This window comes from Ptychodera flava, chromosome 19, assembly GCF_041260155.1.
Source record: "Ptychodera flava strain L36383 chromosome 19, AS_Pfla_20210202, whole genome shotgun sequence".
In the NCBI taxonomy this organism is placed as follows: domain Eukaryota; kingdom Metazoa; phylum Hemichordata; class Enteropneusta; family Ptychoderidae; genus Ptychodera; species Ptychodera flava.
The window spans coordinates 24,149,991-24,294,169 of NC_091946.1; the positions used below are offsets into that span (position 1 = coordinate 24,149,991).

Genomic DNA, 144,179 nt, shown 5'->3' on the forward strand with positions numbered 1-144,179 from the left:
AAAATGTGTGAAGTGCAATAGATAAGATCCACTAGGGCATACAATTTCCTCGGGCATTGTTTTAATTAATGTACATATCCGGAGATATCAAATCGCTTCAACGTGCACAGAATATACCGCTGCACGATTCATCAATCACACCAAGAAATGTGAAAATGTGACACATGTTCTAAAAAGAGCTTCATTGGTTGCCAGGGCAGTCATCAGCACGATTCAGAGTTCTTTACCCCGCCTACAACGCACTCAATGGACTGGCACTAACTTACTTACCTGACCTGACCTCATCGAGGAAAAGCAAACTCAGGACACTGCTTTCATCTGCTAAACGTCTACAAAAGGAACAAAGCTGCAATCCAGAGTCATATGGTGGGCCCACTCAAGTTTTCTCACGAGCTGTGCATTGAATATAGAATAAACTTCATTTTAACTCAGAAAAAACAAAACAAAACAAAAACACACACACACGAAAAAACCTTCAGCCCTCACTTCATAAAGAACCTAAAAGCTTATTTGTTTACCTGAGGCTTTATCTCATAACTTCCACCGCCTCTTTGGAACTTATAATATTAGGATATATATGATACTGGCCCTTATTTATTTAACTGATTGATTAATTGGTAATGATAATTATCAAATTACGATATTCATGTATCTCGGATTGTGTATTCTGGACTGGAGAAGTGAGGGGGACGACATATGAAAATGCGCCTTGGGGGACACATATTCGGACTCTAAATTTTTTTACAATTGTTTTCTGATCTACTACTTGCGGAGTTAATTTTAAAGCTCTTTGGAGTGAGAAAAAAAATCGCCGTCTACGGTATGCTTCCTTCGTTCAATGAACAACATGACATAAATAAACACAGAATAAGGCCAAGAAAAATAAAAAGTTTGTTTCTCATCCTAGACATATTGCAAAAATGATGCGGTGACGCAGGTTTTGTTTTTTCTTCTCAATTTTGTTTTATTCTTCAACCAACAAGAACGCGCAATATACATGAAAACAATATAGAAGTGAACGCAGAGATAAATGCACAGCAGTGTTGCTGTAGTATTTTTGTAAACACGATTAGAACTAATTTGGGATAATTGGATTTTCATATTTTGCGAATTTCTCAAAAGTGTTAGGTGCCATATAGCTAAATGTTGCAATATCGCAAACTACTCATAAAAATAACTGTGTAATATAAAAAGAAAAGCAGATGTGATAACATTTGTAGATTAAATCGACATTACTTCACCCGGGACTTCACCATCCAATTATCCCAAATTATTGGGCCAATCGTGTTTATAGCAACAGTTGTATGGTTTGACTTTTAGTGCAGCAATGCACAGTTTTGACAGCTCAATATAACAGTGACATATGTGTACAGTTCTGAATGGAATGTTAGTGTCAGTTATTTTGTTTACAGTTCTGTTTTATACAGCACTGTATTATGCACTATCGTCGCGTATTTTTGCGTTCATTTTATTTCCTCATGAGCAGAAAAAAGGTTGACGCGGTGGGTCTGAATTGACGCGCGCGAGGATGAGAAACAAACTATTTATTTTTATGGCCTAATGGTGGTTATTGGCCCCGATTCTTCTACGAAACAAGCTCGAGCTCATAAACGCACCTGGTTCAGGATTCCGTTTTAATAATCATGGTTCTCCGGGATACGTATGTATCATATGCCCCGTCCTCTCGGCACCAGGGGTGCTTGTAATGGTGTACGGACGGAATCGTTTTACATATGCAGTATGTATTAGCCATAAGGTGGTTTCCAGAATCATTGGTCGAACAACTATGGAAAGAATTGGAAGCTGAATAGCAAAAATGGTTAGAAAACAGACAATGTAGAACCCCATTTTCTCCACCTAACAGACCAAATGGTGGAGGGCTGTGGTAGAACGCGAGAACACTGACACATCGCGAATGGGAGTGGGAAGTAAATTCATGTCACTCTTCGCTACGAAAAGATTACCAAACAAACAATGTTTTTGCATGCTTTGCGTTTGCGTATGTGAATGTGGTACTCTTTGTGGTAACGTATATTGTGTATCAATCCACCAATAGATTACGGCAACATAAAGCCAACATGTTACGAGAAACCTGTTGTAAGTCCGACATGTAACGTAAGCTGTTTCGATGTGATTGGAGTCGTTCAGGGCGCCGATTTCTCATCTAGCTAAGGAGGTCCAATGACTGGAAAATGACGCCTTGGGTTACTAGTATCACCCATCAATAAAAACCAATAAATATTCAATTGCAATAACAGAACACATTACAAACCTAGAGGAGTGATATAGATATGGCAATAGCAAAACACATTATAATAGCCTATAGAAGATTTAAGATGGGTGATACTGCTATACCATTTAAAGAGGGGGGGGGGGGGGGGTGTCGGAACTTTCTCCTTTACAAACAGTGTATTTCATGCACTATATCTAGAAGCACCACGTCATCATAGCGGCAACATTTCAGTTATACTATGTACATCATGATAAACATGTTTTATCTTTCATCGATCCCAAACTTACCTTGGATACAGTATTTACATTGGTCATATGGGTCCGACGACCCCTCCCTTTAATAAGTGCTTCATGGATCGAATGGTATACACAACAACCACTGTGTTGTTTGATTCGCTCGTACTTATACAATACAAGATGCGAGATACATTCAACATATTAATGAAAACAAATGACGAGTCTTTGATTAAGAATTTAGCGTTATTTATGTTTCACGCCTTCAAAACTAGAGACAAAGTGTGATAACGAGAAAATATGTTGTACTTCAATAATCTTTTCAAACTTGTTTTGTATGACTGATTGACACTGTATTTGGTAAACATATAAGGGCCGGAGGCCCATATTATGCAAAAATAAACATATATATTCATGCGAGATACATGAATATGTTGTTATTAGCATAAAAGTTTGATACTGAAATAAAGTAATAAATTTACTCTGCATAAATGAATACCAACCCAACTCACACCCTGTGCTAAGAGTTTGCTCTTCACTTGGTAATATTGTCTGTGCAAAAATACCCAGAAACATGTTCATCCAAGAAGGTCACCGCACATTACCTTACCTGGCCTAATGATGAAACCGTGCATAACCTAGAGAAGGTTCAGAAACTCAACCGATTGGGTTCAACCATTACATTAAGGTAGAACGCACCTCGGGGACAGACATTCGGACTCTAAAAGTTTTACAATTCTCTTTTGATATACCACATGTGGGGTTCATTTTAAAGCTCTTGGTGAAAGAAAACTTTCCACCGGCTTAGTTTTTCGAAATTCGAAAATTTTTATTTTTCTCCATAGAGTTAACACAGGGATGGCGGCCATTTTGAATTTCTAATATCGGTAAATCTTGGGTGATTTGTTTCTCTAGTATCAAAATTTGCACGGTGACCTCCTATTTTTATTCTTGATTTTGAAAGAGAATGATTGAAAGATTCTTTGAGGAAAGTTAGAGCAAAAGTTTAACTCTTTCACTTTCGAGGCGCATACTACCTTAATGCCCGGCGCACGAATATTAGGGTTTCGATTACGAAAGGGGAAAAAAGTGCAGAGCGAAAACTGTATAAAGTATTTGCAGTCTTGGTGCTTAGGCAAGAAATATTCATGATTGGAAACTGAAAAAAGTTATGAATCTCTTAGAATTAGGGTTTGATGAAATAAACTTTGCCTACTTTGTTGAGAAATGAACAAAATATACGAACATGTGAACAAAATTCATGTTCAGATTTGACCACCCTAGTCCACAGGTCTATGAGTCGTCCATCAATTATTGAGTCTCGACGTGGCATATTTGGACAGTAGAAATCGAGCGAGTCTTTTTCGAGTGCCCATTCTCGAAAGTATATGTGCAATTTTTTTTCAAATTTGAACAAACATCATATACACTGTCCCTACCAACATACAAAACTATTATCAAAATGATAACTTAGTTATGGATGTGAATTTTTGAAATTTATCAAAAATCATAATTTAAGACTTCCAAGCCACATCTATAGGTTCCACTCAGTTCTGGACAATCATCCAAACATTCCTCATGCGAAAGCTGGTACGGTCACATTTGGTACAATAGTTTTTGAGTTAGGGAGCGTTCAGTTATTACCGCGGGGGTTGGGGCCGGCAAAGTCCAGGGGGGAGTCACCTTAAATTTGAAAACTGCAAAGGGGGGGGGGTCATGTAATTTTCAAACAGCTCAGGGGGGGTCTTTTCATTTTCATAAGTAACCGTCCCGTCAAAAAGCAGTTTCAGAGTGCAGAAATATTCCGGGAGATAAAAATGATTCGCTGCATGGTTTCATTCTCTGAAGCCATTTACTGCAATAACTGTAAATCTTAACAATCGTATAATTATCTGTCACATAAACTCTGAGGCTTGTCTTATTGTAAATCGAGCTCACTGAGGGCAATGAACAATTCCTATTACTTACATATTAGAGATATAGCAAGTTTTGTCAGGGAAATTATTTAACAGTTACCTGTAGACTACTAGTACCACGAAAAGTGAAATTATACTTTTAGGTGAAATTCCAATATCATAATTGTTGTCAACATCTGAACTTTCAAATACCCTATTTGAATCAAGTACACTTGTATCAATTATCAAACACCTATAAAAGCACAAATTAATTTAGTTTAGCATCGTAAAAAAATTATTCATAATTTTCTCATAGACTCCAGTGTATAGTGAATCAACATTTCGGTGAAATTCCAAAATCCAATATCTTGCACACATATCAACCTTAACCATCCTAGTCTAACTAAGTACTTTAAAATGAACTATGAAACGTCTATAAATACACAGATTTAGATAGTTTTGTATTGGAAAAAATTCTTAATAGTTTCCTTATAGACTACCATGTATAGTGAATCAACATTTCGGTGATATTCTAAAATCAAATTTCTTGCACACATATCCATTTGTAACTACCCGAGTCTAATCCATTTGTAACTACCCAAGTCTAATCAAGTACATTGATCTTAATAATCGAGAGTACATAAATACACAAGTTTACCAATTTTTGTATTGGAAAAAATTATTCACCTTTTCTTCATAGACTTCCATGTATAGTGGATGAACATTTTCAGTGAAATTCCAAAATCAGACTTCTTGTACACATAGTATGCACCTTTAACCATCATATTCTAATAAAGTACAATTATGTTAATTATTCAACATCTGTGTACGCACAAGTATAGCAAGTTTTTCATTCGAAAATAAATTATTCACAATTTTATCATAGACACCCATGTATAATGGATGAACATTTTTGGTGAAATTCTAAAGTCAAATTTTTTGTCCACATACCAGTTGTAACAACCCTATTAAAATTAAGTACATTTATGTCAATTATCAATTATCTATAAATGCATAGATATAGTTTTGTATTGAAAAAGTATTACATAGTTTTCTCATAGACTACCATGTATAGTGAATCAACATTATCAACAGCTGATTATCAATTAAATCTAAATATCAAAATTTTGTACAAACAGCTTGCGCAAAAATATTGCAATCCACCTGTAATTTCTGTCCAATCCCTTTGAGGGGTAATTTCAAAATTATAGCAAGTCAGAAGGGGAAATTTGAACATTAACACCTTGTGAGTTTGTAAAGAGGGTCATTTGAAAGAATCTGAGAAACTTGTTTTCTTTGGATGCTATGGCCCCCCCCACCTCCAGAAGTGTTTGTGTGTGCAGCTTTACTCAAGCAAGGGGGGGGGGGGGGTCATGAAATTTTTGTTATCTTAAAAGGGGGGAGGTCATCAATTTTTTTGTGCGACGGGTAGGGGGGTTCACTTATTTTGACTGATGCGCAGGAAGAATTTGCTGGCCTACCCCCGGCCATAATAACTGAATGCTCCCTTATGAGATCTACAAATTTGGTCAACAGACTGTCACATGGTCAGATAGACAGACACATACTCACATACTGACTGACACACTGATGACAAAAACACCGGTACTAATTCAATAATGGCCAAGAAACGAAATATTGACATTGAATGAACTTTTATTAATAAAAGTATCATCTCATAAATAACATAAATTCACAACCCTTACATAATATTTGCATTAATTGCACATAAACGCCACATGACTATAACCACTGGGAGCTGTACAAGAATACATACTTATTTGAGTAGCTTTACATCCATTTAATTTTACAATACTACTAGAAAAAAACATGATTTTTTCCATGATTAAACATTGCAGTTTTCATTTTCTGTTGGAATTGACTGATTGATATCTTTCAGATGAGCAAAAACAGCATGAGCTGTTGATTTCATTAATCATTTATTTCTTTGTTTATTATTGAGTTTCTCAAATTAATAAATTTCAGTAAATGGTTTGTTTTCCGCTTAAAGATACCAGCATACAGAAAATGGTACGACAGTTACCGGTAGTATCTGGAGTTTTATTATTTTGGCAAGCTGCACATCTGCAAAAACGCATCGAAATCTTGACAAAATTGACTGCAACTCAACTGAAAAGAGAGATACACAACAAAAACAACGAAATGGACAAAGAACATACAAAAACTGATGTAAATATCAATACAAGAAGTGCTCCATGTTAATTAAAGTTCAGATGAAGCTGACGAGCCGGCAAACGGTTTTATTTGGTCACTAAGTCAACATAACAAGCTGTAAGGTTGACTTCTGTCTCAAATACCGTTGCACATTAGACATACAAATAAATAGATAAATATTACAAAACTTACATCAAGATCGCTTAACTTATAACTTATAAGCCACATCATTGCCTACTAAACCTTTCGGGACGGACCATTAGATCTTGGGAGGGGGGGGTGGTCAAAAACAGAAAAAAAAAATTTTCAGAGCAGAAAGTTAGGAAAAAAAAAATCTTCAAACTAGTTTGCAAAATAAAAAAAAAATAAATAAGAAGACAAAGGCGTAAAAAAAAAATCTGCAAAAGTCTTTAAATTTTGAATTTTTTTTAGATTTTACCGACAGAAAGCAACTTTCTGTATTTTTTAGTACATCCTCCTGGCACATTTTTAATTTTAATTTATACATTTAGAGTGACTGTATCCCTTATACTGGAAGTTGTGATTATCTTATCTTTTCAGGACTTTTGTATTCTGATCACTTGAAAATTACGAAATTATAGAACCTGTTTTCTACTTGTTTCCTGCGTACAAACCAAGCAGGTACACTAGGTAAAACATTGAAACTATGCTATGGTTGTCAAGACAGAAAGTTGTATTTGCCTTTTAAGATCAAGGTAAACAGATGCAGGCCACATCAGTTTCATTTTTTTCACAGCATTTTATTGCAATGATGAATGCAAGAATGGGTGAACAAGTAGAAACACGTCATATTGATAAAACAACATATCAAGTCATAATGTATTATTTTGCTTTTAAAAAGGCATTTTCAATTCTTTTTTCTCAAAAAACAGCCTCAAAAAACAACAGCAACACATGTTTTAACATTCAACAATACACTACGTAGAATGCCATCTATCCAACAAATCCCAACACAAAAACACACAAAAGGGGTTGAACTTTGAAAGTTTCTCGATAGCAAATACTGAATAAATCTGCATGAATAATCGTTTTTGTGTAGCAAATTTCAAAAAAATTGGACAAGCCCTTTCAGAGAATACAGATTTTTTGACCATGAATGGCATAAATTGCCCTAAAAAGACAAATATTGAAATTTCAACACATCTATACACATCCAATCAATTTGGACATGCTGCTACAGAGAAATAGATGTTTTGATCAAAAAAGGGCAACAATTGCTCTAAAAACACAAATATGCAAATTTAACTATATTTTTAGCTTATTTTAGCTTTTCAGCTTGTCAAAATCAATTGTAAATCATGAGATATGCATGATGTTTGGTGTCAATGTAGCCATTTCACCACGTGCACGCAGTAGAAAGGGAAGCCAGGAAACCAAAATAGTCAATTTTCAAAACTATAGGAAGCTACTGAGGAGCAAGAAGACCATGTTTCAGAGGAAGATGTGTAATCCGAAAAAAATGCTCCCATAGTGCCACCAAATAACACCATTTTTATCTCTATTTTTCAAAAGCTCCAACAGCAGGAGGGGGGACACCCCCCTCCTGACCTCCCCCCCCCCGCAAAAATACTCCCCAAGTGCCACCAAATAACACCATTTTAATCTCTATTTTTCAAAAGCTCCACATCAGGAGGGGGACACCCCCTCCTGACCTCCCCCCACACAAATACACCCCAAGTGCCACCAAATAACACCATTTTAATCTCTATTTTTCAAAAGCTCCAACAGCAGGAGGGGGGACACCCCCCTCCTGACCTCCCCCCCCCCCCGCAAATATACTCCCCAAGTGCCACCAAATAACACCATTTTAATCTCTATTTTTCAAAAGCTCCAACGGCAGGAGGGGACACCCCCTCCTGACCTCCCCCGCACAAATACACCCCAAGTGCCACCAAATAACACCATTTTAATCTCTATTTTTCAAAAGCTCCAACAGCAGCAGGGGGGAACACCCCTCCTGACCCCCCCCCCCCCCCGTGACCGCTTGCGTGGCCGCTTGTGGTGCTTGGCACCACATCTTTGCCCTCTTTATCTTCAGACAGCGACGAACTAAAAAAAAATTATAAATCTGAAAATTTACTCTGAAAAAAAAAATTTGCACAGCTAATCTCAATTGGAAAAAAAAAATTCAGAAATTTACAATAGTAAAAAAAAAATTTTCACAATTTCATTGTGACCACCCCCCCCTCCCAAGGTCTAATGGTCCATCCCTAAACCTTTCGAAACTGACAGCACATATCAAATTAAATACCAGGCAAGCTATGCTCATTTCAAGAAAAAATTTTTACAGCCATGGGATCTTGTACTACTATATGGTACAATAAAGTGCTTCACACAAGCTGGCTTGACCAAATATATAGTTATATACATACTTGTATATGTACATCTATTGCTAAAACACCATCTGTGATCTACTACACCAAATTTTCCCAGATAATAATTAAACTTAAGGTAGTATGCGCCTCAAAAGTGAGAGACTCAAACTTTTGCCTCAAACTTTCCTCAATGAAACTTTGAACCATTCTCTTACCAAATCAAGAATAAAAATCCAGCGTCATCGTGCAATGTTTGGTACTAGTGAAACAAATTACTGTACCTAACATTTACCGATATTTAAAATCAAAATGGCCGTCATCCCTATGGTAACTTGATTGGTGAGACAAAACATTTTGCAGATTTTTGAAACACTAAGATGGTGAAAACTGTTCTCATTCCAAGAGCTTTATAAAATTAGCCCTACGAAGTGGTAGATTAGAGAATAATTGTAAAAGTTTGAGAGTCTGACAATCTGTCCTCGAGGTGCATTCTACCTTAAAGCATGAGAGTTTTAGTTAGAAAAATAAATGTACAAGGTTTAAAGCTGACAAAATGTTATTTGGCACAGATAACACAGAATAGTCATATATGCATTTCTGGACATGACTTTGACATTTGCGGCTCAACTAGCAGCAATCTCTGTCGCTGTTCCTTTATACATATGGCAATTCTATAATTTGTGATTTCATTGCTCAAGCACAAACCCCCCAAGAACTAGCGATTGACATACAAAATGAAAATAGTGAAAAAAAACATCAAAAGTTACAGCTATTGGCTGTATGTGTTGAACATTCACAAGGAAAAATCTTTCTTTATTCCTCCTGCTAGAGCTCTGCATTTCCTTTCAAAAATATCCTATTGAAGTGTTAAATTTTAAATTCCTAAATCTAGCTTACAGTGGTTTGCTTTGAAGCATTGGCATTAGACGAACTAGACATATTGTCTAAATCGAGGTGTTGCCAACATTGAATCATTGATTTGGTAGCCACACTACATCTGGTAATTTCCCACCAAAATTTGGGAAGAATACTCAAACATTTCCTGCAGTCATCATTACAAACTTTACACTTCATTACAAAATAAATCTGCATAACAATTGAGATCAATGTCAAATAAAGATTTACAACTAAAATGATGGATAATATTACACAATTTATTCATGTGTTAGTGACTGTTGGAGTCAATGACGAACTCTTCCACCCTGTCTATTACTGTAGAACATACCTGTTCTTATGGTTTCTCTATGGTAAGCTGGACCATACCATTGGAAAACGTGGGTGATGGAATGTAGCACAGGGGAGGTAATGATTATGGTAACTGTTCAGAGCACTGACTCATAAGACTTAAATTGATTATATGATTATAACTTTGCTGCATTAATTTTTGTTTCTTCAAAAACAACTACTCCACGAAACTTTGTTCATATTTATACTCTGCAATATCAAATGAGACTCACTTTTCACATTCAAAGTAGAAAATAACAGACCTTCCAGTATACAAAAGGCACCAAACTTGAAAAACTTCATTCAAAAGAAACATAATATCCGCCTATGAAGGACATAGAGCTGTCTTGTCTTTGCTATTGTCCTTGTTCATAAAGTTCTCATGGTCAAACGCTGGTAGCTCGCGATGACTTGCAAATGTCAGCCATTATACACATGCCTTTAAGGCATCAGTATCTGTGAATTTTGATGATTTTTGTAGTAGTTTTGTTTTTAATGTCGACTACAGTTTCTTGTCTTACCAAGTATGTTGAGAGACAGTATTCGGCTTGTCAACTCAGCCTGTACGTGTGTAGACTGCATTGTTATTGTTGACATGTGAATTCTGGTCCGGACTAGAATTCAGATGTAAACATTTTCGTGTATAGATGCAGTATTGACAACTAAATACGTGGTGTTGTAACATGCTTTATGGAGTAGAACAAGATTTTGCAAGTGACATACAAAACAAAACTTGTGAAAAAAATCATCAAAAAATGTAGCTACTGTCTCTTTAACGCTTTGAGCGCCAAAGTCAATTTCTGCCACCTATATAAAATATACCCCAGAAATTCTTTTTAGAGTTTTGCCAAAATTTTGATAAAAATCTCTAGCCGATGTAATGTGATATCCATTTGGTCAAAAATTATCAGAAAAATCACAGAAAAATTCATAAAAATTGGTAAAATGTTGTACTGAAATTTTGGCAGAAAAAAATTACGGCACTCAAAGGGTCAACGTGGAGCTGTCTGCAGTAACGTAATACTTAGACTCGAGGGCTATCAATTGGGAAGTTGGAAGAGCATGGACTTACCACTGGAGAGAAGAGGAAGCCAGAAGGGGGTAAGACTAACTCTCAAAGGGAATAAGGTGGTGGTTTTTCTCCTGCATAGGGCAGCGGTGGCGCTGTCGGCTGTTGGGGCACGGCACCGTGCATCCCGTGCGGCTGGGCATGCATATACGGGTTGGGCTGGTACTCGGGCGGAGGGGTCATCACCGTGGGCACGCCGGAGAAGGCGATGTTCTGTGGATGCCCAGTGTTGTATATGACGATAGGAGTCGTGGCTGCTACCGGTATTTGCGGGTTTTGAGTTGTGATGACAGTGGTGGTTGTGGTGGCGGGCCTTAGATTGCTTCCGACAATCTGTAAGATCAATGATTAAATAAAAACAAAGCTAGATTAGCAAAAAAATACAAGGTCATAATACTGTATTCCTCGAAAAAGTTGACAAAGGAAACACAAAACGATGATCAGTGTGCTAAACAATGGAGAAAAAACTGATTTCTGTAATCTTTCTGTCATTTTTGCCAATTTCTTGAAATTTCCTTCATTCACATCAATAACTTTCAGGGGCTCATAGCTATAATCTTTGGTAACTTTTTTCACTATTTTTTGTTTATGATGTCAACCACAGTTTCTTGTTCTACTCCCCAAAGTGTGTCATGAAACACGTACTGTTTTGCTTGTCAATACAGTGTCTACACGTGCAACATGCACCGTTATTGTTTACAGTTGAATTCTAGTCCTGACCAGAGTTCACTTGTCAACAATAACAATGCAATGTACACATGTACAGGCTGAGTTGACAAGCTGAGTGCTGTGTATCTCAACATGCTTTGCGGAATAGAACACGAAACTGTAGTGGACACTCAAAACAAAACTAGTGAACATCTTCTAAAGTTACAGCTATTGGCCCTCTAAGGCTGTGACATGATAAAATTGGCTTCAAGTGCATGCTGATAAGGGCGACATTTTTATTTTTGTGTTTCTCATCTCCCGACCGACCGTAAATTTTAGCTCCGACATGAAAATAAAAAAAACTTTTTATTTGCACCGCCTCTGAGGCGATAATCCTAGCAACAGCACCACCATCATCAAATTGTGAGATTGCAGCGACTCAGACTGAAAGGACAGAGAGCACAGAACACTGAAAGATAAGAAACTGAAGTGACTGAATGGACAGAACATTGAACTGAAACAAATACAGGTTGTTTTTTTTGGAACTTGTTTTTTTTTATTGCGCCCGCCCGCCCTGCCCGAGTATTCCTCTGGAGATGAGAAACAAAATAAATAAAAGGGTCACCTTAATGAAACAAGAACAACAATACATTAGTACAGGACGATTCATATTGTATTAGTACTGCATTTAGAAGAGAGATTGTGCCTTTTACAACTGCAAAGTGACTGTGTGCATTTTGAGAGGTTTTGTTTCAGGTCAAGGTTAGTACTATCTTGAAGGATAGGAGTGGGGGTGGGAGGCTTGTGTTCATGTAGTTCAGCAACTCTGATGAAAATCACTTTGGGAGTTACAGGTCAAACCTGTGTCTTTGTTCCCAAGGTTGCCACAGGCTGTATCAATAACTTGAACAGGTTTGGGGAGTTGAACATAAAGCTGTATTTTACAAACAGTACAAACTATTGGAAAATACATGCAGATTTGCGGCTAACAACTTCAAAAGAATGATGTTAGTATTGTTACTATAAGCAAGGTGGATGTTATTCTTGTGAAAAATTTCAACATTTTAGTGTATGCTGAGATGAGCCAGCCATACTTCTTTTAGCTATGGCACTACTAAGAGCCTAAAAGATAGCAATAAAATGAGAATTAGGGATTATTGAGGTGCCATGCTGCTAGAAAATATGTTCACAGTGCTGGAGAGAGTCGATTTGAAAGATCTGTTCAACCTAGGGCTAAATACAATGTGTAGAACTGGTTAAGGTAGAATGTGCCACAGGACAGATATTCAGACTCAAAATTTTACAATTCTCTTCTAATTTACCACTTGTGGGGGCCCCATTTTACAGCTTGTGAAGTAAGAAAACTTTCCAAAATCGTATCTTTTCAAAAATCAAGAGTTTTATGTTTTCCCATAGAGTTAACACAGGGATGGCGGCCATTTTAAATTTCAAATATTGGTGAATGTCAGATAATTTGCCTTGACGTATCAAACTTTGCACGGTAACCCCTGATTTTTCTTCTTGATTTGGTAAGAGTATGGTTGAATGTTCCATCCAGGAAAGTTTGAGCAAAAGTTTATGTCCCACACTTTTGAGGCGCATGCTACCTTAAATGCATTCATATTTCATTCAGTGAGTCTATCAAACATACTGTGTACATTTATGAGGTCAATAACTGTCGGTATCAATATCTACCAGCAGTAGTTAATACATATACATGCTCAACGCTTTTGAAACAATCACTTCTTTGCACTTTTTTGATGATGAAAAAGATGAAAAATTGTTTCTGGCAAGTATGAATCATGTGAAAGCTGTGAACTTCAACCACATACACCCTACTCCCGACAGGCAGTATCACTTCTTGGTCTGCTCTGTCAGGAAAACGCGGTGTTGACCCAAATTTATAGCAGGTTTCCTCAGTAAATATCATATTTACAGTACCTCTAGGTGTTCAGGTCCTTCAAATGTTCAACTTTTTGTTAAAATGCAACAAATGGAACATATTATGCCTCACTGGTTTTAATCAACTTGACCTGACCGTGACGCATGAACTAGGCAGGATGCGGGTCAACTACCACAGCATGACGGAATCGTGATTGTCTAGATCTGACAATGTAAAAGTGGTCCCATATGATGTCACAACCCTATACAGTTTCCATAGTGATACAATTTACTTTGAAATATAGCATTTCCCTTAATGAATTTGACACTGCCATGATTCGATGTACAGGATGGGCAAAGTTGCAACTTATCATTTTTTGCCGGATATATCATAGCTTGCCCACAGTTGGTTCTGATGAAGAGGAGGAGGGGAGACAGATGCTGACCACAATAATGTACAAAGTGAGTAGACTATGTGAATGTCAAGTTCAAAGACACACTTGTCAAGCAGCAATTCACAAACGATTGATTCTGTGGTGTGACTTGTATGAACTTACTCGTTGTGTATTAGCATAGGCAGACAGATGTGTCTGCAATAGAAACAAATCACTGATAAAGCAACGAACTTTGAAACAGATGAGCAGATCAAATGCTTGTGTCTTATAAGCCGGAGCAGTTTTGCATGCCTGAAAACAAAGCTGTAAGTTTGCAGACACCAAAATTTGATGACATAAATAATGTGAAGAGTCCAATGTTCAGTATTCATGAGCAACAAGATAACATATTAGGCCATTTACAGAAAATTCTTAGTTTGCTGTCCTTGGATTTTTGAAAACCTACCAGCCAGCCAGGCAAAAAAACAAACACAGACAAAAAACACAAGTGTATTAAAATAAACTGATCTTTTTATTTGGTTTCTTTTGGAAAAATATTTCTATTTGTAATAGTGTTAAAATTGTGTTTGTTTTCTTAATTTTCTCTGAAAACCTACCAGCACACGGACAGCAAACAAAGAATTTCATTTAAATCATCTTATGTATCTAACAGTGGATTTTTATGCATTAACCCAGCCAGAATTCCAAATCGAAAAACATAACTTGCTACAAAATTTTTGTGACACCCCCCTTCTTTTGGGCAAGTCTGAAAACTAAGTGCGATATAGGTGCATGTTACATTTTCTGGACGGTAATCTGATTTCAATTGGAAGAATTTTAAATTTAGAAGAGTATATAGATTATCTCTGATATGCTAATAGGCTAATTTTTATTCACCAACATGTAGCATATAGTCAGTGCAGTATAACACCAGTTCAGTTAGACACATAAGAAAAGTCCCAGTACAAAAGCTTTTCCTAACTCTGAAAAATCCACAAATTTTTTGCACGTCTTAAAACTGGCTGAGGGGGCGGATGGATGCATAAACAACCCATCAACTGGCCTCTCTTGCCTGAAATTATTATTTATGGTGGTGGACAAAATCATCCCAGATTGGAGCAGTAAAACTCTCTTAAACACCTGCCACTTGAAAAAGTTTATTCAAAGGATGTGCATATGCTAAAATGTCATTCCACCATTAAAATGTTCGCAAAATGATATTGCATAAAATTCAGTAAAAAAATCCCAGCACACTGTCTCTTTTTTCAATGCACTCGGAGTTAAAAATCTTCCTGTGAGCACTGATCTCTGATTTGTTTTTTTTTACGACATCCACATTTCAATAATCTGCACAGGAAACTCTTCACTCACCATCGACTTGAATGCACTGACTAGCGCCGCACAGACCACGCCCACAAAGAAGGCGATCACGTTGAACGCTACTGACGCCCAGAGTAGATTTTTATAGGTGAATTCTACCTGTCCACACGAATCTACGCCCTGGTATCTGTACGGCTGGGCAGAGAAACTATGGAAATACAGAAAAAATATTTGACTATCAATAATATCATACAGACTTACAAATTTTGGATTATGATAGAGCTATGAATATAAGCAGCTTTACCAGGCCCTAAGGTCAATGCCTGTTAAGATGAATTTTATAGATTTACCCCCTCCCCCATTTGAATTCTTTCATTCCATTTCCTTTGCAATGACTTATTGAAAATAAAGGGGAGGGTTCTGAAGTCAGGTGCTGAAAGGGTCGAGGGTCCACACTGACCTCCTTTCATCACTATGGTATGGCCCACAGCCAGTATTATACAGTGGTAGGTGTGGACCTGTTTACTGGCAAATGGGGATGAAAAGGTTAAACACGAATTGATACAAGCAACATGGATTTAGATAATCAAAATGTCACCATCAATTTTTCATGTGCCTACCAATAGATCAGTTAGATTCCGTATTTTCATGTTTGCTCAAGGCATCAAAAATATGTTGATTTGAGAGCAAGAGCATTAAATAAACATAGGGCCAAAGTCCCTGAAGCTACTATAGACATGGATACAAAATTAAGTATTTCCTAACTGTATGAAATCATCTCACTAAGGTCATCCTAGGGACCTGTAAACCAATATTAAAGTTGTCTGACCAGCGGTTTTGAAAAAACAAGCGACTCAAAAGTTGACAGAGCTCTGGTGTGTTATGTAGAGAATAACCTTTTGTGACACATGTATTGATGAAGAAGGTGGATATCTTTGATAGCTCATTTCATTTTCATCCTATTAACCAAGCACATTTTAACTTTCAAATTAACATTGTAAGTAAGTTCTGTTGAATAAGTTGAGACTGTATGTACTCAGAGAAAGCACACTGAAGAGACAAATGTTTGAAACTTAAGAAGTTCAAGGTCATCAAAAGCATCATGTAACACTTTTATTGCACTGTTTACACAGATTGCATAATCGCTATAAATAGCACATGAGGAATCTTACAGCCCAGCTTTACCATAAAAACCCTATCACTTTGACCACTCTTTTAATTGACCACTCTAGTTTTTTCCTCAAAAAGTAATTTTATTTTATCTTTACCAAGTCAACCATAAATGGAAATTAGAACTTTCTCTATCTCTATTTATTTGACCACCCTATCATGACAAACTATTTTGAGCAATTTCTTTTAGATAACATACAGGGCACAATAAATGACGGTTCAGAATATGTCAAAGTTGGGATTCAGGAAAGTTGCCTTTACATGTTTTAATCCTCCAAGATGGTAAGCATTTCACCATGAACTGTCAAAAAAGTTGAACTTTCTGATAATTCTACACTAAAATTATTTTGGCTTTGATGATTTCCTAATTAATTCAATTATTTAAAATCATATTATTTATTTTTTCTGGGTGAATTGATAGGGTTTATACAGTACAAGAATTACATACAATGTAAGTCAAATTTTGATCAAAAATGACCAAAAAAAATTCCTGAAAATACAGATTTGCATATTTCATTACAATTTGAACAAATTTAAGTTGGGTTGTCCCTGGGGACCTGTATACCAAATAACAAGCTGTCTGACCAGCGGTTATGAAGAAGAAGATTTTTTACCAAAAACGCCTTTTTTGGCATCAATTTGCCTATTTTCAACAATATCAAAAAATTAAAAAAAATAGTTTCTCAAAATCATATTTTTCATCTACACAACAAATATCAAATCAGTAAGTGCTGCGGTTCTCAAGATATTTGAGTGGACGGACGCCTCACAAACGGACATACATACATACATACATACATACATACATACATACAGACTGACGACGGACGCCGGACGGATACCCATCCCAATAGCTTCTATAGACTATAGTCTATAGTAGCTAAAAATCTTTGTTTGCCGTCCATATGCTGATAGGTTTTCAATGAAAATGAGGAAAACAAACACAATGTTAACACTATTGCAAATAAAATTATTATTTTTCTAAAAGAAATCAAATTAAAACTGAGCTTATAACAATACACTTGTGTTTTTGTCTGTGTATGTTTTTTCCCAGGCTGGCTGGTAGGTTTTTCAAAAATCCAACGACGGCAAACAAAGAATTTTCTTTAAGTGGCCCAACATGAAAGTGGGAACACATACATACTTGGTGCATACATATACACATACATACATATATACAAACATACATACATGTACATACATGTAATATATATATATATCTACATACATACAGATACATATAGATACATACAAATACGTACAGATAAATACATACACACATACATACATACATACATACACACACATACATACATGCATACATACATATGCTGACTTACACACAGATCATAGACACTATCTATGCTATAGCCAGTACCTATACACAATAGAGCAAATGGGAGTTAAAAAATTATGACTGTATGACACTGCTCATACAATTTGGTTTGGCACTTACCTAAAGTAAAGCGGTTCACATTGTCTTTCTGAATATAAATAGCAACAATAACAGGTCTTTTCTGACAGGGACAGCGAACACGCATTTTTGTCAAAAAGATCAAAGAACCCATTTCCACCTCCAGATGAACAAACCGTGATAAGGCTTTGACTGGTATATCGGCATTGAGCGAAGTCTGTCTTCTGAAATTGTGGAAAGACAACGGCATATGTGTATACCATTCTATAATGGAACATTTTGGTCCTACTCATCATATGTTTGCAGCTTCCATTACGACAATCTATCTGGGCTTGTTCAGTGGTCTGTGAAATAGCTTTTCAATAATTGTAAAGGAAACAAATTTTTGTTCTACGATAAATGCTGACCAAGACTTCTCAACAAGGGGATTTTGATGAGGGGGCCGCACTTGTTATTCAAGCAGTTTATTCAAATGTTAATACATGTAACAACACATAAGAATTAATTTTCATAACAAAAAAGTATGCAAAGTATGCATTGTTATGTAAATTGACATTCCCCATTGGTTTTTAAGCTGTGACAAATACTGCTGAACACTAGTATTTAAATGAGATGTTTTAATTCACTGTTGCCAAAACAAATACAACGGACTGACTTCGAGTTTTTCAATCAACTGGTCATCATAATTCCTTGTAGTCATACTCACGCTGACCAATCCAGCGCCAACGCCGTCGACAACTGCACCAATGAATGCCATGGCAATTCCGAGGGATGTAAATACAATTCCGGCAACCATCCAGGATTTACCGGCATGTTTTAAATATAACCCAGCTAACGATATGGCAGCTCCGGTCACCAACTGTAATTAATAGAGAATTGACACAATACATAAATCTAGTGCCAAAATCCTGTTACAAAAATTTGAAATGAGAAATTCAATATAAGAGTAAATGTGATGGGCAAAATGCATGTAAAAAGGTCACTATTTGCATATTTATTGCCATGGTGATGGAAATTATAGCTCATAGAAAGGACTGAGGGTGTCTATGTCATGGTGGTGTCGTAGCTATCATTGGATATGTTGATTTTTTTTTAATGAAACACAAAACTTGTGACAAAGTCATCTACAGCTACAGTACAGCTACTGGCCCTTTAAGGACATTCTTGAGAGTGGCAAACACAAGAAGGTAAAATTCAACTTGTTACTCTTGGCTAGAATCTATTCATATTGGAGAGGTGTCCCGAAGGATTTCACAATAAAATAATTTTCACTGTTCATTCCGAATACATGAATCAGCTCCTATAGAAATAGAAATTTCAAAGAGTAAATCGCCTTAAGCGCATGCAAAATCTACATTTTTTATTTATTTTTCAGTTGTATGGCATCCACAAGGTTTTTCAGTCATGTCATATATGTTTAACGCACACAAGTCTCAGTTTTTATGCTGAATTGTACTTTTCATTTACTGATGTCATCAACATAGCATGACAGATTTTGTGACCTTCCATGTACACTTACAGCAATGCACGCAGGTGGCCGTATTCTCCTCACAGGGTTTCAGCATATCAGCATCCATATCCTATGATTTTTGCGGCAGCGCCGATATTTTATCACTGCACCCGATACGTTATCCGATAGCCTATCAATTTACATGTTCCTTCAGTTTTAATAAACCTGCCTTTGATTACCTTGACTGTGATCTTCATTCGCAATTTAAATGAAGTTCAAAAACCAATGCTTTCTGAGGGCACTGCTCTTTAGTGTATGCTTGTCTAAATGTGAATGCATTTTATCTGTACCCTGCAGTATTTTGACTGGACTTGTATTAAATGATTTCTCATGAAAAGGTAAGTGTATAATGTTTTTCTGAAAGTTTAGACTGTTTTCATTATTTTTCCCTAGAATGAAACTGACCTGATTACAATGTCATTTTTTATTTGCATTTATTGATATGATAATTTATGCAAATCAGCCGATATGCAATGAGGATTTTCTGGGCAGAACGCTGAATAGTGATTCTGGTATCAGTAGGAACAACACAGCTGTATTTTGACAGACTGATGAAAGTCATCAAATCAAATTCTGGACTAATATCCATTCGTGCAGGGGCAAAATGAGTAGGAACTGATAAGACCAATGTCATAATGCTGTGGATATTTTATCTTGATGACTCGATGATCAAGTTATTGGGAAACCTATTATTTTTATGTACCTAATTCTAGCTCTAAATGTCACATTTGTCCATAAAGAGAATGTTTTCTCCAGGTTTGTCAACACTCAAGTTGATACACAAAACAACATTTCCTGACTTATCCATCATTGGTTGTACCCAGTGTGCGCGCATCACCTACCGCAATGGCCGGCCAAAACGCTCCGATGTGAATATTATCTACGATCAGATAAGCTGCGATCCCAATGGAGAACAATATCAACGCTATGATGATTTGGCACACACATGATGCCATTGCACTGTGCTGTTTTTGTTCATAGTCTGTAAATAAAAGAATAGAACAAAATAAAGAGTTTTCAAGTACAAAATTTTGACAATGAAAAGCACACTTTCCACTGAGAACCTCGGAAAACTGTCAGTGTCAGAAGCATAGAAGACCATAGTAAGAAATGTAAAAGTTTCAATATGCAATGCTTGAATCCCAGTCTCAAGAGGGCAAAGGGTTAACCTTTGAGAGCAAAAGTCAATTTTTGTCGCCTTTATTAAATACACCCCAGTCAATTTTTTTTTCAGATTTTTGCCAAAATTTTGATAAAAAACTGTAACCAATGAAATGTGATGTCCATTTGGTCCAAAATTATCAAAGCAATATGGGAAAAATCCATAACAATTGGTAAAGATGTTGCATCAAAATTTTGGCGGGAAAAAATTACAGTACTTGAAGGGTTAAGCCTGGATATCGGTCAGACAATCCCATATGCACAAATGTTGATAGAAATGTGTTTTATTGCCAGGTGTGTGTTTATCCACATGTGCTTGTTAGTACCTAAACCAATGTAGAGCCAGTTTTCCAATGGACATGTTGACTGCATTTCTAACTGTATGTGGACAGTGTACATCTTTGTCATTTAATGCTGCCTCAATAATAAAACAGATGTTATTCAACACTGCATCAATAATGAAACAGACTTACCTCTGCATTGCCCCTGTGCAACATTGGTTTGCACTGCCGTCTGTCGCGGCATCGTGAAATATATGTGCGTGCCCTTCAAAAAAGGTTACAACTGGAAAAGAATCATGCAAAAAAAATATTTTCAGATTCTGTCTGAATTATATATTTAAATCATCACCTTTGCCATTTCCTTATTGCTGAACTCTCTCACATAGATCGAGGCCAACTCACTAAAAGTGCAGATTCATTATGTAATACACCGTTCCTCAACGATCACATTCAATTTGATTTTTAACTAAATAGTGCTGATCGTGTTTTCAGTTTGTTACTATATATAGCTGCATGCGCGCGACTTCGGACTCTACTGCTTGAAATCTAGACAAATTTTACTGTCGCATGTGGCAGGCTGTTGTTGTAGCTTGTAGTCTACGCTGTGAATCATTGTGACCTTTAGTATCCTTTGTAACACTAGCAAGCTTTATTTTCATCATTATTGTGGAAAATGGGGACAAATATTTATTTATGCATATTAATAAAAGAATAATGATGTCATTTGCGATCAGCGCTATTAAAAACCTGCTGACTGCAATGAAAATCTGAAAATGCAACAATCGTCTATTGTTTGGTCTACTACTAAATGTATCTTGTAACATGTCTGTATACTATAATACCGCTACATATGATAGCTAATATTACAGGCAGTCACACCCTACAATTCCCATATTGACACTGCTTTGTTTACACATGAAATTCAATATTGGCTATGGTTTGCTTCATTTTAACCTGTATTATACTTGCAACACGGGGAAATGACAGCTTCTGTAGGAACAAGTTCACAGCTCCATGTCTGCTGGTGTGTGGAAAGCTACGTGCAGCAACTGTTGCGAGATTATGATTCATAACACGGCGTAGGGGTTATTGACCCTTTGAGCATCATAGGTCAATTTTTGTCTCCTTTAGAAAATATACTCCAGCCAATTTTTTCAGATTTTTGTCAAACTTTTTGATAACAAACTGTAGCCAATGAAATGTGATGTCCATTTGGTCCAAAATTATCAAAAAATTACAGAAAGATTCATAAAAATTGGTAAAAATGTTGCACTAAAATTTTCATATTTTTTAACATCAAACCTATAGTACAAGAACAGCAAATGACAGGAAGAGCAATTTCCATATTTTTTAACGTCAAACATAGTACACATTAAAATGTGTATGAAAATTGTTATAAAGGGAGATCTTTTCTTAAGAAGATATACCATTATCATGACAGTAGTGATATATGTAAGCGTTGATGAGATTTGAGAAAGATGCAGTCTTAAGGGAATGCTACAAAAAAGGTATGTGATAAAACTTCTGAGTAATACATGTAATCAACGTTTGTACTGCTTAAATGTGACCTGTATTATTTTTCAAAGGTTACTTCAAATACTACATGTAATAAGCTATTGATTGAAAACCTGCCTGCGAAAACACTGGAGGTGAATTTGTACTGTTTGATTTATGCGTACTGTTATACACCTCGGCTGTTATGCGCTTCAAATGGTGAATTTGTACCCTAGCCACACTTGTACAACATACAGGTTGACATCCGAGGGATTTTTAGACTCGCTGAAAAATGTTGGTTGAGGCAAATACAGACAAATTTCATCTGCTATTGCCTAGGTGACTAGCCCTGGAGTAAATACCCCACACTGAGTAAATTATGTCGACTATCATAGTCTCTGTGTACCTGTACAAGCACAATGGAAAATCCACTGGAAATACATGTATAGACCACGACAGTATTTGACATGGTTGGCCAGAAATCCATACTGACACTCACCCACTAGCTCACTCCAAAACATTTTTTCAAACAAGGTTTAGAAGATCTGGTGCTGAAATGTTGCTGAAGTTTTTGATAATTCAAGAAAAACACATTCTGCAGTTCAAATTTTAACTAAACATAGAAACAAAGTTATTTAATTTCAGTTATTATACAGAAAGCTTTGCTGTGGTTTTCAATTAAAAATTTACACTCAAAATTGTTGTTGCTATGCAAACAATTTCATGGCAATATCTATTTTCATTTTTCAAAATTTCAATTCTGACAATTAGCAATCCTGTATCAATTTCACCAGTAATATAATTTTCCTCTCTAGACTAGAGTGTCCTAATAATTGATAAATTGGTGGCACCAGCGTACCATTAGAAATATTACCAAATTGATTGAAGTGGATGGGCAGCCCAGTATGCAATTTCATATGATCAATAAAAAACTGACAGGGAGCCAAAATGCATATATTTACTTTATACACGTGACTGAAACAGGCTTGCCAGAGATGCGGCAAATTGCCTTCATAGTTGAGTGAGTATGATTCCCAGGGGGGAAAGAGTGTTTTGTAATTTGCCTGTATCTTATTCTCAATATCCTGATAGCTTTTGAATTTTATTCTGATCCTTTTCAATCAAACTCAGCCAATTAAAGTAAGACTGAAAACCACTTTCACTGCGTAATTAATTTTTATACGTGCATTCCTGTGCGTAGTTTTCTATGGATATATGGCCTTATAAATATTGATTTACATGCATTAGCTGTATCTTTGCAATTATTAGAGTATTCGGGACAATTTTTTCAGTGAGTATTGCAACATGACAGAGCATCATAAAAATGAACAAAAAGTCACGTGACTCATCTGGAAGGTCACGTGATAATGGCGGCCATATTGGATTTTACAAAAAAAATTCAAAAAATGTTGTATTTTTTGTTATTTCAATATATAAATGTATTTTTTGTCAGCGTAACACTTAAAAAATTACTACTTACATTATATTAACTCAAATTAAGCAGGGGGAACACATACTCTAAAACATATTCAACATAAATGAGGTAAATATGCATATTTATTACAAGTTCATCTTCGAACAACAGGTATCATCTGACATTCAAAAGAGAGATATATTATATATATGCTTATATACTTGTAACTAGTCCGATGTGTAATTGTCACTGATAGATTGATGTCGTACAACATCCACAGGATACCCCATCAATATTTGTGACGTCGGTCACCGACCCTTTGTAGCACTTTTCTCTCAGCATGCTCAGCTGGCCTACCTTTCTGTCTTGCTTGCAATCTCTGTCTTTGCTCAACTGGTTCGGGAACATATTCAAGTTCGGTATTAGAGTTGTCATTTGAAATTTGACTTCCGCTATCTCCGTCGAGTTCAGTTTCACGATCAGTGACAATTCCACTATCAATGTCTAGAAAAAACATGCTCAAGGGCTTAGTCAGTGTTAAACCTCTACCATGTGTTTCTCAATAGTTTTAAGCGGAGCCATAGTTGGTTTTCACCTTCTGTCCAAGAGCAATTTGATTCTGTCATAACAAGCTGAGAATGACACAGGGAGGGGTAAAAACATCGACTTAAACAACCGGTTGCTGTTATGCATCGATTCAATTTGTCATCGTTTACTGCAGCAGATTTCACCTCACCTTGCTGATATGGCATCTGGTGAACACATACTGTGCGCATGGAACCCTCAATGCATTACAGGAAGTCTCTTTGAGGAGATGCTATCTCAGTAGACTACTTAGAGCTTGTACATTTGAAATAGGCTCCCCAAACAGAATGGATGCATTTTTTTCTCATATTGAAAGCCAAGTTTGACTGTTTTTGAAGGCTGTGTAAAATCCGTTGTTTTATTCACATTTGTTCATTATTCCTAATTCATTTTTTGTTCAACGTGATGTTACTTTCAGTAAAATTAAGCTGTAATGTGCATATGGCAGACACATACTTTCTCACAAGGGGTGTCTAGTTTGAATCGCTTGTGCACTGCTGTACACCCAGTCACTTTATAAACACCGCATAATTTTTATGTGATTTTTTTCTGCTGGTTACATTTGATAAACCACATCATGAGTTACATGTATAAAGTATGTCTATACGAGACACCGTACTATCGTCAATGTCAAATGAAATTTGCTGTAAGGATCATTCTCCCATTTGCACAGACACAATCCAAATATGTTTAGCTATGAATGTATTCCACCGGTAACCCTGACAACCTCTTCCACTGAATAAGTAGCCGACCTTCAGAAAACACAAGGACTATTTTTCTTGAGGTAGTCATCAATACTTGTCTAAAAGTGTCTTTTTGAACTGAAAATGACTCTTTAATTATGGATGTAGCAATTTAAAGACAATTTATTTTTACTGCAAATTCTCCAATGAATCGAAAATTGCATTTAAATTACATGCAGAGAGTTCACCTTGTAAATTATTTAGTTTTAGTGAAAATACACCACTCAATTGAAAGTCACTCTTTAACTGGGGGATTTCACCTTAGAAACCATTTTATCATCTGTGAAATACCATAATGAAGTGAAAGTTGCTCTTAAACAAGGGATGTAAACAATTTAGTTTCAGTGAAAATACACCATGAAATGGAAAATTAACCTTTCAAGATGTCCAGGTTTTGTTATTGGTGACCAGCGTTCCAGCTATGGCTTATTTGCAGGCAAGTTGCGCAGTGCCTCTGACTGCTCTCACAGTGAAATTTCATGCTTTGCACAATGACAGTTTCATTCATTTCGATGTGTAGTAGTTTTGTTAATGATAAACATCAAAACTCTGCGCAAAAGGTGAGATATCAGCGCTGATTTTACTTCCGCGTTTTGAGTTTTAGCGCTCGTTGACGGAACAGTTGCTACAAACACACACATACAGGCTCAGGGTACGTTGTGACTACATGATCAAATTTACGTAACTCGATAAATTAGCATACATAGGCCCCAAAATGGCTGTCCCTGTTGAGGCCATGCCCTTCAGGCCCCTAAGATGCTCACCCACTCAAAGTCTTAGAGGGAACATTGTTGGTGACAATAGTCCAGTGATTTGAAAATTGTGCCTAAACAAGGCATGTCACCTTGTAAAACATTTTGTTTTCATTGAAAGACATCACTGCACTGCACTACAAATCACTCTTTCACTAGGGATGTCATCTTGTAAAACACTTTTGATATGGTGACAATACTCTGCTGAACTGAAAGCTGCTCTCACACTGGCGATGTCATTTTGTTCAAAAAAAGTGACATTGCCCTCAAAACTGGGAGTGTTACATTGTAAATAAGTTTTTGTTTTAAAGGGCCAGTGGCTGTAACTTTTGATAATTTTTTCCCCTCTATTTTTTTCAATTGCAAGTTCTTGTTATAGTCCCCAGGGGGGAAGCATGTTGAAACACAGCATGTAAACAATGCACTATTTAGATTTGAATTCCAGTCAGACCAGCATTCAGTTGTCAACAATAACAAAGCAGTTTGCACTTGTACGGCTGAGTCGACAAGATGAATACTGTGTATCTGAACATAAACAGGGAGAAGAAAAAGAAACTGTGGTTGACCAGTCCGGGTTATGTCCATAGAGAGGATAGTACGATTGACCAATCAGCGAACCTGCCGCCGCCAACGTCATGAATACGTAACCATGCAAACCTTGGCTCGTACATTGCAACGAGTTTGGAACTTTTCGGCTTGATTTCGCCCTTTATTTTTAGCACTGGGTAGTTTTTAGTTGTAGACGTTACGCACAATGTTCAGTGCGGCCGAGATGGTGACCGACACAAGTGGTTAGTACATTGAAAATTACTTATTTGGATGAATTTCCTGGCCGGGTACGGCTCCTAGAAATCAGCATTTGACCCTTGTAAATCTACAGTAAGTTATTGTCGCCAAATATCGCCTATTTTTGGTCAAATTTCAATTTAACCTTGCCATCTGCAGTATGCAGAATTTTTCAAGCTTTACAAAGATGGGTCAACTGTTTTAGTCGGTCATCGGAGCACGATGGAGCACGATTTTTTCGATCACCATGCGTTTCCCGGTACGATTGACCCTTCGCTCAGAAAAACGCGCGCCGGATCAATCGCCGAGAAGTTAACCAAAAGCTGGAAAAGAGAACGAAAAAGTCCAATAACTCTTTGTCGAATATGGTCAAGGGTAAAGAAACTCAGAAAACTATTCCTGAAGAAATCTTACAATTTTTAACACGGTAGAACGTCGCCAATCGACTGGAGCTAAGATACTTCCGGGTAGCCAACAGTCTCACTCGATCGGTGGATCTGTCAGGTCATATCGCGATCTGAACAAAGTGAACCAACGTAACCTTTGACCCTTGTTACATATACAGTACGTGATTGGTTCTTGCCTTAATTTCATTACATATACGGTACGCCATTGGCTCTTCCCTACTATCCTCTATATGGACATAACCCGGACTGTTGACATGAAAACAAAGATAGTGAAAAAAATCATCAATTTTTCAGCTATATAGTATTGGCCCTTTCAGGAGAAACTACCTAATAATTTTTCTCAGTGCCAAAAACGGTTGTAAGTATGTATGCACAGCATACATTGAATATGAGCTGTGTATTAACTGTTCAGGAGCTATGGTATGGTCACATTGCAGGGCTCGAAATTAACTTTTTCCCTGGTAGTCCCATTGGGCTACCATTTTCTGAAGTTGGTAGCCCAGTGAGAAGGTCTGGTAGCCCATGCAAGAATGAAGAGTTTTCTTTAAAGGATATTTTTATTTATATCTTACAATGAAAGATTTATTTTTCATGATTCTATTGAATTTTCTAGTCATTTGACATCAATATCTGCAGATCATAGCCTTTATAGCATGTGAAGTGGACAACGGTGACGCCTCAAAGTTTGACGACCTACTCACACATACGCAGAGCTTATATACAAATTTTGATGTTTGCCATGACAACAACTTTTCACTCAGCACGTGTAAACGTAAAAATAGATTGGCTATGAATTTCAGGACGACAACTTGGTACAGTTATGTTAATCTTACTTTCATGGCAGTTTGGCTATATTTCTCCACCATAGTACACTATCATGGGATGATCTCGTACACTTCGGAAAGTATAATTTGTTGATGGTCCGACAGTTTTCTTTTTCCTTTGCAGTATTATGATTAAATAACTATGAAAATGAATTTTCATTAGCTATCATTTCCCGAGTCTGTCATCCAAGTACATCAGTTCAGATAATGATATTTTATTGAAAGTTTATCGCAACAAATTCGACTGCACTATCGCCTTTCAATTTGCATAACAAAGTCATAGTCTGGTCTTTCTGTGTACAGCTGGGTTGACTGTATGATCGTCAGTCATCTCACATCGATCAATATCATGCCGCCCACTAAGTAATTTCATGTTCTAGGCTTTGGTAGTCCGTGCGGGCTACCATTTCATGGACTTTGGTAGCCCCAGGCAAAAGTTGGTAGTCTGTGGACGCGGGACTACCGCTAATTTCGAGCCCTGCATTGTATATATTTACATGGGGCTATCAGTTACAGATCTGTATTTTTCAAGTGGAATCGTCCTGACATTTCAATAAGCTGTGCTATATTTATACACAAATATATGTACATCAATAACTCTATTACAGACCTGACAGTGACTTATCACTGGTATTACATCAGCACATACCATCCAGCTCCAGCACTGCTCACAGTACACAGAGCTATGAAACATGAATTCAACCTTTGTAGAACCCTTGTGTGGCTGTGGGACTTTTCAATCACAGTACCTAAATTAAATTTACAACCTTTCACTTTCCCTTCTGATATAAATCTCGCAATTTTTTACCATAATTTATTCTACAAATGATGACGTTTCTGAAAGGCCGAATGAGAAGCATTGAAATTTAATTCACCGACTTTGAAAATCAAGCAAACTGGTGGCAGGCATACTGGGTTGTACATGTAGATATTTGAATTTTTTACGATCGTGCAATACAGATGGCAAATTGCACCTGACAATAATACCAGCACCTTGACTTTTAGTCTTTGCTATCATTCTCCACTATTGATTTAACCCAGTGCCTCTTTCCACGTCTACTGAACGTTCATTTTATCCAGAAAGGTGCGTTGTAATCGTGCAACAAAATTTATCACCCTTTTACTGTAATTGGAATTTCAAAAATCATTACGGTATCCACTATACAAGCAGCGCTGGAACACAATATTGAGAGTGAAATGCTTCAAAATAGAAACTATATCAATTACACGTAGTTCGGAACTGTTGTATGTCTGAGGTATGCATTTGTGGATCAGTTACAAATATAACTAGAAGTACAATATTTTTCAAATTGTACTCCATCCAACAGGAAAACATGTGAGGTTTCCATATATTTATCAGTCAGTATCTCCACTTTCTTGGTGGGATTCATTATCCTAACAATAGAAATATGACATCAGCTTTTTCTCAGCAAGGGGCAATTTTTATAATGAGCAAAATGAAGTACGTGAAACCTATTGCTTTCTTTCTGGATATTCTTGAAATAATTGTACTTTGTTTGCATTGTGAATCGCTCAGCAAAATAATGAGATTTGTGGGGCTGTGGCATATCGAAGAATGGTGACTAAATTGCTAAAATACAGATTTCAATATTCTAGCCTATTATGAGAATTTATGATCAATGACCAGAATGAAACATGGATCCTAACAGAATCCAAAGACCTTTCATTTTTCTTGGTGGAGCGCATAAAGCGTTCAGTTTTAAAATTTGTGATCAATTATCAACAGATTGAAACTCAACCAAATCAGAATCCTATGACGTTTGTTTTGGTGAGAATTCTCCCTAAAGTGCTATGGTGAGGTCGCTGTGTTCTGTTGACCTGGCAAACGAGGTCAACTAGTCTCAAAGATACAGTTACAAACAACGCCGATTGCCTTTCGTCTCTGGTTACAACTGTTGGCACTCTGTAGATTACTTGTATATAAAGGTTGTACGTGCCTCAAAATTGACAGATTACACTTTTGCCCAAGCCTCTGCTATGGAAACTTCAAATCATCCCCTTTTGAAATCAAGAATGAAAATTTGGGTCTACATGCAAATTTTTGGTACTAAGTAAACAAATCCCCTTAAATTTGCCAATACTTGAAATTCCAAATAGTTGATATCATTATGTTAAATTCCATGGGAAAATGAAAATTTTTGATTTACATAAAAATAAGACAGCGAAAACTTTATACTCCAAGAGCTTCACAATGAGCTAATGCAAGCGATAGATTAGGAAAGCACTGTGAAATATTTGAGTCCAGATATCTGCCCCAAGGAGCATTGTCCGGTGATGGTGTCTGACTCGATGTCTGTGGTCTGTTTCATATTAGTTGGCTATGGTACTGTATCAACAAACGGGAACAGGAACTTGAGACAAAATGATGATATCACTTTTCTGTTACGTGCATTTCAGCATTAATAACAAGACAAGGGAATATGATATGGAATAAATTCTGTAAAAATGTTATGGGGACTTGCTGGTGAAATGAAGCAGATATTTGTTATCATTTATTATTATTATTATTATTATTATTTATTATTATTATTATAATACCCTTATTTATCATCATTATAATTGCTTGTTTTCACCAGACTTTTGTTTGGCTGCTTCTATCACCAAACAAAGCAACAAAAAAGGGCCAGTAATTCTAACTTTTAATGACTTTTTTCATCATTTTTTTTGTGTATCAATCACAAGTTCAATGTTCAACTCCCCAAATCATGTTGGAGCATCTACTATTCAGCTTGTCAACCACGGTCACTCCAGAAAATTTTTGTGGCGTGACCATGGTTCAACACAGGACCAGAATTCACTTCTCAACAATAATGAATGATGTAAATTACACATTCATTGGCCTTAGTTGACGATCTGAATTCTGTGTATCTCATTACGTTTCGGGGAGCACAGCAAGAAACCCTACTTGATTTAGTCCCCTTCAGAAACAAACAATTGGTTCTCTTTCACAGTCCTCTGAACAGAATGAGCAATCATACGTAGATATGTAGATTGTGGAGGGGAAACATTTTTCCTCATTTACTGTCTATGCCACAATTGCTGGTTTCAGTGGAGGTTTCAAAGGAGAAGCAGGCATTTAAAACGATGGATAATAGCTAAATAAAGGTATAGTTTCATTATTGCACCTGCGATGCATCACAAATTGATGAGGCAGAGAGATCCATGCGTAACTTGATTTGTTGTAGTCGGTTTTTATGACTTACATTAACGCGGGCACCAGGATGGCTGCCTGGCGCCATTTTCTGAATGGGTTTCCTGATTTGATGGTGAATATAACTGCAACAGTCGTATGATACACAACCACAGCCCCTCCTCCACCCTCCACCAGTGGAGAGACTGTGGCACAACAAACACATTCATGATGTGAGTCATGAATGGGAAAAACAAACAACGTGTTTACCCAGGCGCCTTGCAGCTGCTGTGCGCACAGCTATGGTATGGTCAGAGCTCTCAACAGCACTCAGCAGTATAGATTATGTTGTTTTTTCCCTTTCGTCACATAAGAAGCTCACAACGCTCTACGGCTGTGCTTACAAGAATGTGGGCAGATAAATGAATCGCGTCACAAAAGCTTCATTCATCAATTTCATGGCAATTTGTAGCAAAACGTACGCTGGCACTGTGGCAATTTAACCTGCAACTACCACAAAATTACAGTTGAATAGAAGAAAGAACACCTTTTGCCTATATTGAGCTTTGCGAAGATGTACTTTGAACTGGTGTGATATTGAGATAGTCCTATGTCACTACATACCACTCCAGGGTTTCTCATATGTACACACAATATATGGGTGAATGAATGACGTGACGACTTCACTACAGCCCAGTTGAGCCGATTTCGATGAGCACTTTGTGGATAAGTTTTGTGTGATTCCATTAAAACCACCCTAATCGATTACTTAATTACTCACCTTCTAAAAACTACATTAAAATCGCCAGCGGTCTTTCAAACCGCGTCAGAGTTCGAACTGGTCCATGTTCTGTCATAGATCTGTGCTGTTAGGTCATATGCGAATATGGCCGACTTCCGCATTACCAGCTAAACCAATGAAAAGCCGTGTTCTATCCGTATTCAGATCCACTGCGAAGTCACGTAACAAACTCCGATCTGATTGGGTATGCAATTGAGTGTTGTTGCCACCAGTAAACAGAGCAGAGAGGCATAGTACCGTGGTATATGAGGTGTGAAATGTGATATTATTCTTATAGGGAAATGTCGACAGTTGAGAACTGCAGGTGATATTTTGTTTCAGTGTCGTCTCAGGAGCGGATTGAATTTCCCGTGGTAAGTCTCATGTGTCAGTCTTTGAGTCAAACAAAAGTTAGCTACGAAAGTTATGGTGGAGGGCAATTTGTATGGCATATCCCGTTGGCAACGAGAACGACACTAAATTCGAACCATCACCAGCTGCGACCAAGGCAGCCCAGTATATGATCACCTGAAGAGCAGAGTCTTTCACTGTTACAAACAACTTGTACGCCAAATAGTGAGATATAGAAATGGTAAAGAGAAAGTATAGGATCACTGGTAAGTCGAGCTGGTCATGGTTCCGGCTGTTCTACCGCCATAACGCAAGGAGTTTGACTGACAACAGACCGCCAAGCTTGAATACTAGCAGTTCCACATTGGGCCTCGTTCAACTTCCATCAACGATTACCGAATTTCTGGAGTGTTGTGAAAGCAAGGGAATATGACCACAGGCAAGATGCCTCTAAAATCACCGACAGACAAACTGCCCATTCTATCTTTAGTGAAAGTGCACGTGAACGTCATTAACACTAATAACAGCCTCAAAAACAAACAAAACAAAATACTTATATTCATTGTGAATTTGTGTGAACGAAAATGTAGAACCAAATGATTTTGGACCGAACGTCGAAAGAGGTTTCTGTTTGTTTACTGGTAAACCCAATAGGAAAATTCTGTTGCCTTCCACAGTCTTGTCTTGTATTAACCATCTTCTGAAGTGTCTTAGAAAAACCAATACCTGTACCAATTCATTGCTACTAGCCAGAAAGATGAAGGCAAAAATACTCTGTACTGTTTGTTGTACATATCTCTTTTTTTTGCAATTTTCTATAACAATTGAACTTTGAACCATAATCAGCTGACTGTGGCCTTGCCTAAACCAGGCTTATTAAATTGGTTCACATCATTATTATTTGTAATATAATTTCTTTCTATTGCAAAATTGATCAATGACAAAATGAGTATTTCCATTCATCATCAGCCGGCAGAGACTCCGGCAGGAAAGTGAGAAAAATGCCGAGAAAGAAGAAGGGCAAAGGGAAGAAAGGCAAGAAGAAGAAGAAGCTGAAAGGACTGTTGGAAGAGCCGGGCGTTCTTGTCAAGAGGCTGCAGAAACTCTACACCAATATCTGCACAGAGAAACAGACCGCATTGTGTCCCGTCATCAAACGAAATCTTAAGGAGTGCATTGAGAATAATAAACTGTTGGTCAAGGTAGGTTCTGTGTCTGCAGAAAATGATGTACAAACATATCTGGAATTTTAGCCTTGCAAACTGTCTGCATTTTGTGTAATTTGTGATGATTTGTGTACAAATGAAGTGTTAGACTGAATTATTTGAATGTCATTTTCGACAATAACCTTCTGTATTACACAATTAATCATCTTTCTCCCAAGTTGAATTTATTTCCATGGTTTGTCTATGGAGCCAGGTAGAAAGAGGATTAATTTATACTGTCTGTCTTGACAATGCGAACACTTAGGCCACAGGCAACTGTGGCTCCTTGTTTGTTTGTTTGTTTGTCTGTTTATGCATGTTTATTTATTTGTTATTTATGATTATTTCCATATATAATAAAGAACCAATAGAGAGTTGTATATATGCTCATGTTTGTTTGTTTGTTTGTTTGATTACTTGTTTCTTTGTTTGTTTACAAATGCAGTCAATAAATGATACTTTAAAAGTCTGTTATACAATCCCACATATAAAATAAAGCATACCCTGCCTTTACCATGAAGAGTAAGCACTCATGTCTGTCCACCACTCTCTCTAAATTAATTGACTAGTAAACAAAAAATAAACAAACAAACACTGTTCTTTGTCGAAAAACATGAACATAAATACAACTCGCTATTGGTTCTTTAATGTCTTTGCAAATAATCTTGCGTCACAAATACACATAAACAAACAATAAGCCAGAGTTCGCAATGTATAGGCTTTCAAACACAATTTTATGAGTAGAACAAGAAACTCAGGGATACAAAAACTGCATCAAAAAGTACAGAATACAGAGCTTCATATCATGTACAAACATGATCACATCATAGAGTATAGGCTATGAATTCATGAACTGTTAGTGTGGAACAGTGATGTATTACATTGTCTAAACTGCCTCATTACAAGAAATATTACCTTAACGGAACCAATTTGCAAGCTTTCATGGCTAATCCAGTTTAATTTTAACAAAATGTCATATATCCTCATGTCAAATTTTGATATCTGTAACATAAAATGTCTGGTAATTGTGTGTTGATGATTTATAAATAGCACTCACCATTACACTGGCAGATACATGTTGTTTAATATGAATAAGTGTATCGTTTATTTCTCTGACATTTCAAGTAGGCTTTTGAAATCAATTTAGAGTATTTCACATAAGCCATACAAAATCAATTACAGACAATTACCAGTGTTTGTTCTGGGTAAGGCACACACTTAAGAGCTCAACCTGGATAATGTATCTTTCACGGAAGGATTTTTTCTCCCATCATGATCAATTGCCAGGGGCCATCAACAAAGCTATTTGTGCAAAAAAGCTATTTGCGAGCAGTTTCTTTGAAAGCAAGCCGTTTTATTCCCATATTAGCTGGTGGAAAAAAGGGTTGGTACACAACATTTCTCATCAGTGAGTGAGAATATTTACGTTTTCTTGCTCAGCATATGTGAAAAGTTGAAAAGGACTTGGTTACGGTTTGAATTTCAAATGGCAACCATCCGTGTGTTATCTCTTTATAAGGAAAATAAAATTCCTGATTTTCACAAAAGTTGACTTCCTGTACTCCATAAGCTTCAAACGAGCCGCCTCAGGTGGTAGGCCAAAGGAATATTGTAAAAGTTTGAGAGTCTAAATATCTGACCCTGAGGTGCACTCTACCTTAACCCTTTCACCGCTATGGTTTGGCCCAAACCCATTGTTATCAATGGTGAGTGTGGACCTGTTTACTGGGAATCGGGGTGAACAGGTTAAAAGAAACAGAAAAGGCAATTTCCAAGTGATTGGCATGTAGACTGTGTCATGCATATGTATAACTGGATGGCAAATGAGTTGAACTGTTTTCATACCTTGTTAAAGTAAACCTTAGTGATAAAATATTGTTGTACATAATCGAGAATAAAACCGTCAAAGGTCAACAAACAAATTGTTTCATCATGTACCCCCTAAAAGCTTTCTCATTGTAACCTTTACCTTTACACTTTTCCAATACTTCCAATTACGGCTTTCAAACTCTCTTTTTAATAATTATCTCTGTTGGGAAATTAAATTTTATGTACATGAAATCCACACACAAAAATATAATGAAATTATATTTTTGCTATAGACTTAGTTATTTTAGAACAAACTCCAAAGAAGGTTAACTGTTGTAGGCAAGTGACTTCTAGTCAAGACTAGAATCCATTGATGAACAATAACATCCCAAATTATAACTGCATGTACATGTATGTCTGTTGTGTCAGAAAGGATAAAACATTGTTGTCTTTTTAAATGATTATGATATTTCAACTTTCAAATATAGATACTACTTTTGAATTAAAATAATCATATTGTGATCTATAGTTTTTTGTCAAGAATTAATTACAGTATGTGGTTGAACAATTTACAATGTCCTTACATATTTTGTTTTCACACGTGTATTTATGTACATACATGTAGTGCTTTCATAGTCATGTTGTAGGATACAAGCACAATCCTTTCCATGATCATTGCTTTTGCCAGGGTTGGGAAAAATTGGTAAATTATTTCCGGAACCCTAGAAACATTTATGCTGTGCCCTGATCTGATTGCATTGATATACCAATGGGGACCCTGGTAACATTTACCAGGGTATTGCCCCCAACAAAACAGGACCTGTGTCTTGTTTTGACCTCAAGGTCAAAGGGAACTCTGGTAAACATTTACCTGCTTATTGCCTTTCACAAAACTACTAATGACAATCCTGAAAATAAGTCAGTATTGTAACAGTACCTGTGCCTTGTTTTGGCCTCTAGAAAAAAATCCTCTCCTTATCGGCATTATAACATGAAAATAATATTCTGACTCCACTCGTGAATCATTGAAAATGGCAAACTCTGATTATTTCTGAAAACAAGGATACGTTCTTTTCTGTCTTCTTACTCATTACATTAGCTTCATATATCTGCTTATACACGGTACCATTCAAACAAGCTTTCAAAGACATGGAAAAGAATGATATTGGCTGATAAATTAGATTTCCTGAAAAGCTTTGCTGGAGGCAAAATCTGTGCTTCCTATTTGCTTATCAATAATTCAACATATACATGCAATATGTATGGGACTTAAGTTTTCCAATACCAGAGACAGTGGGCAAGATTTAAGGTAGTAATTGCGCCTTGAAGGTGGAAGACTTAAACTTTTGCCCAAACTTTCCTCAATGAATCTTTCAACCATCCTCTTTCAAAATCAAAAATACAAATCAGGGGTAACGGTGCAAATTTTGATACTAGAGAAACAGATAGCCAAGATTTGCTGATATTTGAAATTCAAAATGGCCGCCATCCCTGTGTGAACTCTATGGAGAAAAATAAAATTTTCGATTTTCAAAAAACTAAGACGGTGAAAGGTTTTCTCTCCTCTATAAAATGAGCCCCAAAAAGTGGTAGATCAGAAAAGAACTTTAGAAATTTGAGAGTCTGACAATCTGTCCCCGAGGTACGTTCTACCTTAATCTGTATCATTGGGTTTGATAGTGCCAGATTTGAAAATTTTATGCTTACCGTAGCATTTTTGCGTGTATCATTTGGTGTTTCAGTTCATCCTTGAACCAATTCCTATGTTTGAAGATCCAGAGCTGAGCAACGTCCAACTTGAGCCGCTGATTAAAGCTATCAGAAATGAACGTTACAAGTACGTCAAAGAGATCTACGTCTGGGATATCCCTCTGCAGCATGCACATGTCGCAAATCTGGTAAGATTTTTCTGCCAAATTCGCTTCATCTTCATATTGTCAAAGATAAGACCTAAATGCCAGTAACTAATGCATGATGTAGAAACATTGACTATTTAATTCCGGTTTCCCTACAGGCTCTCATGCTGGAAAGGGGCTTTTATCCGGTCAAAGTTCTGGAATTCATGGACTGTCAAATGGAAGCCTACGCAGCTGAAAGACTTCTTAGGTATGTGTTCAGTATTCCTGAACTATTTATGTTGTCATGAACAGTAAATGATAATTAATGAAGTAATCAATAAATAATTCATTTCTCAGATTTTTTCAAGAAATCTCGAACCACGGTGTAGTGCCATATTCTGTATCCCAATTCATGTCTCACAATGAAAAATGGCTTTTGTTTTGTAACAGATTCTATTTTCTCTTCATCCACAGGAACTGTTCCCAGTTTCCAACCCTGACTATCTTGTCGTTTGACTACAACGAGTAAGTAGCTTTACAGTTCCGCCCAATATGTATTGAGAAATGCATGCAAAAAAGCCGAGACAGTCCCTCATGTTACTTGAAAGTTTCGTGAAAATTTACAGAATCTTGTAAAAGACTGATAGAAGTTAAAGTGTATGTCCCGCATAAATTCAAAGTTTATTTTGCTTAAAATGAGCCATGCTATATGATTTTGCCACCCCTACTTTATCAAATAAATGCATCACCCCAATGAAACGACGCGGTTAAATATTATTAAAATGCAATATGTTGTGCGACTTTGAAGTTAGCTGCCATTCGGGTCGTTTCGGAATTCGCGGGCATTGCCACCGGAAATGACGTAACTAATAGAATGTACGAGTGAGTGTGTTCACCTCGGCCATAGTGAATGCTTACCGCTGTGGCTTCAACATAGTGAGAAGTTACCAAAGTTACGCCTTTGGTGGCTGAAGTAACTGCAGCCATTGTCAGTTTATTGCATTTTAGGGTGATGTATTAGCCGCATTTGACAAAATTACAAGAAAGGGTCGGAAAAGAGGCATTCAGACAAGCGTTTTCTGCGGTGCACATTTTCGAGTGCCGTGACTTAGAATAAACACGGTTCGGAAGCCAGATGTACGGTAAGAGACTTTAATTCCTGGAGTTACTACATCGATTATGTAATCGCAATGCCGTACCAGTACGGCCATTGTCACCAGAAAGCTTCGCGTGTATCATCATCAACTGTGGACAAGTGCGAGAACAGCAGCAAGACTGCGACAGGTTGCCCAAAACATGTCAAGGATGCGGGGGCCGCGGAGAAGTATGGCCGTGTTTACATCCCCAAGACTGATCGCCGATTCAGATGCTTTACGAAAGTGACTGTAAATAAATAAATGAATACAAGTACTAGATCCCATGCATGTGTGACTCTATAATTAGTAACGTTAGGAGATATCTAATTTTATATTCCTAAAAAGTTTACGTAGTGATTGACTGACTCTTTGTGAGACTGAACTATAGGTTGTGTATAATACAGCACGGCGCTGCCAGTAACAGTGACACAACGTGTAGCAAAGAAGTTTATACTGTTGACGAAGCAGTCGCGTTGTCGTCATCTGTTCCCTTCTGCTCGACTAATTCTCCCCTAAAATATTTTAGCTTCTTTGAGAATTTCGCAGTCATGAAACAATGAACACTGTGCTTTATATCGCTGACACTTAATCAAGAAAAAAAACTGTGGAAGCGTAGCTGATCACTCCGTCCATAGACCCTAAAAACGGATGCTCCGTCATAGAAATGGCCGGCTGAGCCGCCCGGCCTCAGGTGCCAGTGTGCCCGATATTTACATCATGTCAATTTTAATGTATCTCTTCCCGAGAATTTGGCTAGACATGTCTTTACGGTCACATATTTTTAAAAGTGCCAATGTTAATGTGAGGTTTTATAACGCCAAACTGAAGATTTTGCGGCGAGAATACTACCTTTGGTGTTTATGCTAACATGACCCTCAGCCTGTTCCACTTCCAGCTGTTGAATGATAAGCTTAGGAAAGATGTGCGTTATGAACGGTGGACAATTTTCAACTTGATCTCTACTACATTTATCTACAAGCGTCATGGTGTAATTCAAATTTTTATATACAGATTTTGAACGAGGCAATTTGTGTTGAGAAGTAATAATAAGGTGGGATGGCAACTCCAGACTTATATCTATATTTTGTTAGCTTGCGGTTGTGTGTACGGTAGTGCACTGGTGTGTTTGACTGGCTGTGGTCACGGTGGGCTTGTCACTGATGACGCGACGGTCAACAAGAGTTCCGCTCTTGTTCTCGTTTAAGTTAAGGTTCCGACTGTTAAAATTTGCAGGCCTGTAAATTCTGAACAGCTTTGTCATATCTTCTGTGACGATGATATTCTCAGTTGCACTGCTTTCACTCATGAAATTATCACTATCTCCATAGTCAATGCACGAAGTCACCATCAGCATCACCCATTCTATTAGTGACGTCACAGCTACTTACGCCAAAACGGGGCGAGCTCGGCAATTTCCGGAAAATGTCGCCATGATGGAAATCGAAAAGTGCAACTTTTCCCGTGTTTTCGTCGAAATAACATAATACAACCGTCTAAAAACCGCTCAAATAAGCTTCAGTTTGTGTGTAAATGTTTGTTTTATTAATACCAATTTCTTTGACAACCAGAACTATAGTATATGCCCAAAGTCAAACGAAAAAGTCTCAAAATGTGGCAGGACTCACCCTTTAAGGTAGTTCATGCCTTGAAAATCAAAGACATAAACTTTTGCTCAAATTTTTCCCCAAGCAAACTAGCAACCATTCTTTTTCAGAATCAAGAATAAAAATAAGTGGTCATTGTCCAAATTTTGGTGCTAGAGAAACAAATTTCCCGATATTTCCCAATATTTGAAATTCAAAATGGCTGCTGTCTCAGTGTTATCTCTACGGTAGAAAATAAAATTTCTGATTTTCTCAAAACTAAGCTTGTGAAAACTTTACTTACTCCAGCTTCAAAATAAACGCCCACAAATGCTAGGAAAAAACGTAATTGTAAAAGTTTCAGAGTCAGAATATCTTGTATCCCCAAGGCCCATTCCACCTTAATGCGATGGTATGAAGCGTAAAATTACCCAGCATGCATTGCCAATCTGGTTCAGACTTGTCTCTGCATAGTTCATCTCAGGAGCTGTTGAATATTGCATGATGGAGTCATATGACAGTAAGCCGTACATTTCATAACACGTGACCCCCGAGGAAGTCATCCGTTTCATACCATGTGATGCAGGTTTCCTTTCTTGACCTTTGATGGAAGGATGGCAGAAGACTTCACTGAGATGTAGATTAGTTGTAAATTCTATATGTACAGTCTTTACATGTAATTTAATAAAATGAGGATTTAATCATAAGGCAAGAAAGTAGAATTTGTTTGTCTTTTAACAAGTCAAGCTTGCTTCCGCTTACCTCATGACTGAGAGATTTACTTCCATTCCATGCATGATTTCAAAACATTTTGAAATATTGCAATCTTCATGTGATTCTCATTGATGAGACTTCTGCCAAATACCAATTGATGATTTTCACCTGAATTTTGAAATATTTTTCAACCTCTTTTTTTGCAGATTTGGTGATGAGGGAGTGGCTGGTTTATGCAAAGGTTTAAAAAACAACAGAACTCTGCTGAGTTTGAGTCTTTGTTACTGTGATTTGGGTGTTGAGAGTGGCAAACTTCTAGGGAACATCGTGGCAACAACTGCCCTCAGGTGGGTGGAGAGAGAGAGAGAGAGAGAGAGAGAGAGAGAGATTCTGAGACTTATAATTGAAATCTGAAAAGTTTCTATCCGTGTCCACAAAAATTCATCAAGGGAATGACCAAAGCCAATCGTCTCAGCTCTTGATCCACATATTTTCAATTTGCTACCAAGACCATTGTAAAAAGGAATGCTATTGGAATGATATTATAAATAATGTATATCAAAAATATATGCAGGGCAAAAATTTGCTGCAGGGCCACTCATATCATTCGATTGTAGGCACCAAGTATTTCAGCTCTTGTTCTGACATGTCATGACCACACGCAAGAGTGTAGTTATTTAGTTTATTCTTACACATTGAAGGAAATAAAAAGCAATTTACAAATTTTTTTCAAGGAACTGCAAATAAGTTGACACACAGACATGCATAATGTTGGATAAAGTTAGGCCATTCAGATTTCATCTTCAAACTCATCAAAATTTTGTATATTTTTCGGAACAGGGAACTATACCTGAATGGAAACAATCTAGAGGCGGAAGGCGCCATTGAGTTGATCAAACTTGTCTCGGACAATGCCAAAGTCGAACATTATGAAAGAGAAGAGGCGGCGAGAAGAAAAGCGGAAGAAGAGGAAGAAGCGGCAGGTGTGAATTCTTCAGATGTACTTACAGAGACTGTAGCTGCGACTTTTTATGAGTTTTTGCAGTATTTCCAATTATAATGTCAACTCCAGTTACTTGACCTTCTCCCTAAAGTATGTTTGAACACCGACTATTTAGCTTGTCAACCTGGCATCTAAACATGTAAAATGCACTGTTATTGTTTACATTCGAATTCTAGTCCAGACCAGAATCACTTGTCAACAATGACAATTCAGTTTGTACATGTACAGGCTGAGTTGACAAGCTGAATACTGTGTATCCCAACATGCTTTGGGGAGTAGAACAAAGACCTTAGTTGAAATCAAAAGACAAAATCAGTAAAAAATATCATTAAAGTTACAGCTACTGGCCCTCATCTTGGACTTTGACAATCAAACGTTGTCGTGAACTTTAATATTAATCCAGATTTGAACTATTTCCAGAAATGGGAAAAGAAAGCCTTTTTTAGTGCAAAAAATGTTATGTCGTCTCAACTTACCGTGACATCAATTATTCACCCAAAGGCCATGCAGGTGTCCAATTCTTATTGTCTTCTCTGCTGCTTTGCCTGCGATTCGACCCCGATAAAACTGTTTAATCCTTTCCAATTTCCACTCTATTTCCTCAGGGGGGGTTTAGGACTCTGACATTTCCGATGCAAAGACTACTAGTTTCTGTGAAGTTTTGTGTTTTTATGAAGCTGTCAGGCTCACAGTGCAGTCTATTGGACCTGTTCAACCAAATTTATGATAAAAATATTAGACAAATAGAAATGTATAATTCGTTTTGTACTTTTGTAAATACCTTTGTGTCAAGGTGAATTTTCTGACCTCTCCCAAAATGTCAAAATGTCAACTTCAAATAACCACCAAGATCATCTGTTAAACTATTGGTGAGCTTTGCAAAGATGACTCACCTAATCGATTGGAACTTGTGGAAAATAGTTTGATTTGAAATTGAATAAATGAAGCACAGTTTTGTCAATTTTCAGCAAACATTTTTTAATATTTACAGAATCTGTATCTCCCATATTTTTTTAATTATTGTGTATGATACTTGAGTTCCTTAACAATTTACCTTTATTTTCAAACCAAAGAACACTGTCATGATTTTTCTCTGAACACTTACATTTTTTTGAACCAAAAATATTTTCTTGGTCTTATTGATGCTCACTAAACTTCATCACAGTCTGAAAAATCATGTGTGATCAATGTTATAAATGTGCTTGAAATCTCATTTACCGATTTGCAGAGAAAAATAAGACCATGACACTGTTGAATTCTGGGACACCAGGAATAAGTAACGGCGACAAGGACAAAGAAGAGGATTCTAAGAGTGAAAAGTCAGGTTCAGCGAAGAGCAGGAAAGGTGCAATCACGGGGAAGAAGAAAAAGAAAAAAGGTTAGAGAGAGAATTGTTTTTCCAGTCACAGATTAGCTTATGGTGCGACTATTTTATGATGATAATCCATTATTACTTATATTGTCTGTAGATATAGATTTGTTGTTTCTTGCGTCTGTATCTGTTGCTTCTACACAACAGTATTGTGGACACCTGTAGATACTACATATGTTCGTATTGTCATATCTACTGTAGATAACTGTATTTTAGTCCGAATTGATTTAGTCAACAAGGCTCGCCTTATACTTGGTATTTCAGTGTACTTGACAGAGAAAAGAAAGCAAATTTTCATTGTTGCAAAAATAGAATTAATGAAGATATGTCTGAAAAGTTACTGCTGTTGCCGCATATAAGAATGAAGACTTTGAAATAATTTTTTCTAAAAGAACAAAATTAATGCCCTATTCATATGTATATTTATTCACTGCTTGTTTTTGGCAAATATGCTGTGGTTGGGAGGGTTAGAGCGTCTCGAAAGCTGTTTTACAGTTGGATGGCTGAATCTTACCGTTATAATTGAATAATACAAAAAAACCTCCCTAAGTTGCTGTGAATAGTGACAATCGACCAATCATATATGACCGTCCGAGCATATTGCACATCAGCAGCTGACGACTGGTAGATTGTAATTATTTACAGGGCTCCTGGGTAGCCGATTAGCAGTGATATTCAGCGAACCAATAAGTTGAAAGCTTCCGAGACGCTGCACATTGCTTGATTGTTTATAGTATGTCTGTTGGGTGTTAGCGATCAATCACTCTTTGCATTTCAGCCTCAGCGCTGTACCTCACTTTCAAAGTATTTTTATCACCGAAGTGTGCTTCAAGGCTCAACAATTTCATAATTACTGATTGGGAACATTAACAGATGTCTTTTGAATAATTTTTGTGTGATATTTTTTTTCTTTTAAAGGTAAGAAGAAGAAGAAAAAGAAGGAGCCACCGCCTCCACCAGCAGTGGGACCCTGGTTGCATAAACTGCACATCGCAGATAATGGTATAGATGCGTACAGCAAAGGGGGAAGTTTTGCTCCAGTCATTTGCATGAATTTATTTAAAGAGTAAGTGTGTATAACATTTTATTCTGTTCTGGTGTGAAAAGTAACAAAATGTCATGTCTCTTGTCCAATCAGAAGCAGGTGTATGATCAGGGTATCATACCACCACCAAAGATATGTCCTTGTGTTTATATTTGAAATTGAAAGCCGAGGTCTCTCCATATTTCAGGCACTTCACGTCTTCAAAGCGAAAGACTTAAACTTTTGCTCAAACTTCTCTCAAGCAAACTCTCAACAATGCTCTTTCAAAATCAAGAATAAAATCGGGGATAACTGTGAAAATTTCAGTTCTAGAGAAATAAATTAACCAACATTTAGCGATATTTGAAATTCAAAATGGCAGCTATCTCTGTGTTATTTCTATTTGGGAAAATGAAAATTCCTGATTTTCACAAAACTAGGCCAGTTAAAACTTTATTTACTCCACAAGCTTCAAAATGAGTGGTAGACCAAAAGAATATTGTAAAAGTTGAGTTTGAATATCTGTCCCAGAGGTGTAGTCTACCTTAAACCAATGATCACAGTGTATTCTCAGCCTACTAATGCAATATGCCATGCCTTAAAGGCCAGTAGCTGTATAATTTTATGATTTTTTGTTCACTATTGTTGTTTTGTGTGTCATTTATAAGTTCTTGTTTACGCCCCAAAGAATTTTTAAACACCTAGTATCTCAACACAGGGCATGTTACGTGTAACTTTACTGTTTACCGTTGAATTCTAGTCCAGACCTGAATTCACTTGTCAACAATAACAGTACAGCTCCACATGTATATGTTAAGCCATAGACAGTAGAGAAGTGAAGACGTATGCGTCTTCCCCCCCCCCCCCCCCCCCTGTCTATGTACAAACCAATAACTTGATCCAGCGACAACCCAAAAATGAAACTTGGTGCAGACAAACACAAGGGACCTAGAAAAAGTGACCTCTATGTGGAGGTGGGTGGCCTTTCAGTAGATGGTGGGTGTGGTCCACCTTCAGGGTAATTGGTGTGCTTAGTTGTAAATTTAGGAACATATAAGAGACATGATAAAATTCAAGATCATAAATCTCTTGAAATGACGACACATGCACTTTTGAAATTTCTGAAATGCAAATATATAAAATCAGTTAGAAGAGACACATTCCTTGCTTTTGGTCTGTGCATTTATTTTTTGGCAGCTTCAGTCGAAATTCAAAGCCAGATATGCTGACCGTTAATATACATGAATTTTGTATCAAAATTGAAGCAAATTACATGTGAAGCAATATCACATAAGACTAGTGGCTGTTCTTCTTGGGGTCTTTCACACGTAAAATACTAGGAAACTGATGCAGGATGATCACTATAAAGAGGTGACCGCTCTGTAATGGTGACCACTAAGACAGGTTTGGCTGTACTTGATACAGCTCACCTTGAACTTGGTCCAGAACCTCAGCAGGTGCAGTGTACCTAGGCACCTTAAATCTGAATTCGGCTCCAAAACCAGGTCATGTGACCAACATATTACATGTATACAACCAAGTACTAGCCCAGAACCCCAAACTCATTACTGCAGTAATTTGATACCCAGAACATGGTCCAGAATCCCATGTGTGCCCATACCCAGGTACTGGTACTTCACGTGTTCACATCACGCCAACTTTCTGGAAAGTGTGACTCTGAAACACGTGGCAAGCAAGGCAGAGTAACACGAGATGTGCTGTAACGGAAACCTGAAATTGTCGCTGCATTGAAACCCAGACTTGGGGTACGAAAAAATACCCATAAGAACTACAGGCATGTACCATTACCTCGCTGAAAAACTGCGGGAAATGGTATCAACAGTAAGTAAAAAACAATTGAAATTTTCAGGTGCAAAGAAGAAATTTTACTAAGTTGCAAATCGAATATTATAAGAAGTAACCTCATTTGATGGGATGACATGAACCGTTGACATTGGATGACAAAATGGATTTTCAAGAATACAATACGTAGTTTATTTGTTAATATCTAATGCGGTGTTCGTTCAAGTACAATGGTAACACAAAGCTTGAGAGTGTTATATCTTCAATGCTCTGAGAGTTTCAAATAGATGCCATAGGTATACAACTCAATTTTTGGAAAGCACATTTTGTTTCTTCATGAGCCCATGGCAGTCTAAAAGGAAACCGCGATAATGTCAGCAGCTGTAATCTGGAAACCGCTGGTAGATTCAGACAAATGGTCTCTTCTCTGTCGCGCCGCCTGGGAATGGTTGCCATAGGAACAAGGTTTTTGAAGACGTGATCATTAAAAAGAAAGCTTTTGAACAACGGAATTTCTCCTTGAATGGTTCCGTTATAATTAAGAAATCGGCAATATCCACATGTTGTACTACTTTGCTGGGAGCAGTCGTATATATGTCAGATGTTGTTCGGCCGGCACGTGTATTCCACATCCGAATTATAACAGTAATTGGCACCCTGCGATTAAAACACTTGAACTGTTGTCTGAAACATTACATGAAATTTACCGGTATTTGAAATTCAAAATGGCTGCCTTCCCTGTGTAAAAACTGAGGAAAAAATTTCCATTTCACAAAAATAAGGTGGAAGATGGCAAAAACTCTTTTTACTCCAAGAACTTTAACACGCGCCCACACAAGCTGTAGATCAGAAAAATATTGTTAAAAAAGCTGAGAGTCCAAATATCTGTCTCTGAGGTGAATTCTACCTTAAAAAGAACTCCATGGCTATAGATAAAATAAGATGGCACACACGTGCAACAATCCATGAAAACAAGCCTCATTGACCTGAAATGTCCCCTGAGCCACGTTCTTACGGCTCACCCATATCACATTGCACTGTACTGAACATCCTAGGATTTGAGTCAAATCAGAAGAGACAGTCTCATTCTCTGTCTCGTGTCTCTTCCCATACTTTTATTTGAGGGTGCAGATGAGAACTATATATTTGTAAAGATGAAAATTTTGTGTGCCTTTTGATGAGATTTGTTTCCACTGAAAACAAAAGTAGCTTTTCCCAGCTGTTCTGACCAAGAAAATGTAGAAATATTAAACCAACAAGATGCAAAAGTGTACTTTTTTTGTCAGTGGATAAAAAAAGACAGAAATATTGAACGTCAAGACGCAAATGGTGTACTGTATTATGGCAGTAGGTTAAGTACACCAGTGTGTCTCTCTGCCCAAATTTAGCATGCACTTTGCTGTATACCAGAGTTACCCCTTTCTGTTATCTGCTTTGCTTCCACTATCATGGCCGAATATTCATGCAACATATCCCTATTGTTTACAACGTGCAGTCCCAGGGCTCTGAATTTTCACCCAATGATGCGAACTCGATTGTGAAATCAGTTTTGTCCATTTAATGGTACAACAGCTACAGAACAAACATCTTTAAAACACCAGGAACACATTTTTAATAATTATCCTCTTCCGCATACAGGTATCTGCTCAATTTGGAAACAGTTCAATTCAGCTAGTGACTGGTTTTATATGTTTACACGAGATGTTGCACATTTTACCCAATCTCCTGTGAGAGATAATCATCCTTTTAGCATATATTACTGCTTTATTTGGTGTTCGCGGAAAGAATTTTAACTTCTGTCAGACAGTAAAACACTTTTAAATTTCCATCTGAGAATAATTTGGTATTTTTTCTAACTGACAACGTAGACACCAAAGTACACAGTAGCACTAAAATCATGCCGAGTTCTCTTTGTCACCATTGGGCACCACATTGCCTGATACACCCACATAGTGCACAGCAAGTGAATCAAGAACTCCCGAACCAGTCAGAGATTATCATCTCTCGCCTAATCCTCAAGTGTCTGGGACTTGCAGACAGTACTGACAGATTCATGTCTCCTTGTACATGTAATACTGCCGTCAGTTCATTGAAGAGTTGCCTATAGCGTGAGGGACAATGGAGTCCAAGGCCATTGTTTATAATGATCGGTGATGGAGATGGTAATTCATTAAATTTTGGTCAGCAATTTCTATTTCTGTTATGTATTGTAGATGCAGTATATTTGCAAACATCACGATTTAGGAGCAATCACTGCTGCCTGCAATGAAATCTGCTCCACCAATTGAACCTTGCGGTGAAATTACTCTTAGAACGCTGCATTTGCGTCACTTTTATGGTCAGAAAACTGTGGCTAGGCCCCAAACAACATAGGCTTTTCTTGCTCATCCTCTAGATGGCTGTGCCAGCCATTTTTTTCACAATCAAATGGAAAAAATTATAGCCAAAACATGAAAGTGACCTTCATGTCCTGAAGATAAAGTCTGTAGGATAAGGTGGATAATGCACTGTATGCTTCTTAGCAATGACCTTGTAGTTGTCTCTTTGCCGCAAATCAGAATTACTGGCTGCATATGTGAACGTTCCTGTTTGTTGTTTATATCAGTAGATAGATTTTGTAATGTACACAGAGCTGAAAGATTCAGTTTATATTCTTTTCGAATTCCTTATCCTCCTGTTTCTCATAGATTGGTTACGTACTCAGATTGCTTGAAAGAACTTGACCTAGATGACAATTTGATCGGCGATCTCGGAGGCCGTGAAATCATGGAGGGTTTGCAGCAGAGGAAAGAGAGCGGTTTGAATTCCATGAAGGTGTCTGTCACACACCGGATGATGATGCCGGACACATTCAGTACTATCCTGAAATTAGGCGCCGGTTTGAAGAAGAAGAAAAAGAAGAAGGGGAAAGGCAAAAAGGTGGGTTGTCTTTTCAAGAAATACAGCCATGTCAGTAAAATATGGAATATGAAGTTTTCAGTTTTCCCCATACCTACTTGAATTTTCAGGGTTTTGATCTTGATTTTTCTAAAGAGCGCCCTCTACTGGCCAAATGAGAATATTCTCAATCTCACTCAAAACTTTTTGGTTCTCGGAAGTTCATATTTATTAATCCATGTATGATAAAGAGAATATTATTCAGAAGTTGTGGAAAGTGAAGAAGCTTATTTTCTTTCAAGCAATATAAGTTTTTGCCATTACCATGCTTCAATCTAGAAAATGACAAAGGAAAAGGATCTTTTGCCAAGTTCAAAGTGCTAAAAGTAAATATTGCTACTTTTTGTGGATTAAGAGCTCTTCGTTTTTACAGTTTGGTGAACATAAACTGTTTATTTCAGTGCAGGGAAGTATGCAAGAATGCAAAAGTTCATATCAAAATTACTTCTCCATATTTGTGTACTGTCTGATCTCATTCATAGTAGCAAAGTAGAGGTCAGAGGTCCCAAGTTTGTTTGTTGAACTTGCATTCCGTTTCTCCACTGTCATCCTCCTTCTAAAATATATAGTGTGAACATTAGCATATATAAATAGCTACAATGGTAGTCAGTACACATTTATTCAAGGTAAAGTATTTATTTACCAAGCTTGAAAAAAACCATCATCCGAGCCAAACTAACATTTGAAAGAACATCTTGTAAAATTATAAAATAAAAATATAAAATCTCATCTCTGCTGACTGGAGCATTTGATATATCATTTCAACACTTGGAATTTTGTGATTTAAAATTTGATTTCCTTTTTTCTGTTACAGAAAAAGAAGTGATATGTAAATGTTGTCAACAGTGTACTTTTCTGTCGGAAGAATTAAGTAACGAGGCGGTGAAAATAAAAAAAACCTTGAAGACTGAATAAACAGGAACAAAATAGAGATGGTCAATTTCGATGAACTATCACCCTGATTTGAATATAATCTACATGCATATACATAAACAGTGCAAGAAGACTTGAGTAAACATGGACATGGAGCTGGTCATGCCAGATGACCTTTCACCCTAATTTGAATAAAATATACACGCATATATTTAAACAATGCCAAAAAACTGATTGCACCATTTACAAACAATTTATTTATTTGATGCAATTTCAGTATGTAGATAAGAGTAGTTTCAATTATTCTCCAAATGTTATTTTCAACACAACCTGAATAACTTCAAGACTTTAAGTAAAGGGATATAGTTTCCTCTCTCCCCCCTCCATTAAGACTTTTTATGCAAGTTTGCCACCACAGTCTATGCTCTAAATAGTGTTGTGGACATGGGGAAGTTTCTGTTGTTTTATCGCCTGTTCTACCCTATTTTCCTGTAAACGGATCCATAATTACCACTCATAACAATGGAATGGACCAAACTATTAAAAGGTGAAAGGGTAAGGCCATCCATAAATAAGCAGAAATTTGGAGAAACAAACAATATATCCACCCTTTGACATCATACAGGGCTCTAGGGTGAAGTTAGATGCAATTGACAAGCCTTATGTAAATATTTATGATGTAAAAGTTTATCAGAATACCAAATTTGGAGTTATGAATAGCAACAGGTCTATTTTTTTAAAAACAGCCGCTCTTAATATGAAGTTATATTTTTTGATTAGATGTAAGAGTACCATCATAATTTGTCAATTTCAACGAGTTCATTTCATTTATTATTCAAGAATTTACAGCAGTCTGTAAATAATGTATAGTGAGCTGTTCTATAGTGTTGTTTTGTAGAACTATGAGCTGTGCAGAAGGACAGGGAAAAAATTATAGTACTTAGTTGAAATGTAATAAATTGTACTTAGTTGAAATGTAATAAATTGTCAAGGCTGTTATCAACATAGCTATCAAATGGCCCTTACATGACTGTCACATGATATATGAGGGCTAACTTTCATGTAAATTGTCAAGTTTGTTATTGACATAGCTATCACATGACAGTTTCTTGACTGTCACATGATATACGAGGGCTCCCTTTATGTAAATTGTTAAGTTTGTTATTGACATAGCTATCACATGACAGTTACTTGACTGTCACATGATATACGAGGGCTCCCTTCATGTAAATTGTCAAGTTTGTTATTGACATAGCTATCACATGACAGTTTCTTGACTGTCACATGATATACGAGGGCTCCCTTTATGTAAATTGTCAAGTTTGTTATTGACATAAGATCTCGCATGACAGTTGCATGACTGTCTCATGATCTACGAGGGTTCACTTTCATGTAAATTTTCAGGGGTTTGTGGTTAAGCCACCCCAAAACATATATCTTAAAAAATTACAGAAATTTTGTATCATATTTCTCTCCAGCCATTTACATTAAAAAAAAATAAACCAATCCTCTACAGTGAAACTCAACAATGTTCAGTGATGATTGCTTGCCGCTAGCCAAATTTTGACCATCACTGCGTCAAATTATATATGTATCATGCTGTCAGGCTCACAGATTGTATTTATTTGCACATCAAACACTTCATGACGGAACAATAACTCCTTGAATTTTAATGAACTAGTATAGACTAGAAAAAATACATTTTTCCATTTTGTATGTTCTTCATTGGTGAAAATTTATTCTGGGCATGGTGTTGACAATCACCCAAGCATATCTCAAAGGTCTACAATGGTTTTGTCTTTTTTTTTTTTGTGAAGCATGTATAGTTTTGAAAGAGCCTGTCACTGCTGTCTCGTTAGTTATGCATGCACTTGTATGACAATAAGGGTGAAATGTATCTGAACCACATTTCTCACATGGCAGTGTAGTTGCAACTTGTCACAAAAATGTCACCCCTGTCCCCTTCCCGATCAGCCTCCGTGACAGTCCTCTGACTGAAACGCAAAGAACAGATCATCTAAAGAAACAGATTTATCTGGGAAAATAAAAAAAAGCCACCAGAACAGTGTGAATTGGTACAATAAAAGTCTTGAAACCTGGCATTTATCTTCAAGAAGATAGACCACACAGGCATCTGAAGGTGTACCACTATTAAATTATATATATATATATATATATATATATATATATATATATATATATATATATATATATATATATATATATATATAGACCAGTTTATACACAAAAGTAGCCTCTAAAAATGTCCACCTCCTCACCAGTAGGGGGGAGATTAAATCTTGTAGATAGGGAAACGTAATCTCCTGAAATATATTGCACATTTGATTGAAAGTGCAAAAATTTAATAAAGTTTTGATGCACACGTGTGATTTTATCAATTTGTGCTACTTGCCATGGAGACAATATAACGCTGCAGTATTCAAGATGGCTTCTCACGTGGCTCACATACAGAAACCTTAGTGTGGAGATGTTTGAAAAATAAGTGCATGTACACTAAATGAAACCCATCACTTTAAAAGCTTCCTGACAATACTATCAATATGAGTATTAAAACACATCTGTGTGTGTGTGTGTTTATGTGTATACACACACATATGTCCTTGAAGGAAATCACAGATATTATCACTTTGTACTTAAATAATTTGTTATTATATACACATATATTATATCTATATATCTATATATATATATATATATATATATATATATACACACACACACACACACGCACACACACCAGTATGTGTGTATGAGAGTGTGTGTGTGTATCTTCATTCTCAGTTCTTTAATTGATAATTTGATAATTCAGGACATAACATGATCTTGGTCGATAACATTTAACCTTTTCTCATCTTGAATATTCCGATATTCGGTGTTTTTCATTAGCTCGGTCCGTTCTTTCCGATACTTGTACTCGACATGGAAATACAGCAGGAGTCCCACTAGCAGGCAGGCAATCATGATATAGAGCTTCACCGAGACGCACAGAAACATACTGTATGCAAATGCCACTGCGTAGCCTAGAGACTCCCACAGGATGTGGTTGGAGTAGGCCGCTTCCTGCCTGCTGCTGAACAGCACGCCGTACAGAGCTGCGAGGGGAAAATAGAAATACTTTAACATCAAGGTAGCACGTGCCTCGGGGACAGATATTCGGACTCCTAAACTTTTCCAAATCTTTTCCGATCTACCACTTGTTGGGGGATCATTTTGAAGCCCTTGGAGTCAGAAAAACTTTCACCTTCTTAGTTTTTTGAAAATTGAAAGTTTTATTTTTCTTCATAGAGTAAACTAAGGATGGCAGCCATATTTAATTTCCAATATCAGTAAATCGTGGGTAATTTGTTTCTCCAGTACCAAAATTTGCACCATGACCCCTTATTTTGATTTTTGATTTTGAAAGAGCATGGCTGAAAGAGTCCTTGAGGAAAGTTTATGCAAAAATTTAAGTCTTTCACTTTCAAGGCACGTACAACCTTAAAAGTACAAGCTTTGATACGTGTGGATGTTATTTTATCCTGTCATTCTGTGTTAGATGAGTGAAATGTCACTATGGCTAAAGGGGTGGCATGATACAAGCTGTTACTCAGATATTGTAACTGAGATCAGTCTCCGATGATGTCTCCTGTTTGTTGTTTTTCCTTTGTTAACAAATTACATACATGGAGTGAATACCAACCCAGACAGCAGCCTAGCTTGTGTATTGAGAAAGTTATACTTGAATATTTTTTTCCGGGCAGAGTGTTTGATCAGGCAGAGTGTGTGTGCTCTTCTGGCCTTCATTTAAAATTTTATTTATTGCTTTATTTCAAACAAACAAACAAACAACAAACATACGAACAAACATCTTCATTTTTCATTCATGTTGTTATTTACTCGTTGTTATTTGTTAACAAACAAACAAAAAACAAACCAAACATACAACCAGAAACATTGGAGACTGAGTTCCCTGTACTGAGATGTGTTTTGGCCTGCTTTAAACCAAATTCCTGTTTTCGTTGAACTTAACTGGCCCCATTCCATCAGAAAAGAAGAACGGTCGCAGTGAAGTTGGGATAGAAGTTTCAACCTTTGCTGTGTTAAATATTTGGCTATTAAAAACCAAAAGTCGGTGTGAACTTGTTGAACTAATAAATGCCTCAAAAACTGAAATGCTTTAACTTATTGCTGAAACTTTCTTTAAGAAAACTTTCAATCATTCTCTTACCAAATTAAGAGTAAAAATCAGGAGTCGCCGTGCAAAGTTTGATTCTAGAGACAAAAAAACTACCTTTGATTTTTCAGTTTGATGTTTGAAATTCAAAATGGCTGCCATCCCTGCGTTAACTCCATTGGGAAAATAAAATTCCTGATTTTCACAAAAATAAGACAGACAGTACTTGCTCCGAGAGATTAAAAATGAACCCCGACGATTATACAAGAGCTAGATCAGAAAAAATGTTAATATTTGAGACTGAATATCTGTCCCGAAGGCGCATTCTACCTCAACAGACGATCTTTACCTTGCTATTAAAGGGCCAAATAAAACATTGTGTGTTTCTGTTAACATGCCTCCCAAAATAAGGATAGGTAGGTCAGAGGGTTTTTTGTTTGTCTTTCTGTTCGCTGAGAACCATCACATACAGTAAAATCTAAAGAATTTCCTTGATTTCATGTTTTTGAAAATTCGGAAAAAGTCTAGGGTCGGCGGGTTTTTCTATAATGGTAGATTGGTTACTGGAAACACACATTGTTTTTTGATATTTGGCCTGAACCGTGCCAGACACGATATTGATATGCTTCTCCGAAACTTGTAAAGCCATCGTGTTTTTTATTTCATCATTTGTGTGAAAATCATTCATGTGTTGAAAAGATTTTGCATATTTCAACAGTGTTTTTGCTAAGGTTGGGGAATATTGGTAAATGATTTGGGAACCCTGGTAACATTGCTGCTGTCACTCTATTGATTGCATTGATATACCAAGGGGAACCCCGGTAAAATGACTGGGGAACCCTGGTAACATTTACCTGCTTTACCACCCTTAACAAAAACACTGTTAAAGATTCAATTATGGGAAATTTGATCTCACAATGTTCAAAACACTATTTAGCGAAGCATCCTTTTACTTAATGAAAAAAAAAACCAATCAGAGGTTGAAGGTGTTACTGGGTGAGCATGGATCCCTGAATATCAGAGATAATAAAATATATCAATTTCTAAATAACAGTGCTTAACTATCGCTAGTTATACACATAATACAGAACTTAAGTTTCGATGTTAAACATTACTAACTGCTTACTGCTCAGTTGCGTCCGCCATATTGCATCAGCCAGGCCCCACACGGCCGCAAGCCAGAAAAACACCACCAGATTACCGCGTGTTGTTGGGTCCCATAGCAACAAGGTGATGAAGAGGATTAGGTTGATCAAGGCAGCTGTGGTTACCAAGGCGACTCTACCCGTGTACTTAGCAACACGGCCGACCAGCAGCGAGAAGATTGTATCGCCCACACCATAACAAATTAGAATATATCCAACCATGTCAACGCCTAATGCACAGGAAATATATGACTGAAAAAAAATATTGAATTATTACGAAGAAATCTTACTCGGTAATGGCAATTAAACAGGAATGTTGAATTTTCCTCTTTAAGATATGATATAGGCAGTTGTGATGGTTAAGTTTTGATTGGTTTGTTTTTTAATATACAGTGTCTTTGAATCATTTTACTTTGTTATAGGAGATAGGAACGGGTGGATTGTCTTTCCTATTCATATTTCTCCCAATTCATATACTTGACAAACTTTCTTTTCAAAAGAAAGTGAGGTGTTAAAGCCGCACTTTTCAATCCCAGGTTCTCGCATTAGTGGAGTTCTCCTCCCAGTCAAACACTTGGCCAGTACGATGTTTGATTTCTATAACATTAATTACACAAACTGATCTCAATGTTTTGGCGCCTTTTGTTAGTCCCGCAAACTGAGTTTATACAAGCGTTTGATTGACGGTCGGTTCAAATCGCCAACGGTCATGATTCCCCACCAACAACGCTCGAATTTCCTAAAAAATCGTCGTCCAGTCACGTTAGAATTGAATATAACCACTGAGTTTGATCGGTAGCAGCTTGGCGCTGACCACTTGGCAGTCTGTCTGTGTTTTTGCGGCCAGAAAAAACTAAAAAGTGGCATTTTCTGGAGTGTGTGCCCGCGTGTTGCCTGTTCGATGTCCACTTACACAATGAACACCGCCATAGCTTTGGGCCCTTTTAAAGGGAGGCTCCGCCTTTAAAATCATAGTGACATTAGTGTACACGGAATGAGCCAGGGCTGTACTAGTATACGCTCTACAACGGCCTTTCCATACTTCAGAGGATTATAGCCTTACCTTTGTAAAATCGCCGGCAACGAAGGCCTGATCTAGCCCACCGTAAAAACTCATTGGTATTATAAAAATCATGCGTTGAGTTTTCATCAGTTTCAGAGTGGAGAGAAAGAGCTGAAATTTTGATTTTTTGGTGTTATTTTTTTTCCCAGGTTTCTTTAAATTGTCCAACCCTATTGTAATTAGGCCGACGGCAATAACACCGCCAAACAGGAACGCTCCTAAGAGAATGTTTTTCACATCGTCTGGAGGGGGGTTACAATACGTGGTTTCATTCCCACTCGTCCTTTGGCAATCCTTGGCCCCGCAGGTGTACGTGTATGTCGCCCTGCTGTCGGCGGTGGAGTTGTTCTCGGAGCTTCCACTCTGCAGAACGGTGGACGAGAGGAGACTTCCCCAAACCATGCTGCTCTGGAAGAACATGAAAAAGATTCCGAAGAAACGGTTGACGACGGCGTCGGAATCGTCTCGGCTCAGTGCTGCGTATCGGATGCCCGTCGTGGTCGTGTGGGTGAACTGGGCGGCCCATAGTGGCGCAGCTGCCGCTCCCAGCAGTGCTGCGGCAGGTATCAAGGTGTACCACTGCGGATAGAAGTTCATTGCGGTGTACAGTACAAAGCACGACATACAGGCCGCTATGGTCCATTTCGCATCTAGGTACCTAATTGCAAGTGGCGGCAAAAATAAGCACGACAGCACCATGCAAAAATAAACGGTCGCCAATGAAGCCAGTCCAAGCCCCTCGATGCAATTAATCGTGCTTTGTAAGTTTTGCAAGCCTCTGAAAGCAGTGAACAAGAAAAGAAAAGCAGCGCTGGTCACAAGAAGATTTTTCTTCATCAGTCGTTTTCTACTTCGCCTCTCCTTCGCGTTGAGATTGTTATCAAGTTGTTTCTCGTCGCCGGAAAGCAACGTTTCGAATTTTCCGGCCACGGCGTCCTTGTCACGGTCGAAGTCACCAACCCCATCACACTCCGACCCTCGCTCGCCCTCCTCAGCTTCATTACAAGAGCAGGCAACCTCCGAAATAGATCCCATTTCAGTCTTGGTGCTTCTGAAAAGTGAGACGAAAGAACGATACACCTTTATTTGTACAAAACTAGCTTCCCATTCTTAATGAAGCGGTGAAACTTTAATTAGCTGATGAAAAAATATGTGAGGGTCTGAAGGACGACCATATTTCAGAGACAGTAATCGAGGCGGAACTTACTTTAAACAGATTTTGACCTTACTTATAGCATGTGTCCATAAGCTTTCAATTGTTTTTGGTATGATGATGTCTAAAGTAAGTTTTGTGTATTACATCAAAACTACGCCTGTGAAATTCTAGTTAATTTCAGCGTTTATAAACCCGTTCAATGAAAACTAAAAGAATGATCACGCAGTTACTAAGCATAGGCCGTTACTCTAGCGTCTTTCTTTTAATTAGTCTTTGAATCATAAACTGCTAAATTTTTGAAATGTTTTTTTCCTAAACATAAAATTTTTCCCCAGTCATTGATATCAATATTCTTGACCGCAGAGTGACGTCAGTAGGTGAAACGGACGTGAGAAAGTTATGTCATTTATGTATGTTGAAACTTTGAATATCGGTTTGGTGGTTGAAAAATCAGAACTTCATTTATTTGTTTTCACCGCGCTGTGACGCTAACATGACGTGAGAACCCGTAAGTACCCGGATGGCCCGCCGTTGAGAATAGGCAAGTGCTGTTTGTCTTCGTGACAATCGTTTTCAAAATGTTTAACTTTTGCGGGTTACTGAAAGGGAGACTACTTGAAAACTTTATGTCTACGTTTGAATTTTTGACATCAACAAGGAATGTACCCGAGAGCCAACGTAACACAGACCAGCAGTTTGATAAATCGTTACACGACACGTAATTTTTTTGCCAGATGCTGTCTTCCCTAGCATCTGTCACCTGTGATTCAACACTTTATCAGCTTGTATGACCCAACTCCGACAAAACCCTGGAGGGCTTACCGACTATAGCTATAAATGCCAGTGCACACAGGTCGACGCCCTGAATTTGCGAGATCAAGGCATTCAGACACCCACGTGATGGAAGCAGTGCATGTACATCATCCCACTGGTGAGAAAATCGGCACACAAGCATGACGTCATTGACGTAAATTTGACGTCATGGAAATCGGTTCTTGGGCATATGAGCTAAGACCCACTAAAACACTCAAAAAAAAACAAACAAAAAAGGCATACATGGTGTTACTACATTGAAAGAAGAGAATTCAATACAACTCCGTTCTCAACGGACAGCGTTATGGAACTTGACACACCCAAAGAGCCGCATACTACCGTAAGGGGATACAGTCGTCGGAACTGCGCTCAAAGGTCGTATGGGACCCATACGACCAATGCAAACACTGTATCCAAGGTACAATTGTGATTGGTGAAAGTTAAAACACGTCTGTCATTAGTATAAATTTAAATGTTGCAGCTATGATGATGAGGTGTATCTAGATATCGTGCACGAAATACATTGTTTGTAAACAAGAAAGTGGCACAGGCGCAGTTCCGACGACTGTTTCCCTTTAAAGTTATCCGGTCACGCGAAGATTTCCATATATCCATATTCATACACGGCAAAGGAGGCGATCCGACGTCAGTAGCACCTTAGGGTCTCGCAAACGATATTCGTCTAGAAATTATGATAAATAAATGTAATGTATGTTAAACATTTTTATTATACAAGCCTTACCTGCGCCATGAGTGTGCCTATTGGTATTAAAGCGCAGTGGTCGTCGCGCTGCGCGTGCGCGATTATTTTGTTGATAAACATGAATTTTTGTAAACATAAGTCTTCTCAACTTCAATCTGAGTGAGATGGGCGCGGTCCCCCACTTTGTTAACGCCTTTGTAAGACTCAACATCATGCAATAGTAAAATATTAAGATTGGAAACGAACTTCAGTGGTGTATTTCTGTTTGTAATCTCACGTGTGGCTACAAACATTGTGACACTACACTGCACTCGGCACATTATGTCGCTGAGTTTACTGCACCCAGTCACAGTGAACAAATGGGTTTGATCGCGCGCGGTCACGCTGGTTGTACAGTACAGTAAAAATACATCACTAAAATGATCAACATCGTATGTAGACTAACAACAAGCACAACGCCTAACACGAAAATTACACTCAAGACCACGATCGGCAAGCCAAAGCAGGGCACGGGAGATGCTGTTGCTTCGATAAGGGAGACGGTCACCGCGTTGACGTACACAGATAAGAGAATCCGGTCCCACAACCTACTGGCCCCACGACGACTTGGCCCACGACCCACTGTTGATCACCATTTCTAACTTCTTCTAGTAATACTATACGTGGCAATAGTCAAATGACAGGAAACAATAGACAAACGAGCGGGTCTTCGCGGCATTTGGCAGAAAAATTGCACGGCTATACACATAGGGACGTATATATCGAGAGATCCTGTGCACGGTCATGGCAGTGATCCAACGGCTAGCTAGTGTTGGCCTACTGGTGCTACGGAAACTTCGCTTTTGTACCTCCTGATCGCCGGGTAGGTCTGAATCCCCTTTCAAATGAGTTAACCCCCCACATAGCAAGAAGACCTATTGAAAGGTCCTTCTCTTGACTTGATACCTGTGCTCGGAATTCTCGTTTGCATCCCCCAACGGGATAAACTTCGTAGTGGAGTTGGATTCTCCACAGCCGAGTGTAGCGCCCAATATACCCGGTTCTCTTGACACGGACGTTCATGCAGACTACAGAACAAATTCTTCTTGCTGCAGCCGTCATTGCTCTGACAGCTGTAGATTTCTGTAGCCTGCGTTATCAATTGTACTCCTGTTGGACCTCTTGAAATGAAAGCTCTCGTTCTTGCTAGCGATGTCGTAGACTACAGCCCAGACATTGATAGTCTGTTTGCATATACACGCGTACAGGTAACGGCTCCATGGCTCGAGCGATAACAGTAGCCGAGCCCCATTCAACTGATTCAAGAAAATCATGATCAAATGTGATCTCAATCCAGCGTGAAATTACCAGATTTGGTAAGTTGGTATGCTTGTGACAGATCAGTCGCAATTTTAACAAGTGGCAAATATCGCAAACATTATAATCAACCCGTAACGTATAGTGAGGCATTATTGGATATGTTGACAGCTGGGGGGGGGGGACCCCCTCAGGAGCATGCGCAGCGCGACGACCACTGCGCTTTAATATTTATCCCTGCATTGTATTACAAAGAAAACAGTCCACATGTCCTCCCTGATCTCCTACATTAATTCGTTCTACCGATCACCAACGCGGAGGCTATATACGTTCATGCGAGATATGGCCGGCCATTGACCTTGGCCGTTCATCGGCGGCGAACAAACGGTTTGAGACGTAATAAGGGCAAATATTTTTGCAGTCTGTGAGCGGTTGCTGCGTAGCCCAGCCATACCTGACTGTCTGTATGGGGGAGTGGCAGGGCTACACCCGATCCGCAGCAAGTGAGAGGTTGAGTGATTCGGGTAGGCATAGATCAGAATCGAGTTGATTTCGGCCGAAAATAGTCAGAATAGTAGTTTTTCGTGCGCGGTCCAAATTTGGATAGCATGTCGCCGGTTTTGTCTATGGACCTTAGGAGGGATGTGTGGTGGGACATGTGGGAGGGGCCGTGTAACGCCGGGAACACAGCATTGTACGCGGGGCTAGCGGTGCGACCAGATGACGATTGGTCAATGGGTAGTAAACTAGTTAGTATACGTATGAAGAAGGGACGATCGATGTGGTCCCATCGATCACCTTTCACATTTTCTGCTTCCACGTCTAGGCTTTGTGATGTTCGAAACGGCGGACCGAATTTCGTGGGAGAAGAGGAAAAATGCAGAACATATGCAATACATACCCCAACGGCTCACACGGTAGCTCAGCCAAGTTTGCTGTTCACTTCGCAGAGTTTCCGGGTGACCTCTCTACTTTTGCCATGTGCGCCCTCTCTCGGGACACATCGTCCACGCTGTGTTCGAGGTCCTGTCAACTGATCCAGTGCACATGTAGTGTAGTCCAGTGAAGTATTGCATGTACCGAAAATATTATTATTTTAGATTTTGTTCAAAATTATCGCACGCAACACCATGAGTTACGTGAAATTTCTACAAAACTCTTGCTACTGCATTCTCAACAAACGTCTCACACACAATGTGTTACGCTCGTAGTTACGGGAATTACGAGTTGAGGTACCAGTCTGGATCGTAATGCTTTCAGTAACTGAAGCCGGCACAACATGTAGATGTAGATTGTAGCACAACTATATCTTTATTCAAGATGGCTCGTGACACGCCACTCCTCCAATTCTGACCTGTCTTGTACATTCACTACAAAGTTTTGCACCTTTTCTAAACTTACATTTACTACTAGATTATTATCATCATACATTTGTCATCACTTGGAACAGTCTTTGACTGTTTCTTAAGAGTAAACAAGATCACACCATGGAATCAAAGGCTAATTAGACATTATTTGTGTTGATTTTCCAGTTATGATCAAAAATTAATTATGAATATCGATAACTTATTAATATGAATGTTACAGAATGATAAAATCTTGCTTTTTTACAAACAATGTCGTCTATTTTGTGTAAATACCTTCAGGAAACCCATTGTTGTTATAATTATAATATCAATAAATTATGATTATGTTTAATAAAATCATATTTTACACATTGTAATCTGCTTATATGAACAACCCTCTGGAAACCCTTATTTAGTTCACAATCTATGCCAAAATATACAAGTCACACCATGACCCATGTTCAGTCTACGGCGAAAGTGTGCAGTCTACGGCGAAAGTTACTACACAGTGTATACACTGTATTCAAATATTATTATTATTCAGTGTATTCAAATATTATGAATTTTGTTCATTAAAAATTAAGGAGATAGAACTTTCAAAGGAACCCATACGAACCCATGACCAACTGACTACTGACGCTTCAGGCCAGAGAGAGAGAGAGAGAGAGAGAGAGAGAGAGAGAGAGAGAGAGAGAGAGAGAGAGATAATATAATATATTGTTTAAAGACCACTACACACCTTGTCTCAGTGGTCTGTACATTACAGAAAATTGCTGGAAGAACAAACAAATTCGACGAAAATACGAAATAACTCAGGGGAAAGAGTTTAATTAAAAACCAATCGATAAAAACAAGCAAGTTTAAACTAGAACAAGGATCCCACCTAAAAACAGCAAAGAAAGTATTTTAAAAAATCTCACCAAAAATGATAAAAAATAAATAAAATATAAAAAATGCAGGTAAAATTATATCCAAGTCAGCAATAGCATTGACGAAAAATAATGGTTTTAAGAGACTTCTTAAGAAGAACGAATTTCTTTATCATCCGAAGTTCGGGCGGCAAATCATTCAACAGTTTAGGGGCATACACGCTAAAAGCTCTGTCGCCATATGTTCTAGAAAGTTGTTTCCCGCAATCTTTGACAGAAAAGGGATTCAATCTTACATCGACACTCCTTCTTGTATTGTGTACTGGGCTATCAATTGTTACTAGTTCTGATAAGTAATTTGGAACCAATTCACCTTGATGGACAATTTTAAAAACCAGACAAAGAATTTTAAAACGGATTCGTTCTTCTACTGGGAGCCAATGTAACTCCTTGAGTGTAGATGTCATATCAATGTGACGGTCCATCTTCCGTCCAGTTAACTTGCTCAATTTATATGCAGGTAGGCCAAAAAGTAGACTGTTACAATAATCTAACTTCGATGTGACAAAAGCGTGAACCAATTTTTCAGCACTTGACTGGTCTAACAATTTTCGAATTTTACTTATCCGCCAAAGTGAATGAGATGCCACCCTACACACGTAGCGAATATGCTCGTCCATGAGACCGAACGAGTCAAGCACAACGCCAAGGTCACGTACAACAGTTGATGGCGAAATCGTGGCCTCACCTATTCGTACATTAATTGAACCAAATTGTGGACCAACCGTACAATTTCGGGGTGTAAACCAGACAACTTCTGTCTTCCCGTCATTAAGTGCCAACTTATTGCACGTCATCCAATTACGAATTTCATCAACGCATGCCTCTATGCGCTCAACAATAGTGGAGCTGGCAAGGATGTCACAAGCAATGTACAATAATGCAGAATCATCTGCATAAGCCATGCATACGACGTGTGATGATATCCTCAATCGGAGTCATGTACAAAGCAAACAAGACAGGACCCAATACTGAACCCTGAGGTACACCATACTTTAAAATGCATTTGTTAGATAACATCGACTTGACAGAGACCTGTTGTGTTCTACCTTTCAGAAAGGATTCAAACCATTTTAAAGCAACCCCTTGAATACCAAAACGAGAGTGTAACCTACCCAGGAGAATGTTATGGTCAATGGTGTCAAATGCCGCTGACAAATCCAAAAGAGCCTGGACGACATGATGGTGTTTATCCAGAGCGAGCATGACATCGTTCATCATGCGTATAAGTGCAGTTTCGGTGCCGTGCCCCTCGCGATAAGCAGACTGAAAACGACCATACAGAGAATTTTCGGACAGATAACGATTTAAACGAAAAAAGGCACACTTCTCCAAAAACTTGTCCGGAAAACTACAATTTGATACAGGGCGATAGTTTTTCATTGTATTACAATCAAGTCCACTTTTCTTAATGAGTGGACGAACAATGGCTGTTTTGCAATCAGTTGGAAAAACACCAGACGAAAAAGAAGAATTTAAAATACGGAGCAGAAATGGGGCTAGTTCAATTACACATGCTTTAATCAGCTGTGTGGGCATTGGATCCAGTTGACACGATTTAGAAGGTATCTTACTAACAATAGAAATTACATCATCAATACACAAAGGTTCAAAAAGGGAGAGCGAGTTCTGATACAAGAATGGTTCAATACTAAGAGGACTAGCATTTTGAAGATTTTTGCGAATGTCTACTATTTTCTGTTCAAAATACGTTGCAACGGCAGCTGGTAATTGAGATAGTTCATGATTATTTGGGAGAATGTCGGAAGCAGATTTCTTTGCACCGGAAATGTCATCAACAACTCGGAACAGTTCCTTGGTATTTGCGTTTTTCAATTTTACTTCGATGAAAAGACGCTCTCTCCAAATTCAACTTTCTGTTATACTCAACATGAGCAGCAATAAAAATCTGTCTGTCAATTTCAAGTTGAGAAGAACGCCACTTTTGTTCATGTGATCTCAGAGCCTTACGCTTAGCCAGTAGGTCTTCTGTAAACCATTCGGCACGCGGTTTCTGCACAATGGTTCTCTGATTGGCAGGAGCATGCAAATCCACCAAACTTTTCAATGTAGAAAAGTCTACAAACTGGTGTCGATCTGAACACAAGCCGTTTTAATAAATGTTCTATTGATGACACGAATTGTAGAAAGTATTTAGTATTACATAACTTATATTCATGGTAAAGTTCTGAGCAGTGAAGTTATCCTGTCATCTTAATGCTTATGACATTTTCCCATACATGTAAACATTTGTTGTTTTTAATGACATAGTTTTCATGCGGTTGAAATAAACGAAATAAAAATCCGCCTCACCGCATAATTTTTTTGCAAGAGATCTAAAAATAGTAAGCCAATGCACACGCCTTTTAGCGTAAGCTTCCTGTGTGTCCGCGGACCTCTCGCGAAGTATCACGATCACCATGGAAACAAAGATAAATCTACAGGTTGCCACGGCAACCGCTAGGCTGATTTAATTTGAATTGGCATCATCATGGTATAAAGTGACTACGCGTGTACGCGTAACAGCGAAATAGCTCACGAGCTGTCTCCGGAAAATGAGGCGGCCCAGCATGCTGCGAATTTTGTTCGGCTTGACCCTCGTACCTTTCCTTTTTTCGCTGAGGTTTTTGGCCTCGTTTCCCCTTTGGGATCCGCGCCAAGCAGAACTCAGCTCTTACGAGAGCGGGCCGACGGAAAACTTCATCCCCACTGTGAACGCCGCGAAATCGACGGGGCGTGATGAAGCAAGCGCAGTCGCACGTGTGAACGTTCTCATCCAATCACGATTTCGAACCGGATCGACGCTGATCGAGCGATACTTTACGAAAGATGCCAACTTTTTCGGTGTCCACGAACCGGGACTCATGCTGCAACGTGACTTTGGCCTGCGTCTCATGGACGACAGCCGTGGAACGTTGGAGACAATCCGAGAGAAGCTGCTCGTTTTCATGCACGATATTTATCACTGCAATTTCAGCAGCCATGATTATCTCTTCGCAAGCCTGAACAGGAACGAGTTTCACCTAACCAGGACTTATTTGACAGGTTTAGAGAGACCTGTTACCGACGATGTCATCAGACCGGTTTGTAACGCTCGGCCAAACAAAATCATCAAAGTGTGTCGGATGTTCAGTATTTTTGAATCAGAGCAGCTAATTCGTCGGAACAATGTCAAGGTCATATTTTTGGTGAGAGATCCACGTGCCATGATAGCGTCGAGGATGGCTTTTACCAACAGTAACACTCCGGAAAAGATGTTCGACAGCGATAAATACGAGCAATTCAGACTTGAGCGGCGAACAGAACGCATAGCCACAGATTACTGCCAGTGGTTGAGAGAAAACTACATAGCGCCCTCAAACGTTCCCGATTGGTTAAAGGGCAGGTATCTGATGGTCAGGTACGAAGATGTGGAGTCGCAGCCGGATGCCGTCAACAGACTCTATGATTTTGTCGGCGTGCGAATGCGCTTCGCCGTTTCCCGCCTGATTCCCAGGATAGATGTCGGCAACAATGCCGAAAGATGGCGACAGAATATGAGAATAGAGGAGGTCATGCGAGTTCAGGAATTGTGTGGACGGTCGACATTTGACAAATTTGGATATAAGACTGTTGGCGGCCTTGCGGAGTTACTCGATAATACCACGAGCCTGGTGAGCGGCCCGTCCGAGGAGAAGTTCAGTCATCGGTGACAATTTGCCACTGGGGTTATGGGTCGCACCATTGTTTTGTTATTCGATATCAAGTTCCAAAGCGCTTCATTTTTTGAGTTACTGTGGTTTTACGATAAGGCCAAAAATAAATAAATAAATAAATTGTGCTGTTCCGATAACATGGTTTTCAAAAATAGGGTAGATAGGTCGGCAGGAATTTTTTCCCCAAATATTTTTATTTTTAAATATTCATTTTTCAGGGGTTCAGGGCGGTCAAATACTGATCAAAACATTTCCAGAAAAAATGTATCATACTTATGAAAGGGGGAAGAAAACCATAAAAGACATCCTCGTTCAAGTAAAAATCAAATGCCAAGTAACGAACGCGTGATTTTACGGAGTTTTTCTTTCTTTTTATTTTTTTACTTCCATGTTTACGTAGCTTAGAAAGTTTAGGGTCGAGTTATCAGAACAGTAAAATTTCTTTGTTTGGCCTAAAGCTGGGTGTGCAGATGCCGTTAACAATCCGTAATCGCGTACTTATTATTGTCACTGCAATGGTCGGTTGGCAATAGAGAGGTCAACCTTGCTGACCTTTGGCTCACCTCTCCTGCACAAACCTTACTATATATGAACTGTATTCTGAACGCGAAACAATGATTTTAACATCGGGTATTTTGTATTTTGATATTGCATAAATATTACACGTTTAGGATGCACTGCCTATACCTGGAAGCTGGAGCCCATTTTGTCATAAGAGGCCTGCATTTACAGTATTATAATATTGGAATACTTTGTATGTTGCCTTTGCACCACTGCATGAATCAGTGTCGAAATTATGATATAAGTTTGTATGATACAAATTTTGCCTCTTTTGAATTATACATTTATTCATTAATTTAGTGCATATATTGTATACAATAACTAGAGGAAACATGAAGGAACGAGCGATGAGCAAGGCGAAGGTCGTCATGTGACCGTGGGCAAGCACTTTGTACAGTCCACGTGTATGTAATCCCGCTTTGGCTTTGCCCTTCAGTTTCGCTAAGATGCTCGAGAAATTGATGAGACCTCGACCTAAGGCCGAATATCAAAAAATTGTGCTGTTCCAATAACCCAACCTACCTGATCGTTTACCTGCCGACCCTAGACTTTTAAGAGCTATGTGAACACAAAAGTGAAAAAAGAAAGAAAAAAAACCATAAAATCACGTGTTTGTTTACCTGGTATTTGATTTTTGCTTGAACGAGGATGTCTTTTATGGTTTTTTCCTCATATATCTATGATACCTTTTTCTGGAAATGTTGTGGCTAGTGTTTGACTGCCCTGAACACCTGGAGTGAAAAATGCAAATTGAAAAATAAAACTATTTTGGAAAAAAAAAATCCCGGCCGACCTACCTACCCTATTTTTGAAAACCATGTTAAAGGGAAAAAGTCGCCCACTTTTCATAAGAATTGTGTTTGATACGAGATACTATTTATATTGTTTGACATGTTGAAAGATACTGAATTAATGGGTGACCATGCGTATATTCGATACCAGTTTTAGACACGAGATATGAAACCATCGCGAAAATGAATTAACGGTCATGACCATTATATAATTCATTTAAGTCTATTGGTCTGTTAGTGGCAGTTTTGAGGTAGTTTTTGAGTGTTGGCTATAATGTGAAAGACAAGAATTCGGACGTAAATGTCTCTCTAAAATTGTTATTTTGAGGAGAAAAGGCATTTGCGGTCTTCTCAGAGTAACTGTAGAGGGCAGTATTCACAAATGCATAATATGAGTTTTATGGTGTGATGGATTGATCGATATCACCGAATCACAGTCACTCTATCTTTACAGCGCATTGCATAGGGTATATTTACCAATCTGACCTGAGTCGCAACTGAAAAATGACCTGAGGGCAGTGCTGCCCTCAGGGCTGCTCAGAGCGGAGTAAACATGCATGGGCACAACATTCAATGACGTCACAAATTATTTGAAAATAGTCCCAGTCCGCATTACATTACATACCAATCTGCCCTGAGGGCAACAATATATATGAGCTGCCCTCAGAGCAGACAGACATTTCCTATCTTTACAGCGCATTGCATAGGGTATATTTACCAATCTGACCTGAGGGCAGCAATATATCAGAGCTGCCCTCGGGGCAGACATAGATTTCCTATCATATTTACCAATCTGACCTGAGGGCAGCAATATATCAGAGCTGCCCTCGGGGCAGACATAGATTTCATATCCTATCTATTAATTTGCCCTGAGCAGCAATATATATGAGTTGCCCTCAGGACAGATATATATTCCTAATCTTTACAGCATTGCATAGGGTATATCAGAGCTGCCCTCAAGGCAGACATACGAGACAGACATAGGGTACTTGCCCGCGCTTACGCAGACTTGGACTATTTTCAAATAATTTGTGACGTCACTGAATGTTGTGCACATGTTTACACCGCTCTGAGCTGCCCTCAGCTCATTTTTCAGTTGCAACTTCTGCCGCCTGCACAGTGACTCTATCAGATTCGGCCTTTGATGAGACTGTAACAATTATCGTTTTTTCATTTTTGTTTTATAAAGCAATTAAATTTTCTGATACTTCACCCAAAGTATGTCATGAAATACGAATTATTTAAAGCCCCTGTAGCTGTAACTCTTAAAATTTGTCGACCTGAAAAAGGGTTTTATTTCCCTGGTTTTATTTAAATTCTACAGATTTAAAGGATATAGTCTTTTGCCTCTGAAAAATTGGACAAGTAACTTTAAATTTTAACAGTTATTTTGATTTCCTGCCAAAATAACTGGTAATATTACAAAGAAAACATAGAATATGGTGTCCCAGTAGAAAACATTCAGCACTATGCATTATATTGGACTACTCTTTTGTTTCTGTGAAGATTCCAATGCATATATGCACTACGTAATGTGTTTTTGCTTTATTTGCATGAGGGCGCCATTTTATGTTTGGGCAAACATTTATTTATCTTGCTCAAAATTGCACATGAAGTCACAGTGGACAGTTTATTCTACCTGTATAAAAACCCCTCAATGAGTGCATTCCCTTGAACTTGTTTTAGTTTGGAAGTCAAATCACAAAAAAATAATGGTAAAAGATACAGCTATCGGGCCTTTAATGAACTGTTTTGTTAGTACAACAGACTCTGTATGAACTAAAATATAAGGCTAAACGTTCAGTAAGGCCATTTAGATAAAATTCTTTGTTTGCTGTCCTTGGATTTTTGAAAAACCTACCAGCCAGCCCGAGAAAAAACAAACACAGACAAAAAACACAAGTGTATTAACATATCTTCATTTTTTATTTAGTTTCTTTTGGAAAAATAATATTTTTATTTGTAATAGTGTTCACATTATGTTTTCTTAATTTTCTCTGAAAACCTACCAGCACGTAGATGGCAAACAAAGAATTTGATTCAAAGCGCCTAAGTTCATTGAACTCGTTACATTTTTGTATGTATGTATGTATGTATGTATGTATGTATGTATGTATGTATGTATGTATGTATGTATGTATGTATGTATGTATGTATGTATGTATGTATGTAGGTTGGTAGGTAGTTAGGTAGGTAGAAAGGTAGGTAGGTAGGTAGGTAGGTAGGAAGGTAGGTAGCTAGGTAGGCAGCTAGGTAGCTAGGTAGCTAGGTAGCTAGGTGTATCGGACTGTCTTTTTGTCTGTCTCTGCTTCGCTGCTTGGCGACGCAGGCACCGGTTATATACTTTCGTACGTGTAATTTAAGAGTGCGCTTTGCCCATCTGTCTGACCTGGCTGTCGTCATGTTCACATTGTCCAACCGAATTTTACATCTGTTTTACTCGCCTGTGCGTGGGTTCATAAATAGTACAGGTATATGCAAACATAATCAGATGTTAGTCGTGGATTCCCATCATCACAGCGATTAAATACAGTCTTTGCAATATTATATGTGTGTATTCTGGAGTTTTATGTTCAATAAAAAAAAACACGTTTCTTAAGCTTAAAAATATACATGTAATAAAATGTACAAAAACGGCAATAAAATTCATAAAAAATTGAGTAATCGAGTTAAAATATGTCTACATCTGCAATTAGAACACGTTTACGTCTATGGTGCTCAGTTACCAAGCTATGAAATGTTTTGTGAGCTATTTTTTATTATTCAAAGTTATTCAAAATTCAAACTGCCAATTTGCTCTGTCACTCACTGAGTGTCACTCAGTGACAGAGCAAATTGGCAGTTTGAATTTATTGTTTACGCAATGCATGGTGGTCCTACTCATGTACAAAGCAAGTCACGATTGATTCTATTTTATTCTTTCTTATACTAATCATGAATCAATTGTATTATTGACTAATAAGCGTCTACCGTACATCTTCAGACGGAAATAAAATTTCTAATCTTTAAAACCTCTGGCACGACACCAAGAGTTGAGCCCTATATAATATTATTAATTGTCAAAGATATATAAATTCATAGGTATATCTAATTGTGTTTGGGACAATATTTTCATAGTTTGTACTATAGACTACCACACACAATGAAATTACACTTTTAGGTGAAATTCCGTGATCAAATTTCTTGTACACAAAAATTCGCTTTATATCATCGTTCCCTTGTACGTGTATATATATATATATATATATATATAATATATATATATATATATATATATATATATATATATTCACATATATTTTCATGTTTTTTATTCAGCCATAAATATCTCTTAATTGCAAGCTGTCGATGTTTTAGACCCTCATTAACTTTGAATAATAAAAAAATAGCTCACAAAACATTTCATAGCTTGGTAACTGAGCACCATAGACGTAAAACGTGTTCTAACTGCAGATGTAGACATATTTTAACCCGATTACTCAATTTTTTATGAATTTTATTGGCCGTTTTGTACATTTTATTACATGTATATTTTTAAGCTTAAGAAACGTTTTTTTTAATTGAACATAAATCTCCAGGATACACACATATAGTATTGCAAAGACTGTATTTAACCGCTGTAATGGAAATCCACGACTAACATCTGATTATGTTTGCATATACCTGTACTATTTATGAACCACGCACAGGCGAGTAGAACAGATGTGAAATTCGGTTGGACAATGTGAACATGACGACAGCCAGATCAGACAGATGGGCAAGGCGCACTCTTAAATTACAGGTACGAAAGTATATAACCGGTGCCTGTGTCGCCTACCAGCGAAGCAAAGACAGACAAAAAGACAGTCCGATACACCTAGCTACCTAGCTACCTAGCTACCTAGCTGCCTACCTAGCTACCTACCTACCTACCTACCTACCTACCTACCTACCTACCTTCCTACCTTCCTACCTACCTACCTACCTTCCTACCTACCTAACTACCTACCACCTACATACATACATACATACATACATACATACATACATACATACATACATACATACATACATACATACATACATACATACAGACAGACAGACAGACAGACAGACAGACATACGGACAGACAGACAGATGGACAGGCAAGCTTTGATTTCAACAAAAACTTGAAGCTCTTTCAGTTGTAAGGTTTACTGTAATTTCAGCTCAGCTTTTAAAAAAAAACATGTAGTTTCCTTTCCACTCCTAAAATCATATCAAAAATTTACCTTACACTCTTACACAGTCCAATTTGTGTGATACCCAAAGATATTGTTGACAACTGAATCTTTGTCTTGACTAAAATTCATTCGCCAAACAATACTATAGCATATTGTTCACAGTATACGTTGTGTTCGCAAGACTAAAATCTGCATTTTCAATGCTTACGACTATCGCCTTTTTAATTAAAACTGTACCTGTTAGTATAATATAGGATAAATGTCACACCCGGTGCATATAATCCGCGAATGCGCAGCAACTGCATCGTTTGACTGGCAGAAATGCTAGCAATATGTTGTTCGCATACCAATGTACAGCAGTTGAGCTGACCTTTGCAAAACAAATGTTACGTGACGGGAATTTCATCGAAATCCACTTTATTTGAATACACTTTTTGAATACCCTGTGCGCAAGTGTTCACGGTGGTCGCATTCACAGACTACATACGGGGTTTTCTGGTTGTGTTGTCCACAAAATTGTGACGTATATTTGGAGTTCAGTAATTGCTCAGTATGTAGACCAGTTTCTCACAGGAGTATGTTGGGCGGTTAAATTGACAGTCTTCTCATAATACTATTTTCATTATTAAATCCTGTTTTGTTTCTTTCCGCATGCTTAGGAGCGACTGTAATCGTCTGTATTCGTTGATAGGGAAAGCACAGACTGAGGCGTAATTGTTTTTTATTCATATTACCACGTTACAGAATTGTAGCGCGTAAACTGGTCGCTACATTATTTTGTGAATTGTGTAATATTTTACCAGATTAATCAAATAAGTTGATAGAATAAAGGCTTTTAAGAGTTAATACGAAATGGCACAAACTGGTGCATTTCTCATCATAAGCTCGTTAATATGCTTCTGGTCCTCTTTATGTCGTCATCTTGTGTATTGTGTGATATTTGGGATGATACCATGCAAAAATGCGAATCAGATAAAAAAATATATTCTCACGTACATATTTTCATATGAGCAAACCAGGTCCAATCTGCAGCCCACGGTTTTTTCCCGATGCATGAGTGTCGCCTACCCGAGAGAGAGAGAGAGAGAGAGAGAGAGAGAGAGAGAGAGAGAGAGAAGAGAGAGAGAAGAGAGAGAGAGAGAGAGAAGAGAGAGAGAGAGAGAGAGAGAGAGGGAGGGAGGGAGGGAGGGGGAAGGGCTACACAGCGCAGCAGCTGACCAGAACAGCAGATTAAATGGTAGATTAAATGGTTAACAGGGTTGCATCGTAATTATGAACAACCGGTGCGCTGAAGCCTTGTAGGGCTAATGAAATTTCAGATGAAGGTAATTCGCGCCTCGAAATTGAAAGACTTAAAGCTACTGGCAAACTTCACGGAAATTTAAAACCATTCTCTGTCGAAATCAAGAAAACAGGGGTCAAAAATTTATACTGCACAGAAACAAGTAACCCAATATTTACCGACACGCGAAATTCAAAATGGCTTCAATCCCTATGTTAGATTTTCACGAAAATAAGCCTTAAGAAACTTTTTATGAGCTTCAAAATGAGCCATCACAAATACAAGACCAAAATGTATTGAGCTTGGATATCTGTTCCAGAGGTGCGCCCCCACCTTTAAAATGTGGAATTAAAAACTTACCTCAAAATAAAATTTTCAATTGCGAAAAAGCCGGTAACAATTATTCTTACACCAAGAGCTTTCAAATGAGCCCCCACGAGTGGTATATCAGAAAAGAATTGTTAAAGTTTGCGAGTCAAAATATCTGTCCCCGAGGCGCGCTCTACCCTTAATGAATATCCACGAAATCTGCCAGCACCATCTATAGAAAAAATGTACAACACACTTGGGAAAGTTCAAAGTAAACCATGGTGGGAGTTCACACGAGGGTGGGGAATATGATTCAAGTGGAGACGCTTATTTAAAATAAATTGCCTGTTCGCAGTCTTGGCAATTTGGCACCTCTGGCGACATTGTGAAAATGATAGCGGCAAAGCGAGTTTCCATATACCGCCGATAGTATAATATAGTACATAGTTATACGCAAAACTTTCTGTTTTGGAAAATTCTTATATATATATCAATACAAATGTTCTCTTCTATATAATGTTAGGCGTGAACGATTACGTGTCAAACCAGTCGACAACTAGACTTGAGTTTTCGTCTAACAATTCCTCTTCGGTGTTTGCAAATTTATATCCAAACTTGTCGAAAGTCGCTTTTCCGCATAACTCCTGAACTCGGATAACCTCGTCGATTCGTAGTCTTTTTCGCCATCTTTGAGCGTTGTTGCCCTTATCCAGATCGCTGACGATGGCGTCATTTACAGATAAGCCTACGAAATCGTACAGCTGCCTGACGACCTCAAGCCGGTTGTTTTCCATATCTTCGTATCTGATCATCAAATAGCGTCCCTGCAACCATTCTGGAGTCCCTGTCGGCTCAATGTAATTCTCCAGCAGCCACTCGCAATATTGAATGACAACGTTTTCCAGCCTGTCGCTCAGACGGAAGCTTCCGTTCGCCGCCAGTTGGAAATTTTCCTCCGGGGTGTACAGATTGGTGAAGGCCATCCTAGAGGCGGCCATGCCACGCGGGTCTCTCACCAGAAATATGACCTTGACACCATCCTCACGGATAAGCCGTTCGGCGTCTAAGATGCTGAATAACCGGCAAACTTTGATGATTTTGTGGGGTCTTTCTCGGCAAACAGGTGTGATGATTTGGTCTGTTACTGGTTTCTTCAGGTTGGTCAAGTACGCCCTGAATAGGTAGTAAGGCATATTGTTCAAACCATAGAAGAAATAGTCGTGACTCGAGAAGTTACAGTGGAAAATGTCATGCATAAAACCCAACAGCTCGTCTTTTATTTTCTCCAACCTTTCTCGGCTCTCCTCCATGATATGTGCGCCTATGCTCCTTTGCAACATCCCGCCCGGTTCGTGCACTCCGAAGAAATCGGGATTTTTTGTGAAATATCTCTCTGTGATGGTGGAGCCTGTTCGAAAGCGCGACTGGATCATGATGCGAACGCTGTTTTCAGTCGTCTCCGATTTAGGAGTCGTACGCCGATTTTCATTCGTGCCCTCCGGAACAGTGCCGTTCGTATCTGGACTGATAGGCTCGGCTTGGTTCCGCTCTAAGTCCCTCTCCGAAAGGTGATCCAGCCTTTCCTTCGTCGCCGTAAGTCTCCGTTCCCAGTCATCTCGGTTTTCCCTCTCGACGTCTTTCTTGTCAAGTTCTCGCGGCAAATTCCACGCAACGTAACCCACCGAAGAAACGAAAAACACGTACGCCAAGATTCGATGCCCGCTTGGTCGTTTCATTTTTTGGGAGTCTGCAGATGAACGTTATGGAGCTCCGACTACGCTCTGATGCCCCTGTCCAGGTTTTTATTAGGTAACAGCTTGGTGTTCGCGAACGGCTAGCAACAAATCTACTTTTGCCCTACACCAATAAGATCGCCTACTATGTTTATTTTAATGATAAAATTGAAGTCACCTCTCATAAGCCGTTGTTTCAGTTCTGCAGAAATATAATAGTGTTATATTTTCTCAGTGTTAACATGAACCTATTCTGAACTCAAGGATCACACAGCGTCCTTATGGTTATTCACGAACTACTGGGAGACGACGTCATCAGTTACGGCTTGCGGTCGATAGCATTCCCCCGAGAGTCGGCAAAACTTGGGTAACCCCCCTCGGCCCATGGAAGAAACCTGGATGATACACCTCCCCCTTTACTCATAAATTTTGAGGGACTCCCATGATGTATTTATATCTACGTATATGTATGTATGTATGTATGTATGTATGTATGTATGTATGTATGTATGTATGTATGTATGTATGTATGTATGTATGTATGTACGTATGTACGTATGTATGTATGTATGTATGTATGTATGTATGTATGTATGTATGTATGTGTGTATGTATGTATGTGTGTATGTATGTATGTATGTATGTATGTATGTATGTATGTATGTATGTATGTATGTATGTATGTATGTATGTATGTATGTATGTATGTATGTATGTATGTATGTATGTATGTATGTATGTATGTATGTATTTCTCTGTGTCTGTGTGTGATTCACCAATTACTGTATGCCTCACGATCAATTGTTATCTAATGATTGAAAGTTGACTGAATTACTGTTCAAGGGAAAAAAGTGTGCACGTATTTCGCCGAATTATAGAAAGGCAAAAACTGTGCAAAGTTGGTCATAAATATCCGCTCTATAAAATCAGGGCTCACCTTCTATGAAAATCTGTGCAATTATAACGTAATTTGATTTGAATTTTACTTTGCATTCAATTGGCTCAAGCATAATAAAGGCGCATATGAAATTACAAATGTGGATACAGACCTGAATTGTAAGTTGTGAATTCAACTACCAACATATATGACGTCATCTTGTGATATTGTGTATATGCAGATCGTCCAAACGCTGGAACATGAAGTCAATCAGTTTGGAGTAAAATTAATGACTGAAGACATCTTGTGGGTAATTGCAGGGGTAATTTATGCAAGAGGGTATTTGCACCAAACTCAATTGTGCTTGAACAATATTTGTGAAATAATCTCTTTGAAATTTAAGAATTTTGGGTAACATTCTGTAGATTTTGATCTTTTCAGACCCGAGTTCAACTCTTGGTACAACCACCATTCATGTTCAGTGACCCCCCATTGGAAATAACGACTATTCCCTTATGTCACAGTACAAGGTATAGCAGTAGTGTCTGAGACAACAACATGTTGTGAATCGTCGATTTTCACAAGCATAGGTGAAAGAAATAGTGTCTACATAATGCCCTGTGCAGTCTGCCTGTGCTTAGACTGTTGGTCGTGCGATCACCATTAGACAAGGCACGCGTCCGGCGTGTAAGCTTAGGCAGAGAGCACATCTATTGTGATAACCAGGCGTGACGAGAAGACACTTTTGCAGCTTTTTATGATATCACAGCAGTCCACCCCTCTACATATAGACTTAAAGATCCGTCGCTCAAGAGCGCCCTCGGGCGACGGATCTTTCAGTCTACCTCTGAGTGACAACAATCAACAAGCACTTTAAAAGCCCCATTCCCTCTGCATTTCGTCTATAATTCATTGATTGCGGGAATGGACTTCTTGCAAGCTTTGTCATTCCAGTATGTCTGCATATATTTTCGAAGGAATAATCATACCAGATGAATTTCTGGCAGGAGCGACAGGGCAAACCTGTGGCATAAGCGTTTTGGAAGCATGCACTGATTTCCAGCGATGGCAGTTCGTATTAGCTTTTCTAACATTAAACAACGCGTGTTTGTATATGCTCAATGGCAACTTAAACCACCTGTTCGCTCCTACAGCTAACCGGCATTTAGCATTATTTGAATAGAGGCCTACAGGCAGATTATAGCCAGAATAAGGGCCACATGACTTGCGACGAGCTATGCAACGCATCTTCGGATTATTATACAGCGACTTGTCAAGAAACTTAGCTCCAGGGAAGATTGGCGTGATCTTGAACTGTTTTCCGGTCGTCCTCGGACTGAAAGTGAAACCACGCCACAGAGAACAGAGCGATCGGCTCATAGTCCCGATGTCAGGAATGGTTGAGTTCATAAATATTCCAACAGACGCCTCAAATTAACCAACTGCAACAGCTGTTCAGATTTGCTTGTGAAAATATTTTGGCTGCTTTACGGAGCGACAGATGACGTTTCACTGTGCCAATCAAACCATGAAATGAGCACCGATTTTTTAGCTCACGTGTTCACACACGAGAGCTTTATGCCGCAGCGATTTCTGTCTGTCTGCCTGTTGGCCCGATATCTCAAAAACGGCTCATCAGATCAGAATATAATCTGGTAGTCCGTGGGCTGGAGGGGCCCACCGTGCACCCCCCATAAACCTACTACATGGGTATTTATTTGTTCTTTGGGATCTGCTGAACTAGAAAAAAGATGTAAACATTGGATATTTTGGGATGCATTACCTGTCTGCACTGGTTTTTGATTTGTGTGTACCGCAAAAAATGGCGAAAAATGGGTAGGGGTAGGGGGTACTATATCCTCCCCTAAATGAAGTAAACTAGCATGAAATAGCACAAACGTTACATTTTTGGAAAGCTCAGATACTGCTCTTTCTGAGAAACACCAACTTTAACAAAATTAATTTGTGTACATAGAATAGGACGACTTTAAAATGAATTTTTGACAATTTTGAATTTTTTTTACCCAAAATACCATGTAACAATTGTGATTTACTTTTTATTAAGCAAAAACCCCATATTTTTTCTGTCAAAAGTTTATTTCAAGTTTTTAACATGTACCAGTAGCAAATAACACAAAGTTAATACACAGCATTGCCCTTTGTATTATGTCTAGGTAAATAATTGGTAGAATTCAGATTAGTTTTGACATTTGCGACATAAACTTTTGGGTATGGGGTAAATCATGGTCCTACTTCATGAAAACTATAGAAGATACTGCATATTGCTATATACCATTTTCAAGAAGAATAAATCGTCTTTCTAATGATACCCCATAAGCTATGTCATGTTAAACAGTAAGCTCAGCAGACGACGTACAAGAAGACAGGTTTGACAAAAATCCATGTGGGTCACAAATCGTGATTTTGCGGTACCCTTCAAAACATGACCGTAACAGCTATTGAGTCCCTATATTTTGTCTGTTAAAATTCTATTTCTTATTCTAGGGACCCCAAGGCTTCTGAAAAATACAGGTTTGTTAATTATCCTGTGGGGTGGGGGGGGGAGGGAAGGTGCACGTAGATGCCCCCTCTAGCCCACGGCCTAATAGATTAATGCTTGCTGTATAAGTAAGACAAGGAGGCATAGACAATTTTCCAAATACGTCTTATCAAAATTATTTTATAGAAAAATATTTAAAAAGTAAATTATAAAAATAGACAGTCATCAACAATCTATTTACTTTAAGGAGAAAATGGCAATACGGTATGACTATGTGTGCGCGTTTTAAAGTCTTCTTTTTAAGGCTGTGCATTAGTTCATTGCATAACAATAAAATGCCCATTCACGATATACCAATGTAGCAAAACTTGTAACTTTAGTGACTAGAGACAATAATGCATTGTAAATACCCAATTTTGACATTTGTTTTCTTCTTCAGCACATTGCATTTAGTAAATTGCATCCATAAACATCCATAAATCTGTTCGATTTGCTTCATTGGGAGGAAACAATAGTTATCGTATTTTCTGCCGGTTAAAAATATTGAATTACGAGAAAAATTTAATCGATTTAAAGTTATCAAATTCTATGATGTCATATTTTGTTACTAAAATCTTACGCATTTTAGAAAGACCAGTATCTAAGCTTTCTAAAACTATACGGTATATGGCATTTCAAGCCAGTTTACTTCATCAAGGAAAGAATGTTGTACCGGGTCCCCTACCCCTAGCTTTTGCACACCCCATATAGATACATCCAATTCAAAATTGACTCCAGAGAAGTAGTGTATAGTCAAATATCTAATGTTAACACTTTTTTTCTTGCTTAATATGTCGGAATAAATAATTTAAACACAAAAAGCTGTCAAAATTTTGCTTAATAAAAAGTGAATCACAATTGTTACATGGTATTTTAGGTAAAAAATTTCAAAATTGTCAAAAATTCATTTTAAAGTCGTCCTATTCTATGTACACAAATTAATTTTACTAAAGTTGGTGTTTCTCAGAAAGAGCAGTATCTGAGCTTTCCAAAAATGTAACGTTTGTGCTATTTCATGCTAGTTTACTTCATTTAGGGGAGGATATAGTACCCCTACCCCTACCCATTTTTCGCCATTTTGCGGTGCATACAAATCAAAAACCAGTGCAGACAGGTAGTGCATCCCAAAATATCCAATGTTAACATCTTTTTTTCTAGTTCAGCAGATCCCAAAGAACAAAAAAACACCCATGTAGTAGGTTTATGGGGGGGTGCACGGTGGACCCATCCAGCCCACGGACTATGGTACATAGATTCAGTTAGCAAATGGCAAGAACTGATTAGTTTTTGGTGGGTGTGGCTTGCATACTTTTTGCTTATTTGCATAATTGATTTTAGAAAAAATTGATATACATTGAGAACGACTGCACACAATTTGATGAGATTTGCTACAAATGTTGATCACACCAAAATATCAGCCGTGAAATGTACTAAGCAGTGACATGAAAGATAATTGCTAATTTGCATATTTAATGAACTCTCCTAATTAGGGATATAAACTTGAATTGACTAGATCAAAATTGACGAAACTTGGTATGTATATTGAAGATAAGGTGTTTTAACATTATTCAAAGTCATTAGGCAGTTCTAGTTCAGCCAATTCCTAATTTGCATATTCAATGAACTTCCTAATTAGTGATATAGATCTGAATTGACTTGACCAAAGTTGATGAAACTTGCTACATATAGTGAAGATACTATGATGCAACATTTTGAAAGTCATTAAGCATTTCTAGTTCAGCCAATTCCTAATTTGCATATTCAATGAACTTTGCTAGTTAGGGATATATACAAGGATTTACTTGATCAAAGTTGGCAGAAATAATCCTGTATTTATTTTGGGTCTGTCAGTGGCAACAACCACTTGTGTTGCAAAACTCTTGATCATCTGGGAATAGTCTGGTTCCCTGTCCCATTTCTACCGTTGGCTGTGCTGCTAATGAAATAGGGTCAGGTATGGGCTATTGTAAGCATAGGTATCATTGGTCAATAATACAAGTGCAGTGACTGCATTGAATTTATTTCCACTTGGAGCTACCTTCAAATTTAGATTTCATATGCCCATAGAGTAATGTTACCACAGTAGTTTCCCAAACCGAGCATCCTATGTCAACATTGAATGAAAAATGAAAAATCATTTATTTTTTGAGTTGTTATCGCAAATGCCAAAAGTCACCATGGTCACCAGGTCAAGTCTGAGAAAAAAATCATAGACAATAATCGTCATTTCATCACTAAATACCACCATAGAAGAACAGAAATGGAGACTAAGAGGGAAGCTGTGAAAACAGCTACAGCTTTAGCTGTTTCGTCATCTAATTTCCAAGCTTGCCACTGTACATGATCACATGATCTTGTCATGTGACTGTGCTCATTAACATGCAGTCAAAATCTGGATGAAACATTAGCCCATAGCTGGCCCTAATTTTGTTAGCAGCGCAGCCAGCGGTAGAAATGGGTCAGGAGACAAGACTCTGGGAAATGATTAGACTGCAAGATCTGTCGCTAGAGGGCTTTGCTCCTTCCCTCAGGGGGAGGTAGAGAGCACCCTCTCTTGGGGGTATAGAGAGAGCCCCAGGGCGTAGAGACCGCCCTCAAGCGACAGATCTTTCCGTTTAGGAAATGATCAGTCTTGGACTACAGACCGGACATTAATCTCGCGTGCACACTGTTTGAAAGTAAACTTGTGAGCTGTGATCACTAAGGGCCTAAAAAGCGTAATTGACAAGAAGTATTCATATTTATTAGGACATAAACTATGACCCATACGGTCACAATTTGCATAATGTTGCATAATAATGATTTACAAGCCTGAACAATGCAATTCGACTCTAAAAATTTGAAAAAAAAAGTTATCACGACAAAATAGAACAAGGACTTTTATGTCATGTATGTCAAGTTAGAAATGTACCCGGAATGAACTGCCATTGCTGAAGTTTGTCACGGTAGAACTGCATTTGTTGGATATAAACACGATTACTAGTCTGAAAACAAACTATGGTGCATCTTACCATGAAAACAATGCATACCCTTGTTCCTGCCTGTTTTAGTGAAGGTTTTCATGTCACAGAGGACAGCTTGACTGAAAATCAGCTAAAGGGACATTTGCTATAATCTTTGGTGTTTTCCTATGTTTTGTTTAACAAAACAAGTTCCTTAGCTTAGCCTTTTCCCTGTATCTAATGCCAACACGTTAAGTTGTGCCCAATATGCTAATGCTATTATTGAAAAATGTTATCTTGCCAAGACTGGGATTAATGATGGCAAAAATGACAGTGGACATTAGAGCTGTTGTCGTGTTGATCACCAGATATTTTGACCTGATTTGTTGAGTACAAGAAGAAAATACGTTTTACAGACAGAAAAAAAAAAAACGTGAAAAAAATTCATCAAAAGTTATAGCTTACAGTACTTTAGAATATGAAAACTACAGCTGCTATTTGCCGCTCAAACAAGACTTTTCTGTATGGAGACATGAAATAGAACGAAATTTGTACATGTGCATTACTTCAAGGAATGAAATAACATGACAGTAAATTGAGGAGTTATAGACATCTAACCATGTGAAAAACTCTCACAGCCCCTGGTTTGCCACACAGGTACTGATATGCTATCTATACTCATATGTCCTCAGCGGTCTGGCTAGGCTTAGGGTAGAATATGCCTCAATAATAGATAATCGGACTCTAAAATTGTTCCAAACTTCTTCTGATCTACCACTTGTGAGGGCTCATTTTGAAGCTCTTGGTGTAAGGAAAGTTTCAATCATTTTGGTTTTGTGAAAATTGAAAATTTTATTTTTCTCAATGCATTTAACGCGCCGGATGGCGGCCATTTTGAATTTGAAATATTGGCAAATGTTGGGTACTGCTTCTCCAATACCAAAATGTGCATGTTGATGCGTGATTTTTATTCTTGTTTTGGAATGAGAATGGTTGAAAGTTTCCTTGAGGAAAGTATGAGCAAAAGTATAAGTAGTTCAGATTTGAGGCGCATACTACCTTAATAGCCAAAGCCAAAGACCAGGCTTTGCTGGGCTTACTTAGCCAGGCTACACAATAAATGCCAGAGAGGGCCACACACTGCACAGCTATGGTGAGGCTAAAAGAGTCAAAGTCAAACCAAACTGGAAGAATGCACTTGATGCAACTTCACACTGACATTCTCTCTAAATACTGGTCACTCACTCTTATTACAAAAATTCACTGGGAGCAGAAATGCGCCCTTGGATCTAAAACTAAGTTGACATGACATGATTAGAAGATAAAAATTACAGTAAAAGAGGTGTGAAGATTACAGCCTGTTCAAAGGTAAGACATTTGTCACTTTTCAGTAATTATTAGCCCTGTAATTCTTGTTCTTTGTGCAAGAAGGCATATTACTCTGGTGACCGAAAAACTGAATGTTGGTAGGTGGTTAAAGTGATGCATACAACTTGAACTTACATGATTGGTCTCAGTTCTGCTACGGTATATACATTAGAAATTAAGAGATCAGAGATCAGATGCATGACTGAGATTGTTCGAGTCAGAATAAAATGATTTTGTCAATGAAACCAAAAAAAAATTATCAAAACTATGTCAAAATATAACAACTTGGTTCCTTTGACCTATTTTCAAAACAAAACAGGTCCAACTTCATTTGTGTGTAACAATAGTTGGAATAATCCACTTTGGTGTGAGGGTATGAATACGATAAAATGTACACATCTGCAAGTCTGTCATGTGTTTATGAGTGTGACTGCATGGATATTTGCTTTTCTGTCATGTCTCTGTTCACCAAACAGCTCATACAGTCATTTGCAGGAATGCTAAAAAAATCCCCAAATGAGATCTCTCACAATTTGTATATGGTTAACAAAACTGTGATAGACACATAACAGTAAATGGAACAACAGATGCAAGTTTCAATGATTTATTTAATATTTTGTGTTTTTAGAAAAGGATTTGTAGTGTATCTAGTATGGATAGCTGTGAAAAAAGCTGTGTTGTCAAGTTATGTCTGTTATGGTCTGTGTCGACAAAATGAAGAAACATTGGAGATCACCTTATATCAAATTGCAATTCACCATTAGCCTTGGGGTATACTTCTAATTCACTGATTAACGCAGACACCCTAGGCAATGTGACTTTCTACAAGAATGGGGATTTGATCAAATTTTCTTCATTGTGTCCCCCTGTCTACTTCATTTGCCACTTGTTCTTATGCTGCAATGTTGAAGCTATTTGATGTGGAGACTTGGTGACAGTAAGATCTCATGTATGTCTTGTAATGGAAAAAAAATACAGAAACAAATTTTGCTTTTGAATTATTTGAACAAGCGAAGAAGGCTCTGACTCTATCTTTATGAATTATAACCAAGACAAATGTGATAATATCAATTGTAATGTAATGTTCCCGTTATACCTGCTATAGCGTTGAGTGGGTAAATGTTTAACTTATGTACTGGTACGTACTGCACATAAATCCATACCCCCCTTGGACCAGTCATGACCAAAAATTTTATCCCCCACCCCACCCCTTTGACATAAATCCCAACCCCTGCCAGCTTTATTCCTGGCTTCAAAGTCTCAGAGGTTAGATTACAGCTGTTGAGGGCGCGGACTCGATAAATTCCAACTTCTGTCAAGTGCTTGTTGGTTTACCGACGAAACGACACAGACGCGGCCAAGCCATCCAGTCTGTACACGCAGCGGCGACTGCTTTCAGCACAAACTTTCATGAATCGTCTGAGATCGTACCGGAAAAGCCAGGCAAGTAATTGACGGTGCTGGTTGAATTATCAAATCCTACCTGTGTAAAAAAGGAGAGAAATATAGGGGATTGAATCAGGTTCAGCTATAAAAAACAAAATCCAAGTCTACTCATGTATGTAAATGTAAGCGACCTGAGACAGCAGCTAAATAAATCTATATGAGTATTTTCTTCTTTCAATTCAGCATTTCCGTACACTAAAATAACAGAGGGCTGCATATTCCTGATGAAATTTATCACACTTTCTTTGGGGGCCTTCTAATAGCTTTGTAAAGCAACTGACCGCCTATGCTTCTGCTGATTTGCGAAACCGTTCAGTGTGGATCTAGCCTTTTGCATGCTAAAATAATTTACCTCCAAATGTAACTTACAGTGTTGTCTTTGTGCCAAGTCTGAAAGACATTGGTCAAAACCTGTCTTGAGTACTGGCTGTAGACATCAGATACTGGAAGCCATATTGGATTGTAACGCAGCCATATTTGATTGTATCACAAAACAAATTCACATGCATGTGTATGATATACAGAATAATCAGTTCAGTGTGGAGCTAGCATTCTGCATGCTTGCTGTTTATTCTGAAAATTTGCCATTGAAGCTCAGTTCTATTATGGACCCCAAGCAAACTACTGCTATTTCCACGACCCCTGTACAACCTTACATCCTGGTGATTTCATGGAGAATCCAAAGGTTACACTGAACTCTGCATTTAAAAGCCACAGTAAAATTTACTCCAAGTTACTGATTGCATTTTCGTCATGTTCAAACACTGAATTTTTCAAAAACCTTACAATATGTAACATATGCAGATCTTCCCTGCAAGATCATGTCAAGGTCAACGGGTTAATTAAACCAGTCTCTTGTACTTACCCTTTATGTTTTCCCCTTTCTCCTTTCATTTAACTTGATCTGAAGTTCATGTTCAACTGGTTGTCCAATATTTGGAAAAGTTCATTCGGTTGGGGCACTCTACCAGATTCTAATTTGGACCAAACTTGTACATCTGTCAAAAATACACATCAAACAGTTAACTGTGTAGAGATGTTGAAAAAGATTGTGGGTTTACTTTCCCCTGTGTTTTTAAAAATTGACTACATTTAGTTATTTGGTTTAAAAATCCCACAGATAGGGTAAGGAACCACAGTATATACTGTGTCAGCAAATCTTGAGTGTTTGATGCTATTGTATAAATTCTAAAAAAAACAACTGCGCTATTGCAGTGAAATCATTTGAAACGCTCTCCATGGAAAAGCTGTACTCTGCTTGTGTGACAGGCTCGTGAACCTGTACATCAATGGCAGCACAGTAGAGACTGGGAGTACAGGCTTATGTGCAAATGTTGTTGTTTCATGTGAACGAACTGCTCTTTGCCTCAAATTATCCTGTGTTTCATTGCAGTGACCTCCTTCCCCCTCCCCATGGGTAAGTATTGCTGAACATTCATATGCAACGCATACAAATGAGTCAGTCACATGTTTTGAGTCACCTGACAGTTTCACCGGGGGTTGTTTTACTAAGATTTTTACACATGCATACTGAAGTATGCAGGTTTTATAGTTTTTTCATTGGCATGGCCATATAGCTATCTTGTTTTTGCCACTGAAAACTTTTTTCACATTTTGCAAATGTGGCAAGCACTGGCTCAAACCTTGATTATGACATAGGGCATTTACCATCAATGCTCACAGCACCATTATAGACTCTTTAGGCTGAGTAAACTTTCAGTGCCATGGCTGAGCGCCCTCTATCAACCATCACAATGTATTATAATTTATGAGTAATTTCAACAGAGACAATTGCCCCCTGGGCAAGTTAATTCTCTTACTCCCAAGTTGTAGTTATTTCTGTGGTTTGTCTATGGAGCCTGGTAGAAAGAGGATTAATTAATTGCAATCACATATTGAGGTCCACCACGCTCATCAATTTTCATTACCTATAACTTTTCTTCCCTGCAAATGTGCCTGCAATCCCAATCAAACATGACAGGCAAGTTTAAAATTTCAGTTTTATGATAATATACAGAACTTTATGTACATCATAAACTATTTATGACATAACAGAACTCACTGGAGCTACAATTTAATCCACAGCCCGTCATCTGTTTCAAGCATGTTGTAAAATGCATTATATTAAAAGTAAATATCCGTAACAAAACACAGAATTCACCCTGATACTACTGCAGTACTAGTACTAATGCAATTTGAAAAATCCATGAAACTGGAATGTGATGGAATAACTTTTTGAAGCAAAACCCTGACAGCGTAGTTTTTTTTTTCAATTTAAGTATTACTGGCAGTCTATTATATTAAACTGCCACATGACTGTGCAAACATTGTTTAAACTCTCCCTACAATAAAACCACAGAGTTTATCCAAATTTAAATAGTATTAAACCAACTAATAAATCATACAAATTATCTGTCACTCTGATTTACAAGGACCTTTGGCTGACCTGTTGTCTGACAAAATATTTGATCTCAGTTAAAAATTTCCTCAGATCATAATCCATATTTGAATATGTGTGTGTATATACGGTATATATATATATATATATATATATATATATATATATATATATATATATATATATATATATATATATATATATATATATATATATATATATATATATATATATATATATATATATATATATACATATTTAACACAACACAGTCTGTGAGATACATATACTGCAACACTGCGGGAATACAAAGTGTGTGCACGCTACCAATGAAGTCACACAAAGATATGACAGACAATTTCCACATTGCTAAAAAGGTTATGAACATGATGTAGAAACAGGAAACTTCAAAGATGAGTGAACCACAACAGAATATCGTTGGCCCATTTGACCAGGAAAAAAACAGTTTCTTTCATTTTACACATAAATTTTCTGAAAATAACAACTGTCATCAGTTTGAGCAACAATGAAAAAACTTCACAAAAAAAAATCCCAGATACATGATACGGGTTGAAAAGAGACAACTTACAGTCAATGGTGACTCAACTGTTTCTCCTTACATTTCTGAAGAAAGCATAACAAAACTTCAAGTGTCACAACATAAAGTACTTATCTGAATTTATTTGGCAGAAAACACCTTACATATCATCTTGTCACTAAGGACCAAATTTTTATTGAAAAAGAGCTGAAGTATTATGTCACTTTTCACACATTTTAGAACACTAATATAGCTGAACCACAGTCCCTCCACAAAATGGTTTTGTGGAGGGACCGTGACCGAACACATTCTATTGATTTCTCAAACCATAAAACCTTCACTAAATTGCTTCAAACACCTGCTGGCTGTTATTACACCTATCACTTGACCTACATTCAAGGAGTTGCAAAGACTTGAAAAATCTATCACTATATTCTGTGAGAATGTTTCTATGCCAACGAATGCCACTTCTCTTTTAAGTCGAAATCACCAAGTCACTGAAAGTTGAATTTTTCTCAGAGACAGTAAACTGTGACCCATTCAAGTGCTCCTGCTTGTTATTACTGTGATATTGTCATCAGAGTCTTTGAAAATATGGGTAAGAAAATTCAACGGAGTAATGGACAGTCTTGTGTCAAGTCTTGTGGTCAATAATATATCATTACACACACGTACACACACACAAACAGATCTGCATAGTATCTTTTTGAAAACTGCCCTCATGACATACCAACATACTTTTTCACTACTAAGCAACCATCTAAAACAGATGAGTAATTAAAATGGAACACTTTTTTCTGTCAGAACTTTCACATTACGGACAATATCATTGTTGTAGTTAGGTGAGATGTCTTGTCAAGATTCAATTTGTTTCAGTGACTGTGTGTTATTTGTGTAAACGGACAGTTTCTTTCCACTGTGGTAAAGGCTGTTAAGTTTAGTTTTGTGCACTTATGATATGACACAATAAATAAATAAATAATAATAAACAAACAAACAAACAGACAAATGATAGCTAGAGAAAGAGTGAGACTCAGGGAGAAAGAAAGAGGGTGAACAAAAGAGGGATGGGGGATATACTATAGGAGAGGGGGAGGGATATTTTACTGACTTGTGTACACAAGCAGCTCTAACTAGTTAACACTTGGAGCAGCACAAGACACATCATAACGCTCCATGTCTTGGTATGAATAACAGTACATCAAATTTTACATATATTGTTACCACTTACCATTAAATGATATTTCAAAGGCTCCTGTGGAAATTAACTGAGTTTCTATGAAATTTGTGATGAAAAATAGCATAAGGCATGCATACAGCTGAAAGAGAAAAGAAACAGAAATGCGCAATGTTAACATGTGAAAGGTACAATATGTGCGTGTATTGTGTTGAACATTTCTAAAACTGCACTCAACAAATGGGAACAGATATGCAATTTTCACAGAGATGTACTGCATTTCCACCTTTTTCTGTATGTATATACTATATATCATATTCATTCTCTCTCTCTCTCTCTCTCTCTCTCTCTCTCAATACATTTTCAATGATCAAAGTTGTTATTCCATATGCTTTTGGAATCAAAATCAAATGTACTGACCCTTTTAACCCTTTTCCTGCCAGACAGTATTAAGACTATTACTTTCCATCAGCCAAGTCAGTAAAAAGCGGTATTGAGCCCAAACATGACGTATTTTCAACCGCTGGGCTTGGTATATTATAGCATCTTTTGTCCAAAAAAAATCAAGTTTATAGTATTGATGTTTTCAACAGCCTTAAAATGTACAGTATTATGTTGTAATACACGATATGGATTATGTTGTGTTTCATTAATTTTAACCATCTTGACCTGATGGTGAAATATGGACTTGGCAGGAAAAGGGTTAAAGCATGATTTTTGTCACACAAAATCGCTCTAGACTTGTGTTTTATTTTATATACAGTACATGTAGCTGTATTCCCCTTCTCAACAAACTACATGGTGCAAAATTTGCGGTACATGAATACTCTAAATTGATAATTGGGGCATTATCCCTGGATGTTTTGTATTAAAACAATACTAACAATTACACTTTGAATATATAAATGGTACTATGTCTCACTTCACACATACAATGCAACCTACATGTACACCTATTTGATACAAAAGGGGCTTTTTCCCCATTTGGAAAATGTACAGGTTTTTATAAGTTTATACAAAGGCAATTTGCCTAAACTAGATAATGGCCCCATGATTATGTACATGTACATGGAGACAGGTTTGGTAGACTTGTAGCTAAAACATACCTTGTTTTGTACTGCATACGTCCACCAATTTGGCGTGGCTCTGTTAAGCATAGGGAAGGGGTCCATTCCGGCCACTATCATTACAATGATGGCCAGTTTTGCCATGCTCAGGACATTGGCAACGTATTGCTTTATAGGGTGAGGGGGGAAGTTTCCGCCTTCGATTTGTACCCCGGGGTACTTCTGCCTCAGAATACTGGAGTATTCTTCATAGAGGCGCCGGTAACCTCAGGAAATACTGAAATATATAACAGGTGACAGGAATATATGAAAATTTGATAACAGTATTCATATACATCTTAAGACGCATCTTTTCCCAAGTGCATATACCGGTGATCACTTTTGACCTAGACTGTTTCACTCATGTAATCAAACTTCTTTACACTCAAATTTTTCACACTTCTTTTTGTGAGCTTGATTTTTTACCAAAATTCCCTTTTGTTTTAGGCTTGATATTGTTTTGGTTGTCACATGTTTTTTAGCTTTTTTTCCAACTTGCTTTTAGATTTAATTGCACATGCTGACTTTGTTTTGCTTTATGTTTAGATATTATTTTTTCTTACCTTTTTTACAGTGCCACTGAACACTAATTTGTGTGTGGATTTGGGTGCTTTACAAATTCATTTGATTAACGTACTGATAATAAAAGAATATCTGATTTTTGCCGTACATTTTTCCGATTTTACGCGGTCCACAAGACTTGTTTCAAGATGGTAATTTTGTGAAATAAAGTAAAATTCGGCCAGTATTACACTTCTGTGTTAGTTTTATTCAAAATATTCTGGACCTGAACCACAGCAATATGCTGTCTCTGCAGAGTTGCATAAAATAGTGTCGTCTTTGAATTTGTTGGGTGAGCGAGATTGGTAAGTTTCAGCCAGAATCATGTAATAGCTCCACTACACCATGGCAGCTCTACTATGCTGCACTAAAAAAATTGTTTCATTCACAGACTTGTACCAAGTCTAGCAAGTCTACAAGAACATGTATGGAATGATCACACCCAATTCCCTGTAAAGAGGTCCACCATCATAATTGATAACAATGGGTTTGGGCCAAACCACGGCACTAACAGGGTTTAAATATTGACAGAATCAGGTGCACGCGCTCTGGCAGTACTAGTCAGTCAAACCAAGGACCTTTGACACGGCAGAAACACTAGAGCAGATGATTTCTCATCCTTTGATTTTTTCAAGTGTTTAAAATGATGTATCTTGCTCTACTTGACACATTCAAACAAACTTCTGTCAGTGTTGATTTGCACATTGAGCTAATGTCACAGTTTTTATTAAAATGGCATATTCACAAGCATAATTAATAATTTGTTGATTGAACTGCTGACTCCAGTTTCCATATATATTTTCACTTTGTTTACATTTGAGGGATCAAAATCTTCAATGCACTGCCATATATATTACAATTTTCACTTCAAAACAACGCAATTCCGTAATTTTGATATTTCCAAAAACAGACACTGATATTTGATATTTTAGTGAGCAATGTATGGATGACTTGTATCAAATCATTGGAGCTTGTTTGGGGATATCCGTATCTGGTATAACACTTTCATGTATAGGCTGGTTTCCATCAAAACTTGTTCATAGGTAAGGCCAAAAAAAATAAACTGTGCTGTTCATGGTTTTCAAAAATAGGTTAGGTAGGTTGGCGGGATTTTTTTTTCCAAAATATTTTTTTTTAAATATGCATTTTGCAGGGGTTCAGGGCGGTCAAACACTGGCCACAACATTTCCAGAAAAATGTATCATACATATAAAAGGAAAAAAACATAAAAGACATCAAAAATCAAGCAAAAATCGAATGCAAAGTAACCAACGCGTGATTTTACAGGTTTTTTCTTTCTTTGTTTTTACTTCATTGTTTAGTAGCTCTAAAAAGTTTAGGATCGGCAGGTAAAAAATGGGGTATGTTGGGTTATCGGAACAGCACAACTTTTTTTGTTTGGCCTAAGCTGGTGTGAATGCAATCATATGGAAATTGAGAAAGAGAAGTCTGCGGATTTTCAGTGTATTGGGTGAACTTGAATGATTTTTGAGTTCAGACCTCTGGGCTTCCCTGGTCATGTCACCAAAGGTTCTCCTTTTCATATTATTGCAGTCATATTAGGAAAATACAGAAAATTGTAAGGGGTGTACAGTTCCAAAATCATCTGAAGCCTTCGCAATAACACTGGGTCAAGTTACTGATAAATGAACTCATGACCTTTACACAGGCATTGTAACACCATTGAAATACATTGTGCAGTAGAAACCTGAAGAAGAACAAATACTTTACATGCAAATATTATCAAAAAAGTTGCAGTTACTGGCTTTTTTAGACCAACAGCACATGGCAAAGGAGGTTTGCTTAATGATCAGATTGCCCAGGATTTGTTCTGAATGAAGAGTACTGTATCAGGTTTAATGCCTAATATGCACTGATGCAAAAGGTAATCTATGCTGTGTGTTTTAACTTCTGAAAGAAGTGGCTGGGACAAATCCTTCTACTTTTTCTTCTTCAAAAGAATGTAATTAGTCAATGTAATTTCCTGAGGTAGCCACTTTGGGCAATATAGGGTAGAACAAATTGGGGGATTTGATGGGATTTGCTTTGAACCTGAGCCAACAGAGTGGGGTAATGTAGTGTACCTAGTCTGTTTCACAGAAATGCAGTAGCTGGATGGGGGAAATGTAGGATATTTGATTGTTTTGGGTAAGGATTTTGATTGCCTTGTTGAGGGGTCGGGCATTTGCAAATTTCATCAGTCTGATTTCCAAATCCAAAGTTCAACCCCGAGATAGGGGGCCCAGGCGGGCATGGGAGTTCCGCACTGACTGCCGCACAAGTATTGAATGAGAATTGAGATGGGTAAAAATGATAGACTAAGTGACCGATGAGGGTGTAAATTTGAAAACAGTTGCCATGGTACTGACTGATGTAGCAGAAGAGGATGTACTGAGAAGCACTACCGGTAACATGCATATATGGTGATGACTCAAACCTCTGACCTTTATTAATGTGTCTTTCTTTGCAGTTTGTTTTTTTACCATTGTCGGCTCAATGTGCATCACCAGACACTGAAGAACAATGAATTAACCTATGAATGTTTTTGTGAAATAATGGAACCTCAGAAACGTTAATCTTACATTAATATCGATATCAATGCTTTGAAGCCTTCTCCACACAAGAAACATTAAGTCTTGAAAATATTCTGTAAAATTCATTTTCATTAATTTTCTATTGATTCAATAGAATACTTTGAAATTGTAATCATTTTTTTCTGGCTAAGTATGTATATTTTTTAAGGTTAATTTAAGAGTGCATTTTTGTATACAGGCGCTTACAGTGTATAATACTGTATTATCAAACTGGTCTGAAAAATTAAACCAGCCTTCACAAATGCATATGCTGATCACTGGTAGTAAAGCTGCTGGTACCCAAGCCTGTTTTGGGAATTAGGAGTCTAACAGAGCCATTTCAGCTTCATCACTGTGTATTACTGCCAATGAAGGTAAATTTGGGGATTAATTGTTAGTTTTTCACAGAGTTGATTGGTTAAGTTGGGAATATGTGCATGCAGCTGCGTACATGACTCTCCAATTAGATGTGTGACATCGTTTTCAAATCTCCAGATTACACTGTAATAGTCTACATACTTTTGATTGCCTGCAAATTACACTAATCGACTGGCTGTTTGATTAAAAATACACATATTTATATGCAAATTGTCACTCAGTGGTATATCCCATAGAAATAATCCATCTGGGATTTACTCAAATTGTGTTCCAAAACTGCAGCAATTGAATTGAGTTGAAGTCATTTATCCCTCAATGTTCTTTTGTATGGAACTTTACTCACATTTGATTTCGAATTCCTTTTAGTCCATGTGTAATACAAAAATGTAAACATATCAGCACAAACATGCTGCCACATATCCGTAACTTTGCTAAAATCCTATGATTCAATGAGAAATTTTAGAAAGCGGTTTTCAGATAAATTGTTGCTCCACATGTAAGTGTAAACTTTGTGTTGTGGTAGCACTGCAAGAAATACGTACAACACTCTCGTTTCTGCCCTGAAATACCAATGTTATGACCTACATGTATCGGTCGGGACGGGGAGTTCAAAATGAGCCTGAACTGTGGAGGTGTACTGCTTTCATTTTCACCTGTTTCTGTATTCCAGTACAGTCACGCAGTTCTCTCTTTTAACTGAGATGCCGTGGTTTTGTCCTTTTTAGCTTCCTCGAGTGAATTTCAACACATTTTAGCGTCATGCGCGGCTGCTTTCTCATTACACTTTGACCGGTACATAGTACCGGCGGTCGCGCTCAGGATGACTATGCATAACATGCATACATGTAAACTCGTTGAACATGGCATGAATCACGAGTGCGCAACTCGCAATGTCGTCGTCCGATTGAACTGAACAACTCACCAGTACATAAATTTGACGACCGGTCCTCCGAAGTGTTTCAGTTTTTTGACAGACGAGAACTCTTGTTCCGCATCGACGGTGTTTGGGGACTGTGTTAGGTCCCGAACAGTTACAAAACTCAAGTAAACCAGCAAGAGGGCAACAAAGCCAACCTGCCCGAACTCCGCCATGATGAAGTTCTCGGTCGTCAGCAGGATGGGGGCGCTATTGTTGACCTTTGTCCTGAGCTGCAACTGTGCAACAGAACAACCACTGGGTGTACGACAAAGTGTACGTAAACACTGTATAGTTCCCATATCTATTTCTGACACCTTACAATTTTTAAATAATTTTTCTCACTGCAATGATTTAACATTCTGATATCCTTGTAGTTATTTTTAAAACCGATGTAAATGCCTTATATTTGTTGTATGCCCCTTTTCTCTCAAAATGTTTCATAACGACCCCCTCAGCAAGCGGTAAACCAAAAAGAAATTTGTAAGCTTAAAAAATTTGAGAGAACGAACATTTGTCTCCAAGGCGCATCTAAATTTTAGCTCAAATTGTATGTGAATACATCCAACTTGCATTTTATTGCCGTATTGCTTGCGATGTCTGTGTTGTCGGTTGCCAAAAGAATTGGTAATGTTGTAACGACTTAATACTGATAATATATATATATATATATATATATATATATATATATATATATATATATATATATATATATATATATATATATATCATAAATGCCATCATTTGTTCTAGCTGCGGTGATAAAACGAATATTTTTCGTTTACATTTGGTTAGTCCTGTCTTGGAGCATAGGTCTATATATTGCTCTCCGGTGATGATTTTTCCTTCGAATGAGTTCATATTAAATTTGTAAAATTCAAGTTTGACAATGTAATACATCATAGATAGATAGATAGATAGATAGATAGATAGATAGATAGATAGATAGATAGATAGATAGATAGATAGATAGATAGTACTTACATACATACATACATACATACATACATACATACATACATACATACATACATACATACATACGTACGTACGTACGTACGTACATACATACATACATACATACATACATACATACATACATACATACATACATACATACATACATACATACATACATACATACATACATACATACATACATACATACATACATACATAAAGAGAGGACAAATACATCACAAACATACGCATACATGTGTGCATCATGATTTTGTAAAGAACAAATACACAAACGGTATTTCTGCTATCTGTCCATGTTACACAAAATACCACGGCAGTGACATTACTTGACTAGTTTCATTGCAATAATTTTGGACTACAGTACCAAATTCATTTCTATAACCATTATAACGTACTATTATATGGCGGAGGTATTTTACATATAAATTAAAATGTCAAATTTAATAGCATCTGGTACTTCTCTACGTGCTTGTGTAAATCTGCTTACTCCAATTAATTTTTATATTGCCTGCTGTTACATTGCATTGCAATGATCATTTAAGAAATGTACTACTCCCTTTCATCTCGTGCGGAGGCATTTTATTTTGATTTTCATGATGTGTACATTGATAATATCAGTTTTTTGTCAGTTGTAACCTTGTGACCACTTCATCTGCTCCCTGCATTCAGTTTCATGTATGGAACGCCTCGGAACAGAAAGTTTAATCTTAGAAGGAGTCATAGACTATCTCACAGTACCTCGTCAGCTACGCAGTGACTGTCTTCAATTGTAATCCACCCCAACGAGCTGGCGTGAACATCCTGGTTTTTCTACGTGTTTTTCAGGGTTTGCTTTGCCAGACCGTTGAGGGCATACAATAAAAATATATGATATGAGATATACTGTCGAAAGAATCAGAGGCCTGACAGACAGACAGACAGACAGACAGACAGACAGACAGACAGGCAGGCAGGCAGGCAGGCAGATAGATAGATCGATAGATAGATTGATAGATAGATAGGTAGGTAGGTAGGTAGGTAGGTAGATAGATAGATAGATAGATAGATAGATAGATAGATAGATAGATAGATAGATAGATGGATGGGAATACCTAGATATGAAACTAAATTGATAATTTTATTACCACTGTATGTATTAGTGGAGAGGAAACTAGTTGCAACAAACATGTTGCGACTTTGTACTCTATCACTGTCTGGGCCATTGATTTTGTTATAAACACATCAAAAAATTAAAAAAAGTAAGAATAAAATGCGCCAACGTCCCCAGTAACTTCCTCCTGTGGTATATGTGTTGCTCGAGGCTCACCAATCTATATGCTCAAAATGTGGTTTCACTAAATGTCCTCGAATTCAAAGCCGCTGTATGAGGCGGGGATGTTATTTTGAACAGCCGAATTTTAGTCTTGATTGAAAATTCCTCTGTTTTGTAACTCTTTGAAATCGAAAATTTAATATGTTCCCCCATGGGAGTTAACATATCAAATATCAAATATCGGTAAAATTTATGGTAAATTGTTTCCATAGTACCAAAATCGCAACGGCTACCGTAACCCCTGATTTTTATTTTTGATTTGGTAGGAGAATAGTTGAAAGTCTCCTTGAGGAAAGTGTGAGCAAAGGTCTATCATTTTCGAGGCGTGTCGACAGGATAGGTTTTGCTAAAATTGGAGAGCATGCAGCGCACAGAAACCACATCCTAAAAACTGCATTGTCATGTCGTTCGACAAAACTAATGACAAGTAAAGAGTATATTGGAGTTGGTTAAAATATCTACGATCCGACAAAAATACATGAGGGGATCAAACTCGCGTGTTTCAGACCGACATGAACATGAGCCAACATGTAACATGAACGGCTGATCGTATCGTTTCGGACTCGAACAATAGACAGTTGAAGAGTTCTGGCTTCCACTGTTTGTGGTAGAGCGATCTAATAACTGTACAATCGCTGGTTCTCATCGTCGTTGGACGGTGTCTTCTGATTCATTTACCAGTGACAAGTTTGTAAGATTAAACCATAAACCCCGAGACTATGGTCAAACATCCTGGAAATATCGCTTATTTTCTCGTCATCGATGAACGACGCATCTGGCTATTTCGAGTTTCGCGCCAACCAGGAGCAAGAATTTAAATGTAGTATGACTGTATTGTCAATAACTGCATACTCACGAAAAATGTTTTGGCTGCAAATTTGCACTGCCGTTTTCGCAACAATTTTATACGATATCGTATCAGAACGAGTATTTCTTTTAAATCAATATAGCACAAACAAAAACGAAACAAAACAAAAAACACCTGCATGATCACATACCATAAAGTTCTTGCCACCGTCCCGCGATAGGAAAAAAACCATGTTCTTCTTAATGCCCGGAAAACTTCTTGTAAAGACAGCTATTAAAGGTTCTGTTCGAGGTGGAATTACGAGAACAATGGTCAAACAGATACAAGTTTGTGAGAGGTGCGTGCCTCGGTCAACTGAGGGCGCTAGAGAAGCGTTCTCTTATATGCATAAAATGAATGTATGTTCTTGCAGAGACACGCAAAGTGTGAAAAACTTACAGAGCATTTCAGTGTTGCAATGAGAGACTAAAAGCTTTGATGCTAAGAAACAGCGTGACTTTTTCAGACAAGAGGGACATTGTCTCACATTTCTGTTTTGCATTCAAATGTATCCTTGGCGGGAGTGTAAGGAGTACTGTGTTAACGCTTATGGAGGCGCAGCGATTGTACTTGTACTTTTGCTTTCAAACAGTTCATTCTACTATTTACAACAACGTACAGACGTTTGGTATTGGAGCGTCATAGCTTCATATTTGGATACAGTAACTGTGGAGGTACTGCAGTATAATTGGCTTCTCTTCAACATCAAAAAACTGCCTATCGCATGTTCCAAGCATAGGGGCAGGCCTTTATCATTTCTATCTCTGACCAAATTGACAGCTGAAATTGAAGTGAAAGTGTTGCCAACACTTCAATTTCAGCTTCTCATAAGTCTCTCCGCGATCACTTTACAATCCTATCCATTGTTGCCGAACTCGGGCATCAGGTTCCAGCGTGTAGACCATTCAAACCGCCCAGTAAACTCTGTACACGACTACGTCAGATCATATGCATACCTGGTTAACGGTCTTGTCGTAAATATTGGCTCTGTGAGTTCAAGTGAGCAGTCCTCAATCTCTGGTTCTCGCATAAATGCTTGTTGACATTGAATTTCACTGTTAGTATGCGATTTTAGTCCTTTGTTCCTGTTTTGAAAGTTGTGCACACTGGTCAATTTGGTCAGAGAGAGAAATGATAAAGGCCTGCCCCTTGCTTGGTATCACATTTGGTAGTAGTCGTCGTCCATAGTTGAAAAAAAGGAAAACTTCTTATGAACATTTTACTTTATACGTTACAGCGTTACAGACAACTAGTAAAAGTTTTTTTCGATGTGAAGTCACGATAATAATGGACTAACAGTTAATATCAGTGGCATGTGCCTCAGTCAGTCAACAGATGGCGCTAACGAAAGCGCCGACTCTAACATTGATGAACGTTATTGCAGTGACACGCACAGTGTGAAAAACTTAACAGAGCATTTCAGTGTTACGAGAGCAAAAGCTTTGATGCTAAGAAGCAGCGTGACTTTTTCTTTCATACAAGAGGGGCGATGTCTCACGTTTGTTTTTCATTCAAATTTATCCCTGACGGGAGTGTAAGGAGTACCGTGGTAACGCTTGTGGAGGCGTAGTGGTTGTATTTTTGCTTTCATACAGTTCAATATAAGTAGATAACATACAGGTACTGCAACGCACACTCTGTTTGGTCACTGAGCGTCATTTTAGCTACACAGTTGGACAAAGTAACAGTGGAGGTACTGCAGTATAATCGCCTTCTCTTCAACATCAAAACATTGCTTTTCTCCCCCCGTCCCTCCCTCTCCCCCCTCTCTCTCTCCCCATTTGTCTGACCTTCAGTGGGCTTCTTCAGGGTTCCGTCAAATAAGCGAGTCTGTTATCGTTCACTGCCATCCGCGAAGATGCATATTTAGAATTAACAATATGGGATTCTACCAGTTGGTCACGACTTTATCTTCTATCTGCCACTTTCCATGCCATTATTTATTCTGTTTTAACCTTTAAAACATTAGCAGATTCTAACATAGACCATAGACAGTCGAGAAACTATAGATCCTCGACTCTAAAAACGTGGGTCTATGCTGCTAATCAACGTCATGATCACTTGGATTACCTAACAAGTACATGCTAATTATCTAATCTGTGAACACCATTAGCAGATTAAGTTGATCGGTAACCGATCAAAAGTGTTACGGTCTTGGGACATAACGGGCATACCGACTTTAGTTACCCGATAAACCGTGGAGCGAGCATTCAGAGCCTATGTGGTTCCCATGCATTTGCATGGAGCTGGAAGGAGACTGTTTCCAGCTCCATGATATTAGGGCGCCCCCGCTCTCACCTTTCAACTCCAACGAGAATGACATCGAATAGTGAGGCAGATGCTCACACATACATTATGATCATAATTCTGATCGTTTGCCAGTGTCTTATGGAAGCCTTATTCCTTTTAACACCGGTTTAGCTCCGTGCTCGAAGAAAACCTCCATTATTTTGGTAACATTTATCAGGCGTAACGAGCTAGGCTAACACAGTTGAAAAGGAGCTAAGAAGCAGAAAGTCATATGTCCTTTTACTAATGTTGTTCACGAAAGAGGTTGTGAGACAAATTCATTGTCATTTTACCATCTTACATAGGATTACCGTGAGCTTCAAAGATAGACAAATAGCGTTTCACTTATCTACGGAACTGAATGGAAACCGTGTCTGATATATTTGCAAAAAGTGAACAATGCAAATTTCAGGGCTTAATTGCATAATAGACCTTCGGGAGGGTCTGATGAATGCGTTCTATCAGCATTGCTCGTTAACACCTATCGTTCAATTTTTCATTGGTTGAGCAAGGTATGCACTATGTTCCACACGTTTTCCCATACGTGAGGTCTTGCACCGAAGGAGTGCCAAGAAACTAACAGTTTTCCTTTAAGACTTATTCACACGTCAGACCCGCTTCTCTGCTTGGTCTAGTTCACACCATCGTCAACCATTGTGTTCTCCTGTATTTTATCCTTGTTGATGATCACTTTCAGGGACAATGTGATGACATTTGTGAAACATAAGACGTTTTAAAAGGTAATGAATTGGGAAAGAAAGAATATATAATGCATCTATTTTCTATTAGATGGACTTTCAACTGAGATTTGAATCTTGGGTAAAGAAGCAAATCGAAGCCTCGGATCTATAACACGCTAGGGGTTCGGAAATGATGAAAGAACGTCCTTTTCCGAGAATATGGCTGATTTTTTTTAACATTTGAATGGTTGATAGTCGACGAAATAATCTACCGAATCAAATGTACATTTATGGCAGCTGAAGTCTTTATCCCAGCATCAGACGTCAACCAGGTCTTGCTTTCAAAATGTTGAAGAGTGTTAGGTCACATTCTAATTTTGGGATGTAGAGAACATGGAGGAAGAACATGAATTTTCGAAAATATGGCACGTGTTCTTCTTGAAGTCGTCTGCAACTTTATTAGAATCCTAATAACATCAGCCTGTTTATCATACATAAATATTTTAGGAATGTCATTTTTGAAAATCTGCACCAAATTTGCAAAAATCCACATTTCAGTCAAGAAACTTTTCAATTGCAATAATTAACAGAAAAAAGAAACACTTCTAAAATGTCACCATGACGACATCCAATTTCACAAAATAGTTGTCAAGAAGTTTTGCCAGCAATTTCGCACATGAAGTGAAGGGGAACAACTTCTGAACGTGTTTTTGACAAAGTGACAATGCAATACATTCCAGGGAAAGTTGGCACCCTGTTGGAGTAGGGAACGTCACCTCGACACCTGTTACTTTCACAATAGCGCCCTCTACTTGAGCGGTGTAAGAGGTTTCGATTGGCTGCGTGGCAGAGTCATAACCTCTTGGGTGCAGCTATTGAGCGCAGGCCTGTTAGAGGGGAGCATCTCACCGCTGTACGTCCGCTGAGAAACGTCACATTCGTGCCCAATATGGAAAGTATACGGAGGTAGACTATTTCGTTTTGAGGGACAGCCGAGCGACAAAGGAACCGGGAAGGTGTTCTGGGTGTGTGGTTTTCGCCTGAAAGGAGCGATCATAAAAAGAACAGCGAGAGACCGTCTGGCACAATATAGCAATCAATCGTATGTGGTTCAGTGCGAGTGGATCCGTCGGGACGCTCTCCGTGCATAGGCATACACCTATTGTGATCGGCCGGCTGTGGGACAGACAGAATAGATAAGTCGTTATCGCTTCGTTGTCTGGCGGCGAAGGGTGTCTTCATGGTCAAGTCAATGTTACAGGTAAGATGCATTGCAAGTTGTACGATCCATTCCAAATTCAGAATTACTGACGCGCCCTTTCTCTCTCCAGTCATATCATACATACTTTAGCTACTACGACTCGTATCATGTTCTACGAGTACTGTTAAGGGTATCAGCGCATTAAACACCGACAAAAATGTGTGCGTTTGCCGTCAAGGAATCGATCGAAACATCGATTATCTAAAAATAGGAGATTTTTTGTGCATCGGAAGCGGGACTTTGTAAGACTCGTCACACGACATGTACGGGGACAGGCAGCGTTTACAGACAGTGGGGCATTTTCTCAGGAGCTTATGGACCGGTTTCTTCAATGAAGGCCGAAGACTGTGAGCGTGCGTGGGCATAACAATTTTCTCCAAGACAAGGTCCTATTGTTCGCCATACGACATGGGTATGTAAATACGTGCATGACAAATGAGTTCATGGGGCACTGTGAACATAAAAGCGAGAACAATAAAAGTGGTCATGAACGTGAGCTTTTTCAAAAAATGTCTCAAGTTATGAATTAAAAAACTGGGTGAGATTATTCTGCGATATTTATACAATCATACCAGTTTGCGTGGACGAGACATGATAATACACGAGCTGTGTAGTGACAATCACCCTCAGATGTTTACAAAGACAGGCCTGTCTGCCGCGAGGTCAGTCTGTGTACACCGCTTAGGTGTACAGAATTTCTCTGGACAACCTCGGATTGTGTGTGGCCATCGCGAGGACTGTCCATGTCCCCGCCCTAGCGACCCTGCATGGTGTTGGGCGTGACGACTCATTCGTCGCAGAAATATGTCAGGCCAAACCGCGGAATTTGCTAAAACCCAAACCGGATTATAGCAAAAAAAGGTACGGATGGTGTGCATGGCAACAGAAGTCAATATATCAAAATGACAGGTAACATTTTTCACAATACAACTGCCCCGTAGAGTTGTATTATTTGTACACACTGTGTTGACCGGACGTAGTTATAAATGGAGGACACGTTCCATACGTCCCCACTGCGCCTGCACCGAGGGTATCAAATGATAATATTACATGAGAGTTCGTCGTGGCGGGAAGAAGGGCAACTCACATTCTGTAATGAAACGTAATATCCTATATGCACGCGATGTAATATTTTATGCATGGATGATAGCCAGGTCTTGATGTTAGAAGTTAACGGATATTTGTATTAAGTTTCGGATGGAATGCAAGTCGGGAAAAAGGCTTGAGACACTGCGAATGTTTGCTTCACTGTCATGTATCCATGGAGATCCTATAGGTATCCCATGCCTGCATAAAACAAGTTGTTCAGCGACCTTAACAGAGCCAAGTTTGATATATCGTGGCGGTAAAATTGCCAGTGACGGATAAAAATAAATAATCTGAGTTTGAAGAAGGAAACGGTCAATTTACAACAGTGCAGACCTTTGAGATTTTATGTAACCGTATGCATTATAATTCGAAAAGCGGGTATATGTTGCTTGTTCCTCCATCATTTTCAACAACAGATATATTAAAGAGGCCCCGAACTCACTTCGCGGAAAATTGACGTTCTTGAAAGTTTGCAAGTGGACACAATAGAGGGAAGACATAACCGGTAAACATGACGCGTGCCTTATGTGCTTGACCATTATCTAGAAAACGTCCAGCTAGTAGATAAGATCTCTATAGCTACGGAACGACGTCCTCTGATGCTGTGACACTTTTTCTCGTTTTAGTCACAGCAGCTATTTCCGTATGTGTTTTCTCCTGGTATGTTAGTCAGGCTCTACGTCAGCGGTCGGGTGAAAGACACCGTACGTTTATAAACACCTTCTGTCGTTTTCGCTCACTGATCATCATTCGCAGACTGTTGGACCAATGCCCAAGCACACTGAAGGCTGGCTGACTCACCCTTGTCGGGTTATAGTATGGGAACGTGAATTCATTGACCCGTTGGGTGATCCGTGCCTGCGATTCTCTACCATGTGACCTTTAACCGAAGACAGCAGAAAACGATCCACGGTAATAAAACCCGTGGAGTTATTGTTGGCAAGCAAACATCATTTATCACTATCAAAGCAGCGATAACCCTCCACGTGTCCTGCAATGTTTAGACTCAAAACAGTGTCAGCAAAGAATCATTGAAATCGATGAAAATATTTCTGCCATCGTTTCGCAATGCTTAATCGAGATATAGATGTATATATATATATATATATATATATATATATATATATATATATATATATATATATATATATATATATATATAGGGTCACTCTTGTTGAAAGAAAACGAGACTCCGTGTTTAGATCAGTACAACTGACCCCGTTTCGTTTTTATAACGCCATTCGTCAAACTAATCAGCGTCGGTTTTTGTAGGTCACTGTGGATATTTCGACCAGAAGGAATACTTATCTCTTAAAATACGACACTAGTCCGACATCTTGATCCCATCAATCAAGTCTTCTGGGCTCGTGTTGACGTAAACTGGCATTGAACCGATGCAGTTGACATTGATTCTTGACCTTGTGGTGTGATAGTACGATTTCCAAGCAAATTACGCCGTCCCACTAAGTGAACGAAGATTGTGGGCAAAATAAATATTGATACAGTTTTCAGTTCAGCACGTCGACATTTGCAGGAGTCCCTCCCTCCGTCTCCTCGCTCTCTCTCTCTCTCTCTCTCTCTCTCTCTCTCTCTCTCTCTCTCTCTCTCTCTCTCTCTCTCTCTCTCCGGGGTAAGGTGCACCTTTCCCTGCAGTCTCCAACAAACATTCGTCAGCAAGTCATATCTTCAGATCGTTGTCTGACTTTCGAAGGACCGTTAACCGTTACGATTAAGTGCGATTATTAATTTGTAATCACCTCGAGGCAAGAATCTGCCCCGTAAAATAAATTAAGTATAAAGAATTACGGAATGTATTCACCAAGGAACGCCAGGGTGAGGGGACGAACCATTTGAAATTTGGGAGGTTGAAAAAAAAAAATGGTATAGCGTTTCCTCTGCAAATTTCGTAAATGTTACTATTAGATGAGCAAGTCAGAGGTACTGGTCTATTTGTGACATTTTTTGAGCGATTTAGGCTTCTATAGTTTCGGAAACCCTTTACGGCCCAAATATCTACCTTTTTTGAGCATGGGATAAGCGTCTAAAATTTTCAACGAAATACAACCAACGCAACACTGAGTAGACTTTGCCGCGTGTACTAACAATGGGTCTCAAAATGGCGGCAGTTATGGATGAATCAAATTCAAGTGTTCTGGTTTAAAAAATTGTGTTCGGCATCGGGTAGCTTTCCTATTTTTAATGACAACATCTGCGATTCAACTTTCCCTCGAGCCATACATTTTTTGCTCCTCCGACAGCAATGCTACATCACCCTCTAAATCAAATGGTCGATTCCTTATTCGACTTTTACACTCTCCCACTTTGCTCACATGCGGAAGTCTCATGGCGATACTGAATCAAATTACCGGACAGGTAATTACAGCAATAATACCCAACGTATTACAACCGGGAAATGGATCGCTGCTGATAGAGGGAGAATGAATTTCTAGGAAATTCGCCGTGAAATGAACAGACCTCGTTCCTTGAAGGGGTTCTCGCGAGGGACACAGTGATTTCTTTTTTTTTCTTGATAAGACTCATATCATTAGTCGTCAAGGCCATTATTGTGGTTTCGACGTTTTTTGATATATGATCTTGTTTAAAGGCTGAAAACATAACTGGATATTTCAATAAAGGCTTTCTCTTGGATTATGTGCCAACATATGAGCTGTGGTTGGTTGGGGTGAGGGTGGGTGGGGTAGACTGCCCTTTAAAATGCTAGGGACAGCCGCTGCAACCTTTGAATATTTTCACCAGATTCTTGTTTTATAAAAAACGAATATATGTTGTCATTTTCTTCTCAAAGGCTGTTTTGAAATCTCTCAAGTATAAACTTTCCAATTTCAAAGCGTCGAATACAGCATGCAATGTTATTGTTGACAAATGTATAAAAATCAGCTGTCTATTAACATCAGAAATGCAGTACAAATACAAGCTGTAATATATTTACACGTCGAACACAGTATACTTGTATTGAACAACAAAAACACAATCGAAAATGAATCAAAAGTTACAGCTAAGAGATGTATAGTCAATTTCACAAATACTCATTGTCTCTGATATCAACTATTGCCTGCTCGGACTAGACGGAATTTAAACTAACAGGGAATTTCAATCCTTATAGGATGATATCGTAAAACGATCACTTTATAGTCCATTGATTAAAGTCTTTATTTGGCAAGATAGTATTTCATCATAGCACAGCGATCAACGGGAACAATGCCTCGCATTCGGGATAAGAAATAACAGCAGCGTTCTTTGGAACACAATCACGTTACGTCATAAAGTGTTCCGTCGATAATGCACATGTAACAGTTAATGGTTGTATCGAGTTTGTCAAACACGCCCATAATGTGTCCGTTCGGATACGAGTCATTCACATTTCTGTGTGTTCAAAGTCTTAAGTTATTTGCCAAGAATCTCATAATTCTCGGTATATTCCATTACCTTGGTAACAAGCGTCGTCTCAATGACACACCCACTTTGAAATTCCGCCAGTTGAAAAATGCCGTCACAAGATGGTGTGCCGCACTTTTTATTAAGTAAATGTCGCTCGCTTATAATTTGGCATATCGCTAAGCAGCGACCGTTGCCCTATGACACGGTAAACACGTGACGACCATATGCCCCTCATGAGCTCTTTAAATATATCAATAATGCATTAACGGCTGTCGTGTGAGCTACAATAAGAGAACGAAAACTGCATTTACATCAAAATATGTTCAGTTAAAATTGTGGAACTTTACTAAAATTGAACCTTTCAATGCTTGAGTTTTGTAAGTAGTGAGCATTTTAAATCATTTTCAGTAAATGCATTCATATCATATCTATTTATCTATCTCGTTTGACCTTGAATCAACGGCCTGTTGCGCGCATAATGTCGTTCGTGCCATTGATTTTGAAATAATTGGCATATTTCAAATCGACATTTTCAGCGCCATAATGGATGACGCCGCCAGTATATAACATCACCGGGCGTTCACCGCGACACACGATACGATGCCACTCACTGATGCACACGGAAACAATAAAAGGACCCCCATCCACTGGAAACATTCACTCATATTTTCAATTGCATTTGTTCTTAAACTAAAATTGAACAAAATGATGTAAAAATCGTATTTTCAAGATGTTTATAGTAGCATACTGTTTTCAACGTCCGTATTTTGCACTATCTATTTGCATGAAAGGAAGCGGCAGCTTAATCCAATTACAATAGCGATGCATCATATGCACGTTAAAGCGCGAAAAAAAATTAAAAAGCGGATTATAATATTTATAGAAAACTGTTATCTGACGTCACCTGATGTTTAGCTCTGTTACCATAAAGTTTGTTTTGAATAATCGTTTGAAGTCAGAGATGAAGTGCATAGAATGACATTTTTCACCTCAGTCGTTACAAAAAACAACAACAACCAAGAATATGACATATATATATTTCAACCCCCACCGTAAATATCAGCCAGGTGTCTGCTCATTTCAGAGAAAAGTGAGCCAAGGGTCAACGCGACTCAACCGTAGAGCTTCGACGCCGACCTGAACGCAAAACAAAGACTCCATTTTCTCTCCACTGACTCAAAACGCGCCACTTCCCTCGCAATATGTCTGTGAGTCATACAGTCATATACATGTATACAGACATTCAACACACATTCCTTGCATAATTTACTGTTCACACATATCCCAGTGCCATATAATATTCCATAAATTATTGCTGCTTGTATTAATTTATTGATTTATATCGTGCTAGAGGAGGGTTATCGAAGCCCATTTAGGAAAAGGTTAAAAATGAATAAACGGGCATACAAATAATGTGAAATAATTTGACTTTTTAAGAAGAGTAATTACCGCTCCGCCAAACTGAACAAGATTTCTTTCAATCCGTATCGACGCAGAAAAGTACAGAAACTGATGTATTTATGTATTTTCATGTTGCCTGCAAAATTTAAAATTCAGTCCGTATGATATAGATCTCTCTAAACATACATAGCATGTAAGGAAATGCCTTTCTTACATTTTTCCATGTCTGGACATTTTATTTGTAACATTTGTGAAAGGTTTAGGTGTAAACTATACAATTTCCAGTTTCCGGAGATTGGCTTTAGAAGTTTAATCTATCATAAGAATGTGTTCTCTATTTCATCTTCAACATAGTATATTTCATATTGTTCGTATTTCTTGTTTGTGTTGAATGTGACGGCATTTGATGGGTACCCTTCTAGCCATTTTGTCTGAGTTACAAAAATGATTAAATCAGCTCGAGAAACACGAATAATATAAATAGGGGAATCCTGGTAACATTTTCGAGTTTTACCAAGGTTGATCCTAAACGCAAAACCTGAACTTACATCCCAGTATGCTTTTATTAAAAGCGAAAGTTGGTTAAATTTATCCCTCTATGAATCCATCCCCTACCTTGAACATACGGGCTTATTGGTGTCGTAATTAAATTAATTGAAAGGATAAAAAGCCGTTGTTGTAGAAAGGATACCTGACATACTGAAAGAAGAATGTTAAATACACTATACAGCTGAATACGTTTAAACAGCCTATTCAGCCGATCTTATTGAGACTTGGGTCTTCAACAAGCGACCGTTTGCCTTGTCTTGCCATAGTCAATGGAGGGACTGTAATCTAGCATATGGTCAATGTACCCGTACGTGTGCTGTATACCCTCAGTTTACTTAACAAGGAGTACTGCTGCACGCCCCATCCACTATATAAATCCAAATATTCTTGAATAAGCTCAACACTTTAAAAAGATTGCTTTAAGGCAAACGCCGTTGAACGAGAAATTTGAGTGAATGAACGGAATCACTCGTTCAATTTCTTCATTTGCGACGAAACTCAAATGTACAAGATATGATGTATTGCCTTAATTTCTGGCTTAGCATATAAAATATTGGACCCTGTGCAATATTCACAACGTGTCGCTTTTGATCGATTGCATTTATGCTCGTCGATAAGGTTTCAAAACAAGGGTAAACATGTGTGTAATTATACTGAGGTCGATGGAGTATTATTTGTGATCTAATGTCAGCCTGACTACAGATACGGTACCTTAATTGCGTAAGGTGTGTAAAAGCCCTCACATTTGCTCAGACAGTTTCCTGACAAATGTGTCTCTATTCTGAGTCACGATATGTTGCCTCGGAGCTAGAGTGCCATTTTGACAAAAATCAACACACGGCTGTCATTATTAATGGCGGAAAATGTCATTTTTTTGGAGTTTGATTTTTTTTTCTATGACGGTAATTTTAGAAATATGTCAAAGAAACAATGGTCAGTTTTGTTCCATGTTTGGAATTTGGCTGACATCATTTTCCCGCTTGGCTAGACGACCCCCTTTTCAGTTATCGTCAGCAAATAACGCTGTGTGTACAGTAACAAACACTTAAACGAGATATTTTCTCGGACAAATGCGTTTTATAGTCTGTGAGTCATGCGCACGATAGGTATCGAATTTTCATGCCGTTGCCATGGATACGGCCCTCTGCCCACACAGCACACCTTCCTGATTCGTGTTTACCGAAATTCTTTTCTGTGAACTGTTTACCATCCATCAATATTTCTTCGTTTCTCTCGTCTGATGAAGTCACTGCGTTGGCGAATATGTACATGTCGCTGACTGTACAGTGTACGTTTAAACCGTTACATGTTTAATCCACCGCACAAAAAGAAATAAATGGATAAATAAAATAAAATAAAATTTACATGCATACATACATACATACATACATACATACATACATACATACATACATACAAACATACATACAAACATACATAAATGCATGCATACATACATACATAAATGAAAAAGAAAAAATTAAATGATTAAGAAATAAAACACTAATAAATAAATAAATAAATAGGAAAAATAAATAAATAAATAAATAAATAAATAAATAAATAAATAAAGTGACAACCACCACATTGGGAGCTTGAAGGCCGCAACCTAACGGTTGCTAAGCATTAACCTGCATTATACTATATTGGTAAAGCTTGTCCAAAATCACAAATATTAACATTCTCAGTTTCAGAAAAATTCGTAGAATAACAATCCATTTGTTTTGATCTCTTGGTAGGAAAATAATTTCTTTTCTTGTTTTTAAGATTTTAAATAAACTATCAAATCGGACCTTGGCAAAATTCTTTATTTTTCAATAAAATCCATATAGTAGCAATGGCTAGGGCATTTGCCTAGCGTCTTCAAAGAAAGAGACAATACCCTACGATATGCTTCAATATCGTGGCAGTTCTCGAACATAAGCACGATAAGAGTAAAAATGGAATTTTCTTGTTAATCCTGTTTTTACAGGAAATCAGCAAGACCATTGGTTCAAAGACAAATATAAATTACGTCTTGCATGCAAAAAATCTTTTGACGTAATCTTCCAGAAGCATGACGAGATATCAGTTACTTTTATGGAAAATTTTATGTGGAATTGATCCTCTTTCCTGCGTTTATCGGAAAAGCAATGCCATGTTCCTGTTTTCAATTTCCTGCATCTCCCCTGGGCCTGCCCCTCCCCCGGATTGTCGTGGTTAGGCGGATTTGACGGAAAGCTTCGAGGCGAGAGATACGACCATTTGAATCAGTAGCTATTAATACCACTGCGCGTGATCCAAATTAAACCTCAAATGAAGGTTTCTCACAAGATTAGGTGTCAGATAATTCAAATTCCCAATCATGAAGACAAAAAAGGTTTCGATGATATATCATCCACCGCCCAAGGTTTTCACTGCAGGTGACGGCACGAGCCGGGATTACTGTCGTTGTGACGTATAGTGTACATGCGCAGTCCAGCAGGATGATAAAAGCGACTCTGGCTGCTGCAGCCTCGAATACAACATTTCGTGTAACATAAATTACCCATCGTCATTCGAATATCGAATTTCATTTCATGTATACGTAGAGCTTCTGTCGTGTTGATTTTTAGGTGTGCATTTATTGAGCTGGCTGTGAGCCCCGCACAGCATGACAAGATGACGTAATTTCAGAAATTACGTCATTACAAGCACACTGAGTGCAGAGCTCAGAAATTTCCACGGTCTGTGACTGGGCACACGTCAGCGAGCTCACCGGACTAAAATCGCATATTTTTCACGTGGAAATAATTAAAATAGTATCAGAACATTGTGATTTTTTAACTTCTTCTGTCCATATGGTACTTTGAAGACGTAATAATGCAACAAATAGCTTATAAACTGCCCTTCTGTAAATTGATTAAGAGAAATTATGACGATATCATCCCGTGTGATAACAATATTCTTTTTACGAGCCTATTGCAATAGCTGCCTGAAAATTCGACGCACTGTATCATTTATAGTTGGGTAGGACCCTGAAAGAGAGAAGCGCATGCAACGACTCAGCGATTTAAGTCCGAGCGGGACAAAGACTATAAATATGGCCCGCGGAACGTTTGAAATTTTGGTTCTGCACACGCAGGCAAAATAGGTTTACCGGATAACTAAAACGAGACCTTTCGATATTTGCGATTTTACAGACTGTCAAATTTTGCCCATAAAACTTCCGCTCGGATTGGTTGATTTGCTGAAACATGTATTTTTTATTTGCTGTCGACGAAAATCTAATATTTTATTGATTTTCGGTAAACGTACTAAAAGTACACGATGCAGATGAATGCGTTAAAGGATACAATGGGTTCACTGTATAAGCAGTTGTCACCGCGTCTCTGCGTACCATGCAAGTACAGCCGGGGAAAATAGTGTCTTCTTGCACGTTCCTCCGTTGATGTAATCAGTCTTGAGTTGTCAGACAATGTCAGCTGTTGTAATTTAAAAGAAGAGAGAGAAAAAAAATCCGTTACAGGTACGCCATTAACATTATGTTTCGACAAAAGGTGTGATTATATAGAATGCTTAAGATCTCAAACCGAGCAATAGACCTGACATGTGTCAGACATATTACAAATCAAAATCCCAATTACTTCGCAACTTTAACCGTTTCCCTGCCAGACAGTATCACTTCCCCATCTGTCAAGTCAGTAAAAAGCGGCATTGAGCCAAAACCTAGAGCATTTAGCCACTTGGCTTGGTATATTATATCAGCTATATCATGTTTACAGTGTCTATGTTTTCAGGGGTCTTCAAATGTTCATTTTTTGTTGAAAGGCATCATATCGGGCATGTTATGTTTTACTAGTTTTAACCACGGTCCCCAAAGATTGTGGAGGGACCGTGTTTTAACCAACTTGACCTGATGGGGAAAATGAACTTAACAGGATAACGGATTTAAATTACTAGTATCATTTTTGCGCATGACAGTCGATAGGGAGATTTTTACTGCCAACAACCTATAAAGACAATTTATCGTATCAGGGGGAGTTCAAGTCATGATATCGTCGTCCAATTTTCGCTCTTCAAAGTTTTCTTGAAGGGAAGGATTAGGGTCGTCCCCAACAGAAAACATTGCATCCTGTCAACTTCAAAGAGCGCTGTCAAAGATGTCAACATTTTACATGACCACGTCAATAAGGGCCGCAATATCAGAAATAATGAACCAAAATTGCTCACTGAGATGCAGGCATACGTCAGTATACTTTTTTAATCATTCGGTACTAATTTTCTATCAAATGGTTCTAAAATTCGTCTGACAGCTGTGAAGGGAATGTGTCAAATCAAATTCGGAAGCAATTATATTAGACTTATCAGAACGTTTGGAAGATATTGGATTCGAAGTTGGGTTCAAAGGTCAAATATCTTTGCCACAACCAAAATGTGTTCATTTATTAGGGCGTGCATGCTGTCTTTTATTCTATTGCAAAGCTGTCGCCCGATTTATTTATTAAGCAGAACTTAGTTTCTTTATTTCATTTTTATCCTAAATAATAAGCTGTTCATCGCCTATTTTGTTTCACTGCGGAGCGAAACTAATTAAGGTCATTTACTTGTAACTCTAAAGCTGTCAATGGAAAATCACATAATGTGGGAGTAGTAATTGCTTATGCATAAAATTGTGAGATTCAAATTACAAAACGTAAATACCGAACTACACAGAAGGCATTTGCACTGTCAAAATTCACTGTTTGGTTGTCAGGGTAAAATCACCATCGTAAGTTTACTTAAGAAGAACGGGCCTTGGAGACAGATGGCCGAACTCTCAAATTTCTACAATTATTTTCTGATCTACCACTTGTGGGGGCTCATTTTAAAGCTCTTGGAGAAAGAAAAACTTTAATTGTCTCAGTTTTTCACAAATCCAAATTTAATTTTCCCCCATAGAGATAACACAGGCATGGCGGCCATTTTGAATTGTAAATATCGCAAAATGTTTCGTTATTTGTTTCGCTAGTTCCGAACTTTGCTTGGTGACCCCCGATTTTTATTGTTGATTTTGTAACAGAATGGTTGAAAGATTCATTCAGGAAAGTTTGAGTAAAAGTTAAATTAAGTCTACTTTCGATTCGCATACTACCTCAAGAAATATAATTTTGTCGCACAAGATGAACACATATACCATTGCATCTTCTATATAGGCTGTTCCCCGCGGCCTAATCTCTGTTGTGGTGGGTTTTCTAAAATATCTCTCAGAGACAATTGCGACCTAGTCACTTGACATTATGGAGTGGCGTAGTTTCATTCCGCCTTTCAGTTTTCAATTTCCATTAACCCGGAGTCCCCGACAAGGAATATAGGAATATTTATAGTTCTGAGCAAACAGACCTTAATAGATTCTGTTACACGCTCATATCAAAATATCTCATCGCTATTCAAATTTACACAACTAGCTACCGTTTGCTTGTTCAGTTAGTAACATTTGATGTTTTTTATAATATTTTGTCGCTTTTATTAAATACAGTTTCTTATTATTGTTCTAGTCCAAAAACATGTCAAAATTCTTGCCAGCACGATTTTTATGTATAATGACCTTTTTAAATTTACTACTGAACTTGAGTCAGGCCTAGGCATCGTTTGCTGTGCTCGCAAGACTAGATGAAGTGTGTATTTCAACATACATTTGATGAAAAACGAAGAAAGTACGCTTGTTTTCGGGAACAAAAAATGAAAACATCAGTTTCATTGTTCCTATATTTTCTTTTTTCCATGAAAAATCCTTCTTTCGCAGCATTTATCCATGATATAATATTTGCACGAATATAGTATACCCATTTCAGTAAAATCCCAGTGATGCCTTGTTTTGGATTCACTCGTATCGATATTTTCCCTGAAGCAAGCTTCGCCAACGACCAATTATGAAAAAGGAAGATGAAAAACAGACATGTCCGTTCTACTTTTTGTCTGTTAGAAATGGTGCATCAAAATGATGTTATTAAAATGTAGTGTTTATTAGACCGAGAAGTTCCGTCTTCTTTAATTTTCAAAATGAAAATAATTGAGTGAATCCTCATCTGAAAGGTTACAGTAAATAATTTAGTGTTTTATTTTTTTACCAAACCAATTTAAGCCGATCGTTCTTAGAGTAGGTTTTCCCTCTCTCTGTTTCGCATATTCAGTTTGTTTTGATAACATGTTTACCGAAATTGCTATCACGTTACGACCCGGTGAGCTAAAGCAATTTCCCGAATTACATGGAAAATGATAAATTAATATGAATTAAAACATTGCCACAAGTGCTTATAGGAATTGCACAAGGGTACAGGAGGGCGCATTAAACAACAAAACATTTATTTTACGCTTGTCATAGGCGCAGCATAAGATTGAGGTTCTTTACGCCCTTCTCTAAATCACCAGAAACACAAAATTTGAATCGTTTAATGATATTCTGGAGATGGCGGCCATTTTGAATGACAAATATCGTTATGCTGGGGATGGCGGCCATTTTGAATGCCAAATATCGGTAAATTTTTCTTGTAATTTTCTCCAATCTCAAAGTGTGCTCGGTTATCCCTGATTTTTGTGCTTGATAATAGGAGAACAAATTTAGCAGAAAAGAACAAAAGTTTAAAACTTAGTTTCGAGACGTGTATTACCAGCTTAAACGAAACCTAGCTGTACCTCACGCATGCGCTTCGGTTTGTTGTTAATGAGAACAACCTTTAGTTATAAGTTCCTGATATTTCTGCTAGATCCAGAAATTAAGCCGCCGCTGTCTTTATGTGTTTTGACATTAGGCGGAGCAGAAGTTGTGTCTGTCGCCCCCTCTTTTAATGTGATTATCCGTTTCTTGCCCACGTCTGCCATCATAAATAACACATAATTTACTAATAATGCACCTTCCAGACTGTTGGTTCTCCCCTTTGTTACTACGACAATAGCGTGAATACAGTATGGATACCGAGATGTTCAAACTGCAGGCAAAATGCCCAGGGACCGACATGAGTGTATGGCGGTCAATGTCGGATCACAAGCAGAGCCCATATAGAAACAGGTCATCAAGTGACGGCGGTTAACAACTTTCTCGTTTAAGTTGACCTTCAGTTGTCACACTTTAACGGGTGTCAGATACCCATGACGTCATCACTGGTCATTATGCACTGTCTGGGGAATTCTTAACATGTAAGGCGGCGGTGGTTGAGCCTTTGATGGTTATTTCTCCGTGACAAATTACAATGAATGCAAAGGATCTGGCTGTTTATTAGAGAGGACCGCGTGTATGAGAAACAGTGCCGCATAGTTATGCAACCCAGGTTTGGAACCAGTCAAAAACACTATATTCAGCAGACTACTAGATGGTATTGCTCTGTTGCTAAATAAACCATTTCTTATTATCGACTTACATCGTAAAAATGAGCAACTCTGTCATAAACCCACAACGGGAGCAAGATGCCATTAAAACAACAGGTATTTTTCTCCCAAAAGAACTGCCTTTCATTGAATTTGTACATCACAAAATGGCGATCGGCTTGTCAATGGGTACGCATGAAATATGTGCGCCATGCGTATTGGGTGTTCACAGTGGCCTTTTGACGGATGCGAGTTTATGTGTATTACAAGAACCGATTTCCGTGATCTCATCACAGCTGTTGCGAATATCCTTCCTTTCAAAAGTAAAGGCTTACAGAGAAGGACGCTAACAAGTGTTGGCAGCCCTGGAGAGAAATTTCCCATTTGTATTATTCACTCGGTGAAATGCTAATCGCACACAGCAGCAGATACAGGGCTTTGACCCGTGTTCGTCTGTTACATTAGCAACAACACTCGAGATGATTGCATCCAGCAGAACCCTGGACCTGTTTGCTAATCAGTGCCTGTTTCCATGGTAACCAGACATACACGGTAAAGGCTTTCAATTAGGTCCAAGAAATAGTATGTTTTAAGGGGTTTGATACTTTACAAATAGATAGTACTGCTTTCTATCCATTACACTTTACTGTTTTCAAGATGTCGTTTCACAGTTGAACGAGCCATACCGTGCACATCCCAGTCTTCAGAGGAAATTTAAATCCTTTGAATGGGGTCAGTGGTGAAATTTAATTCCTAACGGCCCTGCCACCATGGCAACGGAGCTGAATGCGGGAATTTGCACCTGAAAGAGGGCGTTTTGTGATGCAAGGCTGGTGTTAACCAAACTGTCTATATTTGCAGACTTTTTTTGCATGGATGTTATTGTGTAAATTGTGCCTAACCAACCAGCTCAAAGGGTGTGTCTGTGTAGGCCTATCATATCATAAATATAGCAGCAATTTTCCCCCAATAAGAATGATAAATTTATCAACGCAGAGTAGCGCTTTAACAAAGTAAATTTTATCCTAAATTTGTTAGGCTTGACATGACATGAGCTTTTCGTTTTTAAAATTAACTCAAATGCTGAGAGAATGCACACTCATGTTTGTTTTTCATAAACCCTATCATCAACTTGGCATTATGCACATCTTGTTTGGCAAATATTATCTTATAGAATGTTTAAACCAAAAGAAAGTATATTTAAAATATCATTAGGGACCTAAACGCCTAATGCTATATGCGATAAATGCCTGTACCTTGGGCTAGAGCAAAAATATTAGATATAGCTAGAGAAATAAATATAGATTTGTTGGGCGCAACTTGATAGACGGCGAGCGATTTTTTTTTCTCCCTGGCCACTAGTTATATTGTTACTGATGATTTGATGTCTAGATTTTACAAAGTGCACACTGACATAATCATTGCAGAACTGCCAGTGTTGACAGAACAAAGTCTGAGCATTTCACATGCTGTACGCCGAAACAGAAAAACTGTAAAAAATGTGTACAACATAAATGACCTAAAATAGCAATACGGAAGTACATATTTGCCTCTATTAAAATGAAATTGGCTGAAGCAGAAGCTGCGATTCAGAAGTACAATTTAATTATTCTCACTAGCCCTAACACACTATTTTTCGAATACTGATATCCCGTCGTCGTTAAATCGCAAGTGATGGTTTCCGGGAAAAAGTACTATTCGGGCATTAATCATGACACCAGCCCTTTAACAAGACCGGCAAGCTGTCCATCAGTAAGTGACAGATGTTGAGAAGGAAGAAACTATTTCTCATGGCAGCTTCAATGAATGAAATGCCCTTATCGTTCTAAAGGACTCAATAATGCAGCGAGACCTCATAAATTGTTAGTTATATATTATAAATTACGAGTGAAGACAACGAAGAGTGAACATTGTTTAATTATGGATATCAAAATTCATAATTATTTATTATAATTGGATTTGCATAGTGATAAATATTCATAATTAGATGCGGCACAAGTGAGTGAATTTTTTTTTCATTTACCAAACCGACAACATCAAAAGCTATGCTGCCGGTCTGCTCGCCAGTAAGCAAGCTGAAACCGGCAGTCCAACATCCCTGTTTTTTTCGCATTATCACATTTTTGAAATTTGCTCTCGTGATTTTCTTCGGCAGGTCTATTAAAGGCAAGTGTCAGCCGTCAGATTGTCTTTCCATAAAATTTACTCACTAGATTACAATTTCAATGGAAAACTAAAAGATATGACACCTCCATAATCCTCCTTTAGACTAGAACAAACTTGATCCCAGGGATCAAGTCCCTGGTCTTTAAGGAAGTATGCCTCTCCAAATGTAAAGGGACAGTCCTCAATCCCAGGTTCTCGTGTCAATGGTTCTTAACATTGACTGTTTATGTGATTTCCTTTGGAAGTACTGCAATGTTAGTCAATATGCTTAGAGATAAAGCTTATAATAAACCTGCCCCTTTAAGACTTAAATTTGTAAACCATGAAAAATTGCTGGAGGAGACCAATGAATTTATCGATTGCCGAGAAACTCGATAGCAGATATAAATTAAACCTACCGTGAACCTTCGGGCTTAATAATGCCATACTTTAATAAATTGAAAGGGTGAAAAGCCGCTTATTTTTATTTGATTTATTCCACGCCAAAGCAAGGAAAATATAAATGATACATCACATATTAAAAGAAGAAAAATGGAGCTTTACAGCAGGAGAAGTACATGCTTCAAAATTGACAGACTAAAAAACTTGTCAGACTTTCCTGAAGGAAACTTTCGACCATTGTATTTTGAAAACAAACAAACAAACAAATAAAAGTCTAGGTTCAACGTGTAAATTTTGGTACCAGAGAAACAAATTACCTTAAATTTACAAAGATGTGAAATTCAAAATGGCTGCTATTTATATCCCTGTGTTAACTCAATGGGTAAAATTTTCGAATTTCACAGAAATTCACTCCAGGAGCTTCAAAATGAATCTCCACCAGCAGTAGGCCAGAAAAAATATTGTCACAAACTGAGAGTCCATATATCTGTCCCCGAGGCGCATTCTACCTTGAGTAAGTCAATTTGTTTTAAGATACTACTGACAAACAACCTGTTCCTTCAACCGTTCCATTTTACAGCTCTGAAACTTTAGCGGACATTTTGTGTCTGTCGCTTCATTCCCAGTTACTGTACTAACAGTCTGTTACATGATAATAATCCAACGCCGACGCAGTGAATAATCCGAAGCATTTATTGTAAGAATTTATTAAAAGTAAATAAAAAGCTATACATTGGAAAAATATCGGCAGTCCTTAGATGCCAAATCTCCATAATGCCATTTACAGAAAATTCTTTGTTTGCCGTCCTTGGATTTTTTTAAAAGCCTACCAGCCAGGCAGGCAAAGGAACAAAAACAGACAGAAAACATAAGTGTATCAACATAAGCTCATTTTTTATTTGGTTTCTTTCGGAAAAATAATATTTTTATTAATTTTGTAATAGTGTTAACGTTGTGTTTGTTTTCTTAATTTTGCTCTGAAACCTATACTATCACGTGGACGGCAAACAAAGAATTTTATTTAAAGCGCCTAAGCTATATTTAGTACTTTGAGCCTCAAAAGTGAAAGACTTGACATTTGACTCAAACTTTCCCTAATGAAAATTTTAGCAATTCTCATACCAAATCAGCAATAAAAATCAGGGGTCACCGTGCAAAGTTAACCATCATTCACCGAGATTTGAAATTAAAAATGGCCGCCATCCCCGTGTTAACTGTACGGGAGAAATGGAATTTTTGATTTTCGGAATACAAAGACATTGAAAATGAGCCCCAACAAACACTATATGAGAAGAGAATTTTAAAAATTTGAGAGTTCGAATTTCTATCCCCGAAACTCATTCTACCCTGAGCAGATTCCAAGATTTTTGTACCGTCTGTTTATTAGTTTCCTGTTCTACTCCAAAGATCGTGTCGAAATGCCAAGTGTCAATCCGTGTAACCAGCGCTATTGTTGACAACGTTATTTCGCTCCGGACCAGAAGCTCTTTGCCAAACAGGAACATTGCTTAGTGCACGTACGGACAAAAGTATTAGTTACTTCGACATGAGAAAATTGGAAAATTCATTTTATTTTATAATCATTTGACAAAGAAAAGGAAATCTCAACATTTACAGCGGTTTTTTCTTTAATATTTGCAGCGTAAGATTTTGTATGCAGAGTGATAAATCAGTATATTCGTCTGTCTACTTATTTAAAATAAGCTCTTTAATATCACACGCATGATCGGATCGCAGTCGTACATCGCCCGTGGGTGTAACGATGACGTCATTACAAACGTCAAAGTTCATGTATTCCAAATCTGCGCCGGGTACCGAGCATGGGGAAGGCAATGCTCTGGAGAGTTGTCAATTCAAATGAAACGAAAGAAAAAAGTGCGCCAAAATGGCGACATTGCTCATGTAACCGATGGCAAGACAGATACTCGTTACACCTACGATCTCTATCTGTAAGGTTAACAAATGCTGTAGTCTAGGTCGGTATGTATAATGCATGTGACTGACATGTAGAAGCTGGAGCAGTTTCGATTTACAACGCAGACGACAGGTCGTTTGAGCTACAACAATGAATGTTACCCGGCCTCATTATTGCCTGTAATTCAAAGTTGATTTTGGATCGACCGACAACCTGTTCAATGTATGAATTTTCCTTTTCGGATCCTTGGAGTTTGAACTCACTCTGCTGTCTTAATTACATACGGATTCGATTTTCAAAACTGATGTGAATTCTAAGTGAATAACATTGACACCTGTTATCTGAATCAGCTTCATTTACACCGCTAACACTGCGCAATCTTCGGGCAATACTCGTGTAATGTTCAGCATCGGAAGACTCTGTTACATTTTCTGCAATATTTTGGATCAGGCATATTTATGAAAGTTATAAGATAGTGAATCTTCTCTCTGTCTGTCTGTCTCCCTGTTTGTCAGTGGCCCTCTGTCTCTGTATCCCTGTCTCTTTTACTGACTCTGTCCATCCATCAATCTGTCTGTCTGTCTGTCTGTCTGTCTGTCTGTCTCTCTCTCTCTCTCTCTCTCTCTCTCTCTCTCTCTCTCTCTCCCCCCCCCCCCGATTGAAGAGTAAGGCCTAAACTGCATCGCATATAAAGACAATACTCTATGTAGGGACACATACATTAAAAATAAAAAAATACCACTACATTTGGACACTTTTGAAAGGGATCACAATACACACTAACATGACACCACCATGATTGCGTTTTACTAAAGCTGAAAGCAATCTCAAATGTTAAGGAATTAATTAAAGACTCAAAGTTTGATTCTTCTGATAGTCTCCCACCGTTTTATAGAGAACGGTTGCCAAATACTTGCTTTTAGCCCAGACCAGTGAAAGTAGAAATTTGCCTTTAAGTTAGAAAATGTCATCATTCGGCAGGAACACTGAATTAGCCTCTGTTCTGTTTCTTCTCTAGTACTTTTGATAACGGCGTGTTTTTGTTAATTAATAATTGCTGATTTAGTTTAAAAGCGAGACTGCGCTCTCCGCCAAAACTATAACCATCCAGTATGGGAAGTCAGCCATTTTTATTCAAATGACATGCAAATAAAACCTGTCATCACGCAACAGTGTATATTTACTAACGTTTGATATTTTGCACGCACACTATTTTACTGTAAATATGGAATGGAAATCAAATCGTTTGAATATTAAGCGTTATTTGAAGAGTTTCCTGTGAATTACTTAATCTTCTGAAATTCAGTTTGCTCGGGTCGAATGCTATCTCTGATATGTAAAGGTGTCGAAAGAGATGGGGTAATGTTAGTACTATCACGTAGGTTTGACATGTTTAATTATTCAGACTTGCGGGCATTCAAACTGATATAGCTTGAAATGTTCAAAATTTCATAGTTGTTCGACAGAAAATTGACTTTTTAATGAAAAATGCATGAAGTGTTTTGGCAGAATTCAGAGGAAGGAATAATATACGTTCGCATATTAAAACTAGTGCAAAATCGAATGGATTTTTCTTGTATGCAAAAGACAATCATACATTATGCGAGGAAGGGGAATCATGCTAGTGAATGTTTAAAGTTACGCACCGACTAAGTAATGCCTCTTAAAACACTCAAAATAGAATTCAACAACCCGCTAAAATGTCAACACATTCGAAATTCTGTATTCACGCGGTAAGCTTGTCACAATTTCCGGGGAAAGATGCGTGTACTGAGTTAAAAAAGTGTTTTCCCTTGCAAAGTAGCAATGTACTGTCAGACTGAAATGAATAAAATGTGTCAACCGACAGCGCATTCTGTCACAGGTTAAAAACAACATGACATCTTGACGAGAGTCGATGGCTTCGACGAAGATCATCGAGCGCGGACTCGTGTGTAACGTCGCCCTCTTCTCAAAATTTTCAACCTCGACAAGGCGATGCTGTATATAATCTTGTCTTCTTAAATGTGTGGCATCAACCCGTCAATCACGGACGTCCCCGGAAATGAAATTCGTCTTGGAGACACTCACAATTTTCTTTAATCGCCGTGCTCGTACGTGCCCAAAATACAAGGAGGGAAGCAAAGACCCTAGCTTTTTTATCTTTGCCCTTTTGAAGCATCTATTGTCTTTTCATAAGATGATTATTGAAATCTTATATGATCTTGACAACTGATCAACAGATGAAGTTAAAATATGCTACATTATGGACGAATACAGCACTGTCACGCCATCGCAGTTATCGAAATTTCTCCAAAAGACGGTAAATACAAGTATTGTGTTATCTATATTGTCTACTAGGGAAGATTAGCTAGTTTTTATCGGTCTTTGCATACAGGAGCTACGATGTAACTTTGAAGCCAAAATGAATCATGTGTGTGCCTTTTTACCTCTTATTGAACAAAAAACAGCGTTGATATCTCACTATACGTATAACAGCTTATGTCGACAAATCAACAACTGTACGAAACGATACATGTAGACGAAGAAGACGAAGTCTGCCCGTTAATTTTCTCCTGCGGTCCATATCACGGCGCAATCGCAGCGAGGTCACTGTGCTGCTCTAACATTGCTGCGCATGCCCGGGCGCTTGGCGGCTTTGCCTCCCCCAACAAAGCTTTTCCAGGCGAGCTTGCATTGGTGTTTCGATACCCCAACGTAAATACCACCAGCAGACGACTTCTTTCTCTGTGTAGCAGGGTTCAACGCACTCATACTTTGAGTTGAATCGTCTGTGACCCTACGGGGCTAATGAGAAAAACAAATTGCTCAAAATGTAATTTTTTAAAATAGTCACTTTTACGCAGTAATACGACAATGACAGGATGTACTCAGGCAACGGCATCCTCCACTCGCAAATACTAATCTAATCAGATGATTTTAATGTAATTGGGAAGCGATTCTGAAGGGGAGGGATTGTCGGGTCAAGAGGTCAAAATGTAATAAACGATTAACCGAGTGGCATAGAATATTGAAAAGATGAAAGTGAGAAGGGCAGATGCTAGAAATGAATTCAAGCGACTTGATGCTACAGCATAACCAGTCTCGAGAAAATAATCATATCTAAGTTAATTTGGTGAAGTGATAAAATTGAAAAGTGCCCTCGAGTGCACCGGTTTTGAAAATCTGTGAGTTGTAATTTTCTCACTTTTTGACATGTTCTCCCTCAGAGTTCCAGACAAATTTGATTGGAAAATAAAATGAGTGAACGAAAATCCTGTTAACCGGATGAGACAGATCCGATCTTGGGGTTACGGTGCCTTCACTGTGAACATCTAGTTTCATTATCAGTATCGCTTGTCGTCATGGCGACAACAGGATCCCTTTGCCCTCCATCAAGATTGGAGACTGTCCGGGCATCGCTGCTAATCCACGGCGGCGACAACTGCCGTGCTTCATCGCCATATCTTTAGATTATCCGCGGACGAGGACAAGTCATCCTTACCCAGTTCCTCGGCTTGACACGCTAATTTTAACCGGGTAAACGGAAATTATGAAGAAATATATAGATTTAATTTGGTTTTACCCGAGAAGACAATAAATACTGAATAGATATTTAGGGTATCATGAATTTGCATGCTAATAATTCATGAATGTATTTACGCAAATACTATTCATATTATACTGTTAAACACAGTCACTCTACTGTGTATTGAATAATCGCTTAATCTTTAATTTGTCAATTTTGTTACATTGAATTTGACAGACCTACCCAGTCAAATAGTTTTATTTGATTATGTTACTGTGATGTTAATTTTTTATTTGTTTCTTATTGATTAAAGCGTACAAAACGGGATAAAAATACGGTTAGCCTTATTGATGTCCAAGAAAATGGAGCAATTTATATGTTCCGCTGTCAATTTAACGCGTCGACAAGCCCTTTTTGCCGAATTAATTAATTCTGATATTTAAATTTTGATGCCCACGCATGCGTCAAAGTCAACATGACTGAGCACACTAACTCTCATTTTCCAAATTACTGTAATTTTTCGTCGGAAAAGGGGCGCGGCCATACACTGCAGTTCATGTGGGAATGATACCGTTCGCCCAATGTTTTCATTTGAATGAACCCAAGTCGCTTGTGTCTGAGAATTTTACTAATGTGTCTGGTATCTTTCTAGCTCAGGGTAATTGTTTTATGGGAAGATAGGGTTTGGAACGACCTCTGACCCCAAATTTCATCATACCGCACAAGTACCGCATGAAATTTGTCGCATTTCCATTTAACGTCTGTAAGAACAGTGAGAACCGCAGGGTTATTTTTCTTCGCAACATACAGTACTTCACATCACATCGTTGTAGTTACCATTTATTTACAGAAAAATCGATAAAACCCTCCAGCAGAATGAAAAAAAAATAAATATCATTATCGGGTCTTCAGCAATATTCACAAAAGCCGTTGGATTGAAAATCCACGGATAGCTATTCAGACATGCAAAACGATAACCTTTGCCCTCTGGATCATTCAAAGCGATCGACTCGGGGATCGAAGACAAGACGTTTGCCAGACAGTTGATGCGCACACCGTACGTAGACATTTGTGCAAATCCCAATGGCCCCGCCGTAGACTACGAGATTGATCGAAAAAGAGACGACATTCAAAGTTGCCTTTTGAAATGATAATAATGCGAGGCATATTTAATAACATTTAGGGGTGACGTGTTGGCATTTAATGCAATTCAATAACTCTCTGAATACGTTAAACGCTAGGCTACAGTCACCACTGTTGTTGTGGCTGACCCGGATGTGCGTATAATACCCAAATATTAGGTATAAAATCCAATTGTTGAATTGTGTGGTCGCATAAAACCACCCAGATTGTACTCACAGGGGTAGTTAAAGTGATTTTTTCGGATAATATATATTTTGATTGATGTATGTTTCCAAGCATGTCAATATATCAATCAGATCCAGTATCAGCCAATTATCGAATTGAAATCAACATGCATAGATTTGTTGCTTATAACGTAGACAATAATCATGTCATTATTCAGGCAACATACAGCACCCTTGCTGGCCTACTTCGAGTATAATATGCTAATACGCATGCATACATATATATATATATATATATATATATATATATATATATATATATATATATATATATATATATATATATATATATATTATATATATATGTATATATATATATATATATATATATATATATATATATATATATATATATATATGATATAGCGCTCGATGCTAAAAGCACAGTGTTATATACAATAACACAAATAACTTCAAATACCAAGAAATTATATCTGTTACTTAAGTTTCATACGTGTAGCAATCGTCAGACGATTGCCAGATGCATGAAACTTAAGGAACAGATATAAGGTGTAGGCTTCTACATTACGGTTAGTTTTTTACGACTCTTCATGCAGTCATAATGAATTAATGCACACAAGTTCAAAGCGTTTAGGAAAACAAGAACGATGCGAACAGATGGTACTTTTCACTTCTTAAAATTTATTAGGTTTAACTGCCACTAGAGGGCGTTTCATCGTAAATTTAACCTGTGCCCAACACTACAGTATATGACAGTGAGAGCGTGTCCGATCCCCGATCACTGTTACACAGTATACAAAGAGTGCCATTTCATTCGTCACCCGCTATTGTAGAGCAGTTTAATCAACGCGGGCAGTAATGGCTAGTTCTGAAACGCAAATTGCTATTCATCGATCGCTATTATGGTGACATTAATTGCAAATTAACAAAGCCGTCACCTCAGCGAAGGAATTAAAACACATTTTATCCCACGGTTTTTTTGAAGAACAAGCGATATTGTATGACGTCACTTCACCATATGGTTCACGCGATCACATTGACGATAACTGTTCAAATGCCTTCAGTATAGAGCAATGGATGAAGTGCTGACACATATCTGTATGTTACTTGATATTTCTTTATTGTCGTATCATTTATGTATTTGTTTATCCGTTATATTTGTTTTTTTGTTTGTTTATCCGCTTTCCGCATACAAGACAGCAATTGAATTTGACCCAAGTCTCTTTGCTCCTGAAGAAAGCAATGCACGAGTCTTCAGGTGCCTATCTCAGTCAACAATCAAAAGCTAATACCCCAGATAATTTCGAATTGTATATGGCCCTATGTGGACCCAGCATGCTTCAGTCCTGTGATATAATACCAGCTGTCTTATCGCCCTGCATGCATCAGCATAGTGCCAGCACAAAACGTTGTGGCATTGAAATGATTTATGAATATTTTGTTTGCATTGGCAAACTCATTTCGCAGATAATAAAAAAACCCGCGTTTTTCACCTGTAACCTCGCGCAGCTGTTGCACTTGTAAACTAAAAGTTCAAAGGTGTATGATTTATGCGTCAAGTTCAGATTAAAAATTCAATTTTTTTTGCACAATTGTGACCTGTCGTCGTGGTCCTTGTAGCTCATTTTACAAGGCACGTTCGAGGTAGAACCAAGTAAGTTATTTTCAGTCTCTTATTCTTCTCCATCTAAGCTCACACCAGTTTCGAACGACATTCCTATGATGTTTTCCGCGCGAGCGATAAGTGATGACATGTGAATGGCTTTGTAAGCTTGACGAATGAAGTAAGCGTTGTACATAATTAACATAAATTTTGAAGCAAACGGTATAGCCAGGGAACTTCATATGTAGAGCTGGTGACGTCATGTCGTCTGCTCATACACTTTACACGATGTACACACATACCATTTCATATCGTCATTGCGTTCTAGGTCTTGCACGACAATGGGAAACCCGATTCTAGCTTTTCCTTTCCACTGATTCAAATGTTTCAATTGTTTGACGTTTCAGAATCTTCGTATTATCACCGATGAAGCTTTAGCCCTGAAGATTACAACATGAGTACGGATATACAGAAACACAGCCTGATGGAAAGGCCCATCATAAACGGAGAAGTGGCTCCAGCAAAACTGCAAGCCGAAACTCCGTCGTTTTCAAGCGAGGATGGAGGCGATTCGGACTGTAAACCAATTCTCCCCAAGAAGGAGGAGGAGGCTGCCTTGAAATTTTCTCTTATGTCCAGGCGACAGAAATTTACACTCGTAAGCCTTTCAATCATGAAGCTAACATCGTCAGCCTCGTATTCAATCATCGCGCCATTTTTTCCAAAAAAGGTAAGTTTGCTATAGGCTTAGAAATGGGACTCTCGGAAATATTCCAAACTTGACGAAGATCAAAAGTATTAAAGCTAGGTGATGGCCCGCGCCTAAAAGTGGAATTAAAAAAAGACCGTACATGAATTCCTTGGGAGCATTCTCCGCAAAAATTTCCATTCATGCTGGCGTTGCTATCCACACTGTATACAGCAACATGTTGATTTGCGTTCATCTCTATCTTACAGGCAGCCTCTGTCGGGGCCTCTGAGACAGAAACGGGTTTTGTATTCGGCGTCTATGCTCTTACTATGATTATAACTGCGCCGGTCTTTGGGAAATTTGTAAGTATCATCAGTAATCCACGAAGACGTTCTGTTTAAATCAGTTGCCATATTGTTTTGAATGAAGAGATGTGTTCCCGCCTGACGGTCAGTCAGTTTTCTGGTTTGCTGTCTGTCCGTCCGTGTCTCCCTCTGTCTCTTTCTGTTTGTCTCTCTCTCTTTCTTGAGCTGTTACTACATATTACGTTCATTTACTTTGTAACGCTGGTCTCCTAAGTCTATAAGGTCACAGAGTTGGTAACTATTGGACAGGTCAAGGCCAACGATGTTGTATTTTAAGAGGAGCGTTTTCAGTTACAAGGTTACTTTCCATTGAAATTACTTGTGTTGAGTTGAAATTTCACTGCAACAACTTTGATTCTGGCTCGTTACACATATTCAATCTAGAGGATGACCTGGTTGCACGAATACACCACCACAGGTATACAGACACTCATCTAGGAAGGCCTAAAGTTGTAATAATAAGTTTATTGCTCTTCAAAGCCACCGGCCCAAATGCAAGGGTCTTACAAAATATCTTGTAAACAAGTTATTTAATCACACAGATACAATGTATACATTTCCTAAGTGATATAAACATGTAGACAGATAAGTAAATAATTGGATAAACCATGAAATTGTAAGCAAAGGCTTAATAACACTATGTCACAGTGCTTATTGTGGAATTTCTCAATTCCGCTGCTTTATAAATGAATTTACCAATGTTTATAAGTACTTCTGAATTTGTTGACCTTAGTAACCTGTGAAATTTTTCAAAACTTGGCTCAATATATGTGTCACTTAATAAATACTCATTTCTGACATTATTATAAATTGACATATCAAAAAAAAAATGGTATTCGTCTTCGACAACCCCACTATCGCATAATTGACAAATTCTTAGATGTAAAGGAATACTCTGATGCCGACCTCCTGTACTGCAAGAGGGAGGATCGAACATCTAAAACGTGCCAATGCGTGAATGAATTTACTGTTACATCTTAAAGTTAAATATTTCTCTGGTTCTAGTAAACTTTTGTATGTATTGTAGATGCGTAGTTTGGGTTTACTTCTTACATTTATCAGCGCATTTACTGACTGACATACGCTGTATTACAAAATTTTTACTGACCTGGAATAGCATGGACGTTCTTCAAATCACCCGTCATTCTGACTGGTCTACAGATACTGCACTCTGATTCACCACAAGTTCTTGATCATAAAGAAGTATGTGTGACTTACACAGTAGTGTTCTATGCATGCCTTTAGCTTACGACGTTTATCTAAGATATTATTTTGGGTGTCTGTGGGTAAGATCAATTCATCCACCTTGGCTAATGCTGATTGTAGTTCCTCCACTGTGACTCCAGGAGTGCTGACATACGTCTTGAAGGGCACACATTTCAAGGAAAGTCTACCGAAGCGATCAACTATTTCTTGAGTGACTCTTTCTACTCTCTGTTACGCTCGAAAAGCCGAATCCATTTTTGACGAGTACGTTGTCAATGATGCCGTCATATATTATTATATAAACGATAGTCCCCTCTAGAGACGCTACCAACGCCACTTTTATCTGTATCCTTCAACGCATCTACTTGAAGTTGCTGCTGAACTTTAAACATTACCGAAAAGGCATCTTGCGGTTACAGTTCTGTGTTGTTATTGTTGTCGCGATGTCGTCCGGTTTCAACACAGGTCGATTAGGCATTATTTGTGATGATTTTTCCTATTATTATCATCATCAAAAATTATTATGAATATTCATAAATTATTAATATGAATGTTACAGAATATTAATACCTTTCGTTACAAACAGCGTCGTCTGCTTTGTGTAAATACCATCTGGAAACCCCATTGCTGTGATAATTATGATTATTAATAAATTATGATTATGATTAATAAAATCATATTTTACACATTGTAATCTGCTTATATGAACAACCCTCTGGAAACCCTGATGTAGTTTCACAATCTATGCCAAAATATACAAGTGACACCATGACCCATGTTCAGTCTACGGCGAAAGTGTGCAGTCTACGGCGCAAGTTACTACACAGTGTATATTATATATCTTTGTATAGATATTATAATTTTACCTACTGAAATACCTACAAATTTACTACATCGGATACCCATCATATTATGCAACAATTTGCATTCATTGTTGACCTTTGGGGATAGTTTACTGTTAAGTTTGACACAGAATCGCATTAAAAGCATTTATGTTCACTTTATAATAATCACTGTATCTCTCTCAGTTGCCAAGGCTAGGTTCCAGAAAAATGTTCATCGGCGGGATGGCCGTTGGCGGTCTGGCGACCATCGTTCTTGGGTAAGTCACGAATTACAACATTTTCCTTCATTTAATGACGTTTCAATACTTGACAAATCGACCGGTATAAGAAGATAGACAATGTAGCGTCACTACTGATATTGTCCTGTTTCGAGGTCACCGCTTTGCAAGCGTGGAGAATGTCACGAGTTTTTTTAATTTTATGTCATGCACTTATATCTGAATTTGTCAAAATCGCCAGTGTTCTGCCTTTACTCATTGCACTGAATGCTTCCAGCCAACCCCGACTTTGAAATGTGCAACTAAATCATATCTGTACTCCCTGGCCAGTGCAAATCCCTGAAGTTACCTGTCCCCTATCCACTTTTGGCGGTAACAAAAAATGTATTTGTTTTCTGGGTCGTTCACTCCAGACTGATTCATCCTCGTTCCTGAACGAAATGTTTGCAATGTATCATATAACCCAACCTCGTCCCATTGCTTTACGTTTTATTTCTTGCAGTTTGCTGGATGTGTTTGACTCACGTGCGGTGTTTATATCACTGTCTTTTATATCACGAATCATTGAAGCATTAGGCTGCTCCGCATGCATAACAGCGTCGTATGTCATTATAGTGAACGAATTCCCCACTGGAGTCGCCACAGCTTCAGTACGTATAGTATAAATAATATCACGTCGTTCGGTTGGGTGCAACTCAGTGTTGTAAATGTAATATACCTTTACGACCGTTTGCGTATGCCACAACGCATCAACCATATTGAGTGAAAAATGAATGAATACTTTTACAGCAAAGATCATTGTGAGTGACTCTGCCGTGTTGTTCCAATATGGCTCTGACAAAGCCGTCAACTAACGCATGCGCGTTAGCTACTCACCGAGTCAAGTAATTTTGCAGTTAACATCGCCAATACGGTATATGTGTTAAGGCCAAATTATGACAAGAAATGGGTGTTTCAATTCGCTAAACGCATCTTCCTTTCAAAAAGGGCTTCAAAGGGACATCAGTGTGCCCCTTTCTCGTGTCACAGCCATAGAATATAAGCACACACCATGAAGTATTGACGCACAGTACATTTAGCCAGTTTGATATATTGGAAACTGAATATTAATACCTTGAGTGTATTAAACACCTATTAAGGTACATTATTTCAAATTTGAGAATTTGTATTTTAAGGGACCGTCATATTTCGATCATCGCCTCTACAGCAATATCGATCTTTGGTCTACCCAGTCGAATGAAAATGTCAAAGTTTAATAGGTAGCTCCTGATATGCAGAGTTATGTCTTTCCAGTAGTGTCCGAGCAGAAAGGCTTGCTGTAGTGTCGTGATAAAAACAGGTACGCCGTCAGTCTGGCCTTTATACATCGTTAGAGATATCCATGTGTTATTTATGATTGGGGTGAGGGAAAGCTCGTTCGTCGCTTTCTGCTATTTTTAAACTCGTTCTGATGCGACCTTTAACGCAGTGTTCGAATGGGATATTTATAAGACATTCATTTCATCAACGTTGCTATTTTGTGTCCACAGGGAACCGTGGAGCTCTTTAATGGTCTTGGTTTTATAATCGGGCCTCCTCTAGGCGGCGCTCTTTATGACGTAAGTATATTAGTAGATTTAAAATCAAATTTTAATAATGCATGTAAAGTGGATAATTGACAATAAAAAAAGTTAAAATTGTATTAAAGGGTCTCAGAATGCGCCTGACGTATCTATCCAAACGAAGTTCTGGAACTTTTATTGACATGCGCAGATTTCTCATACGACTGTCCGTCAAGCCAGCGCGAATCAGTACCCGTTCACTTACACTAGTCATAAGTGGGCCCCAAGAAGACCACTTTTCGCAAAAAGCGACCATGTGTGGAGGCATAGTATTAAGAGAAGCAAGAACGATCTCTGTGAAGTTATTCAGCAAAAGAAATAACTTTTACGATGACATTTTCCAATATCATGATGATGTTCGAAGTAGGTATAGCGTAATCGGTTAACGGCATAAATAACTAAATAAATAAATATGTGCTATTTCATCCAAAAATTCATTAGTGATCGATCGCAGCAAATTTGCATGTATGCACGTATATCAAAAGGATCGTGTTAGTTAGAGAAGTCCTACACGGCATTTGCGGGGCACTTCTTTCACGTGACCTTTCCACAAAGATCCCATCAAACATCAGAATTCAAAACGCGTATTTCATATGATACATTGTCCTGCCACAGTGACCCTTATCGCGGTTGTGAAATATGGTTTTATTCGTGAAGCAGGCTTCAACATGCCACCTATATCAGTTGATAAATGGCATGATCTAAGTTATTAATATCCCATTGCGTCAAAGGATCATCGTGCTTATTGGCCTGTATGAATCACAAAAAAGGCGAAGAACTACCCAGTTGACTGATATTAAAAGAATAAACCAAAAGCATGTTTCAACATTTTACCTTCATTGCGCAAAAAATACTGTTTGATCAGTTTCTCGGTTTCAAACCTGTACTCAATTTCAGTGCGAGATTTCTCGGTCAACATATAACCCCTTGTAAACAACGTTTTCTGTTTTTGCCGATAGGCGGCGGGCTACATGCTCCCTTTCATGGTTTTGGGTGGCATCATGTTAATATTTACAGTTGTTAACTATTTTCTGCTACCGATACAAGAAAAGGGTAAGTGTGCATAATCATTAAAAGATTGGGTTTTTTTGAAAATTTTGAAATATCTTGCGGCGTGTCGAAGAGATTTTCTCTTTTGTAGTATGCCGTGAACTGCCGTTGGCGCAAAACGTTTTCCCAGAAGAAGCTCACTGTATTGTTTGTGTCTGGAATTGTGTAAAAAAAACGTCATGTTTTGGTGTATAACCGTATTTGTGCAGTTCTGCTAGCTCTGAAGTCCACATGACTCACTGTATCATATATGTAGACCTGAATAGTACGGTGAATTACTGTCTGGTACCAAAGCTATCATCTCTACAGACAGATACTCGCTCCCCATCTTAGTGACTTTTTTATGATTGCTTCCCATCAGACGATTCCAAGATTGAGACGGGCTCTTTACTTGAATTGTTGAAGATACCTGCCATTTTGATCACTGCCATGGCAACGTGTATGGGCGCAGTTGCTCTCTCGTACATGAACCCAACCTTGTCACTTCATCTAGCACCGGTAAGAAAATTGAAGTTTGTTCTCTAGACCTGTATTCTTTTCCATTGTTGTCGAGTTTTTATTTCATTGTATAGATTATTGTGTCAGTCAGCGAGTCCACCAGTGTTCTGAGAAAATTTCTTTTTGTTTCTTGTGGCCTCTAGCAGGTGCACTGATTGTTATGGTAAACAATACAGCTTGTCATTCATATGCAAAAATTAAATCATATGTTTTTAGGATTTAGGTCAAATTAAATATATTCATTACATAAATGAAATTTACCTGTTTCCCAAGTCGCGTTTGGAGAGAGCGTAAAAACAGAAATATACATTCGCCGCAAATTTCAGAGCACCGTCACATGACAGAGATACCGAAAAAGTTCGACGTATGCAAATACGGTAGTGTAAACAACTCAGAGAAGGCACGAAAACTTGAGCCAGAATAACAAACATGTATTTATTTCTGTATTTTCTGTTTTCAGTTCAATTTCAGCCTGACTGTAGTGGGACTCTTTTTCTTGCTGGTCGCCGTGTGCTACGCCGTGTCAGCCCCGATATGGGGTTGGGTGTCAGATCGCAGGGGCGTCCATGTAAGTAAACCCTAAGAAGTTCATGTTCAACCCTTTTTAAGGCAGTGTGCACTTCGAACCTGAAATACTTTAGTATTTGCCAACACTTTCCACGGGGAAATTTGCAACCATTCTCTTACCAAATCAAGAATGAAGATCAGGCATCACTGTGCACATTTTGGTACTCTAGAAACAAATTACCCGAACGTTACTGATGTCTTAATCTCGAAATGGCCACCCCAGGCCTAAACTGGAAGAAGCGTAGAGAGCGCCCTCGCGCGACGGATCTTTCAGTCTACCCCTGCCCCTATGTTAACTCTATGGGGAAAGTTATAATTTCGATTTTCACAAACACCATAGTTTACTCCAAGAGATTCAAAATGGACCCCAACAAACGGTACTCCAGAATAGCATTGGAAAAAATTTGACAGCCCAAACCATCTGTTCCAAAGGCGTATTTTACCAGCTTTGAAAATCACACGTCGACGGTCACAACGATAAACGAACTTATATGACCACATGTTTATTGTTATTGGACCGCGTTGTTCTAGCGTTGAATATGTCGACTCGATCATCTTCTAATACCTTACGCTTCACTGCAAGTATGCACATGTTATAGTCTATGGAGACCCATTATTTTCAAAATTATATGTATTTGAGATAAGCACCTCATGACCTAGTTTCGTCTCTCTTCTCTGTCAGGGTATAGCGAAGATAATAATGACCGGTGGCCTTCTCGGAGCCTGCGTGGCGTATTTCTTCGTTGGACCGTGTCCAATACTGGGGGTGCCAACGTAAGTGTGTTCAGAGTCTAGACTATGATGAACAGACAGAAAAACTGCAATACTACCCACTATTCCACTATTTATGATGTTGGACCAGTGGAGGTCATTTTGGCCCAGGCGACCATATCTGTATCGTTCCTTACTTTTCCTTAATTATATCAATATTATAACAATGATGTAATCTTTCCTCTCAATTATGTATGATTTATATACGTTGTACAACCCAAACTTTCTTCCCGAAGTTTCCACGCCTTAAATTTTAATACGACCCTTTTGTTCCACGTTTTTTTGCAGGTATCCGTGGTCAGTCGCTGTTTCCTTAGCCGTCTTGGGCTTCTCCCTGGCCGCTATCCTAGTGCCAATTCTGCGTGCCGTGTTAGAGACAACAAGGTGAGACCCTCTGCTTTATTCACTTGTCGCTTATGCATAATGACGATTGCACGTTGCCGTTGGTGTCGCACCTTTCGTAGGACAGACCTTAAGGATTTTATTTATAGTCCTAGGTTCCAGCTTTCAATGTCTGTTGATATCAGAATTTTCCACTAATAATGACACGATTAATTTTTTCTATTATTTGCCATTTCTGCTAATCAATTCAATGTCATGTGTTTACTGTAGGATGCACGGTCTTGAAGACAATATGGCGACCTACGGGATGGTGTCTGGCCTCTTTTATTCGATGTATTCTCTCGGGTAAGAAATTCTAAAATCACATAGTTTCTTATCAAGTAATCAAAATTAATCTGCCCAGTTGTACACAAGGAGCTCGAAAGTCAGCTCCATAATGGCGTGTTGCCATGGAAAGATAAAGCGAATAAAGTCTGGTTCTATTTTGTCGCTGCTTTTTATTGTATGACTTGTTGTCTGCCAAAATCAAGTGAAATTTCCCGCGTCACGTGATGTCATATAAGATCGTTGTTGCCTTCGATCACTGTCGCTCATACAAAGCAACCGGTATGTTATTGCGAGGAAAAAATACTGAACCGTACTATTCCCAATCCCCCGTTCCTATACGTCAATTTTGAGCCAAATGTAGGATGTAAATAAGCGTTATACTCTAAAACAGAGGGGAGCATATTGATCGAGCAATCTCGGAAACTCAACATTTCGCTCCATTTTTCCTTCCAGTATATTTGTTGGCCCTACTCTGAGTGGCGCCCTCACCGACCTCTACGGCTTCGGATGGGCAACCAGCATCAATTCACTGATGATGTTCCTGATGGCGATCGTCATGTGTGCCTTCACCGTACACACACGAAGGAAGAAAAGCGAAGCCGCCGAGGAGTCCTCCGACCCGACTCAGATGGGCTGGGTGAAATTAAAAGGAGTAGGTCATATAGAAACGAAACCGATCGCCGCCCAACAACAATAGAAATATCGAGGATGAAATACCTTGCTTTTTTACATTCTATGTTTCTGTTCGCCACGAAATTCCAAGCGATATTTACATGATGATATGAAATTCTATCTGGTGTAAATTATGTGATATTTGGCTTTTGCAAGTGTACTTTTTTTAACCTGTAATCTCTTGGGGATCAACTATCTTATTGAGGGCGCTGTTTTGACAGGGTCAACCTAACTTACTTTCACTATAAAGTGGTGATCGACCGGTTCAAAGTGTACCATTATAATGTGGTCTCAGGGAAGCAAGACCGTTGACATAAGGGGTCGATGTAGCTAGAACAACATTGATAAATGGTTTCGGAAATATTTAACCTAATTTGAAAGAGAAGGGCGATATACGCGAATTTGTACTATGTACTATTTTAGGCTCCCGCCCCTAATTTAAAATGGTATCTCCCAATGCCAAAGTAATGTATTTCCGTAAAGAGGAAGAATACAATATCTGACAGGTGAAATTCTACACCAAAGATTTTGATTTCACGCATAATAGTGTTAAGTATCTCGAGCCGAAGATATATATATATATATATGAACATATTTATGACGTCACCCTACTTTTAACGAATAGTCAAAGTGCTAGTAGTGTGTCAAAGGTCAAATCATGTCCAGTGTATATACGTGTATAGAACTAGTCTTTTACAAAATAGATATCTGGTATTTTTGAATAGTGTTACTTGTTTTTCATGTCATTTCACATCAAGAATTCTTTGCAATTGTATAGTGGTATTGAAATTTTTGCAGGTGGGTCTGTCTTTTAAAAAAAATATGTACTTCATTCGCCGTTGATTTTTACTGTCAGCTGGCTTTTGAGACCGTATGATTCAACATTAAATTAGAGGGGGAGTGTCAGCATGATTCTAGGTACAGTTGCCTTGGGTGTGATATCTTCTCTGAAAAGTTTACAAGTATCTGCCTTTTCTCGTCACAGCAGTTGAAAAACAGAACTGTCGGTCACAAAATGGCCAAGATACCTAAAATGTGCGTTGTAGAAACTTGATTTTCAAAATCTGCATTTATCAGATGCTTTTTAAATCTCTTTTTTACCCATCTTTGGCATTTTTCACAATTTTTACATATTCGGCAACAATTAGCAGGTGGACGAATCTTACCATTGTTTTCACGTAGGTCGCGGATGTGTTACCAAGTGCCACTGCTTGATCTGAAAACGAACCACAATCCTCTGCTTGAAAACCCAAATCAATGTGATTTGGCCAAAGAAAAACACATGCGTTTCTAGTAAGCCGACATGTCTTCTCTATAGCCGTCATTTTTTTTGTTTCTCATTTGAAAAAAAAGTCCAGATTTACCAAATTTCGCCTTACTCAAAGAGTTGTAAACAGAAAAAAACTACAAAAATTCAAAAGTTACCGACCGACCTATCTTTTTTAGACGTGTTACCGGAAAGAAACATACATCTTTTATCTTGGTCTAACCGACGGTCTTAAACAGGTATTCCTTTTAAAAGCTTTAATATTGACTTTTTCTGTCACTGTATCGTCATAGTGAGCAACGTTTAGCGTGAATTTGTGTGTTTTTAACAAACCTTCTGTAACAGCAAGGTCAAGACCCTTTGTTTTAATCACTGTAATTGCTGTAGGTGCGCAAAAAAGCCGTGTTTGAGTCGTGTGATTTTTCTGAAACACTTCATTTTACTGTGAAAGCACTGCTTAAATTGTATGGGGTTAAACTAACCTAAATATTTTATAGTCTATATAGGCTGAAGAAGCCGTTATTCTATGAATTCTGGTGGGAGTTCTGGGTATCTTCGCACGCCCTCTATCGATGCGACGATACGCATGTGGTTCGACATCTCAAGAAATACTATTTGCTTTCGGCCTTTCAGTCAAGTAATAGATGACGAGAATTAAAGTTACCTCGATGACGTAATTTACGGAAAACGTGTTTTTTAAAAAGTCTAATGTGTCGCAGTTTTGCTTACATTTTATCATGCAGTGCAACAGCTCATCGAGTTGGGAGCGCATTGCACAAATAAAAATTGTCGAGATCTATTCGTATTTCAAAGTTTTTAATTCATAGAGGGACTCTGACAATCTCTATTTTCTCGATTCTAATTGTTTGCGATGTCTTAAATCATTATCGGTGTCAAGAGTTTTTTTATTCTGTGTGTTAGACTGATTCACACATTGCGCCTTACAATGGACACACTAAAAACACAGTATGGTCATCCCATAATTACGAGAATTTTAGCGGCCTCGCCATTTAAAACTGACTGTAGAAAATTCGTCCATGGTTACAATGTAGAAAGACCCACCTCTGCAAGGGGGTTTTCAGACAATCATGATTTTTTTCAAAACAAATTAAGTGACCATAAAAATCAAATTTACAAAATTTTTTGTCTCTCAAAAGAGCGCCTTTACAGTAGGTTAAAGTATTGGTAGGATACTGCGTGATAGCGACCCTAATTCAGTGCAATTGATTCTCTTAATGTTTTTTTAAAGTATTAAGTTTGTGTGGTTTTAATTCTAGCTTTTTCTGTGCTCAAGAATCAGATTTTCACTACGATTTCTGGTCATTTTCGCTGTAATCGAGAAACGTCCTACATAGGCACACCTACTGTGACTTTCACAGCGAAAAAGTGTCACGTGGGAGAGGTCACGATGGCGGGGTCATCGTCTAATCCTGTGACGTATTAATCAGCGTGAGACCTCGAGAGTTTAAAGGTCACGAATGTGCAACGCTCAGATTTTAAAACTTCATCGTCCAATTATTGTAATATGATAGTATATATGTATTTAATTTCTAGCAGGATCACTTTTAAGCTGTAAAAATCACATTCAAGTAAGCAATAAAATCTTATTTTGGAAAATCAGATCAAGTCTATCTCGCGAGTTGTTTTTGGCCTGCGTATCAATGTTGTTTTATATTACATGCCTCATATATTGAACGTGGCGCCCTCTATGATTCAATGGTAACTTGTTGATGACGTAGCGGGCAGCATAGTTATCTTGTGACCTGAACTATTTTCGAACTGACATCTTTGGGATTTAAAGTTGATCAAATTACATGTTTTGCAAAGGAAATACGGTTTTCGGAAAATTATATATAAACATCGATAAACCACATAACAGTGATATATATATATATTATATATTTATATATATATATATATATATATATATATATATATATATATATGTATATGCAAGAGAAAAACATCGCTCAAACAAGGAGCTATGTACCCTTGAGACATGAGACCATTTGCTCTCCTGATGTCGGTCAAAGGTCAACTGCCTTCGGGCACATAGTCCCTAGTTTGGATCGAAACATAGTATATTAGCCTGCAAAATGTTCATCTGGCAGGTGAACTTTGCCAGCTACATCATCATCATCATAACCCCATCACACGCAAACTCATACAGCAGCTTTGAATTAGACATTTTCTCGTTCATTTATCAATTCATTTAAATGATGTTTATTAACGTAGAAGGTAATAGTAAAAGAGTTTCTGTTAAAATTATGAATCAACGTAAAATTGTAGAAAATGATGGCCACAACCAAATTACATTTTGAAGATTTGAACTTGGTTATGCCTCTGATATTGTCAGAATTACCGAGTCGTTCCTTACGACTCTTGCTTAAAGCCAGGGCCAGTAGTACCCTGTAACTTTTAAAGGCCTATGAGCTGCAACTCTGCAAAATTTGTCCAATCTCAAGCTACCTCCAATTTCCTTAGATATTCATCGCAATCTACAAATTGAACGATATAGTCATTAACTATGCCTCGACGACATTTTCTTGTGCAGAATAAGCAAGAAATTGAACAGATTTTTGTTCGTTTTAAATTTTCCGCCATTTTCATAGTCTTGCCATTTTAGGTGAAAAAATGGACAATTTTTTGTCAAAGTGGAGTGAATCCATTTCTCACCCTTTCGGTCTGTTGCACCACGTTATATTTTTAAAGATTCAATGCGTACATGCTCCATTTATGCTGTTTATCATGTAGTTGCATGGAGGCGGCCATATTTGGGTGCGGCTCCTGTTTATTATTTGTCTCACTGAAACCTCCCCATGCAGTCCCACTCAGTGGACAATTATACTGGAGTAAACATCTCTGAGTTAGAACATTTCTATGAACTAAATTTAAAGGGATAAAGTAGGCCATTTTTCATAAATTTTGTTTGATACGAGATACTATTTATTTTGTTTGACATGTTGAACGATACTGAATGAATGGGTGACCATCCATATATTCGGCCCCGGTTTTAGACAAATTAAAATAAACCATGGCGAAAATGAATTAATGGTCATGACCATTAATTCATTTTCGCGATGGTTTCATGTATCGTGTCTACAACCGCGGTCGAATATATGCATGGTCACCCATTCATTCAGTATCGTTCAACATGTCAAACAAAATAAATAGTATCTCGTATCAAACAAAATTTATGAAAAATGGCCTACTTTGTCCCTTTAATCTATAAATCATGAAATAATGTCAAAAGCTCATGTGCCTTTAATGAATTTCACTAATTTTGTTCTTAATGCCAACTAGAGTTTCTTACATTTATTAAACCTGCTAATGAATGTTGAGACACACAGTATTCAGCCGGTCGACTCGATAGAACGCACCTCGGGGACAGACATTCAAACTTTTACAATTCTCTTCTGATATACCACATGTGGAGGTTCATTTTAAAGCTCTTGGTGAAAGAAAACTTTTCACCGGCTTAGTTTTTAGAAATTCGAAAATTTGTATTTTCTCCATAGAGTTAACACAGGGATGGCGGCCATTTTCAATTTCTAATATCGGCAAATCTTGGGTAATTTGTTTCTCTAGTACCAAAATTTGCACGGTGGCCCCCTATTTTTATTCTTGATTTTGAAAGAGAATGGTTGAAAGATTCCTTAAGGAAAGTTTGAGCAAAAGTTTAAGTCTTTCACTTTCGAGGTGCATACTGCAGTGTTATTGTAGACAAGTGAATTCTGGTTCGGACTTCAATGCAAATGTAAACAATAACAGTGCGTCGTGTATAGACTCTGTGATGACCAGCTTAACAGTTAGTGTTCCGACAAGCCTTGGGTAGTAGAACATGAATTTGCCATGCCAGAACAGAACAAATATCGTGACAAAAATCATCAAAAAATACAGCTACTGGCCCTTTAAGGCCTTCATTCATGTCCCGATAAGGAAATTTCATGAGGCAGTAGGACGATTCAAGATTATACCGGTTCTATCACGGAATACGAGTAAAGCCTTGGCGTCACCCCTCGTTCCGTCTCTCATCAAACGTTTTTATTGCAGAAGTAATTTCAAAGTTACTGTACGATTTATTACAGCTATTGTTACTCTTTTGCGATTTAGACAAAAAGAGATCAATTAAAAGCTGAAGGCACCCCCAACCCCGAAGAGGCCATTACGTTTTACTATATACCATTGGCGACCTAGGTAACATCCATGTTAAAAAAACTATACAAAACAAAAACGGTATGGATACCCTAATAACGGCTATGCTTACCACTAGGTTATCTGTCGTAATCAGGTTTAGTTGGTAATCCATATACTTTTACAAAGGTAATGTTCCACGTTGTTATTTCCAATGGTGTCCACCAATTGGCCAATTAGCATATGCTAATAAGCAACTCGATAACTTGTACGTTTGATTAGCAACTCAAAATCGAAGTTGTCTAATTGACAGGCGCGTCATCCGGATTTTCTCTGTAACATTTCAGTAGGCAACCAACAGTAAATATGATATTTGAATTAATAGTCATATTTTTGTTCCCAAATCAAACCAGAAAGGTACACGTTTGTCTGTAATTTATTAGTCGGTCGTAGTTACCATAGCGATGTCAAAACCGGGCACTTGTCGTGACGGTTTCAGAACGCAAAATAAAGCTGCGAAGGATATAGAAATGATCCCACGTCACGTAGATCGGAATTTAGACACCCCATTGCCCCTGAATCAGAAACTTGAAATAACACAACGATCGGTAAAACAATACGAGCGCTGTAACATCGGGTTGCAGCCGACGCACCAGGTGCCCGGGCCACGATTGGCCACCACCGTCTGACCTCCGACCCCGTAGCTTAGTACACGGTGATGCTAGCTGCAAGTGTGAGTGACCCAGCCAGTACAGTGGCAACACGTTTGCTTTTTTTTTAGTGGGCGAACATAAATGTACAAGAAAATCAGGCCGCCGCCTCTTTGGCTTCACGGCGATGCGGGAAAGCAAAGTTTCAGCGGTGAGTATCCTGTCATCGTCTGTTCATAACAAGGCTGGGAGATAGATCGCCATGTATGCGTTTGTACTTGCGCAGATCTAACCGCTGTGAATTTCCTCTATTAATGCACACGGTCAATTTATCAAGCCTATTATGACTCCATTTGTTATTGGTTGTGCGATATCTTTCGTAATTCATTATACAACAAGATTAACCCTTAAACATTTGTATGTTGGGCGTTTCACTGGGCAAGAGATTTGGGCATTGATTGAAAATAATTGCCCGGATGAATAAATAAAAGTATGTTCGTCACTGGTATGACATAGAGGAGGTTTCAATGTCGTCATGTGTTGCAATCTCTCACCATATAATACCCACCCCGATTCCATGTTAAAAGGTCCACACTCAACCAACATTGATAATAGTGGGTCTAGGCCAAACCATCATGGCGAAAAAAGGATTTGCGTAATTCCAGACAAATCCCTGTTCCACCAGCTGATATACGTTGTCGTATTACATCGATGGAGAGCATAAGTGTAAAATGCCCGCTGTCGCAAATGTGGCACATCATAGTCGTCTGTATCGGGAGTATTATCAAATTTGAAACATAGTCTTTCAGAGACAGCGACGACACAATACCCCTTAAAGGGAAACAGTCGTCGGAACTGCCCCTGTGCGAGTTTCTTGTTTACAAACAATGTATTTCGTGCACGATATCTAGATGCACCTCATCATCATAGCTGCAACATTTAAATTATACAATGTCGATTATGACAGACATGTTTTAACTTTCATCAATCACCATCGTACCTTGGATACAGTGTTCACATTGGTCGTATGAGTCCCATACGACCTTTGAGCACAGTTCCGACGACTGTATCCCTTTAAATTTGTTGTCAGAAAGATGTGTCCATAGTTGCTTTGGTCACCAACATTTCAAGATTTTCCATGATTTTTTTTCAGTTCACTCGTCAGTAAATTCCTTTTTATGAAATGTGTGCTTGTCACGATCATCTATTTAGGTCACACGTGATTTAGTTAAACCAACGTTTTCGTAAGTAGGCTAAATTAGAAGGCAACACGATTGGAACTAATTTGGGAAAATTGGATGAGAGTAATTATTAGGAAAATGTAACGAAATCGAAATTTTTACAGCTGAAATTTTACAAAATGATAGAATAGTGTAAAATTTGAAATATTGTTCTCATCGGACAAAACAATGAAAACACAACGATTATTGCATACCTCTTTCATCGGATTCATTTTTATGAAAATAAGTTCATTTTTGTGTAAATGTACTGAAGAAACGAGACAAAAAGCTTAAAATTTCTCTAATTGAAGAATTTTGAGGTCAGGGCATTTTTGAAATGCCCCTGGCTTTTTCATGAATTTAAGGCTTCATAAACATTAAATTGAGTCAGGGCACATTTTAAAAGACCCTGACTGACTTAACTGAAATCAATCAAAAAGCTTCATTTTGGTCGAGGAAAAGTGACAAACTGAGATTATTACTAGTGTTTCAGTAATGAAGAAACTAGACACAAACCTCTATTTTCATTCAAATGTGAATATTGTTCATATGTTTTGAACAGTATTGCATTAGATACTATCATGCACTGATTCTTACTCATAAGATTTCAACAGCATCGTAAATTTTGTATAAAACTTTAAAGATGGTAAGCAAATACGGTGTAAAATTAGAGAAATTTCTAAAATTCTTGAGAAATTCTGGCAATCCAATTATCCCAATTTAGTTCCAATCGTGTTTAAGGCAATGCTTTCAAGTTTTGCATGGTGTAATTAACATGCCATCACGGAAGTCACGTGTCCATCAACTTATCTGATTCTTCAGGCAACATTTTGAACAAGCCCATTTTCTTTCTGGTTTCCCCTCGGCTAGTATAGAAAACACAAAAACTATTGAGTTCGACACAAAATATTGCTGCGAATGGCTATAGCAATATATTTCATCTGCGTCACTATCAGACTGTTTTCTCTTCTTTTATACGACAAATGAAGGACGGCGCGTGCAGACCACGAGGCTGTGATTAATTAAGCAACATCTGGGGGCAGTGAAATGTTTACCGTTGGCGAATACAAGCACTTACGTGAGACATTAAGCTCTAAAAGGGATGATTTGTAGCGGGCGATCTCTCTTTTATGAGGTTGCTTGTTGAGCCTTAGCTAAATTTTCAAAAGTAATGGACATTGATGATTCTACTCTGAGTAAACTGACTATTATGTGTAAATTTTTCATTGCGACTGCGTAATTCCTGCATTTCAGGTGACGGCTTTAGGACCCCCGACGAGCGAGTGGCCTACATATTCACACTCACTTGACAATAATATCTTAATAATAGTACTTACAGGGATACCGTACAGCCGTCGGAACTGCGCTCAAAGGTCGTATGGGACTCATACGACCAATGTAAACACTGTATCCAAGGTACGATGGTGATTGATGAAAGTTAAAACATGTCTGTCATAATCTACATCGTATAATTTAAATGTTGCAGCTATGATGATGAGGTACATCTAGATATCGTGCACGAAATACATTGTTTGTAAAACAAGAAACTCGCACAGGCGCAGTTCCGACGACTGTTCCTTTTAACTTTGAGTACCAGCTCGTGTGAAAACAGAACTAAAAACATTACAACATATAGAAAGATGCTCTCCGCTGTGTCCATTTCCTCAATCTATTTTATCAGAACTATTTTATCGCAGGACAATATTTAGTGTTTTCGATATTTACTTTCGGTAAAATTTATATTATGCACCTATTAAGAATGTGATTGGAACTAATTTGGGATAATTGGATAGTGAAGTAATGTCGATTTGATTCGCAAGTGTAAGCTCATCTGCTTTTCTTTTTAAGTCGGAAACTTGTTTTTAGGAGTAATTTGTAACATTAAGCTATAGAGCAACTAGCACTTTTGAGAAATTTGAAAAATATGAAAATCCAATTATCCCAAATTAGTTCCAATCGTGTTTAAGAAATATTCAGGTGTAAAACAACCGTTGACAAAGCTGTTCGCATGAAAGGGTGACCTCGGGCGGGACACGGAAATATTTTATCATCAGGAAGCGGCGAAATTTTATTGTTTTGATCAGAAGGTATCTTTAAAAAATCCAGCTAGCGGGTAACGAGTGGAGTACCGTTGTTTCGGAGGGTTTGTGATGGAGGCTGACAAAATTATGTTGCGGGAAGAGAGCAGTTTCGAGCCTGTGTAAAGGAGAAATGGGG

General features: G+C 38.0%; 8 protein-coding genes across 13 annotated transcripts in view; 4 read left to right on the forward strand and 4 right to left on the reverse strand.

The window, feature by feature from the left end:
* Positions 1 to 5,999: 5,999 nt before the first annotated feature.
* Positions 6,000 to 31,984, reverse strand: LOC139118994 (transmembrane protein 255B-like). 2 transcript variants are annotated; one of them, XM_070682602.1, is made up of 9 exons: positions 31,862 to 31,980; positions 21,117 to 21,207; positions 20,325 to 20,464; positions 18,679 to 18,831; positions 18,015 to 18,196; positions 15,440 to 15,596; positions 14,252 to 14,284; positions 8,774 to 11,498; positions 6,000 to 6,779 (listed from the first exon to the last, which is right to left on the reverse strand). In XM_070682602.1, the coding sequence occupies exons 2-8, from the start codon at positions 21,166 to 21,168 to the stop codon at positions 11,211 to 11,213; spliced, it is 1,005 nt and encodes a 334-aa protein (XP_070538703.1). In that variant the 5' UTR covers positions 21,169 to 21,207; positions 31,862 to 31,980; the 3' UTR covers positions 6,000 to 6,779; positions 8,774 to 11,210. The 2 variants fall into 2 exon arrangements, with proteins under 2 accessions (XP_070538703.1, XP_070538705.1); XM_070682604.1 differs by lacking the exon at positions 14,252 to 14,284 and having other exon boundaries at positions 31,862 to 31,984.
* A 69-nt stretch (positions 31,985 to 32,053) lies between these two features.
* LOC139118993 (uncharacterized) lies at positions 32,054 to 49,511 on the forward strand. 2 transcript variants are annotated; one of them, XM_070682601.1, is made up of 11 exons: positions 32,054 to 32,235; positions 33,182 to 33,414; positions 36,969 to 37,124; positions 37,241 to 37,332; positions 37,539 to 37,589; positions 40,704 to 40,844; positions 41,338 to 41,480; positions 42,729 to 42,878; positions 43,791 to 43,938; positions 48,387 to 48,618; positions 49,451 to 49,511. In XM_070682601.1, exons 2-11 carry the CDS (start codon positions 33,214 to 33,216, stop codon positions 49,460 to 49,462), a joined length of 1,326 nt encoding a protein of 441 aa, XP_070538702.1. In that variant the 5' UTR covers positions 32,054 to 32,235; positions 33,182 to 33,213; the 3' UTR covers positions 49,463 to 49,511. The 2 variants fall into 2 exon arrangements, with proteins under 2 accessions (XP_070538702.1, XP_070538701.1); XM_070682600.1 differs by lacking the exon at positions 32,054 to 32,235 and adding an exon at positions 32,275 to 32,478.
* Positions 49,512 to 52,222: 2,711 nt separating this feature from the next.
* LOC139118991 (protein unc-93 homolog A-like) lies at positions 52,223 to 60,818 on the reverse strand. Of its 3 annotated transcripts, none has more exons than XM_070682598.1 (4): positions 57,870 to 58,005; positions 55,892 to 56,942; positions 54,810 to 55,080; positions 52,223 to 52,622 (listed from the first exon to the last, which is right to left on the reverse strand). In XM_070682598.1, exons 2-4 carry the CDS (start codon positions 56,924 to 56,926, stop codon positions 52,336 to 52,338), a joined length of 1,593 nt encoding a protein of 530 aa, XP_070538699.1. In that variant the 5' UTR covers positions 56,927 to 56,942; positions 57,870 to 58,005; the 3' UTR covers positions 52,223 to 52,335. The 3 variants fall into 3 exon arrangements, with proteins under 3 accessions (XP_070538699.1, XP_070538698.1, XP_070538700.1); XM_070682597.1 differs by lacking the exon at positions 57,870 to 58,005 and adding an exon at positions 60,761 to 60,818 and having other exon boundaries at positions 52,224 to 52,622; XM_070682599.1 differs by lacking the exon at positions 57,870 to 58,005 and adding an exon at positions 60,761 to 60,818 and having other exon boundaries at positions 52,238 to 52,622; positions 54,803 to 55,080.
* A 3,871-nt stretch (positions 60,819 to 64,689) lies between these two features.
* Positions 64,690 to 65,826, forward strand: LOC139118101 (carbohydrate sulfotransferase 3-like). The gene has a single exon (XM_070681395.1). It carries the CDS (start codon positions 64,690 to 64,692, stop codon positions 65,824 to 65,826), a length of 1,137 nt encoding a protein of 378 aa, XP_070537496.1.
* Positions 65,827 to 71,343: 5,517 nt separating this feature from the next.
* Positions 71,344 to 74,760, reverse strand: LOC139118995 (carbohydrate sulfotransferase 1-like). The gene is made up of 2 exons (XM_070682605.1): positions 73,065 to 74,760; positions 71,344 to 72,903 (listed from the first exon to the last, which is right to left on the reverse strand). The coding sequence occupies exon 1, from the start codon at positions 74,709 to 74,711 to the stop codon at positions 73,509 to 73,511; it is 1,203 nt and encodes a 400-aa protein (XP_070538706.1). The 5' UTR covers positions 74,712 to 74,760; the 3' UTR covers positions 71,344 to 72,903; positions 73,065 to 73,508.
* Positions 74,761 to 80,845: 6,085 nt separating this feature from the next.
* On the reverse strand, positions 80,846 to 93,720 carry LOC139118997 (selenoprotein T2-like). The gene is made up of 5 exons (XM_070682607.1): positions 93,534 to 93,720; positions 89,100 to 89,337; positions 88,048 to 88,135; positions 84,746 to 84,878; positions 80,846 to 83,917 (listed from the first exon to the last, which is right to left on the reverse strand). The coding sequence occupies exons 1-4, from the start codon at positions 93,701 to 93,703 to the stop codon at positions 84,775 to 84,777; spliced, it is 600 nt and encodes a 199-aa protein (XP_070538708.1). The 5' UTR covers positions 93,704 to 93,720; the 3' UTR covers positions 80,846 to 83,917; positions 84,746 to 84,774.
* A 6,726-nt stretch (positions 93,721 to 100,446) lies between these two features.
* On the forward strand, positions 100,447 to 137,578 carry LOC139119001 (MFS-type transporter SLC18B1-like). Its single transcript, XM_070682610.1, has 13 exons — positions 100,447 to 100,897; positions 125,946 to 126,268; positions 126,496 to 126,591; positions 128,829 to 128,902; positions 129,366 to 129,513; positions 130,393 to 130,461; positions 131,424 to 131,517; positions 131,876 to 132,012; positions 132,473 to 132,580; positions 133,262 to 133,353; positions 133,639 to 133,734; positions 133,963 to 134,037; positions 134,473 to 137,578. The coding sequence occupies exons 2-13, from the start codon at positions 125,993 to 125,995 to the stop codon at positions 134,714 to 134,716; spliced, it is 1,509 nt and encodes a 502-aa protein (XP_070538711.1). The 5' UTR covers positions 100,447 to 100,897; positions 125,946 to 125,992; the 3' UTR covers positions 134,717 to 137,578.
* Positions 137,579 to 140,775: 3,197 nt separating this feature from the next.
* Positions 140,776 to 144,179, forward strand: part of LOC139119002 (uronyl 2-sulfotransferase-like) — a 5,568-nt gene continuing 2,164 nt past the window's right edge. Inside the window, exon 1 of one of the 2 annotated variants that reach the window (XM_070682612.1) lies at positions 140,776 to 140,953. The gene's annotated coding sequence lies outside the window, so the exon portion shown is untranslated. Of the gene's footprint in view, positions 140,954 to 143,216; positions 143,379 to 144,179 lie in introns of those variants that run through there. The other variant, XM_070682613.1, reaches the window with a different exon arrangement.

What these genes read in the sequence shown, in the direction of transcription:
- LOC139118994 (XM_070682602.1), bottom strand. Translation starts at nt 21,168, where the DNA reads ATGCCGCGACAGACGGCAGTGCAAACCAATGTTGCACAGGGGCAATGC. An exon ending in TGCACAGGGGCAATGCAGAG is followed by an intron (nt 20,465 to 21,116) that starts GTAAGTCTGTTT and finishes TTTTATTTACAG; the next exon opens with ACTATGAACAAAAACAGCAC. An exon ending in TTGGCGCTGGATTGGTCAGC is followed by an intron (nt 18,197 to 18,678) that starts GTGAGTATGACT and finishes CCACAATTTCAG; the next exon opens with AAGACAGACTTCGCTCAATG.
- LOC139118993 (XM_070682600.1), top strand. Translation starts at nt 32,451, where the DNA reads ATGGTAAAGAGAAAGTATAGGATCACTG. An exon ending in GAGAAAGTATAGGATCACTG is followed by an intron (nt 32,479 to 33,181) that starts GTAAGTCGAGCT and finishes ATTCATCATCAG; the next exon opens with CCGGCAGAGACTCCGGCAGG. An exon ending in ATAATAAACTGTTGGTCAAG is followed by an intron (nt 33,415 to 36,968) that starts GTAGGTTCTGTG and finishes TTGGTGTTTCAG; the next exon opens with TTCATCCTTGAACCAATTCC.
- LOC139118991 (XM_070682598.1), bottom strand. Translation starts at nt 56,926, where the DNA reads ATGGGATCTATTTCGGAGGTTGCCTGCTCTTGTAATGAAGCTGAGGAG. An exon ending in TTGCCGGCGATTTTACAAAG is followed by an intron (nt 55,081 to 55,891) that starts GTAAGGCTATAA and finishes ATTTTTTTTCAG; the next exon opens with TCATATATTTCCTGTGCATT. An exon ending in ATGGCGGACGCAACTGAGCA is followed by an intron (nt 52,623 to 54,809) that starts GTAAGCAGTTAG and finishes TTCCCCTCGCAG; the next exon opens with CTCTGTACGGCGTGCTGTTC.
- LOC139118101 (XM_070681395.1), top strand. Translation starts at nt 64,690, where the DNA reads ATGAGGCGGCCCAGCATGCTGCGAATTTTGTTCGGCTTGACCCTCGTA.
- LOC139118995 (XM_070682605.1), bottom strand. Translation starts at nt 74,711, where the DNA reads ATGAAACGACCAAGCGGGCATCGAATCTTGGCGTACGTGTTTTTCGTT.
- LOC139119001 (XM_070682610.1), top strand. Translation starts at nt 125,993, where the DNA reads ATGAGTACGGATATACAGAAACACAGCCTGATGGAAAGGCCCATCATA. An exon ending in GCTACCGATACAAGAAAAGG is followed by an intron (nt 131,518 to 131,875) that starts GTAAGTGTGCAT and finishes GCTTCCCATCAG; the next exon opens with ACGATTCCAAGATTGAGACG. An exon ending in CCAATACTGGGGGTGCCAAC is followed by an intron (nt 133,354 to 133,638) that starts GTAAGTGTGTTC and finishes GTTTTTTTGCAG; the next exon opens with GTATCCGTGGTCAGTCGCTG.